The 144,179-nt window shown below is 44.6% G+C and overlaps 2 protein-coding genes across 2 annotated transcripts; one reads left to right on the plus strand and one right to left on the minus strand.

Moving 5' to 3' along the window:
• Window positions 1–25,150: 25,150 nt before the first annotated feature.
• LOC147734802 (interferon-induced protein with tetratricopeptide repeats 5-like) lies at window positions 25,151–73,806 on the minus strand. Its single transcript, XM_086953073.1, has 2 exons — window positions 73,702–73,806; window positions 25,151–27,802 (listed from the first exon to the last, which is right to left on the minus strand). Exon 2 carries the CDS (start codon window positions 27,796–27,798, stop codon window positions 26,500–26,502), a length of 1,299 nt encoding a protein of 432 aa, XP_086809199.1. The 5' UTR covers window positions 27,799–27,802; window positions 73,702–73,806; the 3' UTR covers window positions 25,151–26,499.
• Window positions 68,472–105,683, plus strand: LOC147734803 (cathepsin S-like). Its single transcript, XM_086953074.1, has 8 exons — window positions 68,472–68,597; window positions 76,958–77,061; window positions 79,107–79,249; window positions 84,892–85,077; window positions 86,967–87,149; window positions 94,496–94,658; window positions 102,282–102,381; window positions 103,560–105,683. Exons 2-8 carry the CDS (start codon window positions 76,959–76,961, stop codon window positions 103,657–103,659), a joined length of 978 nt encoding a protein of 325 aa, XP_086809200.1. The 5' UTR covers window positions 68,472–68,597; window position 76,958; the 3' UTR covers window positions 103,660–105,683.
• Window positions 105,684–144,179: the final 38,496 nt, after the last annotated feature.

The raw sequence follows: 144,179 nt of genomic DNA on the forward strand, positions 1-144,179 counted from the left end.
TACCGCTTTGTTAGACTTAAGTTGGCAGGGTATGCTCGGACGTGAGTTCCTTGCTCACTTTGCCACTGGATTCAAGCAAGCCGGGCTGAAGATGGCTGAAATGCCAGAAACCGGATCTCGGAAGCTTGTTTCCGGTCCAGGGAAGGCATGGCTTGGCAGTTCGGGCTGGAGTGTTCCCATGAGGCACAGGGTCAGACTGATTTGCATATGGCCATGTCTGAACTAGGGTGGCAGAGTGGGCTAAAGAACGGTGATGGATTAAACCCAGATCTGTTGACTGGGTGTGAGTGTTTGATTGGTTCAGATGCTCCGTCCATCACCACCCCCTTTTGTACCGCTTTGTTCGCCATAAGTTGGCAGGGTATGCTCAGACGTGAGTCCCTTGCTCACTTTGCCACTGGATTCAAGCAAGCCGGGCTGAAGACGGCTGAAATGCCAGAAACCGGTCCTCGGAAGCTTGTTTCCGGTCCAGGGAAGGCATGGCTTGGCAGTTCGGGCTGGACTGTTCCCATGAGGTACATGGTCAGACTGATTTGCATATGGCCATGTCTGAACTGGGGTGGCAGAGTGGGCTAAAGAACGGTGATGGATTAAACCTAGATCTGTTGACTGGGTGTGAGTGTTTGAATGGTTCAGATGCTCCGTCCATCACCACCCCCTTTTGTACCATTTTGTTCGCCATAAGTTGGCAGGGTATGCTCAAACGTGAGTCCCTTGCTCACTTTGCCACTGGATTCAAGCAAGCAAGGCTGAAGATGGCTTAAATGCCAGAAACCGGTCCTTGGAAGCTTGTTTCCGGTCCAGGGAAGGCATGGCTTGGCAGTTCGGGCTGGACTGTTCCCATGAGGCACAGGGTCAGACTGATTTGCATATGGCCATGTCTGAACTGGGGTGGCAGAGGGGCTAAAGAACGGTGATGAATTAAACCCAGATCTGTTGACTGAGTGTGAGTGTTTGATTGCTTCAGATGCTCCGTCCATCACCACCCCCTTTTGTATCGCTTTGTTCGCCATAAGTTGGCAGGGTATGCTCAGACGTGAGTCCCTTGCTCATTTTGCCACTGGATTCAAGCAAGCCGGGCTGAAGACGGCTGAAATGCCAGAAACCAGTCCTCGGAAGCTTGTTTCCGGTCCAGGGAAGGCATGGCTTGGCAGTTTGGGAAGGACTGTTCCCATGAGGCACAGGGTCAGACTGATTCGCATATGGCCATGTCTGAACTGGGGTGGCAGAGTGGACTAAAGAACGGTGATGGATTAAACCCAGATCTGTTGACTGGGTGTGAGTGTTTAATTCAGATGCTCCGTCCATCACCACCCCCTTTTGTACCCTCATCTGACAGCATGGTTAGTTGAGTCCGTGCCATGAACCGATTTTCAGACTTTTGGTCGTCAGCTCCTTCTGCACTTTATACATTCCCAGAAATCGGACAAAGGTCTCAGCAATAGTCGTTGAGTGCATGATCAGTTTCTCTTCCCGGTCCCTAATTGCTGCCATGGGTATGCACTGTCAATAAATGGCCTGATTTTCCCCACAAGAGAGAGCACCTGGCTTGTGGACAGTTCATGCAGTATGATGCAGTATTCTTTAAAAAGGTAAATCTTCAACTATTTCCTGAACTGGAGCAGCACTGAGGTGGTCATGATGGATATCAAGATGCCGTTCCAGATTGTGGGTGCATAGATGGAAAAGGCTTACTGCCCTCTTTTTCTCTTCAGCACTTCGTAGTCTGCAGTCGGATGGTTTTGTGGCTGTGGGTGTGCCTAGAACCACAAGAGATGGTGAGCTTGCCTGGAAGATAAGCAGGGGCGCTGGTCGGGATGGTATTGTTAATGATCGAGCTGGCTTATAAGATGGAGCAGGCCATCAAGTGGAGACCATAAAATTCGATCAAGTATGTCTGTCTGTCTGTCTATGTGTCTGTCTGTCTGTCTATGTGCCTGTCTGTCTGTCATATGTGTCTGTCTGTCTATATATGAAGATAGAGCAGGCCAGCAAGTGGAGCCTATGAAATTTGATCATGTCAGTGTGTCTGTGTATCTGTTGATGTGTTTGTCTGTTTGTCTATGTGTCTGTCTATATATCTGATTGTCTGTCTATGTGTCTGTCTGACTGTCTATCTATGTGTCTGTCTGTCTATCTGTCTCTCTCTCTGTCTGTCTATCTGTCTGTCTTTCTGTCTGTCTATGTGTCTGTCTATGTGTTTTTTTCTATATGTCTGAGTATGTCTGTCTATGTGTCTGTCTGTCTATGTGTTTATGTCTGTCTGTCTGTCTATGTGTATGTCCGTCCGTCGTCCGTCTATCTATCTATCTATCTATCTATCTATCTATCTATCTATCTATCTATCTATCTATCTGTCTGTCTACTACTATTTATTTAACTATGCTGCCCTCTCTGAGTATTTAAGATGTGGGATCGATTTAGGATGCCCCTGGATCAGCATGGCACAAGCTGAAGGATGCGTGTAATGCCTGCATTCTTGTGGCAGATGGGTGGAGATCCAGACACTTAATTGAGGAGCATGGATACAGGATTACCTTTAGAAATTATGTGAAAACTTTATCTGCAAGGGTCTGCTCATTAGTTATTCATAGGCACTGCCATTTGGTTTCTAGTAGGGTAAATGGTGGGACTGCAGTTTATTTTGATCAAGGGGAGAATCTTTCTAGGTCAGGCCTGCCTGATTACTGCTCCAGGAACTGGACACAGCCAGCGGTGCACGTCTCACGCTTCATTGTGTCCATGTTGTGGTTGCTCCTGCCTGCACCCAGCCCCAGTGACTGAATCACCTTTAAGCTTGTGGTGAACGCTATTTGCACCTGAGCTTAATTTCTGCTAAATACTGCTGGGCGACTATAGTGAATAAGGTCACTGAAGCAAGAATAGAGGAAAAGTGCAAAGGCAAAAGCAAGGAAGAATTGTGACCAGCAATACCAGTATGTATTTGTTCATTTTATTGTATGGTGTTTAATTCTGTTTTGTTATTAAAAGTAGCTTCTTTTACAAAAAGTCAAGAATTGGGATTTACTTTGAGTTACTGTGTCTTTTGATTAATTGCTGAGTTCTGCGAGTTGTTCTCCACATTGCTTCCCTGGAGAGCCTGGAGGGGTGAGGTTGGGTTATTGAGAAAGTAAGGGTCACTGGGAGGGTGTGGCAGGGCAAGAGGAGGGCTGAAAAGAGTAAGTAACTGAAAAAGCTAAAACCACTCCAATGTTTTACCAACTGCAGAGTGTGAACTATACAAATGCTAATCACGTAAGATAAAGCTTTGAGAGGGCAATGTTCTTATGGAACTGGGAAGAGAAGCACAGGGTAGAGAAAAGAGCTGGGGAAAATATCTTCACAGTGTGAATGGCATGGTAGTCAGGTTTCACCCACTTATTCAGATATCTTCTAATCTGGAGTAGGCAATTCCCCTAAATACTTCCAGAGTACAAATATTAGATGTCACAATAAAGCGCCCCTGGTGGATTGATATATTTTACAATAATAATTTTTTGGGATAACAAGAGGAATTAGTGGTGCATACCTTACACAGGTTTGCACAGAAAATATTAATTTGTAGGAGCACACATAAATGTATATATTTAAATGTTTGCTTAGCTTACATAGAAAGCAGCTACCCAATGGTCTTCAAGTTAGAATACTAAAGGGCATAGTTACAAGCCCTATCGCCACAGGAACATCACTTTTAAAGACATCCCGCTGACTACAGGGCCTCGCCTTATTTACAAACCTGTGTTAAGCCACTTAACGTGGCTTACCGCTGCTTCGTAAATAAGGCACCCTTTCACGCAGTACTTTTCTTTTATATAAATCTTTTTATTAATAACAGTTTATGAGCATTATACATTGTAACTTTGGGCATAAGGAGCATATACATTCTTCTTTTGAAATATGTGGGTTTCCATCTTTGCTACATACAGTGAGTACATTATTTATTGTGATTTTCAATAGATTCAGGTTCGTCAATAGAGTAGAAGAGGTGGTGCACAAATATCCTCCCTGTATACATTCCATTTGCCCCATATTTGCGTCCATTTTTATGGGCAGCCCCTGGAGACATACACAGTTTTTTTCTCTAAACATTCACCAGTCTATATCTTTCTTCCATATACTTATGGGTGAAATCTTCTGTGCATCCCACATTCTAGCAATGTTACGCTTGGCAACCATCTGGCACAAAGCCACCCATATTTTCTCTTTGCTGCTCAAGTCAGACGGTCCCCAAATATTTAACAGACACGTTTTAGCCCGGAGGGCCAAGCTCAGCCCCAAAGTATTTTCCATACAAGAGAGTACTTCTATCCAATATTTGCTAATGTAGGTGCATTCCCAAAGTGTGTGCAGAAAAGTGGCATCTCGTCCACATTGTTGCCTACACCGAGAGTCCTCCCCATAGCTCATCCTATCCAAAGCTGGCCCTGAAAAAGTATATTCTGTGAAGTATTTTTAATTGTACGAGCTTCAGCCTGGATGAGACTGCGCCCTCCTTGGGTGAAGCCAATGGCTCCATGTGTTTGCTTTGTTCGCTCCGAAGTTGGCAGGGTATGCCAAGATGTGGGTCCCTTGGCCACTAGATTCAGGCTAGCCTGGCTGAAGAGGTGTGTTACCCCAAAAGTGGTCCAATGATGCTTGTTTCCGGTTCAGGGAAGACAGGCTTGGCAGTTCAGGCTGGACTGTTCCCAAGAGGCAGAGGGTCAAGAACGATTTGCACATAGCTGGGTCTGAACTGAGGTGGCGAAGTGAGCTAAAGTACGATGATGGATTCAATCCAGATCTGTGACTGGGGGTGAGTGTCTGACCATCAGCCCTCCGTCCATCATCTCCTTGTGTCTTCTTTGTCCAACCAGTCCTCTTCTTCTAGTTCTGTTAGGTCAGTTTTCCATTTCTTGCGAAGCTGTATGAGAGGGTCGGGGTGTTATTTATCAGCTTCAGATAGGTCAGTGATATTGATTTTTTAGGCATATACTCTTCAAGGATTCTATCCTTCAATGGCGATGCCTCAGGAATCTTTTCACCTGCAGGGATGTTCGTTTGCAGGGCCTGTCGAACCTGTATGTATCTAAATCTTCACGAGGCAGCCATCTCGTGTTTCTGTTGCAGTATCAAAAATGGTTTCACCTCCTTCCACCTCCATAGGTTGCCCACCTGAGACAGTCCTAATATATCCCATTTGTCAATTCGATTTGTATTCCTTAACGTACAAAGTTGCTCCGAGGCCCACCGTGGGGTTGCCTGCGTGATTTTCTTGGCCCAACCCAAGCTTTGGTGAGCTGTATGCCAGATTTGGACAGAGTGTGATGTATTTCCTGTTAGTTGCAGTTTAGCAGATTTGGAGTAGAGTGCCCTGGTATAGGATCCTCCCAGCATAAGCCATCTATCCATTCGATACTCAGGATCATCGTGGGGCTGTAGATACATTGGTTGATTCTTGCCAGTGGAGAAGTGTGGCTCACTGGTTAGAGCAGGCAGACCCTGAAGCAGAGGTCAGACCCGGGACCAGGGTTCAATTCCCGACGCGGCAGGGTCTTGAGCTCAAATGTCCATGGACTCGATAATTCTCGCTTCGGTGCCTGACGTAATCATGGGTTACACTCTGCAACTCTGGGCATTAAGCTTGCTTAATCTCCGCGGTGGGATGCCTGGCTTTCACCTTGGGGATGCCCTGTAGGGGCTATCTCACAGGGAAAAACCAGGACGGGTTCCCAAGGCAAGCGCGGAGATACTCCTTCGGGGGTCGATTCTGGCGCTATATAAGAAATATAATAATAATAATAATAAACAGCCCAATAGTATTTCCTAATATCTAGGAGTCCAAGTCTGCCATTGTACCACCCCCTCACCAACTTTGAGATTGATATTAGGGTTGAACCAGTTGTCCAGAGCAGCGCCCTTTGCTCACTTTCTATGGACGCAAAGTAGGTCGTACGGATGGGACTGGGTGAGTTGTGCAAGACTTACAAAAAGCGGGGTAGAGACATCATTTTAAAAAGAGCTGCTCCACCCAGTAACGACAGCGGGAGAGCCCTTCAGTGTTCTACATTGTTTCTTAGCCTCTGTAGCGGTGGCAGGAGACTGCGTACGTAGAACATTCCAGGATCTTTGGTGATGTAAATTCCAAGGTATTTAAAGCCATCCATGGCTTCTGTCACCCTGCAATCTTTAGGCAGGACCAGGAAACTCCCCCATAGCACAAAAATCAGTGATTTGGTCCATTTTATAGTGTACCCCAAGTATTTACCAAAGTTAGTGAATATATTGAGGACCCTGTTTATCGAGGTTCAAGGTGATGCCAAATACAACAATATACCATAGGTGTAGAGGGAGCTAAGGTCCTCCCAGTCCTCCGACAATCTCAAACCTCTAATGATGGGGTCCCTTCGGATCCATGCCCCTTGGTGTTCAAGTGTCAGTGCAAAAGGCAATGGAACCGAGGACATCCCTATCTTGTTCCCCTTGTAAGGGTAAAGGTTTCTGGCTTTTTATGTTTTACAACAACCTGTGCCAGCGGGTCGGTATATAAGAGCCGAATCCAACCTATGAAACTGGAGCCAAACCCCAGCCTCCCTAGCATGGCAAAAAGGTAGGGCCACTCAATGGTAACAAACACCATGGTGGCGTACAAGGACACTATCACCGCGTGTCTATTGGGCCCATTACTCCGTGAATTCAACCAAGATTTAGTGATGTATTTCTGGATGGCATGAAGTCCGATTGCTCCGGGTGGACCAATTTGGAGATAACCCCAACCAGTTGCGAGGCCAGCAATTGTGCTAATATCTTGCCTTCTGCGTTTCGCAACGAAATGGGTCTGTAGGAGGAGCACTGGTTCCTGGGTTTGCTCTCCTTGTGTATAAACACCAACGTGGCAAGCCTTTGTTCCTGGGGAAGTTGACCCACCTCCCAGCTGCCCTGGAATATGGTTTTTAGATACAGGGCAATTTTTTTGGGTTTTAATTTGTAGAGCTTTATTGGAAGGCTGTTGGACCCATCACTATCCCAGATTGAAGAACCCTGATGGCTTGTGCCAACTCATCCGCTGTGAGTTCAAGTCGAAACCTATCTTCCTCCGATAGGATCGAGAGTGTCATGCCTGACAATAGGGCTCTCGACTCTTCCCCAGAAAGAACAGTGTACGAATCATATATTTGGCAACAATATTTAACAAATGTGTCTTCTATTGATTGTGTGTCAGAAATTGGCTCCTCTGTGTCTGTTATTAACTCAGTGACCAGGCGATTCGCGTGGTCCCTTCTGCCAAGCCAAGCCAACAATTTACCTGCTCTATCTACTAGCTCATCCAGGGCTAGATGTAGGTGGGCTAATACCGGTCGGTAACAGCCAAAAATCGGTAAATTTCCCATTACCGACCGGTATTTAGCCCATTGCAATGTAGGAGGCTGGATTTAAGGATTCAGTAATTTACTGATTTGTTATTTTAAGAAATCTGTTAAATACGGATTCCTTAATTTAAGGAATCGGTAAATTACTGAATCCTTAATTCCTTTGTAGGGAGCACTCAAGTGAGTGCATTTTTTGGTTTAAGGATTAGTTATTTACCACCAACTACAGGTTGGTGGTAAATAACGAATACCTTTAAAAAGCAATTGTATGCTTTTTTAAAAGTGCCATGCGGCAGACATACATGCCCTTGAGGCATGTATTTGCGCCACATGTGCACACATACACGATTCAGGGGTGCAACAGGGTGTCAATGTCACACCCTGCCACCCTTGAATATGCCCCCCCATTACCAATTCAGTATTTACCGAATCGGTAATAGTGAATGGGTTCCCATTCATTCCTATGGGCCACCAGGCCCATAGGAATGAATGGGAAGGTATCCCTTATTACCAATTCGTTAAATACCGAATCGGTAATAACTAATATTACCAAATTGGTAAAATTTACCGATTTTTTACCTAGATTCTATTTACCGATTCTTAAATACAGAATCGGTAAAATTCTGTCCCACCAACCCAACTGTTCCCCCTCCAATTGTAGAATCTCTTCTTCTAGCTTTACCATTTCAGCATTCCTCTCTTTCTTTGCCCCAGCTATCTGAGAGATTGCTTGCCCTCGGACGACCATTTAAAGGCCTCCCAAAGTGTAAGTGCTGACCCCACCGATCCCTTGTTGTCCCGAAAGTAATGCTCTATTTCTTGTGTGATATTCTGTTTATTAGCGGGGCTACATAAGTGCCAGGGATTTATCAGTGCAATTCTCCCCACCTGACCCCCTTCCATCCCCACATGTGCCCAAATTAGAGAGTGGTCGGATATGCCCCGTGCCAAATGCCTCACTTCAGTTACATATCCCACCTGATCTACCGGTATAAGGATATAGTCAATACGGAAGAGACTGTTGTGGGCCCCTGTGTGGAATGTGAACTGGGTCTCTGTGGGGTGGCGGATCCAACATGTGTCTCCCAACCCAATTGCCTCCAGAAACGTGGGGAGGACTGTCTGTGAGGATCTGAAGTCACAAGGGGGATACCGGTCCAGGCAACTGGATACTACTGAGTTGAAGTCACCACCCAGTACTAGCCTCCACTCAGGGAATTCCAAAATGGTGTTTACCCGGTCCTTGAATGCAAGTGTCTGCAGCCCCGTGGGTATGTAAACAGATACTATGGTGGGTGACATACCTTGCCATCTCTCTACCACTGCCACATATCTCCCCAGAGTTTTCGGTCCAGGTGTGCTCAATTGTCAGAGGAAATGAGCGGCGTGTCATGATGCCCACTTCCCTGGACCCAGAGGTAAATCCAGAGTGCGCCACCATTTGGTAGCCCCATCTGTCCGGAACCTCACATGTGTTGCCAACTAAGTTCTTCTCCTGGAGCAGAACTATCTTGGGGGAATGCCGTTTAATAAATTATAATACTATTCCACCTTTCAACTTGTCACCCAATCCATTCATGTTCCAGGATAGAAGCCTGAATCTCTTATCTCTTGATGGCCCCATTGTTAAACCTCTTGAGTCTGCTTACTTTGAAGTCTTTTGCCTCAATGTTTGGGCAAATAATGCCAACTATGAATCTAGCCTGTTGTCTCAGAGGGCCACTAAATGTCATCCCGTTCGATGTAGCCCTCCCAGCCCTGGTGATATGTTGCACTGTGCTGTCATCTAACTTATAAAATTTAACTCTTAAGCCCCAAGACTACCCCCCACACCTGCTCCCCCGCAATCTGGTCTTAAACTGCCCATATATCCAATTGTGCAGACTGCCTGTAGCCCTAACTCTAAACTAATGTGAGAGTTGGGGGGTGGCACCTTCTGCCTAGCGTCCGCCAGCTTTGTCTCTATTACATATCACCAGTATATATATTGAAAGTGAGTATATTGAGAAAGTCACTTATCAATCTTAATGTCTCTCAATCCAGCGACTGCACAACACAATGACTGCCACTTATCATCTGCGTTACTCCCCGGTTGCATCTTGGCTGGCAAATCTCGTTGGTCTATCAATTGAGAATGTATGTTTCATTGGGGGTTGGTCCTTCCTACTTCGGGCATTGTATTCTTTTGTCAGTCTTCAACTATTAGGCCATTCCAGTGCCGGTTCTGGGGTGTCGAAAAACCAAGCCTTTCCCTCCGCTTCAACACAAAGCTTTGCAGGGAATAACATAGAGTACTGGATACTTTTATCTCTGAGTTGCATCTTAACGTTCATGAAGGATGGTCTTTGTCTCTTCACCATTATCATGAAGTCTGGAAAAAAGGGTAGTTCACTGTTTTCGTACTTGACTGGAGGATTCGAGCGAGGCATTTTTAATATATTATCCTGGTCTCTGAAGTTTAAAAGTCTCACCAAAAGTGGGCGCAGGGGTGCTCCCGGTGTAGGCCTGCCCCCTAGGACCCTATACGCTCCCTCCACTGTATAATATTTTGACAGATTTTTTGGCTGCAGGTAGTTAAGAATCAAATCTTCAACGAAAATGTCTGAGGCCGGACCCTCCGCTTTTTCAGGAACTCCTATTATTCTGAGGTTATTTCGTCTCTATCGACATTTGGAGCTCCTTTAGCTCCTGACGCAGTTTTTTGGTTTCACCGCTGAGCTCTGTGGAGGTAACTTCCATGGCCTTTAGCTTCTCACTTGTTTTTTAAAGGTCAGCTCTCATCAGTGTCATTTCGATCATTATGAAGTCTATTCTGTGTTCCAGTGATATGCACACTCACGCTATGGTCTACTTGACACCCTTTAGCGTTGGATCACCATTATCCGAACCCATCGTAGTGGCTGTGGTTTCCTTGTGTGTTGAGTCAGAGTCTGCCGGTTTCTGAGTGGTGAATTTGTCCAGTTTAGTTTGGAGTGTGTTCCTTCGTGCCTGACGTCGTTGCCGGCATCCTGTCTCCAAGTAAGAGTCCTTGCGGATACAACCTTCTGCCTGCTCCAGGGGTGCGTGTCCCCAGCCGGCCTGTCGGGGTTGTTCCGGAGGGCTCGTGTTGTACCAGTGTTAAGTGTCAGGGCCCCGTGTTCCACCCCTTCTCCATCTGTCAGTCAGGCCTCAGGTGTCTGATGCTATGCCACCCCTTTGTGGGCTTCTACCTTGTTCCAGTGCTCAAGTTTAGTGCTTGGGCCCAGTTTTCATGCGCTGTGCATGTGTTCTTCCATGCACTGTGTGTATGTGTGGGGTTAAAGTTGGGCCTCCTCGCTTGTAGTTACTTCTGTGCCCTTTGTTTTCCCAACGGCTGGGGGGGGTATCTGGCCCTCCCCTGCTCAGGGGTCCTGAATAGAGTCACCAGTCACTTAGCTCCATCTTCCTCCGCCACATCTGAACTTGGGTCAGTCGTCATTAAGTCCCCAAAACTCTTGCGTTATTGTTGCATAATTATCCCTTCTCGCCGTTCCGTCCGTTGTGTAGCGTGGAGGCGATCTGCTGGCACTCAATCACTGCTATTTTCCTTGTGGCTGCGGGCCTTTACCAGTCTCATGGCACTCCCACGTCGGGTCCGAACGTTGGAGCAAGGCGAGTGTAGCTGGAAAGTGGGGTTGAGGAGCTGGATCGCTCCAAGTCACGACGCAGGTTTTTTCCGGCCCCTCAAACAATGTTGCGGTCCCTGGGCCTGTCATCGCCGGAAGTCCTTCTCTGTGTGACTTTCACTCGTGGGTGGGGCTGACAGGCTGCGTTAGGCCACAATCTGATGCTTCGCTGTGTGTCGCCCTCCGTAGTTGCACTGGTTTAGCGCCACTAGAAACAATAGGCCCTTTGTTACTTTTTTTGACGGTGCATGGATATTTGTGCCGGAATAATGGCTGGCAAAGACTGGTAATCTATGGAGCTTCACCGACGTGCCGCCATCGCGATCTGCGCTCAGGTCATGACCCCCTTTTATGCTATACTTAGCATGAAAGGGATGGGCAATGGCTGTTGCGGTGGCTGTTATGCTGCAACACCCATTGATTTTTGCTCAGCCCCCTATTTACAAGAGTGGAGTAAATAGGGGGCAGCTTCAAAATTAAGACAAAAAAATGGTCTTAACAAGGTGAACTGAGGAGAAATGCTTTAATACTCCTCATTTTTGCTGTTTCTATGTGCGTTGCATGATTGTTTATGTGCAGGAAGGTGTCCCTACCTGCACATGAGCAATCATTTTAAACATTACAAGTTGCAACTTCTATATGTGCTGCACGGAGCAGCACACATACGCTGCAGCCCTGTAGTTTAGAAGTGGCAGAGCCAGCATTAAGCCAAGAAGGCTAACGCTGCTTTCCGTCACTTCTTTGTAAATAAGTTCCTTAGCATATTCAAACAATTGCTTGTACACAAAATCTAGTAGTTCAGTAATCCTTTAAAAAAGAGGTGATTCAAAGGGCATCCATAAAGAAGCTTAAGCAGTTTTCTTTTGTTTTAGACTTTAGATCAATATAAGAACTCCAGCCAACATTTGTTAAATCTATGGGTACTGTTTCCATGAAGCACAGGGTCAAGACTGAATTGCATATAGCTGTGTCTGAACTGGGGTGGTGGAGTGAGCTAAAGAATGATGATGGATTCAACCCAGGTCTGTGGCTGTGGGTGAGTGTCTAAAAATGTTCGGCGCTCCGTCCATTATCTCCTTGTGTTTGCTTTGTTTGCATTAAGTTGGCACGTTATGCCCAGACGTGGGTCCCTTGCTCACTTTGCCAATGGATTGAAACTAGCCTGGCTGTTGAGGGCTGTTAGTCATAAAAAGGACCCCGGAAGCTTGTTTCCGGTCCATGGAAGACATGATTTGGCAGTTCGGGCTGGACTGTTCCCATGAGGCACAGGGTTAAGACTGATTTGCATATAGGTGTGTCTGAGCTGGGGTGGCGAAGTGAGCTAAAGAACAATGATGATTCAGCCTGGATCTGTGACTGGGGGTGAGTGTCTGAAAAGTTTCAGCGCTCTGTCCATCATCTACTTTTGTTTGCTTTGTTCACCCTATGTTGGCAGGGTATGCCCAGACTTGGGTTCCTTGCTCACTTTGCCACTGGATTCAAGATTGCCTGGCTAAGGAGGGCTGTTAGTCCGAAACTGATCCCAGGTAGATTGTTTCTGATCCAGGGAAGACATGACTTGGCAGTTCAGGCTGGACTGGTCCCATGAGGCATAGGGTCAAGACTGATTTGCATATAGCTGTGTCTGAACTGGGGTGGCTAAGTGAGCCAAAGAATGAAAATGGATTCCACAAAACAAGACCAAAAATGATGAAAATATGCAATACTATACTTAAAAGTTCACAGTTCCAAAATATGGTGAATAAAAAGATGTCCTTGTGTGGATACCTCTGTCCGGGCTACCACGGTGTTGTGAAAACACCAATCCAAAAACAGTTCTGGTTGACCACGGGGTCGCAGGCCACATACGGTGTCGTGAAGACCTGCAAACAGTACCTTTCAGAGATGTAGGGCGACGGGGCCCTTGAAGTCTCTCGCATTGCAGGTCGAGCTCCTTTCTGATGGGATCAGGAGTGCTGGTGCCAACAGCCTTCGGGTGCTGCGGAGCGAAGCGCAGCAGTGTGGCTCGCCATGCCACCAAGGCAGCGTCAGACAGCAGTCATCGGAGTGACCAGGGTCGCGGTGAGAGTTGGAGGCGGTGCTAATTATGGTGCTAGCAGGTCACAGTGCAAGCAGCGGCTTTGTCGTTCCTGAAGTGCTATCGTCGGCTGACGAACTGGAGTCGATGACACTGGCGTCAGTGGTCCAAATCTGCTGTGTGGGATGAGGGCGGTGTGTCGTGTAACTTACGAGCGGGTCTCCCGAACCACAGTGCAAGCAGTGGCATCAATTTCGGCGGGAGGTGGCGGCGTCAAGATGGCCACGGCGTTGCCCTGTAGTGAGGTGTTCCAGAGTGCGGGCCCACAGGTCGCGGTGCGAGCAGCGGCTCAGTGATGTTATCAGCAAGAGGCGTCGGTGAGACCAGGGTTGCAGTGCGGCATTGCGGCGGTTCCCTCTGTGGTGCCAAAGCAAGGTGTGAAGCAAGGCGATGCAGAGTGCGGTGCCTACAGGTCACAGTGCGAGCAGGGGCTCAGTGGCGGCATCAACAGGCGTCGTCTGTGAGATCAAGGTTGCAGTTCAGCATTGCAACAGTGCCCTCTGTGGTTCCTTTAGGACACGGGTTCGGCAGGGTCATCGTGGACGTCGACGAGTGGTGTTCTTTGGGTTGCAGCACAAAACACACTGTCCCCAGTGCTGTGGGTCGAAGAACCTGAAGTCTTTGCTGTTCCTGAGACTTTGGAAAAGGGGGCAAGCATTTTCCTCAAGCCCTTGGAGATTCTCACCAATTTGGTTGCAGAAAGTCCAGTCCAGGCCTGTCACTGCCCAAGACTGATGCAAAAACAACAGGTGATGGACAACGTGCAGAACAATGTTATACATTCACCCCAGTACAGAGATCTGGGCCTAAATCCATCGGTTTTTTGCTCACCATGCCATTCCAGTTTGAACCCAGCCATATGCTAATCAGTCTTGACCCTGTGCCCCATGGGAACAGTCCAGCCCGAACTGCCAAGCCGTAAGTTGGCAGGGTATGCCCAGACGTGGGTCCCTTGCTCACTCTGCCACTGGATTCAAGATAGCCTGGCTGATGAGGGTTATGAACCCGAAACCGGTTCCAGGATGCGTGTTTCCGGTCCAGGGAAGACATGGCTTGGCAGTTCGGGCTGGACTATTCCCATGAGGCACAGGGTCAGACTGATTTGCATATGGCCATGTCTGATCTGGGGTGGTGAGTGAGCTAAAGAATGATGATGGATTAAACCCAGATCAGTTTACTGGGGGCGAGTGTTTGATTTGCTCTAACGCTCTGTCCATCATCCCCTTTGGAATCGCTTTGTTCGCCCTAAGATGGCAGAGTATGCCCAGACGTGGGTCCCTTGCTCACTCTGCCACTGGATTCAAGATAGCCTGGCTGATGAGGGTTGTGAACCCGAAACCGGTCCTAGGATGCTTGTTTCCGGTCCAGGGAAGACATGGCTTAGCAGTTCGGACTGGACTGTTCCCATGAGGCACAGGCTCAGACGGATTTGCATATGGCCATGTCTGAACTGGGTGGTGGAGTGAGCTAAAGAAGGATGATGGATTAAACCCAGATCAGTTGACTGGGGGTGAGTGTTTGATTTGCTCTAACGCTCCGTCCATCATCCCCTTTGGTATCGCACTGCCAAAGACAAAAGCAGCCACTGCAGGTCAGCCCAGCAAAGCACGCAGCAAAGCAGTCGTTCTTTTTAGCAGCTTCACTGGTTCTTCTTCTGTGCAGTCTTCTTGATCCAGATGAGTTCTAAAGTCCAGAGGTCTGGGACCCAGTATTTGTACAGAAAAATCATTTGATCTTCCTGGCAGATAGTGTCTGTATCTGGCCAGAACCAGTTGGACCTTCTCTGGTATGAATTCCTGGCAGGAGGTGGAGACGGCTTTGTCCGAGGCAGACCAGGCCCTTAGCAAGGAAATCTCCTCCCCTTTCCCCCCATCGCAACCTATGTCTATTTAGCCCTTTCTTGACCTACCTAGACTATCGGGAGCCACCCTGCTTTCTAGCCATCTATCGTCCAAAAACCAGACAGGCAATCCACATTGCAGCAGAGGAACACGGGATGACCGTGCAAAATAATACCCACTTTCTAAAAGTGGCCTTTATGAACTCAGAAGAAAAAGGGCACCCCTGCTTAAGGCTGCGTCTTTGGACGCTGAGTTCAGGCATACCAAACTTCATTTACTTATACCTTTTTCAGGCTACGTACGTGGGTGGCAGTATCCGTGCTGCAGGCCCACGAGTAGAGGTGGACTCACTAGTCCCGGCACCCGCAGTGCCCTTTACTGGGGACTGACAAGTACGTCACACATCCAATCGTAACACAATTTACCACAGGAGCACCAGCACTTTACCACTGATCAGCAGTGCGAAAAGCACGCAGAAACGTTATACCAGCAGTCAAAACCAGGAGGGCGGAAAGCAAAAACTCGAGGGAAACATGCCAAAAGATGCCAAGTCTAACACGTACGTAGACCGGAACAACAATACCTGACCCTACAACACAGCAATGGTTAAAAAACACAGTCTTTTCCCGTTTTGTTTGGATAGTGATTGTGATTCTAGGTTGGATAAGGTATGAGTAATAGTCATGAGTATATTAGAGGGTGTGTGTGAAGGGAGAGTGGTGTTAAAATGCATGGGTTATGAAAATAAATTGGACATACTTATTCAGTACATCTACTGTTCAACAACATCAGTTGCCTTGTGGTTTCAGAAGTATTTTTATTCTCAGGTTCATTTCCAAAAAGGAAATGGAAAAAACAGTACATCAACTGATAGTTTTTAGATTCAATTGTGTAATTATATATATGTATTTTGTATATTTATGTTTTGTTGTTATTGAACAATCAAAGGAATTTATTGGACAGCACTTTATCTATAGCATGTAAGTCTTAATTGTATGTTTATTCTTACTGTGAAAAATATGTACACAAAATGATGAATTAAAGAAATGAAAGAGTAAATGTAAATAATCAACTACGATTTTTCTTTAGAACAGCCGTGAGTTAATTCTAGCCGTGGTAGAAGCAATACAGGTCTGATAGGACACCCTTCTTATTTCATTAGACTACTGCAATACACTCTGCATCTAAAACCAACTCACGCTAAGACTCTAGACCATCCAAAACAACACTGTCAGACTCATCCTAGATGTCCCTAGAAGCGCCCCCATCATTTCCCACCTCGCTGAACGACACTGGCTACCCATCCAAATCAAAGCTGTTCATCAACACCTACAAAGCCCTCCACAAACCAGGACCAGCATACCTCAACAGCTGACTCCAACTCTACAAACCCTATAGACAGCTCCGCTCCGCCTTTCTCTCCTTCAAACGAATCCCCAGCGTCCGCAGAAGCAAGATAGCAGAGCACGCTTTCTTGTTCATTGCCGCCAAAAACTGGAATGACCACTGCACTTCTCAACTTCCAAAGGAAACTGAAGACCTGGCTGTTCAACTAAGAGCACTGCCAGGCCTCACTCCTGCTCCAGCGCCTTGTATACCCTAACGGGTGTTAAGCTGCTCCTCTCAAATCTAAATAACATAACATAACAATAGATGAAAGCCTCAATATTCCTATCCAATTCTGACCCATGCTTATTGCTCATGCCACCTCTAGCAACTTTAACCCCACTTTATTAACTCCCTTCTTCATGCCATCTACCTCCCCTGTGTTCTTGCCTTGGTGACCTGTACCTCGCCCCGTTCCCTCCAAAATACTGCTTATGACGGTAATACTCAAATTTCAGCCATTCCTTACTCATAATCCTTCCTGCCCACACCTTATACTTAATCTATGTGCTGCACATCTCTTCCTCCTCCTTTACCTCCCCTGCTGATGTTCCCCATCAATTGCATTCCCTTACCACAGGCGCACCTCATACTTCTATCATTCTCTCTGTTACAGCATCTCCTCTTTGGTTCTGCAACCTCGCTGCACAGCTTGAACAGTCTTTAACCTGTGACTTTTCCATTACTTTAGCCAGCTGCTTTTTCCTAACATAATTTCAATTGCCAAATATCCCTCCCGGTTGTACCCAAAGACTTCTTGCATTTGGTGATTTGTCTTAGTGCCCCCCTCCCTTGCTGAGAAATGAAAACATGGCAGATAATAATGATCTTTGGACTCTAATTTTTTACGCCAGTAACCAAGGAAATTCAAGGGAGTTTTGGAAGATGATAAATAGCCTAACTAGGACAAAGCCGCAGTCTCATCAGTATTAACTGAGACAGAATGGGTGAATTTTTTGGGGCACCATCTAAATCCATATTCTACTAAACCTGGAACCAAAGAGCACTGCTCATGGAAGGAAACTCTAATTAAGTTGTTAAGCTAATAAAGAAACAGGAAGATGGAGCACCAGGGCCTAACGGTATACCCTTTGCCCTGTATAAAGAGGATCCTGACGCATGGGCAGAACATCTTGCAAGGGTCTTCAAAGAAGTAGTCAGGAAAGGGGTGATACCGGAAAGCTGAAGAGGGTCTTTAATATCCCCCATATACAAAAAAGGAGATTGGGCGTTGCCTGAAAATTATCGACTAATAATCTTACAGGACACCGATGCAAAATTATTTGCAGGGCTTTTGTTAACAACTTTATCTGATTGGGTAAAGAATAACAGCATCCTTCCGCTTAACCAAACTGGCTTTATTAAAGGACTAGGAACATCTACCAACATCTTAGCCCTATCTGTTTTAATCGGCAAAGCAATTACAAAAAGGCAACCTTTGTACTTATGCTTTGTTGATTTTAAATCAGCTTTTGACTGTGTAGACAGAGATTGCCTATGGGGAAAACTACATGCACAAGGGGTTTCTTCCTTGTTAATACACCTGATCCGCCTTCTGCACACAAAAACTTGGGCTAGAGTGCGTATCGGTAATGGTCGCTCACTAACTAAGGAAATACTAACGCTAGGTGGAGTGAAGCAAGGGTGTGTATTGGCTCCTTTATTATTTAATTTGTTTTGAGCTGATTTGACTGAGGCCCTGAACAACATCAATGCTCATCCCCCTAAGCTTGCAGATAAACATATATCGAATCTACTCTATGCAGATGACGTCATCCTTCTAAGTAACACAAAGGTGGTCTTAAAACGGTTAATAACACGCACACAGGAATATGCGATAGAAAACAAAATGGAAATAAATTAATCCAAATCTAAAGTTATGGTTGTCACTAAAAACTCAAGAAGGAAGTACAATTCAAAATGGTTCCTGGCAAAGGAAAATTTGGAGCAAGTTAATACCTATAGATACCTGGGAGTCATATTTAAAGACAATGGTAACTTTAGCCCTCAGAAATTGGATATCACCAGGAAAGCAAATGCATTAATGGATGCATTTGGGATAATTAAAAAGTCAACAAGCAATTTAACCTATCAACCGCTTCTTAAGGTGATATCGGCAAAATTGTTACCTACATTATCCTACGGTAGTGAGGCTCTAAACGGAAAAGATGCTATAGTTATTAAAAATGCTATCGCAAAAACCTTTCGAATACCTCTTTCTTTTACCGAAAAACGCCTCACAGGCCCAAAGTCAGGTTGGAATTCGGCTTGAATAACCAACTGTACGCACGAAAGGGTCTTATAATCAAAGTATGGAACAGAGTGAAAAATGATAAGGAGAACTTAATTTTGCAGCTGTAATGGAAACAAGTTGAGGGTAATAATAAATCATCTGCCTGGAAATACCTGGACAAGGCTCTGGATGAATTTAGGATTAGGGGGATTTGGACTACTACAATAACCCAGGAATCTATCAAAAAAGTTGTGAATAAAACAACAGATTACCTGTCATTGATAAGTGATAAAGAGACCTTTGTTAAAAGGAAACACGCGTGGTCCATAATAAACGGCTAAAAAAAAAAGAGGCCTCAACAGTATCTGGACAAAGCATGGTCGTGGAGAAGCAAATATATCTTGCACTGTGAGGACAACAGCGAGTCAGGCTGCTCCTCTCACCCCAGCATTTTTGGCTGCCAAATCCCGGGCTCCGTTCCACCACGGCTGAGTGCCGATTGCGCGGAGAGCCTAAGGGGAGGTAGGCAGACCAATCGGGGGCCATCCACCGCGAGTCAGAGGGCAGAGCCACGAGCCCGCACTTCCCCCTATTTAATTTACTGCTCTGACAGTCGCAAAGCCTACCCTGTTGAAACTGCCGCTGTAGCCTCAGCGCTGTGCTTAGATTTTAACTATTGTACAAAACGCTCGCACTGCTCGCACTTTAAACTGCTATTTGTTATTTGTCACCTGCACTGATCCTGTGAGGACAACAGCGAGTCAGGCTGCTCCTCATCATTTATAAAATTGCCTATTTTGCGCTGTGAGGAGGGCAGCGAGTTAGGCTGCTCCTCATTATTTTTAATATATCTATTTTGCACTGTGAGGACAGCAGCGAATTAGGCTGCTCCTCGTTGTTTTTAAAATTGCCTATTGCACTGTGAGGACAACAGCGAGTCAGGCTGCTCCTCTCACCCCAGCATTTTTGGCTGCCAAATCCCGGGCTCCATTCCACCACGGCTGAGTGCCGAATGCGTGGAGAGCCTAAGGGGAGGTAGGCAGACCAATCGGGGGCCATCCACCGTGAGCCAGAGGGCGGAGCCATGAGCCCGCGCTTCCCCCTCCCTATTTACCTCCATGTGTTGGCCGAGGCGCAGCAGACGGGCGCAGCGGGCGCGACAATGGCGCGCCGAAGGTGCGCCTAAGGTAAACCCGTCTGCGCCCGTCCGTGACCGGCCACGACCAGGGGCCACAACCCCTGCCGGCGTCACCCGAAACTCACTCACCCCCATTCGATACTCCCGCAATGAGCTGTTACTTTACGCCAATAAAATGGGATACGATGAAGGGGCATGTATTCGAACGGGCCCTGGCTCATCTTATGGACCTATTTCCTTCCTTGCATGTAGATGGTCAAGTATGGGTCAACCACTATTAGGCTATCAGACCATTCATGACCACTCCAAACTCCTTTGCCTATACCTCAATGCTAGATCCCTACCCAGACATGCCTTGGACATCTGGGACTTGCTTAAAACCAAGAACCCCGACCTGGTTTTTGGTAAACAGACATAATATCGAGTCCAAAATATCGATTGGACAAAATATCGAGTATAAAATATAGACTGGACAAAATATAGACTAGACAAAATATAGACAACAAAAATATCGACTAATATCGACTAGAATAGCCAAAATATCGAATCAAAAATATAGACTAGACATAATATAGACTAGAAAAAATATAGACAACAAAAATATCGAAAATAAGGTAAGTTATTAATATTTAATAATATTTGAGTAATATAAATCTGTAGCGGGTTGTGGGTTTATAGGGGAATAGGGTGGGAAGTAATTTAATTATAAATAATTAATTATGTAAATGTAATGTAATTGTTACTTAAATAATAATTGGTAATTAATTAAAACATAATAGTTAATTAATTAAAAATGATTAATTGATAAATAATAAATTTTTAGTAAATTTTTTTCTGTAGCGGGTTGTGTGTTTATAGGGGAATAGGGTGGGAAGTAATTTAATTATAATTAATTAATTATGTAAATTTAATCTAATTAATAATTAAATAATAATTGGTAAATAATTAAAATATAATTGGTAATTAATTTAAAATAAATAATTGATAAATAATTAATTTTTTTTAATTTATTTTCTGTAGCGGGTTGTGTGTTTATAGGGTTCAGGGTCAGTTTTCAGTTTTTGGGTAAAGGGGTATATTTAGGGTTCAGGGTCAGTTTTCAGTTTTTGGGTAAAGGGGTATTTTTAGGGTTCAGGGTCAGTTTTCAGTTTTTGGGTAAAGGGGTATTTTTAGGGTACAGGGTCAGTTTTCAGTTTTTGGCTAAAGGGGTATATTTAGGGTTCAGGGTCAGTTTTCAGTTTTTGGGTAAAGGGGTATTTTTAGGGTTCAGGGTCAGTTTTCAGTTTTTGGGTAAAGGGGTATTTTTAGGGTTCAGGGTCAGTTTTGTGTTTTTGGGTAAAGGGGTATTTTTAGGGTTCAGGGTCAGTTTTGGGTTTTTTGGTAAAGGGGTATTTTTAGGGTTCCGGGTCAGTTTTGGGTTTTTGGGGTACAGGGATATTTTTAGGGTTCAGGGTCAGTTTTGGGTTTTTGGGGTACAGGCGTACGCTTGCTCTACTGTAGCACCCACTGGAGTGGGAATAGTAATTTTTACCCCTACGCTATCCAACTATCTCTGTAATGTAGCACCCACTGGAGTGGTTACATTAAATTTAAACCTTTTACTATGCCACGGTAAATATATTCTATATGTTTTATGAATAACATGTATATATATATATGTATTATTATTATTAATTTTTAAATTTACATTAATTATGTAATAATGTTACATTTATTTAATAATTTTAACAATGTTTATATTTAATATATGTAATATTATAATAGTTTTAACTTATTTTAAAGACATAAAAAAATCGATATTTTGACAGTCTATATTTTTAACACTCGATATTTTAAAGTCGATATTTTTGTACTTACCTTAGTTAAGATAGAAAGTCGATATTATGTCCCTCGATATTTTGTCATCGATATTTTGGGAACTCGATATTTTGGTAGTAGATATTATTTCAGTGATCCCTGGTTTTTATTACTGAAACCTGGCTGACAGATAGTAATGCCCCAGACCTAGCCAATGCGCTTCCCAACAACTATAAAATTATCAACCAAGACAGATCTGGAAGCAGGGGAGGGGGGGGTCGCTGTTATATTCAGAGACCATCTGACCTGCCTCCCGGAGCCAGTAATCGGTTACAAGGAACATCAAACCTTACCTTTCCAAATACTTTGCGATGGTTTCACGGTCCTAGCTGGACAGTAATATATAACCCCTCAGGACAACAAGTCAATCTAGGTGCCAAACTGCTCACCCAACTTCTGCCACTTTGCTTGAAACATAAAAACTATTTAGTAGTTGGTATCTTCAATATCCATTACGAGAAAAAGGACGCTCCAGCGGTCTCCCAACTGGAGGGGGATATGGAGATCCTCAATCTTAAACAGTGGATAGTTGGCCCTACCCACACAGCCGGCCACACACTAGATCTACTTTTCACCAACATTGAAGCCACTAAAATCTGTGAGGTCCTGCCATTGCTCTGGTCGGACCATTCTCTTATAACTTTCACATTAAATCTACCCTTTAAACCATCGAAACCCAGGGCGGCTCACCAGATTTCCAACCGAGCATGGAGATTAGTCGATGAGTCAAACTTTAATACTCACTTCCAGGAAGCCAATATTGAGTTCCTTGATGATGCCACTGTATGCTCAGATGTAACAACATTAGACTCTGGAATACTTCAAACATTAGATAATCTAGCCCCCAGACGGACATCCAGAAAACGATCTCACACGGAAAAATGGTTCACCCCTCAACTAAAAAGTCTTAAAAAGGAGTGTCAAAAACTAGAACATCTATGGAGGCAGTCCAAAGACAGTGCATCCAAGTCAAGCTATGTGCTTAAACGAAAACTGTACAATCGTACCATAAAAAATGCTAAAAGAAATTATTTTTCCCAACGCATCCTCGAAAATTGCAACTCTGCCAAAGAGCTTTTCAGAATAGTGAAAGAGCTCAGCAAACCATTAAGCATTTCCCAAACACTTACCCCCTCAGCTGAGGCTTGGGAACGAATTAGCACCTTCTTTACTGAAAAAATTAGGAAAATCTACTCCACATTCACTGCCCAACACTCTCTTAACACAAGGGACACAGTAAAGCCCTCCATCACAGTGATCTCCGCAAGAACTGCAACAGCCTCACCAGACTCAGAAACCACACCCACCTTGGATGGCTTTGAGCCATTTACAGTGGACGGGGTTCTGACAGCCATGAGCACAGTAAAATCTGGCTCTCCATCGGATCCCTGTCCTAATTTTGTGTTCTCAAAAATTGCCCCTACACTTGGTCCCCTGATTACACAGCTCTTCAATAAATCTTTAAGAACCGCAACCTTTCCGGACGCCTGGAAGCATGCTTCTGTGATCCCCCTCTTGAAAAAAGCCGGATCAGACATTCTTAACCCCGAAAATCATCGTCCCATCTCCCAGCTTCCTTACCTCTCCAAAGTCCTAGAGAAGCTGGTCAATGGACAGCTGACCAGGTACTTGGAAACAAACCTCCTCCTGGATCCCTCCCAGACGGGATTCCGGGCTAATAACAGTACGGAGGCGACGCTGCTGGCAGTGACGGACGGTATCAGAGCTTCCACCGACCAAGGTGGGGCGGTGGCTCTGATACTGCTCGACCTGTCAGCGGTGTTTGATACGGTTTCCCACGATTGCCCGCTGAACATCCTTTACAGCAAAGGAGACCGCTCCACCGCGTTAAGCTGGTTGCACTCCTTTTTGAGTAACCGTACCCAGGCAGTACACAGGGGACAATTCCATTCTAAATCTAGCTCCATCAGCTGTGGAGTCCCTCAGGAAGCCTCATTAAGCCCCACCCTCTTCAATGTCTATATGTCATCTCTTGCTGAAATTGGAAGGAAGTGGGGCATTGGCATCTGCTCCTATGCAGATGACACACAGCTGTTGGTGGCCCTGGATGAAAAACCAGATATTATTAAATCCAAACTGCATAATTGTCTTTCGGATATGGCCCAGTGGATGCACAAACATTGCCTGAAACTGAAAGCCGGAAAATCCGAGATCCTTCTGTTTGGCAACGCCAAACGTGTGTGGGATGTGACGTGGTGGCCACCCTCGCGTGGTATGGCCTATCCATAAAAAACACGCAAGGAATCTGGGCGTCATTATGGATGACGCATTGTCCATGAAAGACCATGTGCGATACCTTTGTGGCAAAGGCTTCTCCATTTTGAAGCTTCTTGCCAGACTATTTCACTGGATACCTCTGGATTGTAGATGTTCCGTCACTCAAGCCTTGTTAGTTAGCCGTCTGGACTACGGCAACGCGCTGTTTGTGGGCATGAACGAGTATCTGTTCTCATGCTTACAAGTACTACAGAACTCGGCGGCTAAACGTATCTGCAATAAAGGCAAGTTCGACTCTGCCTCGGAGTGCCTGAAGAAACTGCACTGGCTGCCGATGCACCAGAGAGCGGTCTTCAAACTACTTGGTCATGCCCACAAGACCCTCCATAAGACAGGTCCTACGATTCTCCAGGGGAAGATTGAATTTTACGGCCCCACAAGAAATCAGAGTTCACTCCAGTCTGCCCTCGCCAGAACTAAATGCATATATAAAACAAGGACCGGGGGTCGCTCATTCTCTTACCTGGCAGCAAAGAAATGGAATGAGCTCCCTCAAGACCTAAGACCTTACCACTAACTACCTCCTGTTTCGAAAAAAACTAAAAACCTTCCTCTTTCCCTTAGTGCTAACTGGCGGTAGTCTCAGTCCAGGTATAAGCGCCTTGATATCCCTTGGGATGAGTGTCGTGCTCTACAAATACTGCAAATAAATAAATAAATAAATCTTCATTAAAGCACGATTTGGAATATGGCCAGGAGAATCACATGCTCTACCTTGGAAAAAACTCGAAAACAACATATCGTGTCGGCTGTGCAAAGCAGGAAAGGAAAATATTATACATCTCCTGTGCCTCTGTCCAGAGCTAAAACACAAAAGACTAATTTCATTAAAAAGGTTATTTAATGAAAGAGCAATAAGGACTTGCAGACAAGCATTTATTCGATGTCTTTGCCCAGATGATGTATCCATTAATTCTGCTTTCACAAAATTTTCAACAATTGTATCGAAAAAATTAGAACAAAATAACAATGATCTTTATAATGACTAGATTCTCCACTAACTTTTAAACATATGAACTTGTTTTATTTAACAGTTTTAATAATGTGTGTTTATAATTTTTAAATTTGCTGCTATTTAAAAAGAACTTTTAATGAGGTATTATAATTCAAATGTACATAACTGAGCATTTACCTTTTGTAAAGATTTTAATTAATCAATTACTACTACATTGCCCTCACTTGCTGAGGTAATACCAAAAGACAATATGGACTCCCCGCATGATTACAGCACTCTCTACTGGGGAGAAATAAAACAGTCAAATAGGAAAGTAACAGAAAACATTTGCTGTTTTAACATGCTTTGAAATAAGTGGACTATAATCGGGAAATGTCTTATTGTAGTTGTGTGTAGTTTATTAATCCAACATGCTTCAGTTATGGATTAACTTTTTTATGTTGTGTCTGTTTAATTGTGAGTCCTAATAGCAGATATATTAACTTAAACTTCTAATACAATTTTGTTAACGATATTAGACCTCCTTTATGCTAAATCTGTTAGATCACCATTCTAAAACATTGTGTACGTATAAAATTAAAAATCACACGTCAGGAAAATACACAACAATCAAATACATCCTCTCATAGCTGTGGAGTTTCAAAACTTCCATTGTCTCAGTACAACTTTTTTTGTTCTCAGAAATTGATTGAATTACTTTGAGTTTCCACACTGTAATGTTTTCAATGCATCCCCTTGTATAATAATATAATTCGTGCTGCATATCTTTCAATGGTAAGTATTGTTCCTCCTATAACCTATTCATATGTTTTATATTTTATAATTTCTGTATGTTTTATGTTGTAGCTGCGGTTCCCATACTTAAAAGAACCTGGCAATATACTCAGATTGTATTAAGCTGATATAGTGATTGCATTTCTGACTTTATTGACAATTTTCAAAGAATTCAAAGATTACTTCTGCTAACCTGTGACTGTCCCAGATTTGCTCAAGTTTTTACACGGGCAAACTTTTCACATATAGACACGTTATTCTGAAAATGTCAAATTTTACTTATTTATTTATTTATGTATCTCTAAAGGGAACGTAATATTTCCTGTGGAGATGAGATGAGATTTCTTGTACACGCCTGCCAATTTTGGGATGTTCCCTTCCCTTTCCACCCGGAAAACCTATTCAATATTCAGGAAGGGGAGCTACCAGCATAGCACTTTTAAAAAGGTTGTGATTAGCAGAAACCCATACCTTTGTGGATGGTCACTGTCTTATGCAGGTGTGTCTTCAAAGACTAGCCCACCAACAAACCCCTGTAAATGAATTAGTTGATGCAGAAATTCTAGCACACTGGCTTGCTGGAAATTGTCTGCAATAACAAATATATTTACTTGTGCGAAATCACATACTGTGAACCTGTAATGAGGATTTGCACTCATAAATCAACCTGTTAGCACGCCAAAGCACAACTTAGGTGCACAATTACATTGTGTATTGGGCCCTGTGCTACTAGATCACACTAGATCACCTTCTCCATCAGACCAAATCTCATTGGTTTAGTATTTCAAAGAACATTTGTTCTGCTCTATTTATTCAAGGTTTTGGTTTTCTTATCCTAGGAAGCTTGCATTTAGAATTCGATTCCATGCACTCTGATCTGATGTGGCCATAGCTAACTCTAATGACTGCATGCTCACTACTTTTTGTTTCTATAAAATATCTCTTCCTTTCTAGATCCGCTGGAGAAGTTGTGATAGGTCCCTGGCCTCTTCTGTTCTGCCGTCTCGCTCAAACCAACCGACTATCTTTGACAGCTCAGATTCACATTTCTTTCCATACTTTGTTTCTCTAGACATTTTGAAGCCCTTTGCAAATACATTGACTGCATCATTTAGCAAATGTTTCTTATAGAGTAGAAATTGCCCGAAGTTGGCATAAAAAGCTTGTTGACATTTTTCACTGGCAATAGGGAGTTCCCTCTCTAGATTATCATATATCTCTTGCTGGTAGGTCTGTTGGTTATTCGCTCCATACATTTCTGCTAAGCCAATTTTTGCATAAATACAAAGTGGAGCCAATTGAATGGCACGTTTGAAAGCCTGGATCCCTGCTGCTATAACATTTTTTGATGGCAAAATTTGTGCATGTATATTCCATATTAGTTGTTTCTGGTAGAAGTAGCCCAGGTCTCTATGAAGAAGAGAATAATCTCTGTTAATGGAAATGGCTTGCTCTAGAATGTCATGGTATCTTTTAAAGTTTTTTGGTAGGAAAACGTATGCCACATTCCTCAGGACCTCAGGATCGCGACTGTTCTGCACCACATCTTCTGCATGTTCTTGTGCTTGACCTAAGTCTGAATGCTTAAGCAGTATAGCCAGGTAGGCCTTACACTCATAATTGATTGGCTCTTGGTGGATGACTTCCTCAAGTTTGGAAATTGCTTCTTCTTTCAATTCTCTGCCTGCACCATAGCGTGTGGCCACTGCATAAAGTGCAATAGCCAGCCCAGCACAGAATTCCACATTTTTGGGGTCTTCTGACAATGCTGCCTGGAAACAGCTTGCTGCCCGCTCTCCGTATCGAAAACCAATTGCTATTAGGGACCAACCAATCATTACACTAATATCAGGAATAGTTGGTGTAGATTGAGAGGGATGAGAAAGAAACTGACTGATCATGTCAGATCTATCCAGGTACTGCTCCGCCATTTCATAGTTACACAAATGATAGTAGATCCAGGCGTAGTTACCAGAGATGACCAACTTAGTCCCTATCATGTTGATTTGTTGACCTTCTCCCAAAAGCTCTTCGGCAGTCCTAAGACTTTCAAGGGCCTCCTGGTATCTTCCTTCCCGCTGATGTATATAGGCCTGGAGTGCGTAAAAGGTGGAATGGTTGTTGTAAGGCGTGTGTTGAATTCTGATGTTGAGAACTTGCTTCACGTGTCCTATATCAGTTTTGTCTTGCTCCTCAAGACTCCAGGTGAAGTGACACTGAAGCTTCTCCAGTCTCTCCTTCAAAGGCATGGTACTGCAATGAAAAATCATGGAGATTATGTTATACAACAGTCAGCTGGACTTGACAGCTTTGCAGTGCGTCACTTCATTTTCACAACCTGTGTGTCATATTCGTTTTGGCTTCAAGTATGTGAATGTTACTGTGTGTATGAGAGTGGGTGTTAAGAAGAAGGCTGGTTTCAGTTGCTTGGGGCAGTGGCAGGTGGGGAATTTTTAAACGAATGTAGGGGGGGCAAACAAATGACACAGTTGTATGTTTCTAGTGAGGGACATCAGATAAAGCGAATATGGCTTGGGGCACTCTACCTGAGAAAATGTTAGAACAAAGAAAAATATTAGCCAAATTGTGCATTTTACTTCACAACTACACAAATAAATTGACTAAACATGTGATTTCCAGGCAATAATAATATAACGTGAATGGAATATTCCAAACAATCAAGAAAACTCAACTCTATTCAGAGTGTTTGGAGGTTTACTTCCATGGGAGAGAAAAACATTGGTCCCAGTTAGAGTCTTTCACTACATGGTATCCCAAACACAGAGACCAAAACATAATGTGTATTTGCCAGTTCTTAAAATATATGAAGAATGAATGAACGAACGACATGTCATGTATATTCAGCGCACAGAAAAAAGTTACTTCTGGAAGAAAGTGTCTTCATGCTACGTTTCATGCAGCCTCATACATCCTTTTTTCCTACCCTGCCTACCCCTTGTACATCACCAGTCACATAGTTAAGTGATATTGCTCTCTATTGAGGGTGTTAACATTAAGTTAGAGGGTGGAAACTGTTTGTGAAACAATTATGGTCTGGAGTAAAGGGGGGATGTTGAGGAGAAATAATAGTTGTGTGGTGGTGACATCTGGCAGTAGGAGGAGACTTGTTCAAGTGAGCCCCAGTTTCCCCCACTGCAGTCATACATGCTTCATGTCTTTTTTAAGGCATTATCTTTATACAGATTGCAGACAAAGAACAGGAGTTAATGCAAGGCATCCAATTGACTTAGGACTTCAATATTACTCTACTTGAAAGGGGAAAGATGGAAAAATTAAGTTACACAGAGCATGGAAATATGGGGTTTATACATGATAGTATCCCTCGGATTAGACATTTTTTAGAGGCTCAGGAACCTAGGACTTAAATAGCAAACAAGCGACGTATGTCTATAGCTTTATGTTTACATATGATGAGACAGAAATTGTAATCACAAATTTCACTTTTTGATAAAGTTTGATTCCTGACAAGCCACATATATGCCAAATGAGTCAGTGTTTAATGAAGATGGTTCCTGCTCAGTGTGAATTCCAGATACACTGGTGCCATTTTTACATTCTAACCCGTCTGAACACCTATTCATATTTTGGTCCCTACAGAGACACTGATTAGTTTTCAACATCTTACATTCAAAAGACGCCTCTCATACAGGTGAGTAAAAATGTGAAACCCCACATGACTGTAAGCAGACTTACATCTTCATACAGTTTGCTGTTGAATAGTAGGTGAAAAATGATGGACTGGAATGAGGACCGAGTGACTGACAATGGATATTTGCAAGCATTCCTACGTCACCTTTGTGCTTTCTTCAGTGTGATATACAAAGTGCTACAGCTATGCAGGGGCGTGTATCCTATGCTCCTTGTGCAACTGAACTCAATCTATACCTCACTGAAGAGGTGCATCTAGGATACTGGAGTAATGTTACTTGTGCTGTTGTTCAGAAGGAATATGGGCTGGCATTTTGGACTGGCCTGTTCTATTGGAGCATGATCAATGTTAATTTGCACACAAGCAGTCCCAGTCTGAAGAGTTTCCCCTCAAATTGTAATTAACTCAAACTTAAGAATTAGGGCATTAGAAGTGACCATGTAGCATCCTAATCACTTCACACTGGGGGTCTGATTTAGAACCCTGGCAAGCCATAAGAATGTGCTGAAGTTGGGTCATCAGAAATGTTTACTACTCTGACACATTTCCTCCCCCTCTGCACCACCATCTTAGCCATGGTGGTTGTGCTGAGATTGCAATTAGAGTGATTAGTCAGAGAACGATAGCAACTTTATGTCTTCTGACAACTCAGACAGCCTCCGTGGCATTGACACTGGACCAATAGAGAGCAGAAATAAAGCAGACATCATCAACCTGCCATAAAGGTAAGTGAGGGGCCACAGTAAATAGATAGAAGAAGGTGCTTTCATTGGATCAGGACACAGGAAAATGTTTTCATCCATGTGTAGAATGCAGCTGAAGGTTATTGGCTCATTTATAGTACAATGCAGACTCAACAGCCACTGGGATATAGACCCTTCATCTTCCACTATCACAGAACCCGTCATGTGTCTCTTCCTCCGTTGTTTCAAATTCCTGACATTTTTTCTTAAGGTTCTGTCTGATTAGGACTGTGGAGGATCCTTGGTACTAAGTCAGTTCAATCATTACAAAGATGCACTAGCTAAGCAGCCTGGGAGATGTTGGGGATAGGGGGGAGGAGAGTCATAAATCCAGAGAATGTTAACTTCCAATTTGAAGGGTGAGGTAGAGTGCAGCTAGTCTGATGGGTGTTGTGGAGTAGATTTGAGGAAAAATTGAAAGAGGACAGGGATTGGATTGTGAAAGGATGAGTAAAAGGTACTGAAGAGAGTTGATTCTGATATGTGATAAAGAATAACGGGGGAGGAAGTCTGGGAGGAGGTGTCTGAGAAATGATTGATGAAAAACAGAGGGTGAGTTTCTCACAGATCTTGCTGGCATACTCACTCCCTCTGAGTCACTCCGAGTATGATGTCTTAGCCCTCATCCTTCATCAACGTCCTCTCTGGAGATGCTCTCTCACCCCTACTCACAATTGTCAATGCCTTCTGCACACAAGGCATATTTCTGGCTCTCCAGACATACCAGACCCTCTTCCTTTTAAGGAAATCTTCACTATACCCTGAAGACCCCGCCAGCCTATGGCATATTACTAACCTACCCTTCATCATCATTGCAAAAGCAGTCTATGTTCAACTCCATGATCATATCAACACCTACTGACCCTCTGCACAGCTACCAATCCTACTTCAGATAACACTGCAGCACAGAGATAGATACATTTCATATCAGAAACGTTCTGCAGATGTCAGAGAAAGATAACCCCTGCCCACTCAAATTGCTCACTGTCTCAGCCACCTTTCATCCCTTAGGGCATGTGTGTGCACAAAATATGTGCACAGATTGATTTCAGGGGTGCAACAGGGTGTCCTTTGGACACCCCTGCACCCTGGAAATCGCATTCTCAATTTGTGATTCGCTAATTGCGAATCGCAAATTGAGAATGTCTTCCCATTCATTCCTATGGACCTTTAGGCCCTTAGGAATGAATGGGGAGGTATTCCTTAATTGCGATTGGCAATTTGCGAGTCGCAATTAAGGAATAATAAGAAATCGCAATTTATTTAGCAATTTCTTCATGCATAGCCATTTGCGAATCCTTATTTTTCGCTAATAAGGAATCACAAATGGCAATGTTGATGCGTGTGGGCCAATAACAAATCGCAATTTATTTAGCAATTTCTTCATGCATAGCCATTTGCGATTCCTTATTAGCGATTCCTTATTTTTCGCTAATAAGGAATCGCAAATGGCAATGTTGATGCATGTGGGCCTTAGTGAATACATGAATGCTAGCATGTTTTGTCCATTGGTGATTGTCCTAAAAGTGTTGTCAGGGCTAGAAAAGATATAAACAAATCTTTTTGAACTATATCTTCAAATGTTATGTTTTGACTCTTTGTAGAGTCCACATCTCACTCTGGAGGGTATACAGTCATTAAATGAGAAGGCACTGGGCTGGCCAAGTCTGAGGTCTAGGTAATGGCCATGTATTCAGTTCATTATGAAATCCAGGGACTGAGGAGATGGCTCTGATGTACACTTTGGTGGGGTGTGAGGTACGAGAGGGTGTCGTCACGGCTCTGACTCTGTGGGTGCACAGCATGTCAGTGAGTAGAAGGCCGGTTGAAGATAGATTTGTGATCAGGGATTGGAAATTGATGCAGCTGTTAAAATAAGAGAGACTTGATTGTGCAAGACTTTATAATTGTTTGTGAAGAACGTGAAGATAGTGTGTTTGTGTTTGACTCCTGAGCATCCCTAACTAATGTGGTAAAAGTTCCCAGGTACAACCGTACTCACATTTTTAACAGTTCTTGTTTGCTTTACTGTAATATGGACATGTTTCAGACAAAAATGTTGGATGTGTTATTGTTTGTTTTTGCTTTGGTCCAGCAAGGAATTACAGTGGGCACTCTTACAGGGTACCTGTCGGCCCCTTCAGCTCCTTACAGATGAAACTCTCCATTGACTTCTGAGCACTGCTGACTTCATGCGTGTCTTCCACTGTGAGACAACATTAACAAGCATTTGCAATGCAATAGGTCTCATGTTTGTGAGAGTTAGTGCTATTGCTATTGTAAATAAAAATGTATTTTAGGGGCGTGGCCAAGATGGCGGAGTAGGAAGACGCTTCTGCCCGAGGCTCCCGAACCCGGCCAGGCACCAGCCCATAGAAACAGCTTGTTCTCCCCCCGCTGGTGCTGGACAGCGACGGGAGAGGTGACAGAATCCGCCGAGCTGAACCCGGAGCTGGAATTGGCCCCGGAAACACCCCGGACACAGCGGACAGGTGCGGTGTAGAGCGGGCCCCGGAGTCGGGAGCGGCGAGGGTCTGCAGACGGGATACGGCCAAGAGCGTGGCGGGACCCTGGGACGGAGAGGTCCTCTTGCTGAGACGCTCTGTGAGGAGGAGAAGTGGTCCGGGACCCGTGGATGCAGCTGGGGACAGCCCGAGAGCCTACGGGAGGCCTCCCCCCTGGAAGTCGGACACGACCCAACTCGAGGCCGCGGCTGCGGCCTACACCAGAGGGGAATCAACAGGAGTGCGAGGAAGCGACGACGATGTGAAGGGAGAGACTGATGGGCCACTGCAGCTGATCTTGGGGCCGGAACTGACCCAGGAGACACCCCGGACACATCTATCCAGGTGCGGTGTGCGGCGAGCTCCGGGGCCGGGAACGGCGTGAGACCGGAGCCGAGATACAGCCGAGAGCGACGTGGGAACCCGGAGTGGTGCCGCCCTCTGCCAGTAGTGCTCCGAGAGGTGAAGAGGTGGCTCTGGAGACGCGGAAGCGGACCGGGACCCCCCGGAAGACACCTTGCGACCTGGCGGGAAGTGCCACTCCAGGAGGCCGGTAGCAGTCTAAATCGAGGCCGCGGCTGCGGCCTACAGCAGGAGAGACCGGCTGGGAGGCTGGGATTCGGCGACAAAGTAGAGCCGGGTCATACGGCACGAAGGTAGGAGCCCGGACTCTCTTAATAGCCGCTGCAGAGCCAGAGGGCAGCTAGGACTACCGGGCATCGAGAGGCAGTGCCTGGGGACCTATAGGCACGCTGAAGAGGGCGCCACCCGGTAGAGCCCGAGAGATGACAAAGCACCAAGGGGCCACTACCGGATACCTCCCGCAACAGACAGGGCCAGAGAGCTCATAAGTAGCCCCCCCCCCCCCCCCGGAGCAAAGAACGGGGGTAGAACAAGGGACCTGAAGAAGACGCTGCCTAAGAGAACCACCGGAGTCAGGAGGGGATAGCACGTGGAGATATAGCGCTGGGGAACACACAGACCGCCTCGCAGCGGAGCCCCGGTGGACCCACGTACTGTGAAGGCCCAGCGGAACAGGGGGCCGAAGGGACCTCCCTCGGACATAGCGGAGGAGGAGGGGTTACACGGAGATTCCTCCACACCTGGGACTCACAGCGAGGAAGGTTGGACAACCCGGGGGCAACGAAATAGCCAGAGCAACCTAGCGGCCCCAGCAAAGACTGAAGTACGAACGCGGCTGCGGCCTAGTAGAGTGGAGGACAGAGCGGATCGGCACGGCTGGAGCACACCGGTTCCGATTGGGACGAAGGGAGCAGAGCGGACGCCTTCAGAGGTGCATTTGTCCTGCGGACTGAATTCTTAGGTGGCACAGGAGAGGTGTAGTAGCCCTGCAGCCGGGAAGGTGGGACAGAAAGGCAATAAGAGGGGGGAACGTACGCTCCCTGAGATGCTCAGCAGAAATCAAACCAGAGGAGAAAGGACTCAGTCTTCGCCGAGCTCTGCGGGAGGCACACAATCAGCAGGTGGCGGGGAGCCTCCGGTCACCAGGTCCTTCTTGGAATCCCTTTTTGGCACTCTTAGGGACGATTTTCAGGCACTGAAACAGGAGGTGGCAGGAGAAGTGCGCGAGGTGCGTAGAGAAGTGGACGGCCTGGGGGAGAGAGTGGCCACGGTGGAAAGCACTACGCAGCGGCAAGACGAGGAACTTGTGCAATTACAACAAGAAGTACTGCGCCTTAGAGACCAACAATTGGATCTTCAAGCACACAATGAAGACTTGGAAAATAGGTCTCGGCGAAACAACATAAGGGTTCGAGGAATTCCATCAACGGAGGAGGGCACAGATGTGGCTGGCTATTTACGGGACCTATTCAGAGACATATTGGGAGAAGCTGCGGACTTCCCCATACGAATTGATAGAGCGCACAGAGTGGGACCCCCGAGGCGCACATCGGCCCCGCCACCGGACATTCTGGCCTTTCTCCCGGACTTCCCGTTGAAGGAACGGATTATGGCCGAGGCACGGAAGAAGCAATCGCTAGCTTTTCGTGGTCATCCTGTGGCGCTATATCAGGACCTGTCCGCTATCACTCTTCAGAAATGTAAAGCATTTAAAATAGTGACGGATTTTCTGAGAGAGCACGAAACAGCCTACTCATGGGGCCACCCTTTCCGCCTCATCTTCAAATGGAACGGCACGATGCACCAACTGCGATCGCTACAGGAGACATGCGAAGTACTAGGGGTCACCGCGGAGGAGGAAGATTCCGCCACACCACGACGATGGCGCGCCACCGGAGACGGCTGGCATAGGGTGTCGAGGCACAGACCGTCGGCTGCGTCCCAGAGACCGGACTCGCCCACCATCAGGGCCGACATGGCTAGCGCCATTCTGGAAGCGTCCAGAGACTCAGCTGCTAATGGTGACATCGCGCTGACAGCGTGAGATTGCTCCGGGGGGAGAACGGCATAGCATTGCTGTTGTTGCAGGCTTGGGGGCGGGAGGGGGGAGGGAGCTGAGGGGAGAAGTACGTGGCCGGACGTCCACTCAGGTACTATACCACAGACTTGTCCACTTGGGGCATGACTGGGACTATAAGTTTTGGGGTTTCGGAGGATTGGGGAGGGGAGGAGAAGGGGGAGTTTGGTGGGGTGGTTGGAGGGGAGGGAGGGGGTTTCTTGAGGAGTTGCAGGGAGGTGGGGTTGGAAGTTGGTTGTGGGAAGGGGAGGGGGGGTCCGTCCAGTGCTCTTGGTACATTCACGCTGCCCCAACGAGGGCATCCATGTCCGTTTTGCCCACGAACTATCACTCACTGATACTGACCCATTGCTTCTACCACATTGGTTCACACACTTATGGCGACCCTTAAAGTAGTGACCCTTAATGTCAAAGGGCTCAACAACCCAGTTAAGAGGAGGGCGGTCCTGTCCCTGTTGGAGGGCACGCAAGCGGATATCTGTCTCCTACAGGAGACTCACTTACTAATGCGTGATTGCCATAGGATGCGATCGCGCAAGTTCCCCACACAGTTCTTTTCCTCGAACACTTCTAAAACAGCAGGAGTGGCAGTCCTGGTATCTGGGTCCTTCAGGGGGGAGATTCTACACAAATTCGCAGAGCAAAAGGGGAGACTTTTGGCATATAGATTCAAATTGGGGACCCTGGTGTTCACCATTGGGACGATATACAGCCCGAACGAGCATCAGGAACGCTTCCTTAACTCTGCACTGGATATAACAGCGTCCCCAGTCAGACACATCATTTTAGGTGGAGACCTGAACATGGTGCTCGATTCATCTATGGACAGATCAACGCAACGTTACCCACAGACTGGGGAACTGTCGCAGGCAGGGAAGACCCAATTGGCGGACCTGGATCTCCACGATCTTTGGCGCCGACTTCACCCCACAGATAGGGACTACTCTTACTACTCACATGCACAAGACATACGCAAGACTAGACCATATTCTAGTCACCGGACCGGTTCGCGACCTGGCTACGGCGTCTGAGATTGGAGTCCTTTCTCTGTCAGACCACGCGCCGGTCTCGGGGGTCTTTACTCTACCACCGGTTCAGGCTCCTCGCGGGGTATGGCGTCTTAGAGACACTCTCTTGCACAAAAAAACAGTGGTGAAACACATTATGGAGTCGATAAGGGAATACCAGTCTCACAACGACACCGCTGACACCTCGCTGGCGATTCAGTGGGCAGCACTTAAGGCAGTCCTGAGAGGAGAATTCATTGCAATCTCGTCGGCAGAGCATAGGGAACGGCGACAAAAGCGAGACGAACTCACGCAAAAGGTCCGGGAACTTGAACAGGTACATCACCACACAGGGGCCCCCAGGATCTGGAGGCAACTGAAGGCAGCAAGGAAACTACTGTCGGCTTTAGACATGGACAGAGCGGAATATGCGGCGCTACGTCTGAAGCACGCATATTATACGGGAGGCGATAGGTGTGGTCGACTCTTAGCGAACAAACTCAGGGTGGCACACCAACGTCACCGGGTACAAGAGATTATGGTTAGGGATGGAGTGACGGTTACAGACGATGCCCAGATAGCTGAGGCCTTCCGCCGATTCTATGCCGAGTTGTACGCAGGGGACCATCCAGCGACGCGGGAAACAGAGGATTATCTGAATGAGGTCACCCTTTCGTCTCTGGCACCGGCGCAAGCAGAGTATTTAGAAAGAGAGATTCGAGTCGAGGAGGTGATTGCAGCCATCTCCAGACTCAAGCAAGGGAAGGCCCCAGGCCCAGACGGCTACACCACACTCTTTTATAGAACGTTCAGTACCACGCTGGCACCCATTCTCGCTAGACTTTTTAACTCGTTTTCAACCCCGGGAGCTATTTCGCCTGATCTCTTACAAGCCACAGTGTCGGTCATACCCAAACCGGGGAAAGACCGGACCCAATGTAGTTCGTATCGACCGATCTCCCTCCTAAATGAATCACTGACAGAATTTCGACTACAGAAATATCGACCTACAAGAATATCGAGTCAACAATAGCGAGGGCAAAAATATCGACATCCTATCTACAACATGGTAAGTACAAAAATATCGAAAATAATATATTGATGTCAAAAATATCGATGTTAAAAATATCGTTTTTTTTTTAAATATATAAATGTAAAATTAAGTCTATTAGACTAATAAATAAAATAAACATATTTAAAATGATCTAATAATGTTTAAAAGTAATAAATAATACATATATATTAAGAATACATTAATTAAATATATACAGTAAATATGTAATATATATGCACTGAACAATAAGTATTAATAATTATTTTACGAATTTATAAATTAATGAAATATATTCTAATTTACTAACACATTTACAAACATAAAAGAGTAACATAAATAAAATGTAAGTCATATAAAAAATAAAATAAACATTTGATATTTTAACAATTAATTAAATAAAACGTTGGATAGCGTAAGGGTAAAAATTTCTATTCCTACTCCAGAGAGTGCAACAGTAGGGAAAACTGACCCTGAACTCAAAAAACACCCCTTTACCCAAGAACTGAAACTGACCCTGAACCCTAAAAAAAACCCTTTACCCAAAAACTGAAAACTGACCCTGAACCCAAAAAATACCCCTTTACCCAAAAACTGAAAACTGACCCTGATCCAAAAAATACCCCTTTACCCAAGAACTGAAAACTGACCCTGAACCCTAAAAATAACCCTTTACCCAAAAACTGAAAACTGACCCTAAACCCTCAAAATGCCCCTTTACCCAAAAACTGAAAACTGACCCTGAACCCTAAAAATACCCCTTTACCCAAGAACTGAAAACTGACCCAGAACCCTAAAAATACCCCTTAACCCAAAAACTGAAAACTGACCCTGAACCCAAAAAATACCCCTTCACTCAAAAACTGAAAACTGACCCTGAACCCAAAAAATACCCCTTTACCCAAGAACTGAAAACTGACCCTCAACCCAAATAATACCCCTTTACCCAAGAACTGAAAACTGACCCTCAACCCTAAAAATACCCCTTTACCCAAAAACTGAAAACTGACCCTGAACCCTAAAAAATACCCCTTTACCCAAAAACTGAAAACTGACCCTAAACCCTCAAAATACCCCTTTACCCAAAAACTGAAAACTGACCCTGAACACTAAAAATACCCCTTTACCCAAAAACCCAAAACTGACCCTAAACCCTAAAAATACTCCTTTACCCAAACTTAATTAATATTATTTAATTAGCAATTCATTATTAATGAACAATAACAAACAAAGTAAATATATTAGCACATTAGCTGTAATTAATATAATTTAATCATTAATATTATTTTCCCCCAATTAATTAATTAACAGTAACAAAAAATTATATATAAATAAATTACTCTAATTAATGTAACTAATTAATATTATTTAATTAGCAATTAATTATTAATGAACAATAACAAACAAAGTAAATATATTAGCACATTAGCTGTAATTAATATAATTTAATAATTAATATTATTTTCCCCCAATTAATTAATTAACAGTAACTAAAAATTATATATAAATAAATTACTCTAATTAATGTAACTAAATAATATTATTTAATTACCAATTAATTAATAATGTTAAATATGTACAAAATTATAATAATTAATTAACTAATTAATATTAATTACTTCCCAATAAATTAAATATAAATTTTTAAAAACATATATTAATTAATTAATTATTATTAAATTACTCCCCACCCCATTCCCCTATAAACCCACATCCCGCTACAGAAAATATATATCAATTAATCAATTAATTTTTTTCCAAATTAATCAATATTAATTAGCAAATAATTATAATTAATTAATTAATCCTACTAATTATTAATCAACTTACCATAATTAAATTACTTCCCACCCTATTCCCCTATAAACCCACAACCCGCTACAGAACATATATAGCAAATAATAAATTAATTAAAATTATTTTCCTATTATTTTCACATAATTACCAATTAATTATAATTTATTAATAAATCCTACTAATTACTAATCAATTTACCATAATTAAATTACTTCCCACCCTATTCCCCTATAAACCCACAACCCGCTCCGGTACAAAAACATAAAATTTACTTATAAATGTATTTATTATTATATTAAATTTATACACATATAATAGTAATTTTTATAAATACTTAAATTAAACATATAACACATACATAATAAAAAACTATACAATAATACAAATATCGATATTAGTGTCATCGAAATTAGTAACATCGATATATATGCTATCGATATTACTAACTTCGATATTACTTACATCGATATTAAGTATTTCGATATTACTTACCTTGGGTCGATATTCTGTCCTACGATATTCTTGCCTTCGATATTATGCACCTTCGATATTTCAGACTCGATATTATGGTAGGTCGATATTTCCTACTCGATATTTTGACTGTCTACCCTCCTAAATGTCGACCTCAAACTGTACACGGGGATTCTTGCAGCTAGACTGGCGCTCCACTTGCCGGGACTAGTGGAACCGGACCAGGCCGGCTTTGTGCCTGGTAGGCAAACGGTGGATAACACCAAACGAGTGGTACACATCTTGGAGAAGGCCTCCCGGATTCCTGGGGAGAGAATGCTGTTATCAGTCGATGCTGAGAAGGCATTTGACCAGGTGCACTGGCCTTATTTAGAACGGGTGTTGGAGAAAATGGGTATAGGAGAGAAATTTTGCTCTTTAGTGTTCAACTGCTATAGGTTCCCATCAGCGGTGGTACGGGTGAACGGTTGTAGCTCCCAGAGGTTCACTATCGAGAGAGGCACCAGACAGGGCTGTCCGTTATCCCCGCTACTCTTCGCTCTGTATATGGAGCCGTTCGCCCAGAGAATATGTCAGAACCCAGGAGCGACCGGAGTAAAGATGGGAGGATATGACCACACGGTTAGCCTTTATGCGGACGATGTGATACTGACCCTAGAAGACCCGAAACGGGCACTCCCCGCGTGCATCGCAGAATTAGAGGCTTTCTCGACGGTGGCGGGATTTAGAATGAACATGGGAAAGTCAGTTGCATTGGATGTCTCCCTAACAGCTGCCACGAGATCGGAGTTGCAGGGGCTCTTCCACATGCATTGGTCGTCGCAGCACGTGCCGTACCTGGGTATCCTGCTGGCGCCCACGTTGCCGGCAATGGTGACCGCCAATTATGCAGCTCTGGGTAAGAAGATCAAAGAGGAACTGGGGAGATGGGGCAAGAGCATGATATCCTGGCTTGGCAGGATAGCGGCGGTTAAGATGACGATCTTACCCCAGGTTCTGTACCTGTTCCGGGCACTGCCGCTTCAACCACCTAAGGGGTGGATCCAACAGACGCAGGCGGACCTAGACCGCTTCATCTGGCAAGACCGCAAGCCGAGGCTGAAGAGAGTTCTCTCTACGCTAGCTCCTGAATCGGGGGGACTAGGTATTCCGGACATACGCAAATATTTCCAAGCAGCGCAGCTACGGTACCTGGTGGAATGGAGCAAGTGGGAGTCGGACAAGCACTGGCTATTCCAGGACCAAGCGGTGGCGGGCCGTCCCTTACAGGAGGTGCCCTTCCTGCGTAGGGCACATCGCCCTCCTAACCTTTACGCGTCCTTTGTCACACGGGTCCCGTTGAGGGTATGGGATGCCACCAACAAGGTCTACAACCATACCACGTTCCCCTCACCATTCACACCAATAGTGGACAACCCGGACTTTACGCCAGGGACGGAGCCGGGAGCCTTCACGCACTGGCGGACAGCCGGATGTAGGGCGCTCTTCCAAATGTATGATGCGGAAGGGATTCTCCCCTTTCGGAGTATCAAGGAGGATTATCAGTTGTCCGAGACAGACAGGATGCGCTATTGGCAGGTGCGGCATTGGGCGCTGCAGCCACAGGTGAGAGAATCGGCTGACAGGAAGCTGCTGCCATACGAACGATGGTTGGTAACCCGCACCTCAGACGCGAAACTAATCACGGATCTATACAACCTGTTGCAGCCTCCCCCCTTCCACTTTTATAACCCTGGCAGAGAACGATGGAACCGGGAACTGGGCAGGACGTTAAGCCATAAAGAGTGGGACCAGATTTCGTATCGCGCAAGGCATTCTGCATATCACATAGGACTTACCGAAACATTTACTAAAGTGTCCACATACTGGTATAACACCCCAGAACGGCTGCACGAGATGAATCGACATGTCGAGAATACCTGTTTGAGGGAGTGTGGGCAGATAGGCACACTTACACATGTTTTATGGGACTGCCCGCTGCTACAATCTTACTGGAAAGAGGTGATTGACGAGATCGATGCACACTTCGAAATAGAGCTGCCCCGCCTCCCTGCATACATCCTGCTGGGTCTTCCAAACCGTTTAATGTATCCACTGAAATCCCGTAGAGGTAGGCAAATTGCTATAGCATTGGGCTCAGCAGTTCAAAACATCCTAATACACTGGCGCACGACTGTTACCCCCTCCACTAAAGGTTGGCTGCACAGAGTGTGGCATGTACTGGGCATGGAAAAATTATCACTCATGGTGGCCGGGGAGGTGGAACAATTTGAGGAGCTGTGGCAACCATTCCAAGCGCTGCTAACCACGGAATTCAAAGAGCTCACTTGTCCAAGGTACCTGAGATTACTGAGACTAACACCACCGATGGATCACACAGTTTAATGGTCGGCTGACCGGGCATGGTCAGTGATGGTGGGCGGTGGTGGGGAGACGAAATGAGAGGCAAGCAGGCACTGGATGGGGCGGGGAAGGGTTGGGAGGGGAAAGGGAGGGTGAGGGAGTTGGGGGGGTAGTTTAATAAAAGTAGAAAGGGTACGGAGGGATAACTCTATTTTTGTATATTGATCTTTGACTGAGCATACAAGAGCGAAGCCGAATGGGCCCCTGTTAAAAGAACTTGGGATATTACATGCTCCTTTAGAGCTGGTCCCACGGCACACAGCACTGTAACCACTGCTTGAATGTTTTCTCTTTCTTTGTACTCTTTCAATAAAATGCTTTAAACATAAAAATGTATTTTACCCATGTGTTTTTGGTTTGGAGTGGAGTGGATGTATGTAGTGTGGAATTGAATAATGTGGGTTCAATTGAAATAGTTAGTTGTGAAGTTGAATGGGGTGGAATTGTGTGGTGTGCAGTGTATTTGTATGGTGGAATTATGTGGCATTGTGAATAGATAGGGGTGAGAGCCGCGCCGAATAGATAGAAAGGAAGATAGAGAGGGATAGGTAGTTTGTGCTGGAAATGGTGAATGAACTCCAGTCTGAGGATCAGAAAGTGTATGTGAGAAAGAGAGAAAGAAGTGGAGAGCAGGCTACAGTCTCATAAAGAAGGAGCGCCTGTGCACACAGAAGACACCCAAAGAAGAGGAGGAAAGCCTGGGTTCGAGGGTCGGAAATCTTGAAAAGGGTTGGGGAAGACACTCTGCTTGAAGACCTGAAGTGAACCACATGAGAGAGGCGGGAAGAGTGCGTGAGAGAGCGAGAGAAAAGTGTTAGAGAGTACGAGAGAGAGGGATGTGTGAGAACAGAACTGGGGAGGGGGTTGAGGAGAGAGGTGGACCAGTGCACGGTGTAAGGAGGTATAGGAAGGTAGCATGTGTGAGCAGGCAGTATAGAGAGGAGACAGGAAGTGGAGGGTGGGATGAGGAGGTAGTGAAATTGCGAGATGAGAGGGTGTAGTGGAAGTGTGAGGGAGAGATGAGAGGGGCAGTGAGTGTGTGGGGGAGAGATGACAAAGTTGATGAAAGTGGGAGTTAGGAATGGATTATTTTGGAATTGTTTGTTGTGGAATTGTATGGTATGAATTTGAATTTGAATTTAAAATTATTTATATGGCGCACGTTCACCAGCGGTTTCATGGCGCTGCAACTGACAGGTATCTGGGCGGGAATGGCGGGAGCTAAATTAAAAGAGAAAAACAGAACTGCTAGTAGACTAATTAAAAGATTTAGTAAACAAGTGAGCTTTGAGCTGTTTCCGAAATTGCGGATAGAGAGTTAAGGCTCTAAGCTCTAGGGGCAGGCAATTCCAAAAGAGTGGAGCAAGAGTCGCAAATTTCGATCCTCCCCGTTTCTTCCTCCGGAACCGCGGGACTGTGAGAAGGGATTGAGTGGATGAACGCAGTTCCCTAGTAGGAACATAAGGGATAATCTCAGCTGAGATAAAAGCCGGTGCCGTGCCCAGTCGAGCTTGAAAGGTGATAGAGGCAAGCTTGAACTGGACACGTTCACGGACTGGGAGCCAATGTAAAGACTTGAGGAGGGGGGTGACGTGGTGGAACTTTGGCAGTTTAAATACCAGGCGCGCCGCCTGGTTCTGGATCTGCTGCAGACGCCTTAAGCTATATGCAGGTATACTTGCATATAGGGTGTTGCCGTAATCCAGGCGGGAGATGACCATTGCCAGGGTGATCAGTTTCAGAGCGTCAAAAGAAAAGAAACGGGACACCTTGCGTATAGTGCGCAGTGAGAGAAAAGAAGAAGACACCACAGAACTAACCTGGGAGTGAAGGGTGAGCTGAGAATTGAGTTTGATGCCTAGTGTTTTTACTGAGGTAGAAGGGACAGGTGGAGAGCCTAGTGAAGGGGGCCAAAACAAAGAAGACCAGGGACTGGATGAACCATCCGTCAACACCAGCTCAGTCTTGTCTGGGTTGAGTTTAAGGTGGTTGTGGTTCATCCAGTCCCAGATATGAATCATAATAGATTGGAAATTAAGGACAGAAGCAGGGGAAGAAGACAGATTAAAGACAAGTTGGAGGTCATCCGCATAATTATATACGGTATGGAATTGTGTATTGTAGTGTTGAGTTGTGGAGTGAAAATATGTGGCATGGTGTGCTGTGGAATTATGTGTATAGTAATTCAATGGTATTAACTGTACAGGAATTATGTAGAGTGAGATTGTGTGTTATGGAGTTAAATATGTGGAATGGTGTTCTGGAGGGGCATGTTGTGGAGCTGAATTATGTGGTGTGATGTTACATTTTGTGGCTTGATGTGGAAACTTGTGGTGTGGTTTGGAGGTATGTAGTGTGTTGTGTAATTACTTCGTAAATTTGAAATATGTGCTTTGGTGTGGAATTATGTGGTGTGTATTGGAAACGTGTGGAGGATACTTGTGTGGCGCGGAACTGTGTGGCGTTGAGTGAAACTATGCTGATTGGCTGGCTCCGTGGTGCCCCAACAGCAACAACTGACATAGTACGAACTACTAAATGAAAAGTTGTAAATTTGTTCTCTCTTAAATCGTAAGATAATGTAAAGGGTAGGCCTGGAAGAAATATGCCAATAGGAAATCAAATTACATTAATGGAAATAATATATGTTGTTGACAAGACCATTTTGTATTACACAACTGGCATTCTGTACGCAAAACTCTAATGAATATAATTTATATAAGTACATTCTGACACCTTGTAGCACAGCCTAAATTGCAACAGCATCCATAACCAAGAAGCCCAAAAACTGTTCAAGATTGTACACTGCTTGAACCTCCCATTGCTCGACACAGCAATGATGATCATAGTGCTTCCGTTGGCAGCGTTTCCAAAAAGCAGATAAAAAAAATAAAAATAATCTCTAGTTAACGAATGGTGATGCCAAGATAAAAAAAATATGTATATTGAGACCAACCAAAAACTAAGTAATTTATACTGCCAGCATTTTCCTACAGCTATAGTTACATGTGCACATTTGTAATTGACAACATGAAAGCTGTTCCTCGGTCACTTAACATTTGTCGAGAATGAATGTGACAAGCCCCTGCTTGAAAGATGAGGCTGATGATAAACAGTTTGTTCAAGGGGCATTGTAGCTCTAATTTCCTAACCACAACACACTAAGGGGCAGATGTATCAAGATTCCGATTTGCGAATTCTAAATAGCGATTTTTTGCGAATCGCTATTTAGAATTCGCAAAATGTAATCTATGTACAAATTCGCTATTTTTTAGCGATTCCTTAATATTCTTTATTTGCGAATTCGCAGTTTGCGAATTCGCAAATAAGGAATAATTTCCAATGCATTCCTATGGGCCAGGAGGCCCATAGGAATGATAGTGCAATCATTCTCAAATTGCGAATTCGCAATTTGCTAATCGCAATTTGAGAATTATTTCAAGTGTGCAGGGGTGTCTCAAAGACACCCTGCTGCACCCCTGAAATGTACATGTGTGTGCATGTGGCGCACATACATGCCCTATGGGCATGTATGTGCCTCACATGCCACCCTTACAAATGCCAAATAGGGCATTTTTAAAAGAAATCGCAAATTACCACCAACTACAAGTTGGTGGTAATTTGCGATTTCTTAACCCAAATTCGCAAATTGAAATTGCTACATACATAGCATTTAAGGCAGTGGTTCCTAAACTTTTTTGACCCATGGCTCCCTTGACCTAATTGGCAATTGGCCGTGGCTCCCCACCATTTTTTTACCCGGGGGGGGGGGGGGGGCGGGTGGGGGAGGATGTAAGCCCGACCTCGGGAGTACTTCCTGTTGTCTTCCTTAAATTAATTGGGATGCAATGAAGGTATTATAGTCATATTTGTAAAAAAAATAAGAGAACAGTTGTTTAATAAAAAAAATCTGAGATCCACATCTGCTTCTCTCTTTTAGACTTATTTTTCACCTCTGTCTCTTGCGATTTGCCTTTCTTTCACCTCTTTTCAGTTTTGCCTTTCTGTGCTTTTGGCTTTTCCTCTCGCCACTTTCACCCTTTTGCCCCTTTTATCATCTTTAAGGCTGTGGTTCCCAAACTGTGATCAGCATTTCACCAGCATTATTTTTACTGTAAAAATGGAGCACATTAGAAATCAGACATAAAATATAAGCCAAGCCAAGACCTTCTCTCAGAGAGAAGAAGGCCTTGGCTTGGCTTATATTTTATGTCTGATTTCTATCGTGCTCGTTTTTACAGTAAAAATAATGCTGCTGATGCAAGTGTTGGGCGGGGGATTGGCATGGCTGTTAGTAAGACAAACCTCTGCTTTTAGTACCCACAAATGTAGAACTTTTATTTCAATATCGCTCTCATTTGAGTGTGTGGCTTTAAACTTTTATATAGCACCCAGCTTGATTCTAATTGAATCTTGGAGCTGGCTGTACTGCCCTTCATATGAATACAGGGAATTAACCACCCTTGTGCTCTCAATAGCCATGCATTCAGCCTGTGCCTGCCTATGATGTGTAATGTCTTGCTTCTGGGTCTGGCACATGAGGCTACAAAGGTCTGATCAGCTCGCTCAGTGATGTTAGTTTACATTTTTGCAGGTCACTCTTGCACTTTCTGGCCTCAGAATTTGTCTTTGTTTCAGTTTTATCAGATGATCTCCATTGAAGCCCTGGGAATGAACTGCTAGAAATGTGTGGCCTGTCTCTGCTTGCACAGCTTATGCAAAGTTGTGGTGCTGGGAATCCCCGTGTCTTTCCTCTCTGATTTATAGATATATATATTTTTCCTAATAAACACTCTGCTTATGGCATTTTTGGAAAACAGTATCCAAATAATCTTAAACAGAAAACATACAATCAACAAGACAATCATATGGCAAGGTGTGAAAATATTCTAGAGTCTCTTGTCAGACATTCATTTCCAGGTGAGGCAAAATATGCTGCTTCCTTAATCGATATCCAGTGCCCAGAGTTTTAAAGAATGGCATGGAAGCATTTGCAACACATAACAGTGGCTTCGACCAGACATATTAATTCTGCAAAAAAAGTAGATCTATCTATTTATTTCTCTATCTACCTACTTACCTACCTATTTATCAATCTATCTACCTATCTGTCCATCATTCTGTTTGGAAGCTCGAAAGAGATGATTCGATAAATAATCTGGGCTTGAAATTCTGTAAAGTACGGCACAGAATGAACAGCCTCAAAGCATCAGCGACCTGGAGGCCATACATAGCAAGCTTATGCCAACTTTGAAGTAGGAAGTGCAGAGGTTTAGAGATCGCCTGGAGACTTGGTTGGACCAGGCCCAAAAGTAACAAACGCTTCTGTTCAGTTTTTGCCCTTCCAAACTGCCGCCCTGTTTGTGGTTAGTATTTAAATTATCCTGGCACAGCCCAATGCTAAAAGCGTGCTATTGGCACACAGCTCGAAAATGAAGAGCGAAACATAAGAAAATAAATACCGGAGAACTTAATTTAAAAAATCTTGAAGGGTCAAGATCTCCTGGTAAACGCACTGCCAGCTAAAACACCATGAATCATCACGAAACAGGTAAAATAAATAAAGAGACCTGTCACATTCTCCGCAGCAAAGAGACGCATAGACAAATGGCAACACTGAACCCAGAAAACGTAAGCAACGTGTTGTAAAAACGTTACAAATCAACACCAACTGCCCTTTTAATTTACCTTTCGTGGGAAGAGGGTCCTACGGCAGAGGACGGCACAAGTAACTTTCCCTCTGCTAGAGCTGCGTTTGGCAATTGTATGGCCCATAATGGAGACTACCTCCGACGGCTGCAAAACACACGTAAGACACGTATATGTACGCACGTATGGCAGGCAATGGCAGCAGTGCGTTCTTGGGACAAACCATGTCCCCGGTTTTTGCAGGTGGGAGGTATTTTGGCAGAGGCTGCTTCACTTTTCCCAATTGTGGTCGCGGCGCCCCTGGCTCATCGTTACGGCGCACCGGGGTGCCGCGGCGCACAGTTTGGGAACCACGGATTTAAGGAATCGCAAAAATTGCGATTCCTGAAATGCTATGGCAAAATAAGGAATCACAATTTTTTGCGATTCCTTAAATTGCAATTTTTCTTACATGCCAAATCATGCTAAAAGGCCGTTTGCGAGTCGCAAAAGCCTTGATACATCTGGCCCCTAATTTGCAACAGCGGAGCGTGCGGTGTGTGACATAGCCAGTCCCATTTATTTAGTCATCCTGCTGGGGTATTTGAAGCCTCATTCGCAAGCACAGTGATATGACCAGCTGAATAAAGGAAGCACGCTAAGTAACGCCAAAGAGCAGTTTTCAGAATGTTGCTAACTTACCTGCACCACAGAAAAGCGTGCCAACATTAAAAATACTAGTATGCATTTGTTTGTCTTTTCATATGTTGTCAAAATTACTGGGAGGGTTCATAACGCCAATATGTTTGAAAAATGGATAACCTGCTCCATCCTTACCATTAAAATAAATAAGACGATCGTGGAGCGGGAGAGCGTTAAAAATTAAAATACAAACACTACTAGGAAGTGCTCATCCTCAGCAAAGTAAATAAAAGTAGATAAAGCACAGCAATCTTGTAGCTGGAGCCACGTTAACAGTAAAAACAAATCGCAGTGACCGGAGGAGCTTAAATGTTAATGAAATGCAAAAATGAGAACAAACGAAAGCCTCTGCAACCCAATATATACACGGAAACGCAAATACATTTTAATATAATTGGATAACCTTCTCCACATGCAAGGAATGGGGCACTTTTACAAAAAAAAGCAGTTGTTTTACAAGTTGAAAAAAGCAGTTGTTTTACAATTTGATAAACAAATGCTTTTTTTGTAAAAGTGCCCCATGCCGCTTTCACTTTAAAAGCGGCGCCGCACACTTCTGTAGATGGGCGGCGTCTAAAGAAAGTGCCATGTCCGCCATTAAAGAAAAAGCGCGAAATGAGGCATTTGTAATAAAAGAATAAGTAGTCCCTACAGAAATAGAAAAAGACTTACAGCGTAGCAAAACTGTAGTTGGCCTGTGCTCCTGGCTTAACCGCATCGCTGCGGCGGCTTTTCCCACTGTGTGCGGCAAATTTAAAAAAGCTGCATTGCATGACGAGCTCAGGCTCGTCATCCGCACACGACCACCGTGGCTGATGACGAGCTGAGCTCGTCATCAGCAGCGAAGAGGTTAAAAACTGAAGTGATGTATCAGGAGCACTCGCCAATAAGTATCCAGGAAATCAGAGTGATAGTGTTGTGACCAAATGAAAGCAGGAGCTGTAATTACACACCATAGAGTGATTCCAGCAGGTCTTGCAGACAACGCATGCGCGCTGATACTCAGTTAATAAAAAAGGGTCACTTGCCAACTACACATCCATATTGATTGACAGGCTAAACTTTTACTCATCTGGTTCTGCCTGCCAGAAAGAAGCAGATGCCATGCAGGTGGGGATGATACTCAGTGAGTGAGAGAGTGTGTGAAGGTCCCTGTCCGCATGAGCTTCCAGCTGCTTTGGAAACAGTATTTTGGCCCCATCCACCTGCGTCAGACCCAAGACCTGTTGACCTTCAGGAGACTCCTTAAGACCTGGTTGTGCGATCAGTAGCTGCTGCTCCCCCCTCCCCCTCTAGCGCCTTGAAACCCTCACGGGTGAGTAGCGCGCTCTATAAATGATCTGATTGAAATGTTCTGATTGATTTCTGCTTTGCTGTAAACGGGCCCAAAATGCCATGTACCAGGGCATTTTCAAGATGGAAAAAGTCTTCAACCACACTAAGCCTGTGCTCTGAGGGCTAGGGTGTATGTGGGAGTGTCATAGGGAAGTCACCTGTGTCCTCAAGCACCTAGCACTAAAATCCAATTTGACGCAGGCACTGTATCCACAGTAAACCCAGAAACAGGAGTCTGAAGTCAGAAAGAACAAAAGCTGGGCCGATCAGCAACCAGACAAAGCATACACAATTGTCTTGGCATTTTGTTCTCTATCCTTCAAGTGCATCGAGGGGTGAAATGTCACTCAATAGTCCTGTCAAGCAGGATTTTGAACTGTGGTATCAAACGGGTGCCCACAATGGCCACCCTGCATATTCTGTTGAGCTCAGAGGAGTCATCTCTACCTATTAATGTCAGTCTACTCTTTGCTCCTGGCAGGCATTTCACACTTGTTTCACACCTATACCAGGACTTGAGCACAGGCTTGTAGTTGACCAACGTTTATGTTAGCAAGCCTCCAGGCAACTCTGAAAAGTAAAAGATAACTTTTGAAAAGTTACTTTCCTTAATATTTATTGAAAGTTCAACTTCATCATTGAATTGGAGTTTTAATAGCCGTTAAAAATAGTGGTTTAATTATTTTTCTAGCTGGTCTCCTTGGTAAGTTAGCAGTATTTATATTTTAATGCGCACTCTTGTTTTGTACATCGGACAGCTAGGCTTGCCACAGTTAAAATGGCTTTTTGGGCTTTGTCATTCTAGGGACATAGTAAAATAAATTTTCTGAATGTCCCACTTTTAATTATCAGGTAGTATTTTAGCCAGCAATAGAAATTCAAGTTGAGAAAAATTGTATCTGTCCAATGATCGATGAGACACCCACACAAGAATTGTAAACAGTTCATTAGAAAAGAATGTTGTGATGCCTGAATTTTTAAATCCACAGATACCCTTAGCACTATGCTAATAATCACTAAGGGTATTTTCACACAGATTTTGTCTTCCCAGGCCCTTACCAGGCCTATTGTATGAAATACACAAGACTATATAGTCCATCTAAAAAGACTTCTAGCTAAGGATCTCCACTGTTCAAATTTTAAATATCTCCCCTCTTACTTCTTAAGTAAGAATGTCTCGAGCACTTCCAATTAGTAAAGACAAAAGGACTAAGGTCCAGGAGGTTGTTTCTGACTCTCTGGTTTGTACAAAAACTTCATTTCTAACCAGGACAACATGGAGTGCCTCTGCATAGTAGTTCTGTTATTTTATTATCAGAGACCCTTTTGCAGTCACATAATGATCATGTGATACATGTACATTTAATTAGGGAAGGCAAGCTGGCTAACGGCTAAGATGTTGTTCCTACTTTCCAAAGCCCCACAAATAATCCTTTTAAGTCCTGCTAGCGCCTTCCTGCAATCTATTTGTATCTGTCAGGTAAGATGATGTACAGAAGGGCTTCTTAAACAAAGAAGTTCTTTATGTCATCTCTTCCCATAATAAATACCTTAGCTGAGCACCCTCTGTCAAGGAAGGCAATGCAAAAATGAACAAGACTTGCATTAGTAATGCAGCATTGTTGATGCACAGAATTTATTTAAATTAAGAGACAAGAATGAAGCCACCTGCGTACATCTGAATCTGCATGAGGTGGACCATATCTCTCCTTCCTATCCGAGGAACTAATTTAGAGGTAAACATGCACATAAGTGTAGAATTACAGCCCCTACCATCAGATGTGCACTCCATATAACACTTTAAAATTTGACAAATTTCCCTGGCCCAGCTCAGAATCTGATTCAAGATCTTTTTCCCTGTACTGGACTTAGCTATCCCCCAGATTCATGAAACCCATTTTCTGCGAATTCTAAATTGCGAGAAATACCGAATCGCAATTTAGAATTCGCATAATGGGATTCATAAAATTCTGCGAAAAAAAAATAGCGATTCGCATTCGGCCGCAAAAGCCGATTGCGATTTTCCCCGAATCGCAGAATAATCGCTAAATCGGACCGTTACCGTGTTGAAATTGCGATCTCGCAATTAGCGAAATGGCAAATTGCGATCTTGCTAATTGCGAGATCACAAAAACCGGAAGTCGCATTTCGAGCACAGTGATGACATCACAACCAGGAAGCAGGCAGTTCCCTCCCTCATTCTGAATACTGAGGCTGATTTGGAAGCAGCACTGCCCAGAGCTCCACTCTAAAACACCTCCAGCTTTGAATCAGGATACACCCCACTGCAGCAATGTTACAGGAAGCAGCAGAGACCAGTTCCACAGGGAGAAAGAGAAAAATTAAATTCTCTGAATAGGAGCTTGAACATCTGATTGAGGGAGTCAGTAGAGATCATGACAGACTGTTTGGGAAGGACTCCAGGAGGGTGCCAGAGGCCGACAAACTGCGAATTTGGTTGCGCATCCGCGCAAAAGTCAATTCAGTTGGAGTCACCCAGCGATCAATCGACGATCTCAAGAAGAGGTGGTACGACCTCCGAGGTCGTGCCAAGGAGAGGATCGCCGAGAGGCTGGGTGAGCGTGTTGCAACAGGAGGGGGAGAGCCAACAGTCCCTCCCAACACCCCATTGGAGAACCTCGTTGAGGACACCTTGCAACCTGAGGCATGCGTGGGGGTAACCCGGCTGGACTCCTCCCGACGCACCCAAGAAAGCCAAAGTAAGTGCCATGCGACTGCGACCCTGTCCCCTAACAATGGCCATGACCCTAGAGCCACCCATTAGAAACCCCAGTCATGCAGCCCATGCACACCAGAAAATCCATATTGCATTGTGGGACATGTAGTCTGACCACAATTTACATTCAGCCCCATACTTGTATTTGTATTTGGATTTATATAGCGCCTTATCACCCAGGGGTCTCTAAGCGCTTACAGCATACAGCCAGATATGTCCTAATAGAGTCAATCCAACAGCCAGTCAGGGAATGCTAGCCTGCATGCATGTAGCAACCTTCCATGTGCAAGATACATGTTATTAATCAACGTCCACTTTACATCACAGGTGGCGCTGAAGATACCAGCAGCGACAGTGAGGGGCTGCAAATTGACGAGAATCCTGAGGATTCTGAGGGTGACGCACTCATCCACACAACCAGGTCCATCAGGGCAAGCACCAGCGCCAGCAGCCTTACCACCACCTGCAACGCCAGCGACAACAGGCGCACCACAACCGCCAACTGTGAGACCCATGCCAGTTGCATCGGCAACACCAGCAGCCGCCAGGCCACCAACACAACGCACACCTACTGTGCCCACCCAGTCCAGGGGACAGGTCAGGGAGCAGCGCCAAACTACACCACGCGCCGGCAGGAGCGGGTTGACTGTGCGTCTACCGGGTCTCTCAATAGAGCGCCGCATGCTGCACGTCCACCAACAACAGGCACGGCTCCTTGCAGCAATACATCTGCAGCTGCACAATACAGCCAGGAATGTTGGCCAGCTGTCCGACCGGATGGAGCGAATGACCACAGCTGTGGAGGCAAACACTGAGGCCATGCTGACCCAGCGGGACCTCACCCGGCGCCGCCACCGCCAGCTCCTAACACGCCCCTCGGCGTACACACGCTCCAATTATATAATTGGCAACGCAACATCCCAGCTGTCCCGAAGATCATTGGCCATGCAAATCCAAATGGTCCAATGCTGCCAGGACGTGGCACGGGCACTTGATCAGGCAACCACTGCAGTTCAGGCTCTGCAGGCAACTGGCCACGGCCAGGCAGGAGGGGATGACGCTAGTGAGGGAACATCTAGCCACAGCAGCCTTTCTTTGCCACCGGTTAGAGTTCCCCGCCGCTGCAGCAGCCCACTGCGGCATCACGGGCGAATCCTGAGGAAGAGGTGGAGAGGCGACTCGGAGCTTCGGGCCAGAGGCGCCATTGACATTTTTGCTCATCATGCAGGGACATGCTGATGAGAAAAGCATGCCCTCTATCAAATTAGGAGATGTATGACGCAATACACCTCAAATGTATCTTTTGAAAATAATGCAATATTATTGTGAAAACAACAATAATATTTATTCAATAACAATACATCAGACTCATGTCATTATTTCAATTGTCATGCATGAGTGCAGTGTTGGGTGAGGGGAGTGGGTGCACTAGAAGCAGTTAATTGTGATTTGGTTGCGGCGTCTGTGTCCTTCAGCTGGATTTTACCCGCATGCATGACGCCCATGTGCAGGTGGGCGGTTGTCCCCTTCCGACTCACTGCCAGATATCTCTACAGGTATCCTGCGCTTGGTAGCAATGTTGTGGAGTATTGCACACACGGCCACGATGCGGCAGCAGACCTCAGGCTCGTATTTGATGGCCCTACTAGTCTTGTGCAGTGTGCGGAAGAGGCTCTTCAAAAGGCCAAATGTCCTCTCAATGCAATTTCTAGTGCGGATGTGTGCAGCACTGTAACGCCGTTGCTGTGGTGTGGCAGGGTTGAGGTATGGGGTGAGGAGGTACTCAGGGAGACCGTAGGCGCTCTCACCTGAATGAAAGGAGCAGAGGGTGAGTGCCTGTTATGCGCAGCAACATGGTGACAATGTACCATTTAGTGGCATGTGCATTTACCTAGAAGGTGTCCTTCGCCAAAGTCTCCCCTGGCCAGTCGTGTGTGCATGCCGCTGTGCCGGAATATGAATGAGTCATGTGTGCTCCCCGGGTATTGTGCCACTATGTCCGTGATGATTGTCTTAGCGTTGCACTCCATCTGAATATTCAGGGAGTGGTAGGACTTGCGGTTCCGGTACATGTATTCTGTTTGTGCAGGAGGGCAGATGTGAATGTGGGTACAGTCTATGCATCCAATTACATGGGGGAATTGTGCAATGTTGTAGAAATCCAGCTTGGTTTGATTCAAGTCCTGTTGGGTGGTTGGGAATCTGATGTAATGGTTTAGCCGGGTCAGCATTGCCTCCAGGAAACTCCTTAGGCAGCGGGACATGGTGCTCTGGGAGATCCCCCTTGCAACGGCAACCACCCCCTGGAAGCTTCCGGAAGCCAGGAGGTGCAGGCTGCACAAGACCTGTACATGGGTGGGCACGGCATTGGTCCTCCTTGTTGGGTGCTGCATCAGGGGGTCTAGGTCCCGGATCAGCTTAGTGATCATTGCCCCATTCAGGCGGTACTTGGAGTAGATTTGCTCCGCAGTTTGGCCCAGTAGGGTGATCCGCTGGCGAAATATTCGCTCCTGTATCCTGCGTCTGTTCCGTGCTGCTCGCTGAAGCCTTCGCCGCCTGACCACCATGTAGAGTCCAGGCATTGTGAGAGTCCTGATGCTCCAGCTGTGTATCCTTAAGTGTGTTTGGTCAGGCCTGCACCTGTGGGTAGTTTGTTAAAGTTTTTTGTTTTTTTTCCTTAATGGTTACCACCTGGTTAGGGTTCTCCTTAAATTGCGTGTCGCTAATAGCGATTTTCGGGTTTTTCGCATTTTGCGACTTTTCTTGAATAGCGATTGCGATTATTTAGCGATTTCGCAAATTAATTTGCAGAATCCATGGTTTCTCGCAATTTCCGATTCGCTAAAGGGCTTCTTCCAGGATTCTGCGAATTAGTTTGCAAACTCACAATTTTTCTTTAGCGAATTCGCAATTTTAAACTTTTCACTATCATGAATTCCTTTTCTTCAAATTGCGATCGCAATTGCTGATTCGCAGCTATTGCGATCGCAATTTTGCTTCATGAATCTGGCTGTTAGTACTTTGCTTCCTAGTAGAGCAATGAAAGACACACACACACACTCACACAGACACACATATGCCATTAACATTCCGTGGTCCAGTAACAGTTCCTGGGAAAGAAAAGAATGGAGAAGAAATATGCATCTGTTAAATAGTTTGTCTCACTGCAACTGGATTGAAACAACCCAGCCCCACAGAGACAAAGAAAGAAGGCCAATGCAGGAGGAGCTCGCCTTTGACATTTTGGTGGGGGTAGGGATAAGGCAGCTATGTTAACTCGGGGCAGAGCTGTAGCTCTCATGGAAGCTCTTTCAACAGACAACTTAAAGTCGCCATTTTGTATTGTCCCAGAAGGATGTGCAGGAGGGTTGAGACGGGATAGAGTGATGATGTAGCACCTAGGATTGGCCAGGGGTGCCTGGCTTCCAGAACTTTCAATCCCCATTTAAAAACCCTGGACAAGGGAGAAACAGATAAGAAGGCACTGGACATGAGGCTCAGCTGGGAGAATTGATGTGCTGAGGGACGGTTTAAAAAAATTGTTTTGGGGGCTACACGGAATGAAGCAGCCCTCCAGGATATTTTATTAACAATCACCTGCATTTATAACCCCAGGAGATGCTTGCATTAATTTCAAAGCACTCCTGGTGCAGATGCTGGTGACTGTGCTCTTTGGTTCTGGCGTGTAGGGGCCCCTTATGGTAGGTCCTATGGCTGTAGCAGCAGTCAGATACAAGTGAAAGAAAGATTCAGAGACACATGTTTTAAAGCATTAGCTTTATTAAAATGTTGATACGGACAATTCAATATTTTCCATTATAATTAATGTCTTTGAATATTGATATTGTTCCTCTTGGTTTTAACGGTGGAGCAAGGTTCAATATAGCATGTATCTGCTTTTACACCATGACCTGTCTTATTTATAATGACATCCCCTTATATCAATTGTGATGTTGCACCTGGTATAGGTGGTTGGTACTGTGATTACAGGGTTCAGGACCTCATATGGGTCTAGGAGGATGTCATCAAAGGTGCTTCGATCTATCTGAATGTATACATTTGAGACTAATAGCTTTTCTCTAACAATCAGTGTTAGATCTGGGGGTCTCTAGTTGGCAATGGTATTCACCTTTGTCCAAATAGGGACCCTTACTTCTAAGTCAGGATAAGGGGATTACACTCCTTAATAACCTGTGCTCACCCCTTTGGTATCTTGGCACAAGCAGACAGGCTTATCTCAGAGGCAGTGTGTTAACCATTTGTGAATATACACAGTAATACAGTGAAAACACTACAGATGGACACAACACAGGTTTTATAAAAATAAGTATGCTTTATATAGACTTAAACACAAGACCACAAATGACAAAAATCCACAATACTACACTTAAGATTACTTAAAAGGTGATTAAAGTCTCTTAGTTCAAGTTGTTGGGAAATGCGACAAAGTTCTCAACAAAGTACCGGGATGCATAACGCAAAGTGAACAAAAGGCTTGCAAAAGGGGAGATGCGTTGGTTCCATGACCCAAGGGAACGGTTGCGTCCTTCCTCATTACTTGCGCAGAGTAGGGGACTCGTCGTGAGCCTTACTGGTGCGGAAGTGATACGTAGATTCTCGGCCTGCAGGCCCGTTGCGGTGTGCTAGATGGTGCCTTGATACGATGCGATGATTCGGTTGCGATGCGAGAAGATGGCGCCCTTGATGTGGCGATGTGATGACGTTACGATGACGCCCTGACAGCCTTGCAACTATTCTGTACTTTGGAGCCGCGACAGGCCCTGCGACACGCTTCTCTGGTGACGCGAAGACGACTCTCTCAATGTTACCATGCTTCTCTGGTGATGCGACAGCAGGCAGCTTCGATGAACACACGCTTCCAGGGAGATACGACGAGGGCTCGCTTCTCCGGCGTTGCGATGATTTCAGCTGCAGCGGCGACCCGCTTCTTCTCGATGCATCTCGCTTCCAGCTCCCAGCGGCATGCAAGTGACTGGAGTCAGAATTCCCAGCAAGGAAATTTAGGAGGGAGCTGGAGGTGAAGTTTTTTGTCCCTGAGACTTCAGCAAGAGGCAAGCACAGTTTAAGCCCTTGGAAAATATTCTGTAGATGAAAGTCATTACAAAGTTCCTTCTCTTTTCCCTTGGCAATGAAGCAACCACTTCAGGCCAACCCAGCAAACAGCACACTGGCAGAGGGGCAGTACAACTCCTGCAGCTTCCTTGGTTCTTCTCCCTGGCAGAAAGGTTTCTTGTTCCAGAAGTGATCTAATTTCTTGGGATCAGGGTCCCAATATTTATACCCCAAAATCCTTTGTTCTTTGAAGGCAGATAGGCCTCTGCCTAGTCCAAACCAGTTCCTGAGCACTTTGAATACATGACTCTCTTCTTCCTTTCACTGTGCAGGGCAGAGGCATCAGCCGCCCCACAGGAGGTGGAGCCAGCACAAGGGAGGGACGATACAGCTCTGGAGCACTGTGTTGACATGATTCCTCCTCTCCTTTCACAGTGCAGGGCAGAGACATCACACAAGCCACAGGGGGTGGAGCCAGCACTGTAGAGGGAAGGCCCAGCCCTATTCAGGTCCCAGGTGCAACTCCTCCCTCCCATCTAGATGCAGATCTCTCTATTCACCACTGGGCTGCCGCAGCCTGTCTCCTGGAATCTCCCAGCCCTGTCACTCAACAATCCAGACAAGGAATACACAACCTAGCAGAGGCAGGCTCAAATGGTTTGGCAAGCAAATACCTACTTTCTAAAAGTGGTATTTGCAAACACAGAATATTAAAATAAACTTTACTGAAAGATGTATTTTATTATTCTGAGTTCAGGCATACTAAATTTGAATGTCTACCATGTTCCCTGAGGCAGTTAGGATTATAAGCAAGTAATAATCTAACTGCCCATTCTGGCCTATGGGAACAGGTAGCCTTCAATAGTGAAAAACGAAAATGGCTGGAATTCGCTATTAGAACATGCTACACACATCAGAGCATGTCCTACCTGATACTTACAATGCACCCTGCCCTTGGGCCTACAATAGGGGTGTCTAATATGAACAAAGGGACAGTTTAGGGACTGGCAAGTGGGTGCACTTGGCCAAGTCGACATGGCAGTGCTAGACTGCACACAGGCCTTGCAATGGCAGGCCTGAGACACACTTTACATGTTGCTTCTGTGCATGGCACAACTAGTGCTGCAAGCCCACCAGCAGCGTTTGATTTACAAGCCCTGGGCACACATGGTGCACTGTACTAGGGGCTGACAGATAAATCAAACAACCCAATTATGGAATAACCAATAAGTACATTAACATAGGGAGCACTTGCACTGTGGCACTGATTAGCAGTGGCACAGTGCCCAAACCATAAAACCAGCAAAAATATATCAAAACAGAGGAGGCAATCCGTCAAAATGGAAGGGAGACTCACGCCAATGATGCCAGCTCTAACATTCAGTGTAACCAATCATAAGAAATTGGGTTACTGAATAGAAGTGGGGGTGAAAACTTGCTCAAGCATAAACCACAATCCTTATAAGAGTGAAGTCACAGCAAACTCCAAATTAACCTGTGCTCCACCCTCTGGTAGCTTGGCATGCACAGAGACAATGTGTAAAGTATTTCTGTAGCACTTCATAAAGTAATAAAGTGAAAACACAACACAAGAAAAATCCCAGCGGTTTAGAATAATAGACTACATTTAAATAAACAAATCAACACCAAAAAGCCAAGAATCATCCATTGAGTAGAACTGGAGATATGCAAGTTTAAATATTTCAGTGAAAATAGCACCAAAAAGCACAAAGCGCCAGACTGGGACAAAGTCACAAGTTCAGGCCTACATCACTGGAGCACGGGCTGGCTACGGGGAGGAGATGCACTGGTTCTGCTGGATCCACTATGGGCTGGCAGAGCAGCTTCAGACCCACTTCCGAAGCTCCACACTAGAATGGCACGACTTGGGGGTGCAGGACTCACAGATGGCAGAGTCCAGGTGCTGGGTTCAAGGTTGTTTGAAGCTTGTTATGTTCCTGAGGCTTCTATTCAAGAACCAAGCCAACTAGCCCTTAGAATCACTCGGGGATCCTGGATTCAAAGATGCAGGTCCAGTCCTTCTTACCCAGGCAAGAGGGCAGCAGTTTTTCAAAGCAGCAGTCCAGCAGTGTAGCAGTCCTTTATGCAGCACAGCAGTCCTTCTTCCTAGCAGAGTCCACAGGTCCAGAAGCACACTGAAGAATTGGGTCTATGGATCAATTATTTATACCTGGTGCCCACTTTGAAGTAGAGGAAGTGTCTAGAGGGTTCTACCCTCCTGAGGTGTCAGGCTCTCTGTCCTGGCCCCAGGGGTCACAAACAAATCAGTATCAAACCCCTTGTAAGAGTGCTCATGTAGAGCCTTTGTGATGTGCAAGTATGGTATGTGACAGCTCCTCCCCCTTGTTAACTCAGAGTGGCCTATCCTGCCAACAACTATCTTCCCTTTGTCTCGTTGCCTGGGAGTAATACACAAAGACCAACTGCCAGATACAGCTAGTCATGTGCCCCAAGATTAGGCTGCAGGCACCAAATGGTTAGGACACGAAAATTCCATCTTTTTAAAAGTAGCATTTTCAGAATTGTGACTAAAATATAATGATACCATTAAAGAGAACTTTTAATTACAATTCTTTATATACCAAACATGACCTATCTACCTATTAACAATTGGAAGCTACATGTCAATAAATGTAAGGTAACTCCAATCTTATCCTATTGGAGAGGTAGGCCTTGCAGTAGTCAAAACGAATGTAGGAGTTTTTCACTACCAGGACACATAAAACTCAAAAGTACATGTCCAATATTTTAGATACAATGCACTCGGCCCTCAGGGCTGTGTAGGGTCTACCCTAGGTGTGACATATATCTTTAAAAGGAAGGTTTGGGCCTGGCAAAAGCTTTATTTTGTGAGGTCGAAATCGGACTTTAAAACTGCACACACAGGCTGCAATAGCAGGCCTGAGACATGGTTAAAAGCCTACTTAAGTGGGCAGCACAATCAGTGCTGCAAGCCCACCAGTAGCATTCAATTTAATGGCACTGGGTACGTGTAGTACCACTTTACTAGGGGCTTATAAGTAAATTAAATACGCCAATTGGGTGTAAGCCAATTTTACTACATTTACAGGAGAGAGCACAAGCACTTTAGCACTGACTAGCAGTGGTAAAGTGTGCAGAGTCCTAAAAGCCACAAAAACAGGTTCAGAAAACTGGAGGGTGAATGCAACAAGTTTGGGGGTGACCCTGCAGAAAGGGTCAAGTCCAACACCAATCTTAGAAAAATTGCAGAGATTTCAAGATGTCCCATTTTAAGTGCCAATCATGTACTCAATCATGTGCTTACATTGTATCATATACTTTTCAGTGTGAAACGTCCGATAACAGAGATAAACGCCATCATTAACGGTGTTAAGCAGCAACCTCTTACAACTGCTGCACACACAAGGCAGGAGGGAAATCATAAAGCCCTGATTTGACCAACACAATCGTTCAGCTTCTATCCTGACATGAACATGCAAGGATCTCACATACACATTAAGGCCCAGATTTACTAAACTTTCATGCAGTGGCAGCTCCTCCGCTAACGCAGAAGAGAGTCCCCCCTCTTCTCTTTGAGCAGTGCAAAAAAAATGATAATAACAAAAAGTTATCATCATTTTATTTTTTCTTGAGGGACTAGGAGTCAGGTCAGGTGCGGAGAGGCTGGTCTGAGCTAGCCAGACTGAGGAGTGGTTTGCACTCCTAACTTGAGCCAACCAAACAGTCATGTGCACTTACCATGTTCTCCACCTGGTTGTGTTGCACTGCCCGGTGGAGAGCATGCCCAGGCCCCCAGGCACTGCCTGAACAGCCAAACAGGCAGCTCTGACTAATCACAACGCTGGTCATGCAGCGTTGTAGTTGGCTGGGAGAGCCTCGGTGCTTCTATTCCTGCTGCAGTGCCGATTGAGGACAGAGGATAGGAGGTGGCGACCAAAAGTACGTTTCTTTAATTTATTTTTCTTCCCCCACCCCACCACTTCCGTTCCGAAGTGGCCACCACTGCTTTCATGTAATGCTACATAGCAAGGGAACTTGCTGTCTGCATTGTGGTCAGGATAGTTTTGTACCTTCCTGCACAAAAACTATCCTTAGAGGCATATACCTCTTTGTATGAGTGCTGCAGATGCAGCACACATGTACAGAAGTAACAAGGAGAAATATAGATATTTCTCCTCATTACACCAAGGTAGGAAAAGAGCAAACCCAGGTTTACAGACTTTAGTAAATCTGGGTTTGCATCAAAATACATGGGTGGATGCATGGGAATGCCTAGCTCCATCCATATAGCGAGCTAAGTTTATGTGGTTGTTACTTTGCAGGTAGAAAGTGCCACAAGGTCGTGCAACTAACGATTTACATAGCTTTGTAAATCCCACTTAAGCACTTGCTTTGCCTTACGTTGACTTGCATGATGCAGGGAAAAGTTAAGTTCTGAGAAAAACTGGTCCTAAATTCACTGTACTCTAGAATCTCGTCCCATAATGCTTTGCAGGGCCTTTAGTTGGGATTGTATTTTTGCCCATAACTGTGGGCCCGATTCACAGAACTAACTTAAGACAAAATCCTAAAAGTACTACTTTTGGTATTCACAGAAGTTAGGATTTTGTCTTAAGTTTGTCTTAAGACAAACTTAAGACAGACTTAAGTTAGGATTTTGTCTTAAGTCTGTCTTAAGTCTGTCTTATGTTTGTCTTAAGACAAACTTAAGACAAAATCCTAACTTCTGTGAATACCAAAAGTAGTAAGTTTAGGATTTTGTCCTAAGTTAGTTCTGTGAATCGGCCCCTGTGTTTGGGGTCTTCCTAGTGGGGTGGGACAACCACCGAATCGTTCAGCATGATGTGCTCTTTGTGTTCAAGGCATCTGCTTGGTTCTCTTCCTAGGTTAAGGAGGACTCCAAAATCATCAACTCTCTCAATTCTGGTTGTATTTTTATTTTCACTTTTGTGAAATGACCATATGCATTTTAGCATGTAAAGATAGAGTTACTTGTTGTTTTACCAAAGTTATGTGAGGTTTCTGTTTTATTAATTGAGATGAGTGCCAATGTTGACCACCTTTAATATTGAGTATATAATAATCTCAGTTTATTGATCAGAGACCTTTTCATTTGACATCTTAAAGGGTCTTTAAGGGAGATGTGCTGATACTTTGCAGCTGAACGGGAGAATATTCGGTGCTGCAGACAATGATACACTTTTGTTGCCTGTGGCATAGCTAGGTGTAAGGCCGCAGGGTGGCCCGGGTTTGCCGCCTGCGGCTGCCCAATCTAAAAGCGGGGGAGGGGTGGTGGCAATTCCTGCGGCCGCCGCTCCGCGATGCCCACAGTTAAGAGTGGGGGCGCCTCCATCAAACGCGTGCCGCCTGGGGTGGACAACCCACCTTGTCACGCCACTGCTTACTGCAGCTGGTTGGCGATTCCCTGGCTGCTGCCCCGTGACGCCCTCAGGTAAAAGCAGAAGGCGTCAGCCGCCGCCCTCAAACTCACACCGCCGAGGGATGACCACCCCTGCTTGCTACGCCACTGCTTGCCGCAGCAGGCTGGCTGCTTCACAGTAGTGTGTGACAGCTGCTGATATGTTGTATGACACAATCACGCTTTCTTTTCCCTGGTATTCTTTAGCAACACAGGTGGAACAAAAAATGTGCCTGAAGCACACATTCCATTTACGATTTAACTCGTTGCAACAACTTGCCTTACTTAGGTGGGTGCTAGTCTTTGCAATACTATAATTTACTATTCCAATTCCAGTCCCCACAACAGTAAGGAAAGCATTGGACTTTAAAATCCAATGCCGCTTTACCTAACATCGTTGAAACAACTATGTTGTAAATGGAGTGCATTGTTCAGACGCATTTGTTGTTCCGCCTGCATTGCAAAGGCAATACATTGTTCGGCAGTCATGGTATTTGCTGTTTTCCCACAAGATGCAAAGTCAAGTGAGCATCAGTGAGAGTGAATATTGCAGTCTGATCCACGCCATGGCTCGACACCCCTTTGGTACATGTAGACAGCTTCAGCCTAGACAAGCAACAGAGCACACACACACACAAACACACATGCTGATGAGACCACTAGTGGGGCAGTGGTATCTGCCAACCAAGTCCTAGTTGTGCCATATCCATGGCAACCTCGCATGTACTCGAAGATGGACTGGGGCTTATAGCTTGTGCTGGCTCTAATGCCAGCGCGATGAGAGCACCTCAAGACATAAATAATGCACTGACAGATGAACTTGAATTGTGTGATATGGCACCTCATTGGAAGTAAGCTGTGCCCAGCACTGAAATGCCACAAGGCGTGGTACTTCGCAGGGCTGGCTGGTCGGTACATGCCCTGCCTGGTCGGTACATGCCCTGCCTGGTCGGTACGTGCCCTGCCCGGTCAGAACATTCCCTGTCTGGTCAGTACATGCTCTGCCAGGTCAGAACATGCCCTGACTGGTCGGTACATACCCTGCCTGGTCAGTACATGCCCTGCCTGGTCAGAACATCCCTGCCTGGTTGGTACATACTCTGCCTGGTCGGTACATGCCCTGCATGGTCGGTACATACACTGCCTGGTAGGTACATGCTCGGCTTGGTCGGTACATACCCTGCCTGGTCAGTACATGCCCTACATGGTCATAACATGTCCTGCCTGGTCGGTACATGCCCTGCCTGGTCAGTACATGCTCTGCCTGGTCGGTACATACCCTGCCTGGACCGTACATACCCTGTCTGGTCAGAACATGCCCTGCCTGGTCGGTACATAACCTGTCTGGTTGGTACATGCCTTGCCTTGTCGGCAAATGCCCTGCCTGGTCAGTAAATACCCTGCCTGGTCGGTACATGCCCGGTGTTAGAAATGGGGGGTCTCTGGTTGGCAATGGCTGGTGCCAGTGTCCAAATAGGGACCCTTGTTCCTAAGTCAGGGCAAGTGAGCTACCCCTTTGACAACCCCTGCTCAACCCTGTGGTAAAATAGCACGAGCAGTTAGGCCAATGTCAGAGGCAGTTTGTGAACCCTTTATGACCATGCACGATAAGGAAGTAACGACACCACAAAAGGACACAACTCAAGTAGGTGTAGAAAAATAGTATCTTTATCTAAAGTTTAACTCAAGACTCTCAAAGCGTTTTAACAAGCTACAATGCACGTAAATCAGTAGAGACTCAAAAATGCAATAACGTAGTCACCAGAATGTGGCACTGACTGAGTTCAAGGCCGGGGCCTACGCGACCCGTTGCACACCAGATACCTGCCGTTGGAAGGGGACTCAGCACGCAGCTTCTCAAAGAAGCAGAGACGGTGACAGGCGGACTCCCAACGACCACAAGTCTTGGCTACAGTGGTCGGCAGCGTGCACCCACAATGATTCGGGCACTCGGGGATAGGCAGGCTCTCAAGGGATGGGATGACTCTTGTTGTGCAGCTTCGTGGTGGGCTCACAGCGGCAGTACATCTCTCTTAGCTACAGCGGCCCATGAGACGATAGCGACAATCTGCAACAATGGTGAACAAGATCCGGGCACCCAGCGGCGGCAGATCTCCCTTAGCTGCAACAGCCCACAGAACAAATGACGATGAGGTAAAGTTGGCAAAGGTGCGGGCACTCAGCAGCAGCAGCTCTCCATTTGCTGCGGCGGCCCATAGGATAAATCACGATAGTGAAAAGTTGGCAAAGGTGCAGGCACTCAGCGGCAGCGGCTCTCTCCTAGCTGCGGCGGGCCACAGGACAAATCACGATGATGCACCATTGGCAAAGTTACGGGCACTCAGCGGATGCAGCTCTCTCTTAGCTGTGGCGGTCCACAGGACAGATCACGATGATGCAAAGTTGGCATAGGTGCGGGCACTCAGCGGCAGCAGTTCTCTCTCTTAGCTGCGGTGGTGCACAGGACAAATCACGATGATGTACATTTGGCAAAGGTGCAGGCACTCATCAACAGCAGCTCTCTCTTAGCTGCGGCGGCCCACAGGACAAATCACGATGATGCAAAGTTGGCAAAGGTGCGGGCACTCAGCAGCAGCGGCTCTCTCTTAGCTGGGCGGCCCACAGGACAAAGGATGATCTCGACCAGGCTGGCACAACGGTGGGCACTCAGGCTACAGCTCTCTCTTAGCTGCAGCGGCCCACACAGATTCAGCGAAGGTTCCGATGGTTCAAATCAAGGCGGGCTCTCAGCGGCCGCAACTCTTTCTCAGCTGCAGCGGCCCACACGGATTCAGTGAAGGTTCTGAAGGTTCAAATTAAGGCAGGCTCTCAGCGGCGGCAACTCTCTCTTAGCTGCAGCAGCTTACACAGATTCAGCTAAGGTTCTGAACGTTCAAATTAAGGCGGGCTCTCAGCGGTGGCAACTGTCTCTTAGCTGCAGCGACCCACACATAGAGTTAACAAGGGTTACCAGTGTGCGCTCCTCACAGCAGAACTAGAGGCTCCGGATTACTCGACGGAGGCTTCACCTGCAAGTAGAATTTCTCACACAGGGATTCTGACGTGTGACAGGGTGAAGTTTAATGTCCCTGAGACTTCAGCAGGAGACGCTCTTGATTCAGGCCCTGGGGTAGTTTCTTCAGCAAGCTTGGTGAAAGTTAACAAAGTCCTTTCCTCTGTTCACTCAGATAGAGTTTCGTCTTGACATCCAGAAGGAACACACTTGAACAAGGTTCCAGCGCAGCATTTTAAACCTGAAAAGTCTTTGTTCTCTAAAGCCACAAATCCAGCCAGAACCATTTTGGTGGGGTCGAGGAGCATGTGGTTTACGAGGCAAGATCCTGTCCTTTCAGAATGAGGGGGTGTGATGCGGTTCCGTCCCAGACCCCGCCCGGACCTCCTGGTTTCGGACACTCACCCTTCGCGGCAACCGGCAGTGAGACGTCCCTGGATACAACCCTGACAACCAGCACCCCTCCCCTCTCTGTCTTTCAGGAACCAATACGGAGCAGCCGTTTCCAGGAACCACAACCCCATGACCCCGGAAGTCCCTCCTTCGAACCACCGCCGGAACCAGGAAAAAGCAGAAGCCGAGAGAGAGACGCCGTCGGAGCAGCGATCTCGTGGCAGGAGACTCGCACTGGAGCTGACGCAGAACAGGCGAACGAAGGAGAAGACGTGTGGAGCGAGGACTGGTGGAGTCCAGAGGAGGTGGCTGAAGAGCGGCCGCAACTCTTCGGAGAGTTGCGGCGGAGCATGTGAGTACTAGCGAATCCACCTCTGTAGCACACTAGGTGCATTGTAAATATCCGTTTCTCTTTAGTGTCACTTGGCCTGGCCGTCACTGTAAAATCCTTGTACAGCACGTCACCACTGGTACAGCACTTAGTGTATAGGCTACCCCATCACGAACCCTCACAGGACACTCTCTCTCTTTTTCTCCCTCCCTTCCTGATTCCGTTCCGCCTTCCCTCCCTCATGGTCGTTTTCCTCGAGTCCCTCCACTGTATTCCCAGTGTTGGTTACGGATTGTACCATAACAGGTCCAGCTGGACTAACCGCTCCTTTTTTGTTGTCTCCTTTACCTCCGAGGACCGCCCCAGCACTCAACCTCCCAGGAGAACCTATACCCACCGAGGCCCTAAAGAAGACCGAGACGACATCTCCCGGAGCTTCACTTCTGACCTACAAATTCCCAACATTGTACTAACTCAGTTCTTGCATAATAAAAGGAAACGCCATTGCCCACTATATCCGACCTCCTTGCCTGATTTTCCAGCCCGCCACCGTCCCACAGTCACAGGGGGTCTACTATCAGACGCCAGTGGGAGGTGGAGCCATCATTCACTTTGCCAGGCACGGCCCTGCTCAGATCAAAGAGTCACCCCTTCCCATGCGCTGAATGCCAATCTCTCTCCCCAGCCAGGTCTGACCCAGCTGGCCCTGCTGCTCCAAAACCAGATGGCCAATACACATACTAGCAAAGCCTACAGGAAAGCTTAGGTAAGAAAATACCCCGTTTCCAGAAGAGGCATTTTCGAACATGGGATATAGAAAGGGTCTTACTAAAAGGTGTAGCTCAATGTCCTGAGCTTAAACATATCATATTTGAATTTCCTATCAGGTTCCTGGGGTCAGATAGGATTATGAAAGGTAATCCTCATCCTGCCCATTGTGGCCTATGAGAACGAATAACTTCACAATAGTAAACAGTGGAATGGAGGGTAACTCGCTATTAGAACATGCTATACAGACCTAGGCATTATGGTTATCCCAATTCATACAGTTATCTTTACACAGAGAGCATTCGCGCTGTGGCACTGATTAGCAGTGGCACAGCCCCCAGAGCATCTATATCCAGCCAACATAAAAGATAGGAAGCAAACAGAGGAAGGGAGACCCACACCAATTATGCCAGGTCTAACACCCGGCCTAGTCCGTACATGCTTTGCCTGTTTGGTACATGCCCTGCCTGGTCGGTACATGCCTGCGGCCTTACTAGACGTGTCTGGATGAAAGTAACTGAGAGGAATATCCAGTGGTCGGCTCCATCATACACCTGGTTTGGATTCAGTGGCTTTGCTCCAGTCAGGCCGTAATACAGCATGGATTACTTAGATTTCCCTTTTAATTGCCCTGCGCCAGATTATTTTGCACATTGCCCCTCCCCATGGGGGAGGGGTGCCTGCTGTTTAATGCTTCATGGTGTGAAAAGGTTTCTCAACATGACTGTGCGAGATTGCCTTTTAAATTTTTGCTTAAAATTCATAGCAAAAAAAGATGGACAAATATGTGTAAATCTGCCTTGATAGCGAGTATCAGGAGAAATGAGTTCGAAACTGCAAAAAGCAGTATGCCACAGGGCCACTTAGCAACACAGCACGACACCCAAAACAGTACAAAAACAACTGCAATATCACAACACGAGAGTAACACAGCAACACACAACAAAAACTAACACAAGGTAGCCAACCCTTTCGATTCTGACATTGTGTGTTATAAACTCTTTTAGATTTCACATGTCTCGTGCACGCTGCCCGTTCCCTGATTAATGCACCCGTGTGTGGCTTCGAGGTGGCCCTCAATACGCCTTTGGCTGAAGTCTGAGTACCTCTTGTTGGTTTATCCCCACTCCTGACCCTAACATGACTTCTCTACAGAAACCTAGACCCAATATTGGGAGCACAAAGCCCCTATGATGTAATCTAAGGTCATGAGTGGACAGGCCGGCGACCCCTCCATCGTGATGTGCTCGTCGCCAGCAGTTATGAAAGCTGTGGTCACTGGGTGGCTGGCGCTGGATGGAGATTATGAACATGAACGGATCTGAACTGGAGATACTGACAGACGTTTGAGGGGACCGTTGTGATAAGGCCTCATCTGCACTGGTCATCATCTTCCCACAGCCCGCCCACCGGCTGAGGACATGGTGACAGGAAATCAGGGCTCTTGTCAGATTCAGGGTCCTCTATAAAATGGCGGCGCAAAAGACTTGGGCATCCTTCTCCAGAAGGGACCACTGAGAGCGCGACTAAGATCAAAGCCCGGCCAAGCCTACCAGTCAGGTAACTTATTAGAAGGCTCATCTGAAGAAAGATGACTTGCGAATTGCTATTGTAAATCTATGATCTTTTTTAAATGTTTTCTCACAGTGATGGCAGTGGATACTTGTGTGCTAGAGATGTTAAAGAATGCTATTATTTGAATGTGTCTCACTTGTTATTTAAGAGCTTTGCCAGATTTTAAATTAGGATGAAAAGAGGGCTCAACAAACAAAATAGGGGAAGTAAGGAAATGAGAGTTAATTAGGATGAAGAGATTTAAGAATATTTCAGAAGACAAGACAGTGAGCCTGGAAGTGTAAGATCGAATTGCTAGCAACTTTTCAATAAATTATACGGAATAAAGCACACCCATATAATTTGAGATTCATGCTTTCTGAGGCTGCAGTGATTCAGTGTTACAAGCAAGTGACACGAATGAGGATTTTAGTATAGCAACACAGCAATAATTAGAAAATAAAATCAACAAGCACAGATATGGAGCATGAGCAGAGATATTAGAATCCACTTCAGAAAATATGAAGAAACAAATTTATTGATACTAGCTGTACTTTTTAATTCAGCCTAAACATATTCAATGAGGTGGGGTTAAACTTTTTGTGCTTAGTTTAGCCTTATTTGTGAAGTCATTTTTAGGTCTGGTTACAGGCAGTTTGAGCTTTTTATATACTTGTCTCTTCTACAATTCTTTTTTGCCATGGTTTGCAAGGGCTGTCCAACAAGCCCATGGCAGTTTGAGAATGGCTACTTTGTTCCATTTCTGGTCCCACTTGGATTTGATTACACATCAAGTAGGGGCATATCAAGAAGGGCCTTATCTCCATTTTTTTGGCTTTAAAAGCCAAAAAAGCGTAGATAATATTATCGCCCTATCTACAAGGGGATGCTAACATGCATTAGCGCATGTTAGCAGCCTTTTCCCAGACGCCCCGCTCTGCATCTCTAATGAGATGCAAAGTGGGCGTCACTGGACGTACCTCACACAGGGGGACTTGTAAAATATCGCTAAGTGCACATCGCAATATTTACAAGGCGGCCCACAGCATTTTAGCAGACATTAGTTTTTGGTGAAAACCGTGGTTTTCGCCAAAACCTAACGTCTGCTAAAATCATGACTAATGTATGTGTAACATGGGAGGAGGATTATTGTGTCACGAACGTAGGGTCGTATCATCAAGCATATCACCGTTTTGAGATGTTCCCTGCAAAACGGCGATTTCCCTGCTATTGCTGGAATTTGTATTGCGTTGTTAATACAGCGCAAACATGGCAATGACAAGACAAAGCAAGTCAAATTTGGTTCGATTTTTAAATAAAAATTATAAAAGTGTACAAGTCAAACACAGTTCATGCTTAATAAAAAATACATCATAAGTTTATAAAAATGTATTTAGTGGCCTTTAGCAATTGTAGGATGGTTCCCCACCATTGATTAAAATTGGGCTAGGGGGCTGCGCAGGGTTCGGAGGGGGGAGGGGGCAGAGAGCCTGGTACTAGAGCAGCGTTGTCACTAGACACCTACAATAAAACAATTTTGGATTCAAAAATAGGGAGTCTCCCGCCTGAAAATTATAAAATGAAAACATTCTTTGCTCAAAAATGCAGCTCGTGGTTAGAGCGCCTGTTTAAGTGGTGTGGAATTAATGAAGAAGTCACATGAGGACGTTCAAAAACCTCTCACTTGTCACTGTGCATGTTTGTGTAGTAAGTAGGCCTGGGCAACATTTTGATTATAAAGGCAGAATCTCGCAAAGTATGAATTTGGTGTGAAACAAAATTTCATATATTTCACAAAATTGTAATATGTCCCGTTAGGTAATGTAAAAATGTACCACTAACCTAGTGCCACACCTCATAGATGACCGCAGGGCCTGGGTTTTGCTTCAGGAAGAGGTGCCTCGACCCAGACTTAAACCCTGACACCATCTTGCACAGACACCACACTAGCACTCCCTGGCAGTAATTACCCTACATTTCAAGGTGGTTGGGCCATAGCAGGGAATGGATGCTTACATCACTTTTCTGCCTGAGGCTTTGCTGGGCACCTGCTATAAACAGAAGATGGTGAAGACCTCCAAGCCCTAGGACCACGGTGGCGGTAAAGCAATCCCTGCAACTTCCCTTGTGTTGGGGTGGCTTTCTCACTCCACCCTGGGATCTCCAAGGGATTACCAGGCTGGCTTGGAAAGAGATATTGGGATCGGTTTCTCCCATTCCAGGGCATATGTGGGAGTCTGGGAGGAATCCTTGACCCTTGATTCCTATCGAGGTGGAGATAGGGGGTCTACCGCCATCTAATTACAACCCTTCCACCCTGCCAGACCATGTGAAAATAGGGTTGTGGGCATTACCAAGGGATTCCTCCCAATGGTCACAAGACATGTTATGTTATGTTATCACTATTTATAAAGCGTGTCAATTACCCGAAGGTGTTCTAGCGCTGAACCACTATTTCTCTGAGAACAAATCAAGAGACCAGGATTTCAGTCCTCTCCGAAAGGTGATTAGGTTCGGGGCATTTCTTAAACTGGGGGGAAGCTCATTTCACGCTTTAGCTGTGCGTACCATAAAGCTTCTCCCTCCTCATGAAGATTTTTTGATGAGTTGCACAGTCACCAGCTAAGCTCCTCCGGAGCGCAGGGTTCTACCGGGTATATACCACTGCAATTTCCGTTTTAGGAAATCTGGGCCTTTCCTGTGGAGTGCCTTGAACACGGTACTAAGAGTTTCATAAAGCACTCGATTCTTGACTGGCAACCAGTGTAGTTTTCTCAGTTCCTTAGCAATGGAGGCATATTTGGGAGTGCCCGTCATCAGCCTTGCAGCTGCATTTTGTAGCATTTGCAACTTGTTCATGAAGCGTTCCTGTATATTTAAATACAGGCTGTTGCAGTAGTCGAGTGTGGACAAAATGAGAGCAGTGACTACGGTCCGCTGACAAATTGTGGGCAGCGGCGGCTGGTGACATTTGAAAGTGGTGAGCGTAAGAGTTCTGTATGAGTGCTCAGTCGTAAGCGTAGCAAGTGAGCCCAACCCCAATAAGAGGGGGCAAATGGTGCATTTTTAAGTAAATTTGAGGAAGCAAGATAGTTTATAAAGAAATGGGAAAGTGCAGTTATGGCAACAATAAAGAGATTTCATTTGATAATGACCTAGGACCCGAATGCCTCAACATAAGACTGTCCTTCTACACACCCACCCGCCAACTACGATCATCCAATCAAACACTCGCCGAAGCGCATTCACAGATCCACCATGGGGGGAAGATCCTTCTCCTACTTAGCGGCCAAGACCTGGAATTCTCTCCTCACTCACCTCCACCTTACACAGAACCACCTCTCCTTCAGAAAGCAGCTAAAAACCTGGCTTTTCGACAAATAATTCGCCTTCCCTCCCTCAAGCGCATTGAGACCCTCTGGGTGAGTAGTGCGCTATATAAATTCCTGAACTTGAACTTGAACTAGGTAGGTAGCTGCTTACGTAATGAGCAGGGAAGGTAATTTATGTTTAATGACTTATTTTCCCTTCTTGCCACATCCTCACCTTTAACTTAGCATGTCTAACTCAGTGAGCAGAAGGTTATCCTTAATTTACGAAGATTCTTGAATTGATCAAGAAATTAAGTTGCCTCTGAAAGATGCACAGATTCCTTATATATGGAGGTATTGGGTGGATGACTGAATGTAAAGGAGGTGTAGCCACTGGAGATACTTTGGAGTAATTAAGAGGAAAGAATGGAAGGAGAGGAAAAATGACTTACAAGTCAGATTCTATGACTTTTAAGTCTTTTAAATCTGTCATTTACATTTCCCATGTAAAACGTGAACTAAATGTGGGACGAAATGGTGGAATCTGCTCATGAGTGCTTTGGTTTTACTCAGATATGAAGGGGAAGTGGATAGATAGAGCAAAGGGGTGGCTCAATGAAGCATTCTACTTTATGATATAAAAAAACTGTGAAAAACAGACATCCTTATAAATCACTAATTTACTTTAAATAAAGTCATATTTTGCCTCCAAACTGCTCGCATTAGCTGCAGCGCTCTAGCTCCTCTGCCTGCCTGTCATCAACAATTAGACTTTAGAGACTCGAATAGACAAATTATTGTCTATTCGACTGCGCTCTAGACTGTGAAGTAAGTGTACTTCAGTATGAATAGACCTCATGAACATTCTGTGATAGAAACTAGCAATGTACAAAAACGAAAAGAGAAAGGTGACGTAACGGGACAGTGGCAAAAACTGTGTGATTACATCAGTGGAGAAAATCAATACCTCAAAGTCACCATTACGGGACATCTTTGCTGTACCGTGTGTGCAAAATTAGCTATGCAATGTCCGATATTCCTTTTATGCAGTGTCATCGAGCGCTCCTGCACTTACAGTAGAGCAAGACACAGGAGTGCCCTACCAAAAGAGAGACACAGGCTGTACACTGCAGGGAAAGACACAGGATGAGCACTACAGCAAGACACACCAGCTCGACACAGTACAAGACACACCAGCTCGACGCAGTACAGTACACGAAGGATGAGAGTTACGGCAAGAGGCAGACGCAGGTCGAGTGCTGCCAAGAGGAAGGCGACTGGCTGCCACGCTACAGAAAGCTGCGTCATGTACTCTGCAGAGACAGACGGGGCGAACAACACTACAAGACTCAGGCATACGATGTGCACTTCCAAAAGGAAAAAACACAGGCTGTGCACGAGGTAAAACAGAGTTTTGATAGAGAAAAAAAAGCGCTATGCGCTGTTCGAGATTTGTCGCCGACTCTATTTCCTGTGATGAGATTCTGGTCAAATCACTTAACATGGTGCGTACCAGGCGCGCAACACCCATTGGACTAACGTTTCACTGGTCTTTAAAAGACCATTTGAATGTTAATTAGGCCTTGCAGTTGTTTCACCCCCTTCTGTGAGCCCCTGCAGCTCCACTCTGCCTACTGATTAAAGGTTCAGCTCCCGAACCCCCCCCCCCCCGAAATTTTTCTTAGACCCCCATCCGAAATTTGGCTGTATTTGCGCCTCTGGTGCGTACCTATAAATAGCTGCTGAACTCTCTAATGTAGCCAGAGCTGGGCTCGTGTAAAGGGAACATATGTACCAACCTGTATTATTTTGGGCCTGTGCTGCGTCGATGAGAGAGGTGTCCACAGAGAAAGGACTCGGGCTCAGCTTCCAAAAGTGAAAGCACACGAGGAATGGTGAGAGAATCTTCTAGCTGCACCCCTCCTCCAGCCCGCCCCCTCTCTTGATGAGTTTCAATTCTCTTTCTGCCTCTCCCCTCAAAGTGGCAGGGGCAGGGCGGCGCCCATTTTGGCCATTAACACCAGCCTTTCCGCCCACTGGGCAGAAAGGGAAGTATTTTCTTAATTCTAATTAGAAAATAAACGGGAGATGCCCCTGCATTCATTTGGTCCCCGAAGTCGAGTTTTTCGTCGATAATGATGCATAGCAGAAGAGACAGGGGTTCAAGAGCCGGCCATGAGTTGAGAAGGTGCCTGGGTCCAGCTGAAGCTCCTGTGCAGTGTTTTGAAGGATGGGCAGAACTCAGGCGGATGTGACTGAGGCCAGGGCAGAGCATGGGTCCAGGCTTGAGGATCAGATGAAGTAAAAGACAGTGGCAGAGCAGCTGTCGTGTCTGTAGGTCTAAGCCTTTTGGATTTCATTCCAGGCCAGGAGGTTCCAGATTCGGTTTCCCTATGATAAATAACTCCCTAGTACAGGAGCAGCCTGTAGGATAGGGGGTCTGTGTCATTGCAAAACTACAACGTCCGATTAGGTTTCCACATTCAAAATAATGTATCAGTTAAGCACAATACTTAGACAACGCGTGCACATTAATTAATCAATGTGTATGATGCAAATATTTATACACTGATTAAAAAAAAGATCGCTTTTTCAAGAGAATACGTTTTGGGTCATAATCATTTCTTGCAAATAAGATGCTTATAGCAATGCATTGTGTAAGTATTGTGTGGAACTGATAAATAATTTTTTAGATTGATACCTAATACCTAATACCTTGATACTTCGATGTTTTGCACTTACTATGACAAGTGTCCTAGTATTGCAGTACATTTTTTGCTGTAAGTAAGCTGTTCCATCTTTTTCAAACACATTGACTGGAATTGGACCGTCCAGGCCTCGCTCTTACGTTTCTGCTCATGTAAATATTTCCTCCATGCGCAAATAGCTTAATTTGCAAGTGAACAAAACTCTTGTAAATAGATTTACTCAAACTGAATACATCTGCTTCTGTTGTATGGTGGTCAGAGATTTACTCCTGTTGAGGACAGGACTAAGCCTGTTTCAATAGTGAGAGAAGCAGGTTTTCTTTTTTTTATTTAAAAAATAAAAATATTTTTACTGCTTTGAACATATTGATGAAGCTCACCCTGCATATCCTATACCTAGGTAAGTTCCCCACAAGGGTTCAGATTTTTCTCTATATCTTCGGACATCCTCTGCATTTGCATATGAACTTCTGTTTAAGCATACTCCAGTCCATTTTCTATTTACCACATTTCCAAATTTGGATCCCGGGACACCCCCATAGTCTTGTCGTGGGTCGCCCTGCCACCATAAGCCCCCTTCTACAGAATATGTTCTGTTGCTCCTGGAAGGAGATATCTCCCCAGATATCCGGTAAATACAATTTGGGATTGAGATCTCCATCAAACTCTTTGAGCCTAGTCAGATCTTGCTCTACCCTCTTCCACAAAGGGTGGAAAGTGGAAAACATTCACAAAAAAGGAACTAGGAGCTTCTACAGGTCCAACATACATGCTCCTCTTTGCAAATCAATAGACCCCTTCTGTCTCTTTCAAAGGAACTGCATACCCTTTGTATATTGAGGTGGAAGACATTGCCACAAAGTGTGCATGAACCTGCCACCCTGTCCGCCTCCCCCGGTGCAGGTACTGGCTTCCTTTCATTATATTTGAGCCAGGCACTCCCTGATGAGGTTTGCTCAATCAAGTATTTTCATCTACACTAGTCTGAATCTCGAACTTATCGACAGCTCACTTGATGAGCGGATCTCCTCTTCCCATTCTCCATCTTGTGATAATCCAACATTTTTGTCCCAAGTCAGTTTCAGCTTTGCAAGTGAGTCAGGTGAATCATAAATTAGCTTTATGTATATGAGGGATATTGCTTTACAGGGCAGTAGCTCAAATAGTATGGGGTAAAATGCTCTTGTGGAATTGGGGAACTAAAGCATGTTGGTGTTGTATGTATGTATGTATATGTTTAGGTGTCTAGTAGTTGGGATTCTCAACCCTTCAAGGGAAATGGGTCCTGCTACTCTTTAGACATCCCCTAGTTTACTAATTTCTAATGTATCGCTACAGCGGAGTTTATATGTTGGAATCCCTTCCCATTTTGGGTATCTAGTGGGCTTTTCCCATGCTTTCAGCAATGATTTCATGTGATCAGGTAAGACCGTGGCTTATTTGAGGGTAAAGGGACGCTGGATAGCTTCTCGGTCCCACTGAATATCTAGCTAGTCTTAAGGAGCGTTTGTCTATAACGGGGTCTCAGAAGGACGAAAAGGTATTTTTTTGAGGGGAGAAAAAATAGCAAATCCATTTGAATTTGCTATTTCTTTTCATTTTTATGTGAAAATATCTGTGAATATATTATTTCGTGTAAAAATGAAACACAATATTCTCTAGGATTGAGTATATAGCTCTTGTGAGCACAATTTGAAGGAATAACTTGATAAACATTTGAGAATTCCAAAAAGTCATAAATCTGGACCGAAGTGAAATAGTGAACAGAAGATGCTGATTTAAGACTTTTTTAGACTGATTCCTCGAGTTTTTATTGCTTGTTATTCCTTGTGTTAGACTGTGTCTGGACCTCACACCTACGGCCTCCTAAAATGAACCTTGACTGCTTGTCCACCTAATATTGGAGAGTCAAGCACACAAAGGTAGTCTATGGTAGTCAACTGCAGTGTAACAATATCTAGTGCCCTGGGGCTTAGACACTTGGATGAGTCTGGTTAAAGTGTTCATGTAACAAGTACCTGGCATGACAACTTTTACTGCTTTCATTCATGGCCCTCATGGATGCATGTTCATAGACAAAGTCCAGGTATCTCACAGTTCACGTTCAGGTTCTCATTGGTAGACTGGATCAAAGCATGCAACTTCCTGCTGAGCGTAAGGGCTGCAAGGAATTATTAGGTATATCATTAATTAGTAACGTCTGTCAAGAGTTCCCTATATGGGTGCACTTTGAGGCCAGTGAAGGGCCCCCCAGAAGCAGTCAGAGGGTAGAATAGGATGCAAAGCTGAAATAAATTAAAACGAAAATTAAATTGAAACTTTACAGTGCCTATTTCCTTCCTTATAGGATGCAGGTGATGCAAGCAGTTATCCTCCTGCCAGCCCTGCTGGCCTTTTCCATTGCTTCCAAACATCTTGACCAGGATTGGGAGATGTGGAAATCCAAGTACGGTAAGAAGGACGCTCTTCAATTATCACATTGACATCCATTTGTGAAAACGTACAAGTCAACCATATTGAAAAAGATGACGTTAAACACACTATTTAAATGAAAGGAGACACAGATCAGCAAAACCCTGTGGCAAGATTGGGAAGGGCGGTATCCATACCAGATCTATAGGATAGCCACAAGAGATATATTTGGATATAATTAATCTAGATGGGAATCATTTCCATAGTCACCGATTAACCTGTCATGGCTTCACTCCTTCTGACTAGTGCTGGGCACACCTTCCATATGGTGATCCCATTCACTGTTTATATCAATTCTGATAAATAGGTACAAGCTCAGGCAATGCAAACTATTTTTTGACTACTGGTAAGTGATTATTTCTTCGAATTTATATTTAAGAATGTCCCAGTTATCAATGATCTAATTTAAGAAAACCATCAAACTAACACATGGACTTACACAAGCATGCTCATGCGCATGTTGCTTTGTCTATAAATATGTAATGATTATATCATATATCCCGTCCTGTACGTCATAGTAATCAATACACTAATTTACAACACTGAAAAAGAATGTCTAAAAAGGCATGCATGTAGGAAAGTTGAAGATCATGACGCTATATCTGTAAAGTGTACTAGTTACGTGTAATACTTACCCAGACCCTTCTTTTCTAAATCTGAAAAAATTAAAGCAGTTTTCCTAAAATGTGAAGTAAAGATAATGCACTCAGGCCCTTTGTGAAGTGTTTGAACATGCAATTTCAATTCTTAGAAGGATCAAAAATGGTGCTGTCCATCGAGGTGGGATTAGTACATGTACTACAGATGTCTGTTTATAAGCCAATGTTTACAGGTTTGAATCCTGGAGGAACCACGACTAAGTAAACCAGGAGGCAGCACGAAAAGGCGGATATAAGTTGCAAATATATTCCCGCATTCCTCCATCATCAATGATATAGTGTGCCTGTAGTTGAAGAAGGGGTGTGTAGATGTGTGTGTGGTCCTCTTTCCTGTCCTCTTCAATAACTCATAATATCTCTCTGTCAAGTGTGTGTGTGTGTGAGTGTGTGAGAGAGAGAAGTGGGTGTTCCTTCATTCCTTCCTCCTCAATGACAGGTTGTCTCTAGGTGAAGTGTGTATATATGTATGTGTGAATGTATGTGCATTCATGCACATTGTGACCTATACCCATCATCCTCGTAAGTTCACCACACTCCTTCCTGCCCCCTTGGGAGACCACTAGGCAGTGCAGTCACCATTCAAAAACCTGAAAGTCAATGAAATGTCTATTCCAGTGCAGCTATGTTAGCGCTACGCCCTGAATGCAGTGGTGGCCAGAGCAACAACCACTGCATTTCCACCTCTATGTGGATCATACATGCCTTACGTCTGCTTGAAAGCCAGGCGAAAGCATATCTAAAATTAATAAGAATCAGCATACATAAAGGTATACCCGTACTGGGTACTGTGGAAACATGACCGTTTTGGACCCAGAGGACAGTGTTGGATAAGACTGTTTTCAGTAGCCCAAGCACCATTGTTCTTAGTGACATCAGTTCTCAAATTTCTGATCAACAAACCTCACAGTAAATCATTATTATAGGTTATGTTAGAATATCAGCAGGATTAAACTTCAGCCAGTGTCTCTCTAGGTTTCTGAGCTCAGTAGATTGACTAGCTGGTATTTCATGGTCACACTCCTCTTTGTCTACATTCATTCTCTGGAACTCTCTGAAAAACTAAACCCCTTGCTTCAGGTGTGAGTCCCAGTTGCATGCTCAAGGTAATGGTGGTGTAGACGGATATACCACCCAGAAACGTGCAGCACTGGTCTGGACAATTAGCACTTCTGTGGTACATGGAGGTCAGGAGAGATGGAACTTTGAAAGGGCTTTCTATCCTAAAATTGTATCTGTTCTTAAAAAGTAGCACTTTCTTTAACTCACAAAAAAAATCATAAAAGTGATCATATGGAAAACAATTGGCAAAGATCAATGCTGTGAACACCAAGGGATGTTCATATCTGCACTTCATCTTCTGTACAGGAAAGAAATACTTAACTGATGATGTTGAGGAGTTCCGAAGGAACGCATGGGAAGCCACGTGGCACAAAGTGAGGGATCACAACCTGCTGGCGGACCGCGGCAACAAGAGCTACCGATTGGAAATGAACCATTTTGCAGACATGGTAAGAACTGACCTTTCCTGTCCTTTATATATTGTATATCACATGCTTACCAATTCAAGGTACAAACGTATGGGCAGATAGGAGAAATACCACTGCGATCAGTAGTTAAGTGATATATGTCAACTATGTCAGAAATACTTTTATTTGATCTCGTTAAAAATCATAAAAGAGTGGAAGAAGTTCAATGATACAAACATGTTAAAAAAAAAAACATAATTAGATAAATTGTTGAGGGTTGAAAAGAGCTAACAGAAAAAAATAAAAACACAATGCTGTCACGACCTGGATAATCGTCCATAGATAATACATTAGATAAAACTTTCATGTTAAAAAAAAAGTTTTGAACAGAAAGAGGCGGTACTGTACACCGGGGACTGAATTTATGTTGATGCAGGAGAAGAACAAGGGTCCAAGCGGTCTTAACTGAACCACTCCAGTTCATTCTTATTTGTTGTCTAATTCTTTGGCTGCCATTTTCCAAAGCATAATGGCTTTGCAAGAAAGTTCGATGGAGTGGCCTCCAAGACATTGTATGACTGCCGCTCTGCATGTCCGTAGCTGATTTTGTATCAGCAACTTAAGTGATATAATTCAGAATACAAAATTGATCTCCTATTTGTTGTCTACAGCCATCTATCTTTGATCATTAAAAGAGCACTCCAGGAGCCTATATTTGTACTCCTTTCTTTACCCCGTCACATTCCCATTGTCCTGGTTCCTTCTAACTGCATAAACTTTAAAAAGTGTGAGAAATGTCAACTCCAAAGCTTTCATGAGCTGCTTCCTCCATAGCAATCTCAAGTTCATTTTGATTCATATGAACATTCAGGTGCCTTGACAATCATTATTGTTAAACTGTTGAGGAGCACCATAGGTGGATGAGGAAGGTATGACGGTTAAGCATATTAGGCCTTTGCAGCCATACATACCTTCACTGACCAGTTGTCTTCAACAACCTGATTCTACTTTGAGATGACCAGCATTGCCCCTAGTAACTAACAGAGCATTCAGATAATCAGAGAGCTTGAAACTACTGGTGTTGCAGCAGACAGGGATGCATCCAGCTAGGAAGATGATAGCATGGCTGAGTAACCTCAAAGGCACATCTAAATGGAAAGGAAGAGTGAATGATGCAGAGGAAACAACCATGTGTGACAAAGAGGGAGACGCCTGACTGTCTATGGCCGATGGCTGTCTGATCGAACAGTTTATGGAAGACCTTGATCAGTATCTGCTGATAGACATCATGGCCTAAAAGAACAACTTTTGATCCAATGTAAATTCTACTGAGAGGATTTGTTTGAGGGCATTTAAACATTGCAGGTCGAATCTCCAGACGATGAGGTTCCTTCCTTTTACATATCAGAGGAGCCAAAATATTGTATTTACTAGGAGCACGTGGGACAGAGTGAATGAGTGACTGCAAGACACCCATGGGTGCATTGTTCCTTTTCAACTTTTTAAAAACGTATTTTGTTGCTATTATTCTCTCTTTCGAGCACGTCAACACATTACAGGCAGATCTCAGCAACACAACCACGTTCTTGTAAGGTGGAAGTCAACCAGAAAAGCATTTGAGGAGTCAGCAAAATTAAACAGTAGTGTGCAAAGTCTTATTAGGGACCCATATTGAATATAATTCAATGCATTTATTTCTGAATGTATTTCAGAGTGCAAATAGTGGTCGAGGTGTCTTGGCGCTGGATTCTAGAAAGGGGAAACATCCTTTACAACGCGCAAACTTTACGACACAGCCATTACAACGCAAGTCGTTACTACGACTTGCGCTGGAGGGCGCTCTTGCTTAAGGAATAGTTTGATTTTCTATTCCAACACCTTCCCTACTGTTACGTGGGCTGGAGTTGGAATAGAAAATTAAATTAATCCACAATCCAGCGTCCTCCAACGATAGTCGTTTTAACGACTTACGTTGTAATGGCTGCATCGTAAAGCACAGCGATCAAAATGATCGCGTTGTACTGACGTACATCCCTAGAATATCAGGATCTACTTTAAATTATTCACCATGTGCTACACAACGAAATCTAAGAGCTAAAAAGTCACGTTTTGTTTCCTGAGCTTTGAAAAATTAATACTTGATAGCAGATACCAAGTTCGGCAATATTCTTGGCTGTCTGGTAGGCAAAAGAGCATCTTTTTAGTCGTGCCAGGTCATCTGAAGGAACAGTGAGGAGGAGGAAAGCTGAGGAAGTTTTGGGGACTTCTATTAAGTTGATGGAGCGGAAGAAGATTTCAAGAATAAGGAAAGGATTTGAGAGTGGTGTGTCTTATGACACATGACGTCCAGTACAGCATCAGAATACAATATCCCTTTCCACACCTTGCAAATCTCTAATCAGAGGTCCCCGGTACAGTTCCCGATAATATGTTGCAATCAGGTGCCTCTCTAGGGGCACATGTTTAAACCTCTATGATAAAGCCAGACCTTCTTTTACGGGCCGTGCACCAGCCCACTCCCTCATCTTCCATCTATTCAGATCAGAGGGTTAGAACCACCCCAATCAAGAGATATGTCCCTACAGGCAGGGTCACTCGAATTATGTGACAGGGGGAGCACATTTTGCAGCAGGGTTGAGTAAAGTATGCAACAAGAAAAGTCAAATTATGCGGCGTTATGTGGCAGATTTTGTGATGGTATTACTTAATTATTTTGTTGTTTTTAAACTCAACACTGTCTAGGCATTAGTTGCACCTCATTAGTACCAGTTTAGCACCCAAATATAGCAATAAGCTACAGAACCTTCAAGTAAACCTTTGGAAAGAGCCATCCACTACATGAAAATGAAAATGAAGTGAATGAAACGAAGTAGTATTTATAAAGCGCATGGTTACCCGGAGGCATCCCAGCGATGGCAACTTGTGTCGCTGCACCTCTTAGTAACTTATGAGCCATTCGAGCTAGGAACAAAAAATGTCGGGGTTAAAGTCTGTAGAATATGCATCAGATGATGGATTATGCGACAAGTGTGGCAAATCTACAACTATGTGAAAATCGCCCAGCTTCATAATGGCATAATTCCAGTGGCCCTGCCCACAGGCCAATATAAGTTCTAAAGTGTCATTTGCATGTAGATATGACTATTTCATATATTTTCCCCAAAAGTACTATGTAAATAGACATTAAGGTATCCATCTCCATAACTGACATCAATTCAGAATGTTGGATTACACAACAGCTGTGGCAGCTGGTAATTTTAGCAGGGAGGGGGGTGAGCCACACACACACATATCCACACTCACTCACACACATGCACCTATTCACTTACACTTACTCCCAAATATTCATATATACTTACACCCATGCGCCAAACATTAAAAAACTTTACACTTACCTGCTGAAGGTAGGAGGGTTGGGACTGTCGCCTTCTCTCATTGGCTGACCTTAGGTGTGCGCAACATGGCACTTTGAAAAATGCATTTTTGTGCATTTTTCTAAATTTGCATATGGTTGCCATCCACTTGGAGTTGATGGTAATAGCATTTTCCTAAATGCGCAGTTTGCATTTAGAAAATGCTTGGTACATGTGCTGAGGGAATTGCAAATTGCGATTCCCTATTTGTAGTCACAACTTTAAGTAATCGTTATTTTTGTGATTACTTAAGATTGTGAATACAAAGCCTTTCATACATCTTCAAAGGCTATTTTGCATTCGCAAATGGCTGAAATTATCGGTCCGCACCGTTTGCGAATGCAAAATTGTTTGATGCATGTTCCCCCTTGTGTTCCTGTATTTTTTGTGTCACATATTACTCTCATAGAATGCATCACCTCCAGTGTTTATGAGGGTGCCACAATTGAAAATATTTTTTTGGGTGTTATTAGAATAACCTCCAGGTGTTCATAACGGGACAGGAATCAGTGCTCTGGAGTTGAAGCTAAAGGCCTCACAATGCCTGCCAGTGGGTCAAAAAGGTGCTCAAAATACATGCCATCCAATCCTTTGCCTCTCCGCAGAGCACGCAGAGCAATGGTTATGTACTCCAGTTGCAATTTTGATTCAGTGCAAATATGTGTGAAGGAAGTTGTCAAAATATTGACACATCTAAAGTAAAAGAAAATGCAGTGCTTACAGGTAAGTAGGTGCTTTGGGTGTTTAAGGTGAAATGAATAAGATGCAAAGAAATGCAAGAAAGAGAGAGTGAAAAGTGGATGCTGAAATGGAAAGACATATGGTGTAAGATACGCAGGCGGGTGAGATGAAAAAGGGAGTAAATGTCTAACACATAGTGAACATACTAGATGTGACTAAGACACTCTGAAGACCAGTGCTCCTTCCACAGGTCTCAGGTACTAGTTAATTCACAGTCTCACAATTTCAGAATTGTAACATTTTCAATATAAATTATTTCGCCAAAATCATTACTGTTACCCATTTACCATCAACATCTAACAACCATTGACAAAGCTCAAAGCCTGGCTGGTTTTAGGTATATGGCAGTTGTTGTTTGCTTGTTTTTTTTAAACATTTTTATTAAAGTTATTTGCAGTCTTTGAAATCAAATACACACAAAAAATGAAAAAAAGTGTAATTTGTCACAGCTATACATTCACATTCTTAATAGAGAAACATATATAAATATAGGATTACTCAAAAAACTGACCCCAGTTCTTTTCAAACTTTTTTAGTGTTGTGTTATATATCTGGATGCAATAAATGAAAATTCAGCGAGAAAGCAAAATTCCGGGCTATTGGCGCACTATGGGAATCTTTAGTTTACATGTTTAAGCCACACCCCTTTTTGAGCCCCACAGCACCACTTTTTTCATATTACTTAAAGCCCTGTCTGCACATATTTCTTTGCGACTGCTTGCAGCCCTCAGCTGAGGATGCTTCTCCACGCCGCACACAGTGCACATGCAGTCAATGCAGCATGCAGTGCCGCCTCAAGTGTGTGCTGCACGCACTGCAAGACACTGGACAAGCACTCACTTTAAAGGGCATGAAGTTGTCACGCTACAGTAACTGTTGTATATAGTTAATGCGATAAGATATGGGGCAGTTTTCAATGTGTTTCAATATTTCAAAACTACATGTTCACAACATCATTATAAACAATCTTGCTTTGTCACTAAATTCATTACCACTCAACTTTTACCACGCAGTGCTTTTACATCGCAACTTTTACAACGCAAACCAACGCAACGCTGGGGGGCGCTTTAGGATAGGGAATAGATTTAATTTACTATCCAACACCTTCCCTACTGTCCACGGGGACAGGAGTTGGAATAGTAAATTAAACTATTCACTATCCAGCACCCCTCAACACTATGCGTTGTAAAGGCATGCGTTGTAAAAGTTGCGATGTAAAAGCATGCGATGTAAAAGCATGCGTTGTGATGTCATACATCCTTTTCTCACTCGTGCTCGCTTGCTTTGCTTCCTAGCTGCTTTAAACTCATCCACAACTTTTACACCACACCACTTTGAAATGTCACCAACCACCACTGGGTGAAGGCAAACAGTTGGGAGAGAAGACAACACTAAGGATGTCAGGTCTAAAGTGGTATCTTGGTGAACTGATGTCATCGTTGGAGATTTGCATACATTGCTGCAATTTCTACTGATATGGCTGAAGCAATAGCTACATAGGAAATGTTTAATTGCATTTCTCATATTCAGACAACACATGAACGAAACTCAAGGGGATGCTTCAAGGCTCCACGAGCTGCAGAGAGACCCATGAAAGTCCAAACATACCGGCCTGCCATCGACCTTCCCAAAGAGGTTGACTGGAGAAAAGAAAACTGTGTCACAGAACCTAAAGATCAAGGCTCCTACTGTGGATCTTGCTGGGCATTTGCCACTGTAAGTATTGATATTCTAGGTTGTGAAACATGTGCTGTGTCATTATTCCCTGGGCACAGGGCAGTGTAGTTCATAAGAGCATACAGGATGAGTTGCTGTGTGATCTGGAGGTGGGATGTGTCAGGGTAGCTCACTAAAACAAGGAAATATAGTGCATCATGATTGACTATGTTCTTGCACTCTCATGAATTCTATAGTTATTCTGTAGTAGAGCTGTGATGGGTCCTATATTAAGGCTGGCAATTTGTTTTTGTTCTTTGTTTTGGTTAGTTATTTGGCATGTGATGTAACGTGCCTTGGTGTAGCTCTACCACCTTTTAAAATCTGGTTGCGGTGGATCTGCAGCACAATTCACACTTGCCTCAGCTGGAAGAGCTATGTTTACATTTAATATATAACATCATGCCGAGCTTGTGGTCTTGGAAGAACCTACGCTTGTAACATATTTTGAAAAGTTGGGGGGTGTGACTAAAGAAAGTGTGTGGGGACCTGATGTGGAAGGCTGTTTTGCAGAAGTAATATGGCCTAGGAGGGTTGTTGATCTGTTTCAATAAATGCGACTCTCACTCATCCTCTCCTCTAAGACATTCTGAGGGCCAGATGTAGGTCGCCAATTACCGGTCGGTAACGGCCGATTTCGGCCGTTACCGACCGGTAATTGGTTTTTGAGATGTAGGGGGCCCGAATTTTACAGAATCTGTAAATTTACAGATTCGGTAAAAAAACGACTCTGTATATTTACTGAATAGGTAATTCCAGATGTAGATGGCACTTAAAGTAGTGCCACAGGCCCTTAAGAATTCGTTATTTACCATGAAATACTATCTCATGGTAAATAACTAATTCCTGTGTACATGCACATCCGTGCCTGTACACCTGAGCCATGTGGCATGTATGTGTGTCACATTGCGCACAAGCCAGAATCAGGGGTGCAACAGGGTGTCAAAGTGACACCCTGTCCCCCTTGTAAATTTGGTAATTTTACCGAATCAGTATCAAGACCCATAGGAATCAATGGCAATTACCGAATCGGTAAATACCGATTCGGTAATTGCCGAATCTTACCAATTCGGTAATTGATTCGGTAAATATACCTACATCCCGATTGCCAGTTCTTAAATACCGAATCGGTATGATTCGGTATTTAAGAATCGGTAATCGGGGATTACCTACATCTGGCCCTTGGTGCTTTGGACAGGATGTCTCATTGGGCCATATGCATCAACACATTATCCCATAGACACAGAATGGGCAAAACCCTTTTATGCATCTGGGCCCTTGTTCCAAGGGATTCTGCATGTGATCAGCTTACAATTCAAAGGCTGTTACTTGATATGGAGCATGTACATATTAAATGCAATAAATAAATAGGAAACAGGGCATGCGAAAGGCTTAGATTAATTTAATTAGAATACAGAAGAGGAGGTCCCATTTCACCAACTGATGTCAGTTTCCACGGGAGCATTTACCTTTGCAGGGAGGCATTAAAGGCTGCTCTGGGTTCTTCAATGTAGTTGACCAGATCAGGTCATGAGTAACAGTGTTGAAGGCTGTTGACTGCTCTAATATATTCAGAGAGGAGAAACAACTGTTGATCACATGAGAATGGCGTGACAGCCATGGCCCGTGTGAGCAATGCTGTGTCCATCTCATGACTCTACCAGAAACTAAATTGCATATTATAAATGATTTAATGAGTTTTTGTGAATAACTCGACTAAAACCATCTATAGGGTGGTCCTAAACAAAGAACGATTGATTCTAGGTTGGATTACTCCAGGAAGGCGCAAACAGTGGCACCACTAATTCTCACTGATGTTTATGCACATACTCAATGAATTGGTTATTGTTTCCACCAATGAAGATGGTACTAATGTTTCTTTCACACAGGTTGGAGTCATAGAGTCTCGTTATTGCATTAAACATAAAGAGCTCCTTACCCTGAGCGAGCAGCAACTTGTGGACTGCGACTCGCGAAACGAAGCCTGCTGTGGAGGCTTCCCATCAAAGGCTTTGGAATATATCAGTGAAAACGGAATTATGAAGAGCGAGGAATACAAATATGTTGAACGTGTAAGTCTTTCATTTACAATAATGATGTAGGCCTTCTGAGTTATTTGTTAAAACTATGTTCCAAAAGAGCAATGTGCGCATCAGTCATTAATTAATATAGCAATACATATATATATATATATATATATATATATATATATATATATATATATATATATATATATATATATATATATATATATATATATATATATATATATATATATATATATATATATGGGTTAATTTCTGCTTCCCAGGCTGTAACCACAGAAAAGTACGGACCACCACACAGCTTTCATATATATCCATACTAATATAATAAAGAGAGAGCCCAAACCTTTGAGGCGGGTACTCTCAGGAACCACAGCACCAATCACAACACCCAATACAGCGTTGTAAAGGGCAGTTGCAGCAGAAGGACATAGGCTATGCAGACGCCCACCATATACATTTAAAAGGTAAAAGGTAAAAGAACTGTGCCAGCAAAGTAGTCCATTGTGGGCGTGTCTGCGTTGTGCTGTGGGCGTGTGCTGGGGGCGTGACAAACGCTGGGTGAGTGTGGTACGTTCCGCACTTCATGCCATGTCTCATATCGTGTGCTAATTCCAGTCTGCTCCCTTTAAATACCCCTGCACCCCATAATCATAACCCACCCTTACTCCTAAAAATACCCCAACACCCTTAAACACTAACCCATCTTAACCCTATAAATATACCCTGTACCCCAAAACTCAAACCTACCCCATAACCCTAAAAATACCCCTGTACCCCAAAACCCAAACCTAGCCCTGAACCCTATAAATACCCCTGTACCCCAAAACCCAAACCTAGCCTGAACCCTAAAAATACCACTGTACCCCAAAACCCAAACCTACCCCTAAACCCTAAAAATACCCCTGTACCCCAAAACCCAAACCTAGCCCTGAACCCTATAAATACCCCTGTACCCCAAAACCCAAACCTAGCCTGAACCCTAAAAATACCACTGTACCCCAAAACCCATACCTACCCCTGAACCCTAGAAAACTCCTGTACCCCAAAACCCAAACCTACCCCTGAACCCTAAAAATACCCCTGTACCCCAAAAACCCAAACCTAGCCCTGAACCCTAAAAATAACCCTTTACCCCAAAACCCAAACCTACCCCTGAATCCTAAAATACCCATATGCCCAAACCTAGCCCTGAACCTTTAAAATACTCCTGTACCCCAAAACCCAAACCTACCCCTGAACCCTAAGAATACCCCTATACCCCAAACCCAAACCTAGCCCTGAACCCTAAAAATACCCTTGTACCCCAAAACCCATACCTATCCCTAAACCCTAAAACTACCCCTGTACCCCATAACCCAAAACTATATCTGAACCCTTGAAATACCCAAACACCCCAAAATATATTCCTCAGTACCCCAAAACATATACCCCTAAACCCATACTTACCTTATCCAAACATTAAAAAAAACATGCTTTTACCATTCATGCATTTACAACGAATTTCGTTGTAAATGTATGCGTGGTAAAAGCATATAAAATGTAATGCCATGCGTTATAATGGCTTTGCGGAGTCATGGTACTTTCGTAATGAAAGTATGCGGAGTGATGGTATGCGGAAAGAAAGTTGCGGAATAATGGGTGTTTACCCTCCCCCGGTAAGTACATTGGTGGTACGGCGGCCCACATCTCCAGCAACATACTCATATTTTTTCACCACCCATTTGAAAAATGCACAGGTCTCTCTCATTGGTGTCCAGCACAGACATACACTTTTAGACACACCTCCTGCCACAAGTTCTAGAATTGCGAACTTTAGAGCTTGGGAGCTACGTTCGAATCTCGGCATCAGCTCAACATCCTGTGATTCCAGGCAAATCGCTTTGTCTCCCCGTGCCTACCACAAATGAATGTGTTCTTCTGTAATGTAAATTGTGCTCATGCCATGTTGTCGAGTTCGTGCTATATAATATTGCAAGGAAAAATAAAGTAGGGAAACTCGAGTTCACCCACTACTGAACGCGCACTCTTAAGTGCATCAGCAGTGCACTGTGAATCGGAGCGTTTCACAGGCCTGTCACAGATAATAAATGCTATCAAAACGAAATCCTACAAAACAATATACTACTGGCCGGTAGCAATTCATACCCGGACAACATCGGGACGAGCTGCTAGTATATATATATATATATATATATATATATATATATATATATATATATATATACACACATCCTTGGTGGACATTGAAGCTGACCAGTAGACGTTTGAGCTTTTGAGCACGTCATGGTGCTGGAAATTAATAAAACCTGTTCACCCATGGGTTCTTTTATATATTCAGTTTTGGCTACATATGACACTACTTTTTTAAAAGCATTCTTTCCCTGATAAACAGACCCTGCCGTTGCTAAAGCAATGATATCCAGCTTTCTGTAAAGAGCAAAGTCATATGAGAAATGTAACTGCACGGTACTAGGTAGATTGAAATGTAGTGTGTTGCTTTATAGGGAAATGAAGGGACACTTGCCAATTGAATTATGTTGTGTAAATTGGTCAAATGAAAAAACCATTAAAATTGTGACTTACTTTTTTTAACATGGTAATGTACATGTGTAAGAAATTGGATTATTACATGGGGTGGGCGACTAATCACAGCCCTTTGTCAGGGTGAACCCACCAAGTCACTAAATTAACCTGAGCTCAACCTCTTTGGCAAGTATGGCTCAGAACAGACAGGCTTAATTTGGGGTAATGTGTAAAGTATTTACGCAATGACAGTAACAAAATCAAATCATCAAAACAATAAAAATCCCAAATAGGATACAGTAAAATGTCAAACAAAATGACACTAAAATGACATAACTGCAGTAAGGGGAACCAGAGGTATGAGCTTTTAGTAACAATAGCACCAAACAGCACAAACTGCCAAACTTCAGAAATATTCAAGGCTAATCATTGGTTCAGAAAGCTAGAGAAACAATGCAAATCAGCCTTCTGGAACTTCAGACAGGTAAAAGATAACTTTCTAAAAGTTTGTTTTTCTAAATATTTATAAAACAAAATCCGACGTAATCTTTGAATTGGATTTTAATAACAACTAAAAGTTGTTTCATTATTTTTCTAGCTGGTATAATTCCTGAGCTACTGTATTGGTATTCATTATCAAACCCAGTGTTTCTCTATGGGCCAGTCAGACTTCCTAATGTGAAAATAGCTTTTTGGGCCTTGTCATTGTAGGGACATGGTAATATTATTTTTCTACATGCCGCACTGGCATCCTATCTTGTGGGCTACAAGAGTTATATTTGGTGACCTCATAATATTTCAAAGGGATGTTGTTGGCTGTCAAAAAGGGTTATTTCAACATGTCGTGCTGCAGGTCACACTGCAGCAGTCATGCAACCAGGGTTGGCCTGAAGCCAAGTTTGTCCTGTCACTGTAGCTGATGTCACAAGTGACATTTTAACTTCCAGGCCCTGGGTGTCCTTTCTACACTATATAATAGGGACTGATAGGTAGGCTAATGGTTCCAATTAAGAATAAGCCAATTTAACAATTTTTAAAGGAAAGCAGAGGCACTTTGCTTATGGTTAGCAGGTGTAAAGTGCACAGCACTCAAAAGCTAGCAAAACTACATTTATGACCCAGCAAAAGGTTAAAACTCAGGGGTGACCAAGACGAAAAAGTGGATTTCCTACAATTTGGAAGTAAAATCACCTATCAAGAGGTAAAGTGTCTGGGAAACTTAATAGGGTTCTGTCCAAGCCCATGAACAAAAGATTCATTCAGCTTCTCTACAGGCAGATACCACACTGCAAATAGTCTGAGTTTATTCTAACCTAAATAGATATTGTGAATGTGCAGTGGTTGGTTGAGCTATCATAGCCTCCATCCCTGATAGCATCAAAGAACAAGTTGATGTTTGTTGAGATGCCAATCCCCGCTAATGTTGCCCTGGCGGTGAAATCCAAAGAGATCCCAGCTCAGATCAATGATGAGTATGCACTAAAGATACAAGTGAGCCGGCTGCTACCACTAATGGAGCACTGTGGGTTGCTTGTGTCTTGCTAGGCCTTTGCTTAAGAACGGCAACTGATTGCATTATCAGGACTGAGGCTTCTTGTGGTAACACAAGCTGAATAGTGGGAAAAGCAAGTATAGACTTACTGCTCTGTATTCAAGGAGGAAAGCTCGAAGCTCACCTGGTACAGCTATGGACAGTCAGAGATGAAATAGCCACTTTGAAGTAGCCCTGACTTGATTGTTTTGTAGAGTGACTCAAAGGGCATCTAAGAATTACACAGTCTATTTATAGGAGTTTTAATAGAGCCAAACACTGCGCCCAGGCTAGGTAGGGAGAGTACTAGGCTTTAAGAGGCATAGGGTGATATTCCTCCAGAGGATAGCAAGTGAAAACCTGTGTTAAGCCTATCTGATGAAGTTACATTGAATTTGGAATGGATCAAAATGTCCTCAGTCAACTTTTTAAACTTTTTAAACTCCTACCCACAGGAATTAATTTTCCTCTCGCCTGAGTCTCTGATTTTGTGTTCTGAGTAAGGATCTATTGCATGACACTGTGCATACTTACAGTCTGATTTAGAGTTTAGCAGATGGGTACTTTGTAACAAATATTATGGTTATCCCATCCACTTTATTTCAAGCATATAATGCAGTAGTAATAAGGCAGATGAGATCTGTCACATTTATGAAGGAGCAGCCCATCAGAAGTCAAGCCCTTAGTAATTATCTTAGGTTTATTGTGCTCTGAATTCTGCAAACCTCAGAGATGCGATCGCTTCCCTATACCTCCTCATCATAGTTGAGGAGGGAGTAACAGACTATTGCTCATCCTATCACAAAAGATCAATCTCATGTTGCCTGATGACATAGTGGGTATCTGGTGTTGGCTTCACACAGGCAACATTTGGCAAAAGTGGTTAAAAGAGTCAACTCCTGAACCTATTGCTAATTGGCTGGAGACTTCTAGGAGCTGCATCAGTAGTTATCCAAACAGAGTGAATTATTGGGGCTGCTTACCAATTATTCTTAATGAACAAAGTGATGCCTGCCACCTCTCTCTAAGAGATGTCTCCTTTCTTGCAACAATCTATCCACGGCAAGAATTTTTGCGGTACATCTGATTGTAGAGTGGTGTTATAAATCTAAATTCAATTGACCTGCACATTTATCCCTAAATGAAATGTAATGGTCTGAGATGACCAATTATGAATGGGTGTTCAAACTCTTAAGTGAATATTGGTATTGTACAGACAGTAGCCAAAATAAGTCTCCTTACTTGTTGGCTTACTCTGCTTCTCTTCCTCAGGACCAAGCATGCTTTGGCATTTGATTTGCAGATGGTTATAGACTAGGTTGGTGTGAACTTTTAATCACACAAGAAATTTTGACCACAATTCCTGATTACTAGCCTTTACATAATTTGTGGAGTCTCCCAATTTCCGTGTGTCTATACCACAGTTTTTTCCAGCAATTGATTTTAAAGCCTGTAACCAGGTAGAGTTTTGTATGGGTTTCTTAAGGGTTGAGGTTTGCAATGGACGAAAATGAAGAATGGATCAGAATTCACCTTTTACCACAGAGGTACATTTTCATTGAATACCAATATTATCAACATTACTTTATTTGCATATGATAAAATGTAAAGAGAGGTACATAGGTATAGGTAGATAGTTTGTTGAGAATAATGACTCAGTTACTTTACGTTAATGTTCATTACCCTGATTCCATGTCCTCCTCGTACCAGACTTGAATTGTGAGGCAGTTTCACCTCTGAAAGAGGTTTGCGCCACACTAGAGATCAAGAATTTCAATTGGTTGCATATTTCTTCCATTTCTATTTGCTATTGCAAAGGTCCCCCCACCTAACCTCCAGATTTAGGAGAAATTGTTAATCTGGAAATGTGTCAGAAAGCTACGTTACCCTAGGGGTGGCATAGCGAGGTGCGTTCTATAACATGCATTGGAAGAGGAAATCACCTCAATTGTGCCCCTTCCTTCACAAAAACAATCTCCCCACGACGCACGGAATCCTTGAACCATGGTGCAAAGGTGCCTGCACTGGCGCATGACTGCAATCTGTGCGCCAGCACAGGGGGAAGCACAGAGATGCTACATATTGTTGTAAATATGTTGCGTCCCTTTGCTTCGAAACTAAGGCAGCACGGCGCAGCAAAATAACTTGCTGCATCGCTCTGCATTAGTTTCTTGTAGATCTGCCCCAAAATGTTTTGGCTCGACGGATGGATAAGGAAGTGAAAATATGTGTCCTACAAATTCAATGTGACAAGAAAGTCGTTCTGTCCCAGCAAAGAGATTATTGTATGAGCTGAGATCATCTTGAAGTTAACCACCAGTACACATTGGTTCAAGGCTTTCAAGTATAACGTCGGACAAAACCTTCCATCATGTTTGGGAACACGGCACCAGAAAATCCTTTGCCTCTCTGCTCAATGCTATTGGAAGTAGGGCGTCTTTGTCCAGTAAAGCTTGTATAGCTTACAGCTTTGCTTGAATTCATGATCCTTCTTTTGGCAATGGAGTAGCAAGGAGATGATCCTTTGAAAGACTCCTGATGAAGGGAATCGTATAGCCTCTTTTGACTTAATCCAGGACCCATCTGTGACAGAATTCTACCTCTGTGGATGGATAAAATTGTCTCATGCTTGCTCCTACCCTGGGATAGTCATTTCTGTAGTCGATCTTGAGAAGCCTGTATTGATCGTGCCCCCCTCCTAACCCCCTTGCCTTGGGCCAGGCTGCGAAAGGGACGTTTATTCTGCAAGGATTGGCTTGGTCATTTTGAAATAAAGGATTTCTTTCCAGTTATGAATTGAAAAGGCTGATGATTTTTTACCTCATCTGCCGCCTTTTGAGTCATTTGATCCAATTCAGTACCAAACAGCTTCTCGCCAGTAAAAGGCAATTTTTAAATACTTGTGTAAATCAATACATTGCGCCCAGCGACAAGGTAACAGGAACAATGCAGTACTCAACTTTTATTATTAAAAAGCACAGCTTACCTCTCCTCTGCTAGGACAAAGGACACACAGGAGCTTTGGTAACAGCAACTAGAGATGGAAGCAATAGGCAACCAATTAGAGTGGTGAAAAGCTCTGTTAGAGGCGGAACCGCCTCACAAATCAGGTCTGGGGAGATGAGGGCAGAGATGAGGCAGTAATCTAATGCGTCAATAGCAAATGGATTGTCAGATGTTCTTCATTTTGCTTGTTTTCACTGTGATCGGAGAAGTTCATAATGGATAAAGTAGTAGAACGATTAACTTTCATTGTACATGACAGAAAATTAATTGATTATTGATCCCCTAAAATAGTTTTTATTCCTTCTGGCAGGCTGAGAAGTGCGCCTACAAACAGAAAGAAACGATAAAATTGAATATGTCTAAATTTTACGTCCTGCCTGAAGAATCCAACATTGCTGCCGCAGTGGCCTTCGAGGGGCCGGTAACTGTAGGATTCGCTGTGACCGAAGATTTTCAGTTGTTTAGCGGGGAAGGTAATATATGTAGTTCTATGTATCACATGACCTTTATAAACAAGGGATACTATTTTTTGTTAAAAATGTACGTAACCTTTCAGTGGCCTAATGGTTTCACAATTATTAACAGTTACTGTTACCAGTGAGCCTTTTGACATTCACATATGGCGCAATCCGTAGTTTGTGGAAAGGAACACTTCACATAGTTATGTAAAACTGGCCTCTCCTTTGGGACCTCTCTCACAAATGACCGGTGTGCATAGAAGGGAGTGTAGATGGACTGGCCTTTCCTTCGAGACCTCTATCTCAGATGACAGGTGTATGGAGAGTGACAACCCTCTCCTTTGAGACCTATCTCAGACGATGGGTGAGCATAGTAGGGTGTATGGGGAGGGACAGGCATCTCCTTTGAGACCTCTCTCTCGAATGATGGGTGTGCGTAGTAGGGTGTGTGCATGGTCTGGCTTCTCCTTTGAGACCTCTCTCGGGTGATAGGTGTGCGTAGTAGGGTGTATGAGGAGTGACTGAACTCTCCTTTGAGACCTCTCTCTCAGATGATGGGTGTGTGTATAAGGTGTGCGGCTGGACTGGCCTCTTCTTTGAGACCACTTTTTCAAATGACGGGTGTGCATCATAGTAGTGAATAGAGAGGGAATAGCCTCTCCTTTTACACCTCTCTCTTACACCACTCTCTCTCAAATGACGGCTGGGAATAGTAGGGTGTGAGGATGGACTTGCCTCTCCTTTCAGACATCTCTCTCAGAGGATGGGTGTGGGTATATAGGTGTGTGGATGTAAATGTAAATGTGTTTGTATTAATATAGCGCCTTCTACCCAGAGGTCTCGTAGCGCTGTATTCATACCGCTGTGGAACCCTTCCTGGCTTTCCTGTGAGATGTCCACTCCTGGGCACCCGCAAGGTGAAGCCAGGCATCCAAGCGCTGCTGGGGTCGTTGTGGAGATTAAGCAAGCTATTGCCCAGAGTCACAGAGTGGGACCCATGATAAGACTAGGCACCGAGGTGAGAATTATCAGGTCCGGGGAGATTGAATCCAAGAGTCGCCGAGGCAGGAATTGAACCCTGGTCCCGGGCCAGACCTCTGCATCAGGGTCTGCCGCTCTAACCATTGAGCCACGCTTCTCCACTGAGCCACGCTTCTCCACTGATGAACACATCTTCTCATTTGAGACCATTCTCTAAGATGATGGGTGTATGTAGTAGGGTGTGTGGAGGAACATGCCTCTCGGCTGAGACCATTCTATTATATTACAGCGGTGCGTAGAAGGGCGTTAACACTCCACTCAGAACTCTTTCCAAGGTGATGGGCATAAATAGTAGACTCTGGTAAACACCTTCTCTATTAAAACTCCTTCCTACAATAACAAATCTATGTACTAGAGTGTATTCAAAGATCACCTACTCTTTTCTATTGTTCACAATCCCGTGAGGGTCTTGCAAGATCGTAACTTTTTTTTAAAACAAGGCGTACAATATGAATTCCTACTAGTAGACTGTATTAAGAACACACCTACTCCTTTTTACTATTCACAATCCAGTGAGAGTCCTTCGAGTCCGTAAAAAGTTTTAAAAAACAATATACATTTATTTTTAACATAATAGTTATCTCTTAGAGATCTCCTCTCTAAATCTAGGGGGATAGGATGCCTTTCTTATGCCTGCTTATGTATCTTTTTTACTTCATTTCCACAAAAACTGCTATTTTTTACAGTGAACAGTAATGGGGCCATTTCATTGCTAAAATGACAACAGCCAGCCAATCAGAGTGGTCACTCTCATGGTACTCGCTGGAACCTCTCGCTTCCATGAGAATGTGAAGCCACACTGGAATTAAGAGCCTCTCGATCAATCATGGCTAAATTAATTATTTTTCTCTGTCGATGGACACCCGCGAGACTCTTGCAAACCCAACTCCCAAAATATACAATTATTTTCTACGCTTTCATTTCTCAAAAACTACTGGATTTACACTAGAACACAAAAAGCACATTTGCGGACCAACATCTAACTTCCAGCCAAATTTGGTGTAATTCCTTACAGCAGGTTTTGCTGAAGTCCGTCATCTAGAAGCAAATTGAAAATACCTGGGGATTTTGTGTTTTGGAACCCCCACTTTTATCTCACTCCTGCTTGATGGATCACCCTGAAACTTTCCATGCCCAAACTAATCAAAATGTAGCTCCTTTTGGGAAAGTTTCATGGAGATTTGTCAAAGAGAGCTAAAAATATTAGCACTGCAAAATACGCTTTTCCTACGTACAAGAGATCCTAACTTTACCTACCATCCCAAAGCCGTTATTTTCCCCAGGGAGCCCACCCTGGGATGAAAAGTGCACAAAAGGAAAGGGGGCCACATGATCTGAGGATGCACAATCTAATTTTTAGTCGATTGGGTTTGCGGTACACTGTGAGCTAACAGGACTACAGGCAACATATCCTGAGGGTGTGCATAGGATCAGTTTAGCACCATCCTGATGTTTATGTTGTCCAACAAAACCAGGAGTGTAAGGCTTTATGACATGGCACCGCCAACATTCTAGCTTGGGTTCTTATTTATTGGGTCACCTGAGTAGTTTTCTTTTGTATACCCAAAGAACCCTACCCACCTACTAATCCTCGAAGATGCCTTAGGTGTTAGAGATAAATCCTCCACAGCTTGGTAAGTAATGCCTATGTATTAGCTGTAGGTTGTTCAAGCTTGTTGTGCACAACCATGAAGGGTCGCATGCAGAATGGAGAATTCCACCCTGCGGAAACCTACATGCAGTCACTCGGTGACTGCTCAGCACAGTTGGCTGAATTTCGAGCTCTAATTCTAGCACTTAAAAATACAGGGCCCGATTCACAGAATGAACTTAAGACTCAATCCTAAACTTACTACTATTTTGGTATTCACAGAATGAACTTACTACTTTTGGCATTCACAGAATGAACTTACTACTTTTGGTATTCACAGAAGTTAGGATTTTGTCTTAAGTTTGTCTTAAGACAAACTTAAGACAGACTTGAGACAGACTTAAGACAAAATCCTAACTTCTGTGAATACCAAAAGTAGTAAGATCATTTTGTGAATGCCTAAAGTAGTAAGTGCATTCTGTGAATACCAAAATAGTAGTACGTTTAGGATTGAGTCTTAAGTTCATTCTGTGAATCGGGCCCATTGATGCTGGATTCCCCACACTCATAGTGTGTAATTTGTATCATTGTGTCCAGTCTTACAACAAGTATTTACACTATTGGAGCCAGAATGGATTCAGAGATTCCAAAGAATGCACTGTGAGAAAGTGGTTCTATATATACTGGACCAGAATAAGGTACAGTGTGTATAGAGTCCACAAACCCCAGAGGTATAACAGAGGTTAAAGCCAGGTGTGACCTTACTCTCTAAAGTGGTAGCTTGGTCGAGCAGTAAGGCAGTACCAGAGGACAGTGTAAAGCATTTGTTGTTCACACTCAGTCAGCAAAAGGTTTCACATACTCAAAGACTGAACTCCAGGCCAATTGTTTTTATATCAAAGATATAGTTGTTTTATTTCTAGAACCAACAGGTATCAAAATATACTGTCCAATATGAGAGTTCTCAGGTGAGTACTTTGCAGAAATGCAATAAACTTTGTAAACACAATAGGTACAGGGGTTGCAGTAGGCAAGACAATTCTACACACAATTTAGCATTGAGCTCAATGGGTTTTCTCGTGTGATGTGATGTGATGTGAGAGAGATTTGTATAGCCAACTACCATTCCAGGGAGCATCTTGGCGCTTTGACTCGTGTACTCAAAGATGGTAAGGTTTGTTATTCTCACATTGCCATTGTGAATCCTAGACAAGTGTTTTGCAGGTAGCATCCGCCATACTGTAGATCCATGTTTTAAGGGATTTTCTAAACTTCTGTTCGCAGGTAATTGCGTGGTGTTGATGAGGCAATTTGTTCCAGGCCTTAGCCCCTCTTACTGCTAGAGTTTTTCCTCCTCTTGTAGCAAGTCTAAACTTTGGGACGACCATCAAGTTGGCTGTTGAAGATCTAAGTTCTCGAGTGGGATGGTAGCGATTAAAGTTGTTGAGCAGATATTGTGGACCCTGCTTGTGAAAGGCCCTAAAGGTAATTATCAGGACCTTAAATAGGATGCGCTTTTGAATGGGAAGCCAATGAAGCACATCCAGTGCTGCAGAGGCTGAGGTTTTTCTGGGCCATCCAAGAACTAGTCTTGCTGCAGCATGTTGGACCATCTCAGCCTGTGCAGGGCTGCTTTGTTTGCCCCCGCATACAGGCTGTTGCAATAGTCCAACCTGGATGTAATTAGCGCCACTGCCACCGTGCGCCTGGCAGACAAAGGGAGGAGGTCAAAAAATTACCTGAGGCCCCTTATTATATTAAAACATGACCCAGCCACTTCTCTTGCCTGTTGTTTAAAAGATAGGGTGTCATCGAATTTAATTCCCAGATTTTGTGCCGCTACGATTGTGTGGGGTGGGGCCTCTACCTCTTCCGGCCAACAAATCTGGGGAGAGAAGGGATTTTTTTGACCAAACGGTAGAATTTCTGTTTTTGCAGAGTTGCATTTCAAATGATTGTTGTTCATCCAGGCAAAAGCTGCCTTCAGGCAATCCCTCAGAGTCTGCTCAGCAGTTGTCGGGTCCTCATCCAAAGTGAGGACTAATTGGGTGTCATCGGCATATGCTATTGTGCTGATGTTAAATGAGGAGATGAGCTCAATCAGGGGGACCATGTAGAGATTGAACAAAATGGGGCTCAGACTAGAGCCCTGAGGCACCCCTGACTGAACCCTCCTCTCTTCGGAACAGAACTGCCCCAGCATAGTAATCTGCTGTCTTTGCGTCAGAAAGTTGTTAAACCATTTTAACACGGTGCCCGCTATGCCTGCACTCGTCAGGCGATGTAATAGAATAGCATCAGACACCGTGTCAAATGCTGCAGATAGATCCAATAGGATCAAGACTGCCCTTTTGCCCTGATCCAATGCGGCTCTGATTTTTTCCGTGGAAAACAGCAAAGCTGACTCTGTAGAATAGTGGGCCCTGAAGCCAGCTTGATTCGAATGAAGAACATTTTTCTCCTCCAGATATGCCGTGAGCTGTTTGTTAACACAGGCCTCTGCAACCTTACATATGGCTGGTAGGAGCGAAATGGGCCGTAAATTAGATAAAAGTGGGGGGTCTTGGAGAGCTTTTTTCTGAAGGGGTCTAACAGCTGCAACCTTCCAGCATGCTGGAATGTCTCCTGTTTGGAGTGATGAATTAAGAATAGGGTTAATCACTAGATTGACCTCCTCTCTTATGGCTTTTAACGATGCCAGGGGACAGGGGTCAAAAGGTGAACCTGAAGTGAGGTTGGAAATAGCCTGGGAGGACTCCTCCAGGCTAATCGGGGCGAAGGTTTCCCACCTTATAGTGCAGGACCTTTCCTTTTGGGCTTTATATGCTGTGTCTAATTCTTTTTGATGGATCTGAGGAAAGTCTTTTGTGAGCTTAGACATTTTCTGTTCAAAGAACATTGCTATTTCATTACAGAGAATCTGGGATGGCGGACTTTCCTGGGAAAGTATTTTGGGGATCCTAAAGCTGTTGACAATTTGAAAGATCTCTTTTTGCTTATTTTTAGTAGCTTCAATCAGATTTGTGAAGTAAGTTGCTTTAGCGCATTTAATTGAGGCATGATAATCCCTCCTGGCCTTTTTATAGGTCTCCCGGTCATTACTCTTGTAGTGGTGGCGCCATCTCCGCTCTGACGCTCTCACTTCTCCCAGAGTTATTTTTAGTGAGCTTGTATACCAGGTGGCAGATTTGCCTCATGCTCATGCACCTGTGCCCACACCTCTGGCATAGGGCACCCAGCTAGAGGGGTGACTGAAGTATGCCAGGGCAGTGGGTTCTGTGGGCATGTGGGCATGGCACACAGAGATGTGTGCCATGTTGACTCTTTGTTTAGTTCTGTACTTAGACACTCAGCCTGCAAAGGCAGTTTGTGGGTGTCAGGGTACAGATCCCCTGAGGGTGGCACAATAAGTGCTGCAGTCCTCAGGGGTCTTCTCTGGTCACCATGCCCTGGGTACCATTTATTAGGGGCTGACAGGTGGCTAGAGATGCCTATTGGGTTTTAGTTTCAACATAGTTTTAGGGAAGGAACACAGGCCCTGGGGACCTGGTTGGCAGGAACCCAGGGTACACTCAGTCAAATCAAATCAGCAGTTCGTAGAAAAGTGGGGGCATACCAATGCAAGAGAGATGGAACGTTCTCACATGCACAAAAAAACACAAGATGCTTTGAGGACAAGTGGTCACGTGGCTAAGCTAAAAGCATGCTTACCACAGACTCATGTGATTCACACTTTGAGTCACCAGTGTGTAGGAGTACACGTTGCAGGGAATTCCATGGCTGACGAAGCCGCAAAAGCAACAGTATGAAAATAAATGAAGACATCATGGTGGCTGTCAACGCAGCACATGATGGCACCTACCTGCCGAAAGGATTTCCAACTAAATACTTATACCAGTTAAGTGCTTAAAACATTCATTTGCTAAGGTTCCTGGAGAGTAGGATCTAGTAATATCTAATTCAAACTGCAGGTTAGGTTTAATCCTAGCAGCACATGAGGGCTTAGCATCTGCACCTGCTTGATTGGTGGCTACAATGTCACTATTGCAGCAACAATATTGGTGGCCAGGTTCATACAAACAGAACAAGGAGTTTGTCTTTAAATGTGACGTCTACTAGCAGATGAAGGGATTAACCATAGCATGTCCACCAGAGAGACCTCTATTAATCTTCAACAAGCCACTTGCTTATATTCATTTGCATCACTGCGGCCCCTTACAATCAGATGAGGCTTACAAATACACCTTGGGGCACTGGATTCCTGCTCTGGATTCCTATGGGTCTGACTACAGCGATTAGCTGATGTCTGAAATGTTATACAAGATCTGCAAGTCTTCATCGAGACACACGCAGTTGGCACGTTCCATTCTGACCAGGGTCCGGCGTTCGCCTTTAAGGCTTACAGAGACACCATAAGGAAACTGTGGCTGACTGTGCAGTATTCTTCCCCCTATCATCCTGAGGGAAATACGGTAGTGGAGAGGAAAAACCAGAACTTAAAGCAGTCTTTAACAGCTAGGGTATTAGGCTCAGATCGCAGTTGGGTCCATCGCCTATATGCGGTCCAGAAAGCCCTAGCCAATCTGCCTATAAAATCCCTTCGTGGTCATTCTCCCTATAAGATACTGTTTGTGGTTAAAATGTGGGTGCCTGATTTCAACAGAAATATTGACCTTTCCAAAAGAATAAATTCCCTTTTCTTGAGAGCCAACAATACATGACATGATTATATACTCTGAGTAGGGAAATAAGAACTCCACTTTTACAATACCACAGGTACAAAAGTTAGTAATAACATGCACACTGCAGAATGTTTATATCCACCAGATTCAAGCATACATGAATGATATACCCACTAATTGGTGATAATTATCTTTAAATTGATCAGTTAGTATATGTTGTGCAGATTAGGCACGCAGAGTAAATAAAGGGGAGTTGTGGAAGTAGAGGCTATTTTGAATGTTTGTGTTTAGTTGACATCTAACTTTCTAGCATGTTTTTCGTAGGAATATATGATGGAGACTGTGCAGCAGAAGCAAACCATGCCATCATCATTATCGGTTATGGAACGGACGATGGTGACGATTATTGGATAATCAAGAACAGGTGAGCTTGTGTAGCACTGAAATCTTTTGCCTCTTGAACCAGGATGATTCCCTCTCACTGGACCAGTTCCACAGCTAAACTCCTGTTCCACTCTAGCATTGTAACAGGTTCTTGATAGATGGGAGTGTGATTACAGTTGTGGCACTTACTTTGGGTGGTGGATCGGTCGCATGAACTGCTGCACCAAAAACCTGTATGAAGGTCTCAAAGTTTGAAGAAACAGGCAAAAGATAAATGATTGTGATCCCTGGACATTGCATGATCAGGCTATCCATATCAACGAGGCTAGCTGGAATCCCTTCTTATCCCAGGTTCCATGAACTAAATTCTGCTAGCTAGAGAGATCCTGAGCAATGGAGAAGCGCACCTAGCAGCTATGGGCCTTGCTATTGAAACTCATGGGTTGGATGTTAAATGTAGTTCATCATGTGGCTTACTGCCACAGTGTGTTGTTTTCAGAACAACTGAAAATTACTTTGTAAACTGGCCGCCTTTAAAGGCCAGAGTACACTTTCAGCTGTGTTGCTTGTTTTTGAAGGTCGAGAGTGTAATTTTTAATCCAGGGGCATCCGAAGGTCAAAGAGTCCGTTTTTCCTCACTGGTACTAAATTCCAGAGGTAACTGTAGGTGGGAAGCACAGCACTGGCCACTAGAATGTTCTGGCTTCCTGAAGGCTTTGAAAGATTAATTTTGTAGTTTGCAGTTTTCCTGCCCCTTCATCTTCCTTTGGTCTGTGTTTAGATGCACACTGATTTGTACTATAGTTGGCATACCTATCTCTGTGTACAGCAAGGGTATTCTTGGATATTCACAGTAAGTCCAGGAGGACCAGATCCATGACAGATTTTCTATATACATTTTCGAGTCGAGATATGTGTTCTGGTAAAGTCTTAACACTGGGACTAGAAAAGCTTCTTTTATCTGGATTACATGATTTGAAGCTTTAGACAATGGATCTTGTGGTCAACTTTAATTTTGGGGAAGCTATAAAAAAGGAAAACAAGGCTTGAGATCTAATTTCAGTGGTATAACAAAGTAATCCTCTATGTAAATCTCAATGACGGAATACAATCCAAGCATATCTTTAAGATGTCCTTATGTTGTTATTGTAAAAGTTTTGCTGTAATCAAAATGACATTGTAGTAAGTTATTAATATCATTACTCTTACTGCTTACAGCTGGGGGACCGTTTGGGGTGAGAATGGCTTTGCAAAAGTTAAACGCAATGCCAACCAATGTGAAATTGCTGATCAAGCCGCCACTGCTGACATCATGTGACCCCATAAGGAAGAATAGCAAGTCCCATCATTTTCACAAATTCATTACGAGAAGAGAGCTTGATCCATGACCGAACCATGTTATCATTGTAAGGCATTCACCGGCAAAAACATTTTGCGTCCACTACAGAAGAAATGTGCAAATCATCTGTAATGCAATTAAACATTTTTTTAAATTTAAACAAATAAAAAATGGGAATTGTTGTTTTATTACCTTCACTAACCTGGGGATATTTTGGGCGGAGATGGTTAAGGTTGTGGGTAGGGAGAGAGTGGTGGCAGTCCCCGCTTTAATGAGTGAGTTGTCAAAATGTATACCTAGAAAATTATACAGACTGTAAAAATATGACGTCAAAAATAAAATAGGACACAATATCAGCAATGCATAAATACCACCCTACATAAATTTTGTCAAGATAAATTTTGTCAAGTTTAAAATGTATAAATTTAGCCAAAATCTCACTCCGGAATATTTGGAGGAAAGTGCTCCATGGTGGAATTGGGTCTAAGACAAAATGTTTGTAGGGAGCTTTTTAAAGGGTCGATATGTGTGTTGGCTGTATGTTTGAAGTCTCTATTCATGCAAAACTTTTTAAGATATGGCAACATAATGTATCATAAAGGACAGTACAAAAATATGTATCACAGTGATAACCCACCTACCAGGTATCCACAGATGTCACACTATGAAAAAGGCTGAAAATGTGGATGTGTAACAAGGAATGGTACTATATAACTCACAATCCCAAGCTAAAGTTCAGAATAATTTCTTCATCTACAAATAGAGTCTATTTTAGGGAATTGCAATTTGTCTGGAAACCACATGGAGGACATCACTTGGAACCCACAAATGAACCAGAGCTTGATACGTGTGTCTTCTGAACATCTTTGGAAGATACTTGTTAACTTTATCTGACATGTTTATGTTTTACCGTTTGGGATTCGTGAAAGGTTTTTTAATCATAATGAACAGACCATTACGAGAGTCCAATATACACACAAAGAAAAGATTTTGATTTGCAAGATTTAGAATATTAATTAGGTGTGTGCAAATACGTAGGTCTTAGCTTTCACACACTTGGTTTTTGGGGTTGTCCGCTAACACAGTAACACATCAGATATTGCAAAGATTGCCTTTAAATGAGAGAGCAAAACAAGGCAAGAGAAGTGTTTTTTTAAGCAAATCTACTTATGTACTTTGAGTAAAATGCACTATTCTGGCTAAATGCTTGTGCCTTTGCAAATCTTCATCTTCTACAGCTCAATATGAGATACTATTAATAAAAAGCAATGTTATATTTTAATGTGTTGCCATTTTAATATTTCATGTCTTTTTTAAAAGCTTATTTCTAAGGCAGCGTAGCCATATGTCACATTTTACGGTCAAAATAGGAGCCGTTACTATTTCAAAACCGGCGTGTCACACATTCACACATTTTCAGCTAATAACAAACTGCAACATTTCACTGTCTTTAAAGTTGGTCAGAAAACTACCTGTGACTTTCGCCATTTAGGAGGATGTTTATGCAATCTTCATTCGTAGATAGAAACTATAACAGTTAACCTATATTGTACATCATTAAATAATTTCCAAAACACCATTGGATGGCTACTGAAGAACTTTCAGGACTCAGACACCTCAACTCCGCCCATCTGGCCACTATCCCACGGATCCGAAAGACCTCGGCTGGAGGAAGATCCTTCTCCTACCTCACGGCGTACACCTGGAACACCTTGTCTCTACACCTCAGGCAATCACCATCACTGCCTCAATTCAGAAAGGACCTCAAGACTTGGCTCTTCAACTGATCTGCAGAACCCCCATACCGGCTCTTCCGAGTACCTTGAGTAGTCGCACTTTATAAGAACCCTGATTGACTGATTGATTGAACTATGTATACATGCAGAAGCATTCTGAAAACACCGTATGTTTTAAATGCATGCATATGCCAGGCGATTTTGTGTTTGATCACCAATTAAATAAAACTGATTTATTATTTTAATAAAATAACACATATATGTTGACCAGGCTCAAAGAACATGTCTGGTTTGAAAATAGAACAAATTTATTGTGAAAGAAGACGATGTATCTAGAATTCTGAGTGATGCACTTGTACATAATTCCTATGTTGAAACATTCAAAATACAAAAAATGCCTTCTGTCTTTCAAGCACAGTCTGATGTCTGATTGCCACCTTTCTCACAGAAGAATCCAAGTCATGTGTATATATCATAAGATTCTAGAAAGGCCAGGAGATGATACTTAAATAAGATTGAATGAATGAATGGATGGATGGATGAATGAACGAACAAATGATAATTCTAAAGAGCGCTGTATCCCCTAAAGAGGGGTGTGCTGGCACTGAGGTAAACTCATTAAGAGGAAACCTTACAACTGCTGAAACAGCCAAGTTTTTAAAGACTTTCTGAAGGAGGAATAGATACACGCCTGCCTCAAGGTGACAGAGAGCGAGTATCACACCTCAGCAGTGTGATAGAAAAAAGAGCACCCTCCCATGCAGCAATGCCAGAATTTTGAAGCTGGGTCCGGAGGAGTGAAGGATACGTACAGGCATATACAAACAGATTTTTCCGTAAAGCTATATAGGATCAATGCTCTTTATGGCTTTAAAAAGTAGGCAGAGAGCCTAAAAGTAAATCTCTGCCAAATGGGTAGCTAATTAAATGTGGGAAGAAGAGACGTAACCGAGGTCCTACAGGAAAGAGTAAGAATGACATGGGCCGCCGCATTTTGTACGATTTGTTTATTGATGAGGTAAGCTGGCAACCAGGTGAAGAGCATTGGCACAGACCAGGCGGGAGGAATTAGGGGCATGTACCATCGTATTACAAACAGAAACTGGCATATATGGAAGGATTTTATGAATGACCTGGAGCATGGTAAAGCACCAGAAAGCTATGGCAGTGATGTGTGCTGCAAATGAAATGTCAGTATCAGAGAACATGCTCAAATTTCTGTCAGAGAGAATGGGAAATGGTAGGGATCCAAGTTCTTTATTCCTTCCAAAAAGTAAAATCTCTCTGTTCTTTGCATAAAGTTCAGAAAGATTAAATTAATCCATTCAAAGATGACCAACATACCAGTAGAGAATCTGCTCTGGGTTTCCCCGAGATTGTTGGAGTTGGAAATGGCAATCTGGATGTCATCTGCAGATGTCATACAGGAGACAAAAAATGATCTGATAGCCAGGATGGCCATGTATACAATTAATAATGTGGGGCTCAGAAAGGATCCCTAAGGCACCCCACAGGGAAAACTAAAGTCATTGGATATGAATGGGCTAGAAAGACACAGTTCGATCTTTCAGGAAGAAAGAACTTAATCCAGATCTGAAACGCCAATGCTCACTAACCTCTCCACAGGCACAGGATGACCAACCTTATGAAAAGCAGCAGAACTCTATTAAGATTAAAACCACCCTGATCCAAGATGATTCTTGTTAGACCCATCAGCCTTAGGGAGGTCTTCCCCCAACTTTTTGCCTTCACCCTCTTGTGTTTCTGAATTTGTTTTTGCTGGCTTTAGAACTCTTTGCACTTTACCACTGCTAATCAGTGCTAAAGTGCTTGTGCTCACTCTCTAACATATGGTCAAATTGGCTTACACATGATTGGCATATTTAATATACTTATAAGTCTCTATCAAAGTAGTATACAATATACCTAGGGCCTGTAAATTCTCATGTGGTCCTGCAACACTCATTGTGCCTTCCACTCAAGTAGCCCCTTAAAACGTGTCCAAAATCCAAGTCCCCTTGCCAAGCCTTAAACTCTCTTTTAGTTATATATTAGACACCCCAAAGGTAGGCCCTAGGTAGCTGGTAGGGCAGCGTGCATTTTAATTAAATCATTGGGACATGTACTTTTAAGTTTCACATGTCCTGGTAATCAAAATCTCAAAAATGTGTTTTTCACTACTGTGAGGCCCACCTCTTTCCTAGGATAACATTAGGTTGCCTTATTATATATAAGTGCTAACTTTGATTAGCAGGAAGTTGGAAATTCATTTTTGCTGTCCAAGAAATTGTAATTTAAAACCCTCTTTAATGGTAAAGTCAGATTTTGAGTTACAATTTTGAAAATGACACGTTTAGAAAGTTGGCATTTTCCTGCCCTAACTGTTAGGTGTGACTGGATGGGCCATCACTGGCAGGATAAGGGGGCGGAGCTGGGCACAGCCCCAGTTGCAAATCACTAGGCTCTGCCTTGCCTTCACGCAATGACTACACACAGTTTCATTGTTTAGCAGCCGCACTACAGCCAGGGTAAAGGAGACAGGAAACTCCAAGCACTTCAAAGTGAATTTTGTAGAAGGTTCTCCTACTTCAAAGAAGGCTTCAGGTATAAAAATTAAGACCCTCAGACTCACTCTTCAGTTTATTTTCTGCACCTGCAGTCTCATATGACTGCCTGCTACTGTGGCCTGCTGTGTACTTCAGATGACTGCTTTGCTGCACCTGGAACAACTATTCTGCTGCCTGAAGCCTTCCTTGAACCCCTCAGAGGCCTGCCCTGCTGTTTAAGCTCCTTTCCAGTTTTTGAACCCAGAACTACCAGAGTGACTCCGAGGGCTTGTTGGCTGGCCTCCTGATCAGAGCCTCAGGAACAGAACGATCTCCAACCATCTTGCACCCGCACTAGGACCCAGCCTGTATGGATCCCAACCCTCCAAGTGGTGTCCTAACAGTCCTGGGCCCTTAAACGTGGTGCTAACGTTGCCCAGATGGCCAACATCCAAAACTTGCCACATTGACATTTTTGGGCAAAAAATTGTTTCCGAGAACCGACAGGAGACCAGGACCAACCTGTTCATGTAGCCACCCAAGGTGCTTCGCCGGTCGGGCTGACTTTGCTCCAGCACTTGCTATGCTCTTCTCCGCAGCAGTAAATGCTGCTTAGTGGTCCTTCGCAGTAGGTGTATCCAGCCAAGTGGAACCCTCGTTTACTACAGCCTCCAGCCGCAACATAAGTCTGAATGTGGAAATCTTCACTGTAGGCAAGATGGCCGCTGGCAGGCTGTAGGGAGAGGACGTGTCTTTCCGCTCTTCCTGGCTTTTTGAAGAAGAGATGAAATAGAAATGCAGACCGGCACTACAACAACTGAATTTCCCGGATATACAAGGACATGGTGTATTTGTTTGGGCAAAAGGATGATAAAGACTCAATTCCAGCATTTTCATCCATAGCTAATACAAGTTAATTTTATTCGGAAAGAAATCAACCTTTCAGAGTGCGAGGACGGCGGCGGAGCGGGCACTGACGCGTTCAACTCAGCTGATAGCTGAGTTCACCGGTTGGAGTCGGCTGTACTATCGGAAAGCACTGCTAACATCGTGTAACTACTGGGATATGATGGCTCCGAAGATATTGAGGAACCTGAGAGAGGAGAGAGAGAAAGCTGCCTGGAGCGATTCGGATGCTCCGGCTGCTAACCTTAGAGCGAAGAAAGTGCTACGGAATCAGGAGGAGCGCGATAATCTTCGTGCCGTCAACCAAGAAAAAAGTGCTGTCACAAATGTTACAGCTATCAGCATGACAGAAAAGAAGAAGAAAAAGGAGAAAAACAAGGAAAAGGCAACGTCTAGCAAGAAATGCACCACAGGAGTTAAAGCGGCTGAGCAGGCAACCATGAGGCAGCCTACGGTCTACGAGGCTTTCTTACCTGTCGGCGCCCGTGGGATATCAGTAAACGCGTTGGCTCCCGGAGAGTGTGCTGCGGATGACTTAACCTCAGCCCCTGTTCCAAGACACTCGGACCAAGACGGCGCCGCGGTAAAGTCTGCAGCAGACCCGCAAAATAGAGAGGACTCAGCCATGGCAGTACTGGTAAGCTCGGAGGTAACGGACACAACAAACAAGCAAGGGGCGGGGCAAGACGCTTCAAAGCAGTCGGGAGAATCAACACCGCAGACTGGGGATGCAAAGAGGAGTGAGAGTGCACTGCTGGAAGGGAAGGAGCAGGTTGAATCAACAACATTTGTGAACCCAGTGACCACAGGAACCCCAATGACGCTAACAACAAGATGTCACGAGCTAGAACAAGAGCAAGGGGGAGTAAATAATGATAACTTTGTGGTTGAAGAGGGAGTAATATCGATATGCATGGACAAGGATATGGCATCAGCAGGGGAAGTAAGAGCTGAAGTACAGGCTGAAGACGTGGCTCTTACTCTGGAAGATAATTTGGGGGCGGGGTTTATTCAAGGGCTCACTAAGTCTGGAACTGTGTTAACAGTGAGCGAAATGGGTATTGTAGACTCTGATGATCTTTATTTAAAAAAAGGGGGGCAATACAGCATGCATCCTTTGGTAAATCCAGGTTCACCTTCCGATGAATGTTTTTTCTCTGTGAATGAGGGCGAGGAGGAGGAGGAGGAGGAGGAGGTGGACGGGGAAGAAGAGGGGGGGGCAAGATCCTCTGCATCTTCCTCAAGCTCTGCGGAAACAGAGAACAATTTAACAATGTCTGGGTTAGCGACAGAGGCAGTAGCCACTTCAGAATCAGGAGAGGGTTCGGCTCAGAAATTATCCTCGAAGCTCAAGTCAAAATTGTTTACAAAAAAACGAAGTAAATCAAAAAATGTTTTAAGTCCTATACATACTGATATAGCAAAGCGATTGGATTGGGATTATTCTGCGACATCGCAGCTATATCAAGAGACTGTTGGGGAGGCAGGAGTAAGAGCTATAGACATTATGGAGACACCAGAGCAAGATTTAGAACAAGCACAGAGGCAGAGTCAGAGCCAGTCCCAAGGGCAACCACCACTTAAGGGGTTCGAAATGATGTTCTCGATGTTGAAGCAGATACAGACAGAGGCGAGAGTGGAAAGCCGCAGAGCTAGGCAGGAAAGTAAAAAGATACAGGGATCTCTCCGTAAAGTGAATAAATTATATGCAGATTTGTCAGGGAGAGTTACGGAGGTGGAAGAAAGAACCGGTATGCTGGAGGATGAAATGAAGAAGTGGCAGGAGTTCAGGCAGGATCAGGAGAAGACCACATCAGATGTCCTATGGAAATTGGAAGATTTTGAAAATAGGCAGCGTAGAAACAACATCAGACTTTTGGGTATTGCGGAGGGAAAAGAGGGGCAGGATGCAAGATCATATGTTATTGAGTTACTCAGAGGTGCGCTCCCTGGCATAGAAGGTTGGGATTGGGAAACTGAGATACAGCGTGCGCATAGATTCCCATTTACACAGAGAAAGGGGGGTACATCAAATAAACCTAGAGCGATACTCATATATGTGGGTAACTACTTGTTGAGAGAGGAGATTATGGCAAAGGCAAAACCTCAGGCTAAGTGTAGATATAAGGATGTTGAGTTTTTTGCTAGGCCTGACTTCTGCCATACAACAGTAGAAAGGAGGTGGAGAATGAGGGAGCTGATTGTGCCTTTTCAAAAAATAGGATGTGAGGCGTACCTGATGTTTCCTAGTAGGCTAAAAGTGGTAAGGGATGGACAGTTTAAAAATTTTCAGTCTGAAATTAAGGCTCAAGAATTTCTGATCTGGCTGAAAGAGAGCAAGACACAGACACAGGCTGATAAAGAGCGAGTGGTAGCTCTGGTGTCGTAAGGAAATAAAAAGGCATAAAAGCACACAAAATGAATAAAATGTACAATGACTTTATAACAAAGTAAGGTAAGGATGTATGTATGTATGTACATGTGTATGTATGTATATAATGTATATAATGGGGGGGGGATTTTTTTGCTCATGTTTGCTTTTGTCTGCATAGGTTGGTATTACGACAGGGGGAGTGGGGGACGGCGGGATTCCCAGACAGTCACAGCTGCCACACATAGGTCCTATGGACCTATTTGCCAGTAGGGGGGGAGGGATCAACAGGGTGGGAACTCAGGGGTGGGGGAGGGTGGAGGGGGGGTGAGGAACAAAAGTTTTGGAGATATTATAGAGGAACAAAGCAAGTAAGTCAGAAGACAATGACTAATAAAAGAAAACTGTATTATTTTTATATGGCTGTTAGTTTACTATGTATAAGTTTTGAGTTGTGCAATGCTATAAGAAATGTCGATCTACTTAATAATCTAGAATGAATACTCGGATAATGACATGGAATGTCTGTGGGTTAAACGACAGACAAAAGAGACAAAAGGTGTCTATTCTAATAAAAAGTCTTATATTAGATTTCCTAATACTGCAAGAAACGCACATCCAGGTGTCTGAAATACATTTGCTTGAACAACTGGGACTCTCGGTTTTAGCGTATTCAAGACAGGGGTCTAGGAATAGGAGAGTAGCAGTATTAGCAAGACAGCGGGGCATTAACACTAGGAAAAAATGGGAAGATGTTTGGGGGAGATGGGCTTTGGTAGAATGCCTGGTAAGAGAGCAATGGATAACTCTTGGCTCTATATATGGATCTACTGGGGATGATGCGGAAATTTTTGAACAGATAGATATAGAGTTGGCAACTTGGGCCCCTTATGTAGTACTAGGAGGGGATTTTAACATTAATGGTGCAGGGGGCCTGGGATTAGGGCTAGGACCTCCGGTTAAATATCAAGGAAGGAAAAGAAGAGTATTTCAAGCAGTTTGCTCCCTAGCAAGGAATAACGGTTTATTAGATGTCTGGGACACCCTTAAACCAGGAGAGAATGGATATACGTATTATTCTGCACCGCACAGAGTGAGTGCAAGATTAGATTATTTCCTGGTTAGTAACCATTGTGTTTCTGGTGCACATATTGAGAGATTGCCAAGATTATTGGCGGACCATAACCCCCTGATTATCAACTTAAAAGGAATATCAGAGTTAAAGGGGGGCTCGGTCTCAACCTTCAAAAGAGCGCTGTTAGAAGATGAGGTATATATCCAGCATATGAAACAATGGATAGTGGAATACCTGACAATAAATAGGGATACAGCAACTGAAGGTATGGTCTGGGATAGCTTTAAGGCTGGGGTGAGGGGAGAGACTCTAAGTTTTGGTGTAAGGAGAAGGAAGCAGGAACAAGAGAGAAATCAGGCTCTAAGAAGGGAGATATTATTAGCAGAGGAAGAAGTAAGCGAGGGTGTAGTAAATCAGATAAATACACCCAATAGTAATGGGAGTGTATTAGACCCTGCAATAATTAAATTAGCGAAGTTGAGAATGGAGGCAGAAGAATATATAGCATCCAAGGCAGCAAAACAATATGTGACCAATAGGGAGAAATGCTATGAGCTGAGTGACCGAGTAGGCCGAATGTTAGCAGTCAGAGCAAGGCAAAAGGCATCACTTGGGGAAATCAATACAATTAAAGATAGCTGTGGAAAAGTGGTAACGGGTATGCATCAAATTAGAGAAGTCTTTAGAAAATTCTATACGAACCTATATCAAGAAAGCCATGTAAAAGTTCCAGGGGAAATAGCAGCATATTTGAATGATTGAGTTGGATGAATCAGAGAGAAAAAGATTAGATAACTTATTAGATCAACAGGAGATTGAAAGGGCTCTTAAGACTCTCCCATCTGGCTAAGCAGCTGGACCAGATAAGATACCGCTAGAATTTTACAAGGTTTTTTGGGAGGAACTAGGGAAGGATATGGTATGTGCTATGCAACAGGCAAAGAGGGGTGTATCAATACCAAACTCCTGGTCCGGCGCAGAAATAGTGGTCATTCTAAAGAAAGGAAAGGCACCTACAGATCCAGGTTCGTATAGACCAATAACGTTAATGAATACTGATACAAAAATCTACTCAAAAGCACTAGCAACAAGATTCGCTAGTGTAATAACTCCATTAGTTACCATCAGCCAGCATGGATTTATACCTGGGCGAGGAACCACGTACCACACACGGAAATTAATTACTCTATTTGATAAAATGGAAGTTGCAGGGGAACCAATAGCGGTATTGCTTTTAGATGCCGAGAAAGCATTCGACCGAGTATCCTGGGACTATATGTGGAGTGTTTTAAAAAGGGCAGGATTTGGGAATGGCTTTCTCACAGCAATAAAGTCACTCTATAGAGATCCGGTGGCCGCAATAAGAATAAACTCGGGTATAACTGAACAAGTGCCAATTTGTAGGGGTACTAGACAGGGATGCCCGTGCTCCCCTCTACTCTTTGCTATGTATCTGGACCCATTAATACGCAGAATGGAAAGGAATGGGAATATACCTCCAGTTACTACACCTAGGGGGGACTGTAAGATACTTGCATATGCCGATGACTTGGCTGTTGTAACACCAGTACCCACAGAGGTTATTAGATATTTGGAACTGGAGGCTAAAAATTTTGGAAAAGTTTCAGGATACTCTCTAAATACTGGTAAAACACAAATTATAAAAAATGACAAGGCAATATGTCAAGATCCAAGAGTGGTGCAGACAGGAACATACCTGGGTATAACAATCACCGCAGATCTGGGAAAGATAGTAGAATTGAATATAGACCCTATTATAAGGAAGGTGGGTAAAGATATAGATAGGCTTCATAATCTACACCTTACAATAGTTGGTAGAGTAAATATTATTAAGATGTTAATTTTACCGAAATTCTTATATATTTTTAGGACAATCCCTTTATAGTTTGACAATCTTTGGTTTAAAAAGATTGAAGGTATGATCAATAGATTTATTTGGTCTAAAGGTAAAACTAGGAGAGCAGCAAGATTTATGGTACTTCCAAGGGAGAGAGGAGGGTGGGCTTTACCGGATTTGAAACTTTACTATTGGGCGGCCGCCCTACAATATATGGTTGGATTGGTAGGTGGAGCAGAAGTAGAGGGGGAGGATGCTTTAGGAACATTAGCAATATATGGTTTATTGATGGGGGAAGAAGTAAAGAATATATTTTTGAAACATTTTGACACAGCTTACTTTAAAAGGACACGATTTAAGACCATTTTGGGAGCCTATAATATCTGGAAAGCTTTTACAAAGAAATATGGTTTGGGGAAAATTAATAGATACACGAGAATAAAAAACAATTTAGCATTTTCTGAGGATATTTTTTCGGATTCAGTTTATATAGAATGGCACAGGAAGGGAATTACAAGAGTGGGGGATCTGATGGGTATGCAGGGGATGAAACAATTTGTAGAAATACAGGGGAAATATGATTTGGCAACAAAGCATTTTTTAAGTACCTCCAAGTAAGAAGTTTTTTGGCGAATAAAAGGGGGGGCTCGAGTGGGTTTGAGAAAAATTCTATACTTGAGGTGGTACATAATGGAGCAAACTGTACTATTAAAAGGTTTTATGCAGAGCTAATTGAAACAAAACCAGATGACATGGATAAGTGGGGGGAAAGTTGGTCGACTAAGTTGGAGACAGAATTGGAATGCTTCAACTTGTCATTAGAATTGGGTCAAAATATTCTGTGTTCTGCAACACTACAGGCACAGCATTATAAAACTATATATCGGCTGTACTATACTCCGGCAAAACTCGCACAATGGGGGGCGGTTACTGGGATTAATTGTCCTAGATGCGGAAGTTTGCAGGCCGATATAATTCATATATTTGCAACATGTCCATGCTTATCAACAATATTAAATGAAATACAGATTTTTTTACAAAGAGCATTGAAAATAGCCGTCAACTTAACCCCTACGATTGTGATATTGGGAGTGAACTCAGGCAACACCCAGGGAGAGGGTTGTTATTTTATTTTTGTTGCAATGGCTGTGTTTAGATTATGTATTGCCTCAGCATGGCTCGATCAGTCACCACCAGTATTTCAACAATGGTTAGCCAGGATCCTAAATATTTGTAGTTTGGAAAAAGCAATATATTCTAGAAAAGGAAAAAAGGGGAGGAAACTAGGGTTGAAAATATGGGAGCCGATAACAAACTGGAAGGAAGAAATATAATGTATTATAATATATAGGTTCGTAATGTTCATTGTGTTAGGAGGCAGGGCTCTTAAGTGTCTAGTAAGAAACAATGTGTTGTATGGTTTTTTTTTCCCCATCTCCTATTGCTTACCTTTTCTTTTGTGGTTTCTATTATTCTCTCTCTATAGATGTGTTTGGTTAATTGTCAAATATAGTTAAAAAAATCCTATATATGATGTGTATGTTCCTCTGTTTGTAATGTAGTAGTAGTTTTGCTTGGTTTGGAAAATATGATTGAATGTATATAGTAATTTGTTCCTCACCCCCGGTGTAGGGGGGGTAAAAAAATGTGTAAAAAAATTGTCAATTAAAAAAAAAAAAAAGGAAATCTTCACTGTGACTTTGCCCATCGGCTCCCCCATGATGATGCATCCTCATCCTCCTCGGACACCAACTTCAGCCTTGCTTCACTGAACTTTTACCTTCTCATACTTTTTGTCGAAATGTCTTCTAAGTTCGAAGGTTATCGCCGAGCCATCCCAAGTCACTTCATGTATCCAACTTGCACTCCATCATGGTTGGCAATATTTTTTTACTTTGACCTGGTCCCGCATGACTAGATGTTCGTGGTTGATGCTTTGATCATTTAGGGGCTAGTTTTTACCTTAAACTTAAAAAATCATACCTCCAGTTCTACTGATGGGATTTTTGTCATGTTGGTGTCAAATATTTCATTAAAATGTACTATATCATTTCTTACATTGGTGTGGGAGTTTTCCTGTGTTGTGTTTTTACTTTAACACTGTTTGTGCGTTGCTTAAATACTTTACACATTGCCTCTAAGTTAAGCCTGACCACTTTTGTGCCAAGCTACCAGAGGGTTAAGCAGAGGATAATTTGTTGATTGTAGTGATTTATCCTGACAGGGATTGCAGCTGTTGCTTGAGAAGGGTTAACAGCACACTCAACCAACAACCCAGTTTCTAACAGTTCTGTTGTCCTCTACTGCAGCAAGAAGGGCTGTCTCTGTACTATGAAAAGGTCTTCAACCACTAACTGGTTCTTTTCCAGGTAAGATGTGGGCTGGGAGTTGGAATAGCATGTTTTGATACAGGAGCAGAAAAAAAGGTCTACACTTAGCAAGAATGGTTGTGTCTAAGGCAGGAGAAGCCTGTGCAGGTAAGAGTAGTGGGGCGGGGTCGAGAGGGAGTCGACAGACGACGACAAGGGAAAATGACATACTTATGACACTTTCCGTCGTCTGTCGAGTTTACCCCCTCCCCACCGCTCTTACTTGCACTGGCCTCTCCTGGTCTAAGGATGGATTTTTGGGCAGAGGGATTATGTAGGTATCTTTCCAGTTTGGTTGGAGAGCTGCAGTTGCAAAGGGCTTATTACAAATTTCCACCTACCTGGTTGCCCCCAGGCCCTTAGACAGAGCCATGATCCGAAGGGGCAAAATAAAACCTGTATCCTTTTCTAATACTACAATTCAGTTTCTATTTACTTTAAACGTCCATTCTGAATAGTTTAGAGCTGTAAAAATGTTATGGGCTTTCATGTTGTGTTTGTTGCTTTCAATTTTTATTTGAAGTGGAAAGATACTGAATTTTGAGGATTTACATGAGTTTTTTTACCTGTCTTGACGTGAAGATACCAGCCAGGCCACTAAAATACTGGTCTGGTAGAATGCCTAGTTGGGTGTGAGATCAATCTTTGAAGTAAGACTTCCATACAACATTTCCATCACCTAAACACAAGTCAGGTTTATTAAGACACAAATTCAATATGTTGATGTTTTTGCAAGGAATTCCTCAAATATTTGCTACTTGTTAATACGACACCGCCAATAAAGGAACCACAAAGCGCCTTAAAAATGTTACAGTGTATTTCATCATGGATTACCTCATTGGGTGCCTTATTGTTTAAAAGCTTGGAAATTGTAAGAAACAAAGCCCTCTAATGGTTTACAGAAAGTGATGGAATGCTGGGCTAGGATGTGTGGAGTGGGTTGATTTTTTGTGGTAGTTGGCTGCAGAAGGGTCCTGTTGTTGGTGGCCAATGGTTTGTGGTATATTGCTAGAATCTATGACAAAATATCGAATACAAAAATATCTACCTACAAAAATATCACAACAAAAATATCGATTACAACAATATCGACATCCTATCTCTAACAAGGTAAGTACAAAAATATTGGAAAAATATCAATGTCAAAAATATCGTTTTTATAAAAACATTGTTTTTTTAAATATTTTTTTTTAATATTAACAAAATAATACTTATAAATGTAATAAACATACTTAAAATATATTATAATATTTAAAATTAATAAAGTATGTAATAAAAACAAAGAAAGATATAATACATAGTATATACTTAGTTAATAATAACTCTAAAAAAATTAATAACTTATTAATAAATGATAATATAATAAATTACAAACAAATGTATATACATAAAATAATAATATAAATAACAATTAATAAAAATGTAAAACAAATTTAAAAAAGTAAGTAAATGTTGGATAGCGTACAGGTAAAAATTAATATTCCCACTCCAGGGAGTGCAACAGTAGGGAAAGTGTTGGATAGCGTAGGGCAGTGGTTCCCAAACTTTGCGCCGTGGCACCCTGGTGCGCCATTAGAAGTAGACAGGGGCGCCAAGCACAGCTTGGGAAAGTGGAAAAGGTAGTAGTTTAAAGTTTGTAGATTGTCTTTGTGGCGCCGAATAACCCACTTGGGACTGTTGTGGGCGAGTTAAGAAAGCCCCCCTGTCAGCATCTCACTCACACACAGCTCTGGTGTGCCCGCCTCCCAGCAGGCACTAATGAGCCATGCACGAGTGTGAAAAGCACAGCACCGTGTCCCATTCACCCACAAACACTGCAGCTCTACGGAGGCTGCCTCCCAGCAGGCCTACACTGCCCCACCCACCCTCCCCAGCCCTCTAATACTATAACATAGCTGCCCATGGACAAGAGCCCGAGCACGGATGGGCCCGCATTCACTATTGAAGTGCTTTACCATGAGGAGCTCCGATTAGTGCCCCGCAGGACCCGCCTCGCAGATTCCCTGTGTGAGCCACAGTGCTCCTGAAAGCCTCGATACTTTCTGCCCCAGAGAAATAAACTATTTTGGAGGGTTTCTTGAAAAACACAATTTCCTCCGGGTCTCAGGGGCTTGGATCTGCAGGGTGGCCCTTGCCAATGAGATCCAGATCTTAACTCGTCTCAGTAAGGAAGAGTCTGGCCCCTTACATCACCCAACAACATCCCACCGGCACCAGCCCCTCCCCTGCACCCCTCAGCAGCTGCTATTTGAAATGGCTTGCCCAGGGCCCAAGAGGCCTGGAACGCCGAGTTATTGACAATTCGCTACAGTGAGTCTGCGCATTAACAGCACTGATCAAGCCAATTAAATGATAGCTTAATTCTCACAGAAAATAGTCACATTAGCAAAAAAATTACGATGTATTTGAGCAGTAACCAAACTAAAACATAGACATTTACCGAATGTAGTAGTATGACAATGTTTATGTTGACTTCATTTTACGATTTACTCCCAAGCTTGAAGGACCGACTAATGATCTTTTGTTTACACAAGGAACAATACATTTGAAGACGGGCTGATAAATCGTTTTACCACTGAGAAGGTGTCCCAGTGGTACATGTGTTCTCTTCCTCATTAGTGCTTCAATTCTAGCTTAATAAAAGCACAACAAAGCCGCTGGGTTCTGTCTGTTGCAGGTCACTTTTCATGAACCAACTTGTTTTCCCTCCTTAAGAGCCCAGATTTTATTGTGTGTACTCAGCAGTACAAACACACTACTAATTTATGGTGAATGAGTTTCGTACAAAAGTTTAAGTGCATGGTATATGTTTAGAGTGCATTCCATAAATAGAGATATATGCATAGAATACACTGTTCGAGGCATAGACCAGAAATTGTGCATAAGGTACATCAGTTGGAGGCTAAGACGTCTTCATAGACATATGTATATCTTGTTAGCATACTTGACATTTATCATTGATGACTGTTGGACCTCACCATCTCTGCAGGGCCACCCCAGAATTTTGCCTTCTTTGCTAAATCAGATTATTTGGGCTTTTAGGACTTTGTGCACATTTTCCCTGCCCATCAATGGTACAGTGCTCTCTTCCTAAATCATGGTAAAATTAACCCACCTAATTGGAACATTTAATGTACTTATATTTTCCTAGTAAATGGTACTATCTGTACTTAGGGCCTGTAAATTAAATGCTACCAGTGTGATGGAGCACTCATTGTGCCATGCCTTGTAAAACATGTCACAGGCCTGTCACTAAAGCCTGTAGTGTAGATTTAAACTGCCATTTCAACCTGGCACAATAAACATTTGCAGGCCTAAAGCTTCCTTTGGCCCTACAGGCTTATAGGGCAGGGTGCACAGTATTTAAAAATTAGGACATGTGTACTTAAGTTGTACTGTTCTGAGAATGCCACTTTTAGAAAATTGCCTTTGTTCTGTCTAAAGGAACTGTGCCTTTCTGCCAGTGTTCAGGGTTACATGACTGTGAATGGCTGTCCTGTGGTGTTTCGCGTATTCCTTGAGACATGGGGACAAAAGGTCTTTGGGTGGGGTGCAGGGTGTTTCTTCCCTGAGCAGGATGTCCTGGGAGTTGGACTCTGCCTTTCCCGAGCCTCAAAGGGTAGACTCAGGTATTGCACCCCCTTCCTGACTCCAAAGAGCTCCCTCCCCTGCCACTGACAAATGCAACTCACATCTAGGTCTGCCTTCCCTTTATTAGCCTAGAAAGTTTGAAGCCAAACCCGGGAAAGGGGTAAGGTTAGACAAAGGGGGCAGCCCCCTCCCACAGCTTTTCACTAGAGTTAAGAGTGGCACTGGCAGACCCTCTCATCAGAGCACACCTGGACCAGTGGACGATTCAGGAAAAGGATGGCCCTGCTGTCTGAAGAAGAACGATTGGGCCTACTTGCCTTGAACCCAGGTTCCTCAGATATGACTCCAACCGTCTATTGGCTGTCCTCCTGTTTGAGCTAAATGGACACTACACGATTCCAGAGGCTTCCTTGCAACTGCCCAGATGACCATCATCAACTAGACCTCTGCTGGAGTGAGTCCTAATCTTCACTAGTCCCTCAGGTCCTGGACCCTTGCCTGGCATTAGAGTGTTTTCCTGATTAACTTCAGGTAAAAAATACAGATGTTTGGGCTCCTCGCACCCGCAATATAGATTCTTTACTCTGAACAATGACCATCTAGAATGACTGCCAATGGGAAGCTCCATAGAAACTTGCACTTCATGATGACAGTGACTGCCTGCAATGACCTCCTATGCAAAGGACCAGCGATGACCAGCTCTTTGCACCAAAACAGCCACCATCTACGATGCCCCAACTGCTCGTTGCACACTCAACAACTTACATGCCCCCACCCGAAAAAAACTGGCATAATGGGAGCTGCGGCCAATGGCCAATAGGTCAAGGGAGCCGCAGGTCAAAAAAGTTTGGGAACCACTGGTGTAGGCGTAACAATTACTATTCCCACTCCAGAGAGTGCAACAGTAGGGAAAGTGTTGGATAGCGTAGGGGTTAAAATTACTATTCCAACTCCAGAGAGTGCAACAGTAGGGAAAGTGTTGGATAGCGTAGGGGTAAAAATTACTATTCCCACTCCAGAGAGTGCAACAGTCGGGAAAGATTTGGATAGCGTAGAGGTATACTTATAAATACATGTATTTTTTTAAATAATAAAACTATTAAATAAATATAAACCATTTACAAATACCAATACATAATTATTAAAAACATGATTAGCAATAAATAATTAACTAAAAAAATTAATACAAAATACCATTTAATAATATTTAATGGCCAATTAATAATTAATTAACAATTATATAATTAACAAAACAATTAATTAAAAAACATTATTACTTAATTACATTTTAATTACTTCCCACCCTATTCTCCTATAAACCCACAACCCGCTACAGAACATATTTATCAATTCATCAATTAAAAAAATATTTTTGCCAGTTAATTTAAATTAATTACCAATTAATTTAAATTAATTTATATTTCCTAATATTTAATAATTAATTTAGTATAATTAAATTACTTCCCACCCTATTCCCCTATAAACCCACAACCCGCTACAAAACATAATTATCAATGAATCAATTAATAAAAATTAATTAACAATTAATTAAAATGAATTAACAATTAATCAAAATCAATTTATAATTCCTACTAATTAATAATTAATTTAGTATGATTACATTACTTCCAACCCTATTCCCCTATAAACCCACAACCCACTACAGAACATAATTATCAGTTAATCAATTAATTAAAATTAATTACCAATAAATTAAAAGTACCAATTAATTAAAAGTAATTTATAATTCCTAATAATTAATAATTAATATAATATAATTAAATTACTTCCCACACTATTCCCCTATAAACCCACAACCTGCTACAGTACTAAAATACAAAATGTAATTAAATTACATAAAAATAAATTACAAACATAATAAATACATAATAATATACAAAAAAATCATATAAAAATCGATATTAGTAACATCAAAATTATTAACATCGTTATTACTAACATCGATATTTAAAACATCGATATTGCTAATATCGATCTTAAAATCTATTGATATTACTTACCTTTTATATTATGTCCCTTCGATATTTAAACATCGATTTTATTGTATGTCGATATTTAAATTTCGATATTTTGTCTGCATACCATATTGCTAGTCACAAATATATTTGTTCACATTAGTTTCCTAAGCAGGAAAAATATATTCATTTAAGATTTGCATTCAGAAATAGTTAATTTACATTCGTAAATATATTTCCTCAAATGTAATTTTAAATCAGAGATGTTTGGTTGCCCATATACATATATGTGCAGTGCTCAAGAGAGGCTCTCTTAAAATCAACTTTGACAAAATGGAGGACCTCTGTATAAAACCATGGGTGTTGATTGACCAAAACGCCACGGATGGCAGAAGTGACATCACATGCCCTTTGACCTTCATGACATCACAGAAAGTGACAGCATATGACCATCGAGCCTGATGTTTTCTAAGAAGGCATTTCACATGAACCTTACATCACACTTACACTCTTTTGCACGCTATTCTACCCATTCTTATTCATTCTCACTCACTTGCATTTACTTTAAAATACTGACACTCAGGTCCAGGTTTACAAATTTTTTATATCGTGTTTGTGTCACTTTTTCTGATACAAACCCGGTGCGAAGTGATAGTGTGGGATTTACTATCCAACGCAAACCTAATTTGCATTGGATAGTATCCCAAAGTAACGCAAAATTTCAATATGAACTGCTTTGCATTATTTTGCATGAGAGGGGCATATTTGCTCCCGTGCAACCACTCATAGGTTTTGACTGAAATCCCTATCAACAAAAAGTGGTGGAAAGTATTTTGTGCCAAAATCTTACAACTTCTCTAGGCAAGCATAACAAGGAGATTTCTTTTTAATTTTTCCATGTTTTTCCAACTTTGCATGTTTGTGCATTGTTCAGCACACATACAAATTGGGAAAAATTTAAAGCGTTGTTCTTGTAATGGAAAGGATCGCTTCCAGCACAAAATCTATGCTTCAGAGAAAACAAAACCCTTACACTATGGTGCAAGGGTTTGTGCATTGGCGTGTGGCTGCCAAAGGTGCATCAGGGCAAATGGAGAGAAAAATGCACCATATCTTAATAGATGTGGTGCATTTTGTCTTCCTCCCTTTGACACAAGGCATAGCAGCATATTTGGTGTGGTTTTGCCTTGCATTAAAGAATAGGAAGTCTGGGCCTCAGTCAGACACAGTCGCACTCACTTCCTGTCACTGATTCTCACTCACAGACACATGCTTACACATACAGACACAAGCTCACATATACACACACTCTCTCTCTCATTTAAACACACTGCCCTATGCAAGGATGCACACAACATACATTTAAAAATGTTTTACTTACCACAGCTTCTACCAAAGGTTCTGTTCCATCTAAGTGTGCTCTGGTTTTTATTACACAATTAGTGAATGATACAATATTATTCATATTAGTATAAAGAAAAAACGAGCTGAAAATAAAGAATGTGGAGCTGCCCATGTATTCTGGCACCTATCCTTGTCCACTCAGCCTGAGGAACATGTTCTCCCATTTATCGCCATCTGAACTGTTACAAGCATATGTCGTTACTGGTTTCCTTATTGTGTTGGCAAGAGGATCTGCCTATGTCGGCTCTACAAGCAAAGTTATCCTTTAACATGGGATACCGACAAAGCCTCGAATGCCATTGACTCCATGCTTATTGAATCAGCAAAGCTGACATTTTCTTCAGTCGAGCAGGAGCCTGGTATCCTGAGTAAAATCCACATCTGTAAATAGCCCTCTAGTTCACCTCATCCATTTCATCAATAGAATAATGTGACTTTTAGGGAGCTGTTAAGAGCACAACGGATTTGTATTATACATTCAGAGTGTCCCAAAGAAGTGGCCTGGTTACACATGCCATATTATTTATTAGAACATTGGAATGTTGGGAGCTCCATTGAAAACAATGGAGTGCTCTGGGCTTATAATGGCTGGTATAAGCCTGGAGCTGCAACATTCTAATGTTTCTTTGTTCACAGCTCTGGCTGTGAACAAAGGCTTTAGGGAGCCTGAAGGGATTCCAATCCACTCATGCTTTCAAAAGGCTTTGTTTTTTTGTTAGAACATTCTGTCCTCTGGTGACAGAATGTTCTAATAGCCTTATAGCCCTTCGTAGATGGGCTATACCGCTATTAAAGTCCCTCTCCCTGGTTAAAGGCCCTCGCCTTCGGCTCGGGGCCTTTAACGCTGGAGAGGGCCTTTAATAGCCGGTATAGCCCTCTACGGCGGGCTATAAGGCTATATTAAACAGTAGAGAGAGCTAATACATACTATAGGATTGATTTACTGTATAAGAATTTGGACTGTGGGTTTAAAGTCCCCGGCTTCCCTCTTGCGACCCATGGTTCTCAGGGAGGCATGTGCAGGTGCGTAACAGTGGAGAACTGTACTTGACGAACAAGATATTCACCTTCGGTAATGCCTCATCTGTTAGAAACTTCCTAGCCACAGATCCCTTACCTTGGAATGATCCCAAGGCATCAAACTGGATCCAGACATTTGTCTTGAGCAGCATCCCAACACGACGGTAGGAGGCGTCATCCGCATCAGTCGCGTCGGCAGTGATGTGCACTGTGCCCAGGCTTCTCCAACGAGTAGCTCCTGAACCACCGGTAGCTCGCCGGCTACCTATAGGTAGCTCTCCTGTGTGCAGCCCAGCTTACTAGTTCAGAAGCTTTTCTTTAGTTGAATTCATATATGGAAACCAACATTTTAAAGATTTTTTTGGGGAGAAAAATTGCTGAATTTTCTAAATTTTATTACAGCTGATATTTGACAGAAAAGAAAAAGAGGGAAGCCGGGGGTCGCAAGAGGCAAGCCAGGGGCCGAAGCTGCTAAATGACCCCTAAATGCCGTCCATGGTTAAAACACTTTTGCCCTCCCAGCCCACTTTCAGAAGATTTTTGGCCCATATCCTTGTCCATTCAGCCTGTTGCTGCTTCAGCGATAAAAAAAAACCTGGGTGTATTGCTTGAGCTGAAGGCCTCACTAAAAGGCAGGTGAAGCATCTGCTTTGATCTGCTTCTTCCTTTTGAAGGTGCTCAGGAAGATTCTACCTTTTTATTTTGCAAGAAGGTTTACTTGGTAATGATCCAGGCCTTAATATTGAGTCAGCTGGCTACAACAACTCCCTTTGCTTGAGTTTTGACATCAGAGTCATTAAAAAACTGCAAAGGGTCCAAAACGAGGCAGCCAATCCGGCTCTGGCTTTCATATGCTTCTCCTCTTCCTTGATGCATCCATTCCAACCCTCCTGATGCAGGTGGGAGACTACAGATTTCAAGGATAGTCTCCAGCACTCCTGATTCCTGCATGCAGAAACCAGATTAGGATTACCGATTCATGATTCACGGAGACCTGGATGAACGCCTCCTCAGCGCCCGACATCGCCATCGCCATCCCAGAAGGATACAAGATCACCCGGAAGGACCGCAACGCCAACCAGGTGGGAGGAGGCATCGCCATCATCCACAAGAACACCATCCGCATCACGACCAGCACCGACAACACCCCACCCTCCGCTGAACACCTGCACTTCCAGATCCACACCGACCCGAAGACCACCCTCAGAGGCACCCTGATCTACCGACCTCCGGGACCACGCACTCAATTCAGCGAGGACATTGCCGACTTCGTCAGCCCGCACGCCCTCCCCTCCGCTGACTACATCCTCCTGGGGGACTTCAACTTCCACCTGGAGAACAACAACGACTGCAACACCAGCACCCTGCTCGACAACCTCGCCAACCTTGGACTCAAGCAGCTGGTGTCCACCCCCACCCACCTCGCCGGACACACACTCGACGCCATCTTCTCATCCAGCAAAGACATCGCCTTCAGCCACGCCACAGAACTCCACTGGACAGATCACAGATGCATCCACTTCACCTTCAGAAGAACGACGACCCACCACCACCAGCAACAGGTTGCCCGAAGAAGCTGGAACAAGATCACAGCCGACCAGCTCGCCACCTCCCTGAGCCAGCACCCTCCGGCCAGCTCAGCGAACCCCAGCCAGGCCGCCGACAACCTCACGAAGTGGATCAGCAACTGCGCAGACGAACTCGCCCCACTGAGGACCCCGCCCAGCAGACCCGGCAGTAAGAGAGCCCCATGGTTCACCGACGAACTCAAGAGCTCCAAGAAGAACTGCCGAGCCCTCGAGAAAGCCTGGAGAAGGGAACCCACGCCGGACAACAGGACCACCCTCAAGCTCGCCACCCGGAAACACCACCAACTGATCCGCATCGCCAAGAAAACGGCTTTCAAAAACCGACTGGACAACAACGCACACAACTGCAAGGAACTCTTCAACATCGTGAAAGAGCTCTCCAACCCCAACGCCGGAAACAACGACATCACCCCTTCGCAAGACCTCTGCAACTCCCTCGCTTCCTACTTCCACAACAAGATCGCGGACATACACGACAGCTTCAGCACTCAACCGACGCACGCCACGACCGCAGGACCTCCACCCACCACCACCCTCCGCGCCTGGACCCCGGTCAACACCGAAGACACCGTCCACACGATGAACTCTGTCCACTCCGGATCTCCAACCGACCCCTGCCCTCACCACGTCTTCAACAAAGCCGACGCTGTCATCGCACCCCACCTGCGGGACATCATCAACACCTCATTCGACACCGCCACCTTCCCCGAGAGCTGGAAGCACGCCGAACTCAGCGCTCTACTGAAGAAACCTACAGCAGACCCCACCGAATTCAAGAATTACCGCCCCATCTCGCTACTCCCGTTTCCAGCCAAAGTCATCGAGAAGACCGTCAACAAACAGCTGGCCACCTTCCTCGAGACGAATGGATCCCTCGACCCATCGCAGTCCGGATTCCGTGCCAACCACAGCACCGAGACCGCCCTCATCGCCGCCACCGACGACATCCGAGCCCTGATGGACAACGGGGAAACAGCGGCCCTCATCCTCCTAGACCTCTCCGCGGCTTTCGACACGGTCTGCCACCGCACCCTAGTGCAGCGCCTCAGCAACGTCGGAATCCAGGAGAAGGCGCTGGAATGGATCGTCTCCTTTCTCCACGGAAGAACACAAAGAGTCCGCCTACCACCGTACAAGTCAGAGGCCACCAAAGTCATCTGCGGCGTCCCTCAAGGATCCTCACTGAGCCCGACTCTCTTCAACGTCTACATGAGCCCCCTCGCGGCCATCGCACGCCAACACAACCTCAACATAATCTCCTACGCCGACGACACCCAGCTGATCCTCTCCCTGACCAACGACCCCGCCGCCGCCAGAGCCAACCTGCACGAAGGGATGAGAGAGGTAGCCGAGTGGATGACGATGAGCCACCTGAAGCTGAACACAGATAAGACGGAGGTCGTCATCCTGGGCCCCTCGCCCTCCGCCTGGGACGACTCCTGGTGGCCCCCCGCCCTGGGCACCGCACCCAAACCGACGGACCACGCACGCAACCTGGGTTTCATCTTGGACTCCTCCCTCTCCATGACCAAGCAAGTCAACGCCGTCTCCTCGTCGTGCTTCAACATCCTGCACATGCTTCGGAAGATCTTCTGGTGGATCCCCACAGAGACCAGGAAGACCGTCACCCAGGCCCTCGTCACCAGCCGACTGGACTACGGCAACGCACTCTACGCCGGAACCACCGCCAAGATCCAGAAGAGACTCCAGCGCATCCAGAACGCCTCAGCCAGACTCATCCTCGACATCCCACGACACAGCCACATCTCCGGACACCTAAGAGACCTGCACTGGCTCCCGGTCAACAAGAGAATCACCTTCCGCCTCCTTACCCACGCACACAAAGCTCTCCACGACCAAGGCCCGAGCTACCTCAACAACCGAATCAACTTCTACGCTCCCAAACGCCACCTCCGATCCGCCAGCCACGCCCTCGCCGCCGTCCCACGCATCCGCAGAGCCACCACAGGAGGAAGGTCCTTCTCCTACCTGGCCGCCAAGACCTGGAACTCCCTCCCGGCCGACCTGCGCCTGACCCAAGACCACCTCTCCTTCAGGAAGAAGCTCAAGACCTGGCTGTTCGAGCAGTAGCGGCACCCCCCCCCCCCACCCACCCTCAAAGCGCCTCGAGACCCTACGGGTAGGTAGTGCGCTCTATAAATGTCTTTGATTGATTGATTGATGATGTGCTGGAAACAAGAAAAAGTGAAATGTTGATGCCTGTCCCCCATGCTCTCATCTAAGAATTACATCCGACATCAAAGGCTAATGCTTTGTGATTCATTCTTGGAGGGGATGATTAGAGCAGTACAGGCCTCGACATTTTACTTTTGGCAGTTTTACATAGCGCATACAAAGAAGTTTAGAACTCTATTTTTGTTTGTGCTATGTTATTAAACTGACAAAAATGATATGCTGATTGTCTGCCACCAAGCAGACCAATAGACCTGCTTCAGGTAGATGTAAATGTGTTGTACTTGTATAGCGCACAGCTACCCCAGACCGGGGCCTCCCGGCGCTTGTACTCATACCACTCAGGAACCTTTCCTTGTGAAGTGTCCACTCCTGGGCACCTCCATGGTGAAACCAGGCATCCCTCTCGCTGTTGGTGCCGTTGTGGAGATTAAGCAAGCTATTGCCCAGAGTTGCAGCGTGGGACACATGATTAGAATAGGCACTGAAGCGAGAATATCTGGTCAGAGGAATTTATGAGCCAGAGACACGCCGAGGTGGGAATCGAACCCTGGCCACTGACCAGAACTCTGCATCAAGGTCTGCCGCTCTAACCATTGAGCCACAGTCCTCCAATGCCTTCTATTTCAAAATAAGTCAATAGGAAAAATATGTTCTGACATCAAATTTGTTTTTTAATCTCACACTTGCCTGCTCTAAATGTTGCCATGTATGCCAAAGGCTCTGAGGGACTTTACACCGGCTTGTGGCGACAAGAAATCTCTTTCTGCATCACGTTTTAAAGAAGTTCAGCACATGGGCCCGCACTATCTGAGAAGAAATTGTTTAAGTTATGCTATGGTACGCAGTTTTTGATCCACAGAGGCCTTCTTGTTTACTATACTGAGAACCTGGTGGCAGAACCTTCTCGTCAGGGAGGTTAAAGTCTCGAATGAGCTCCCCCGCACTCTTTGAAAGGCATCCTAATTACTGAACCTCTCTTTTCTGAAAATATCAAAACTACATACGATGTATTTCGAAGTGAACAATTGGATACAATATTTATAATTATTTTTGTAACTTTTTATGTAATTTCTTTTGGGTGCTATCGGTGACACAACAGTAGTCTGTCATTTTTAGATTTCCCGCTCTAGACAGCGGGCATGCTCTGTCTTGAAAAGAGACATGCTGTATCTACTTTTTGGGTTTCAGCCCGCCCATAGGCTTGCCATTTGCTGGTTCCCACATTGCTCCATTATTCCTTTGCGCTATTTGTTCATGGCATGCATGCCTCTCCCAGGGTTTAGCTCATCTAAGAGCAGCGACCAACTATTCCTAAACATGTCAGTGACCATTGTAGGGCATGGTTTCGGGCCTACTTTTTTATTTCTTTAAGAGTGCTCTTCGCTAGAAACAGATCTTGATGCCCAGCCCGAATGCAAAAGAGACAGGGAGCCTACCCCCACCCCATGCTCGGACTTTATCTACTTGGTTTGACTTTTACATGAGAGATTGGTGGATAACCGAGGAGGACCCTCCTGGCGCCCAGTGGGTCGTACACACAGGGAGAGACGAGTTATTCGCCAAATCGTCAACCACTGAAACAGAACAAAGTTTCAGTCCTGTGTTACCAACTTCAAACAGTGCACTCCTGGGAACATCGCTGTAGCCTCTTCAGGTTTATGTGGAAAAACTGCATTTTTTTTTCAGTCAAGCACATGGCACTTCTGTTATGGGTGGGTTTGGTTCTTGCTGTTCTTGAAGCCTTTTTTTCTTTCCTTTGAGTCATAATAAACCATTTTTTTCCCTGTGGGATTCAGCCTGTTGGCTCCCGTTCTTGAACTCTTTGCTTTCTGGTGCTTTTGGACCTTTGAGGTCCCAGATGTATTGTACTCTTTTGTTAAGCATATGGCGCAACACGAGTATGCAAGCTCCCTCCCCTTCCACATAGTAAATCTCGAAGCAACGCTGTTACTGGGAACTGCCCTATTTGCTCACCATGTTCTAATGCTTTGTAGGTGTGAGTGGGCAGGAGACATCTGTCCCTACGCTAAGTCTCGGAAACTTTCGATTGTCGGTCATCCTCTCCAGGCTCCCCTATTTGGCACAGGTTTCAGTCTCAGTGGCTGCTGCATCTTCCCTTGGGTAGCAGTGAAAGGATGCCCAGGCCTTGTAGAACTTGGTTCGGCTACTCCTATCTGACATAAGCATCTTAACCCTTCACAGGCTGCCTGAAGGTGCATTACAGCAGGGTATGTGATGTGAACTCCAGCAGGAACTTATTAAGGAGAAGCTGGAGAAGGAGTGCAGGCACAGAAGACAGGTAAACTATCTGAGTAGGCTAATGCACCGGCTATGGAAAAGCATGTGTAACCAGGAGGCTGAGTGTTCCATGGAGCGGACCATGGCATTCATGCGTCTGCTGCAAAGATTTGCATGTAAGGTACAGCTCACATGTACAAATCCCATTCAGACAGACCCTGTGTTAATGTCCGTGCTGCAGACTGTAACCTACTGATCGAGGGTTCGATCGCAAAAGAGCATGGGGATAAATGTACCTATTGTGGAGAGTCCGGTAAAATCAACTTACATAGCTCAATCCCTGCTAGATAGCTCAAATGGTTAGATGCACAGAGTGGAGAGGGGGGCAGGGTAGAGGTCCTGCTTCTGCAAAGTTATGGTATGTAAACATAGCCATGTAAATGTCTGTCTGAGCATATCTATTGTGACACACACACACATACATATAATTACAATACTACGCAAAAAACGGACAAGCCAAACATAGAAGTAAAACTAAAGGATTTAGTCCTACTTATATGTTTGACCACTTTCAGTGTTTGCCTTTCAAAATCTTGTCTCTGGTCCTCCTTCTTGCTTGTCATGGTCCCTACTAACTCGCTGCCAAATCTTGGAAAGACCTTCCTCTCTATCTGCGCACCTCCTCCATAATGAAAGATTTCAGGAGTAGACTCAAGACATGACTTTCCGAACAAGGCTCACAGAACCTCAGCGCCTGGAGACCCCTTTCCTCCTCCCAGGGAGGCAAGTCACACTCTACAGGACTGACTGATTGATTTCGCTAACTTTGAAAATACCCAGGCTACAGAGATTCCGAAGTAACCTGTGGGTCACGTGTTCCAACGTTTTTTGTGTGTGTGCATATTTTATATTTGTTTATTTTTATTTATTTATTTATGCGTTTTTATATAGCACGGACTTTACCCGAAGGTGTCAGAGCGCTTCACAATAGGAACAGTAATGATACATGAGGAGAAAATTACAAGTGAACAAATTACAAAAGCAAACGTTAAATTACATGAGGCAAAAGTGACAATTGTGAGCAAACAAAATACAAGAGGTAGCAAACGGTGCATTACGGGAGGAAAAAAGTGACATGTGTGCAAGTTACAAAAGCGTACAAAGTACCAGTACAGTATAATACTGCAATAAATGGCAGGCACTCAAACACAAGAACAAACGTTACGTAGGCAATGGTGGCACTTGTGCAAGTATCTAAAGCAAACAAAAAGTAAGAGGTAGCAAACAGTGTGTTACAAGTGAAAAGTGACTTGTGCATGTTACAAAAGAGTACCAAACACAGTTAGAAGGATAATACTGCAATAAATGGCAGACACTCAAACCACAAGAACACACTGAGAAGGCAATTCCATTGTCATGGAGAATAGAATTTCTATAATGGAAGGTCTTCCTTCAGATAACAGAGAGGGCGTGAATTAAATTTGGAAGTGTCTTTGAAGGAGGAGAACTTTGAGATCAATTTTGAAGGCCGGGGAGGAGGTGGTGGTCCGGAGCTGAGGCGGAAGTGAGTTCCAGATTCTCACTGCGTTGCCTGAGAAGGATTGGGCCATCGATATTTCTTTCTTGAAATTGGGAGGTTCAAGCAGTAAATTTTCTACTTTATGTGATGTAAGCATGGGCGGAAAATCCGTTTCGCTCGCGGATTTTGCGGATTTTCGGTAAATTCGCAATCCGCGAGATTCGCGAATCTCCCGCAAAATCCGCAAATCCGCAAGCAGCGGATTTTATGGCTTGCTCGCACTGTTCGCGTGAGTTCGCGGCTTCCCAGTACAACTTCGCGCCCCGCGAATAAGCGCTAAATTGCAGAAATACGATCTTAGCAAAACTGAAACTACTTACCAGGTTCAAAAGTTCAGGCTCATCATTAGTAGCCATTTCCTGTAGTGCTTCCTGAGGGGCCCCTCCAGAGTTCAGTTGCCAGTTGCAACTATTATGTGACCCTGCTCTGAACCTCAGAATAGTTACACATATGCCACAAAGGTCCTGAATTACAGCTAAGGGAGACAAGCAGGAGCCAGGCAGGAAGTTCAAATCCATTAATCAGCCCCTAATTCATTATTGTCAGTTGGGGCAGGGCAGGTGTTGTAACTAATTTTGCAACAATGAAAGCACTTAGCAAGTGCAAAAGATCACTAATCAGGAAGCAGGTGCCAGCTAAAAAAATATTCTGTGACACATTAATCAGCCCCAAATTAATTCAGGTCACTTGAGGCAGGGAAGGTGTGCTTTGCCACAATAATGTACACTGACTGGATAACCAGAGGGTGCTGGATGAAACAGAGGGTGGCATGGGTGGGCCAGAGGGTGGCATGAGTAGTCAGAGAGTGGCAGTGGTGACAGAGAGTGGCAAACACAAAAAAAAAAAATCTGCAAATTCGCGAGAATTCGCGGATTTTGCGGATTGCGAGTTCGCAAATCCGCAAAATTCGCGAACGCGAGATTCGCAAAATTCGCCCATGCTTAATGTGATGGTCTAGAGCCTCCAGAGAGTTTCAGTTTATTCGCCAGGTAGCGAGGAGAGGAGAAGTGCAAGGCTTTGTGGGTGATACAGGCAGTCTTGTAGATAGCTCTAGCCTCGATGGGAAGCCAGCGGAGGGTGGATAACATGGGTGTGATGTGGTCACTTCTTTTGGCCCCATAAATGAAACAGGCTGCTGAATGGAGAACAGATTTAAAGGGGGACAGGTGGGATTTGGGGAGACCAGTAAGAAGAGAATTGCGGTAGTACAGTCTGGAGAGGACCTTCGTTTTAAGGTCTTGCTCAGGGAAGAAGCGACACATTCCCCAAGGAAGGCACGGTTGGTATCGAGCAGACTTTGCAATGGAATTAATGTGGGAGATTAGATTGAGTTTTTTGTCAAGTATGACACCAAAGGATTTTGCGCTGTCGACAATGATGGGTTTATTGTTAAGTACATTCATCTGATCCATCCATGATTGAACAGGGGGAGGAGAAAGTGAGGAGGAGAAATTCAGTTTTGGAGAGATTCAGAATCAGTTGATAACCAGTTTTGAATGGAGTTGAGACTCGACCCGAAGGTATTGGAGAGCCTTAAATTACTGGTCACAACCTCCAATCCCAATAAAACAGCCCAGGGTGTATTAATCCTGCCTGATGAGCTGGATGTAACCTGATCCTTGGTATTAGAAAAGGATGTTACTCCTCCCATTTCACCCCCTGCTGACACATGCAGAGGGATGCACTGCCCCCCATTGGCGCCATTTACCTGTGAATGGCATGCTCTTACATCCAGATATATTGCAGGTATGCAGCTAATGCGGAGAGGAAAGCAGAGGGAGAGGTAAGCATGCATTTTTAAATAAAATACTTACCAACATCTTTTCTTAAGACACATAAAGGAGGCTGGACAGCGATTAGTTAAAAAAAAAGTCTTGACAAAATCTACGCAGAAACCATCAAAAACGGAAATGCTTTGTGGCGCATATTAATATGTGTTATTGTTAGCTTATTATTCAGCTCAAAGCCTGCTACTCACCGGGACATTTGCAGTCTGTCATTTCTGCTGGGGCACTTTCACGGAGTTTGTTAAGCGCGGCGCCCGCTCTACGGGCGTGCCCCTGATTCCACCAGCACCGCTGCAGGACTGCGAGGCAAGGATTGGACACACCTGCAGCCGCTTCCCGCAGTGGCTACGCCCTCTTGCCTGGCTTGAGTATAACCTTTCGCGGCACCCGCTTTGCGGGTGCCACTCAACACCTTCTACTCACCGGGACTTTTGCAGTCTGTCATTTCTGCTGGGGCACTTTAACTGAGTTTGTTAAGCGCGGCCCCTGCTCTAAGGACGTGCCGCTGATTCCACCAGCACAGCTGCGGGACTGCGAGTCAAGGATTGGACACACCTGCAGCCTCTTCCCGCAGCGGCTATGCCCTCATGCCTGGCTCGAATATAACTAAAGGCAGGAACCCGCCTCGCGGGTGCCACTCAACGCCTGCTACTCACCGGGACATTTGCAGTCTGTCAGTTCCGCTGGGGCACTTTCACGGAGTTTGTTAAGCGCGGCCCCCGCTCTACGGGCGTGCCGCTGATTCCACCAGCACCGCTGCGGGACTGCGAGGCAAGGATTGGACACACCTGCAGCCTCTTCCCGCAGCGGCTACGCCCTCTTGCCTGGCTCGAGTATAACCTTTCGTGGCACCCGCTTTGCGGGTGCCGCTCAACGCCTGCTACTCACCGGGACACTTGCAGTCTGTCATTTCTGCTGGGGCACTTTCACAGAGTTTGTTAAGCACGGCACCCGCTCTATGGGCGTGCCGCTGATTCCACCAGCACCGCTGCGGGACTGCGAGGCAAGGATTGGACACAGCTGCAGCCTCTTCCCGCAGCGGCTACGCCCACTTGCCTTGGGGGCTATGAAAACTAGCCTATTCACTCCGCGACGTGGGACGCGCGCAGGACGGAGCACGGGGTGAAGCCCGGGCAAAGGGCGGGCCATTTGAGGCCGTTAGAGGACGGGAGAGACCGGGACCGGGCCACCCCCCTTGGTCCATCTCTGAGGATGTCCACGAGGGAAACAAGGAGCAAAACCGCGTTGGCAGCAACGGGAGCGGCCAAAGGTACTTTGGACAATTACTTTGTAAAAGCGGGGTCATTACTGATTGATAAATTACTATATTAGAGAGGCGTTTATCGCAAGAAATAGATTGGGTGAGGAGATCTTCTATGGGCCCCTAGGCCCAGGCCAAGACCCCAGATACAAGACATGAGCGTATTGATACTGAGTGCAATAACGGGGGAAGCAGTGTTATAGAGAATACCCCGAATTTAGATCTAGATTTGACCAACTCTATCTCTCACATTAGCACGAAGGACCTTAGTGAACTTGCCGATCTGAGTTTGTTAAATCTGCCATTGGCCCAAACCCACCCTACCCTTCCGTCCCCTCTTGAATGCGCTCCTGATGCGGGTAACATCATGGGTGGAGATAGACATGTGTTACAGGGTGCAAGGGAAGGAGCGATCCCAAAACAGAAAAAAGGGGCCCAAAACAAAGGGGGAAGGAAGGCAAAGACCCAGAGACCCAACTCTACCCAGGAGGCTGATAGTCCTGTATTGAGTATAACGGGGACTTTGACTATTGATAGAGATGAGGCCTTACCCACTGAGACTCCACACGTAGAGAACACAGAACATGGTAACATGAACCCCTTCGAGATCTCAGATGAAGATATCACCCTGGCCGACATAGGAATTCTTTTGAGTTCTCTATTAAGTCCCGTGGAAGCTAGCCTAATCAAGATGGAAGCTAGGCTAGTGAATATAGAGAAATCTACGGTGCAACTAGCCGACTGCCTGAAAGTAAACAATAAAGCTGATAGCAATGGTGAAAGAGGGGGGGCTGAGGTAAAGAATAAAAGGGGCACTTTAGTTACCACCAAGGCGCTCAACAGTGCAGCACCCCCGGCCCGACAGGCCAAACCAACTCCCTCTAAAATCATTACCACGCAGCCCAGAGCCAACATACCCATCCCTAAACAGCCCCCAGCCCGACCCGCACACACATCCCCACCACAATCGAAGCCCAAACAGCCAAAGGACAAATCCTCTATTTCCAACCAGCCTCAGAAAGTAGTAGTACCAACAGATGAGGCACCATCCAAAGCTAATAAGGCAAGGGTAGTAAACTTGCCGCCGGAGGCAAGCCCTTATACAGTAATCTTAGCAGGGGTCCCAGAGTTAAAAGCAACCTACAAAGAATCGACCGCCTCTATGAAGAATAAGGTGGTAAGTTGGCTATCAATCTACAGACCTCTCCCAGAAGGTTTAACGAGCGAGGTCCTCATGGTAAGAAGGGTCCCATGGGTGGGAAGCACTAGAAAATCCATCAATGAAGACTGTGTCCTGATTAGTTTCAGAGACCCTAGGACCGTTTTCCACATCTGTGGTTGGTCTCCTGACGACCAAGAGAGCAACATTCAGCCCCTACCCCTTTCTTTCTTCTACCCGCCACTGACACATGTATGGGAGGAAGAGAGATGGGATGGCCTACAGGAGAGGGTGGGTAGGTGGGATGTAAGAGCGAGAGGAGACTTTCACTACCCAAGAACCCAGTGCCAATCGCATTCTACAGCAAACAACGGGGAGGAGGGTTGGGAAACTTGCTATAGGAGGGGGGGTGACTGGAGAGGTAGAGAGAGAGGAGATTGTCGCTGCCCTAGAGCCCACCACCCCACATTCTTCCCCATATCAAATAGGTACTCTTGCTTAGACATGGTGGATTGACAGTTTATGTGTGTTGGCAGTAATCAGTACTCCCACCCACGGGAGGACAAGGAATCAGACATCATACCTCCTAGATCCACCACTGTTTTGATGACAGAGCTCGGGCATCCCGAAGCTGTATTGCACAGCTCGGAAGACAACCAGGCCAATCCTGACCTGCCTCTTCCCACTGTAATGGTACCAAGAGAAGTACAGGGAGACTTGGACACAAAAACAATGTCCCAGGGCAGTGAAAACGATAGCGATCCCTCCCCCGCCACAGCTTCCAAACCAGGTTCACCACCTCTGAAAATAATATCATGGAATGTGGCCTCCCTGGGCAACAAGCTCAAACTGCAGGAATGGATTGCTTTTATCAATTCTAAAGATAGATGTCTGCTGCAAGAAACCTGGGCAAGGGACGAGAACTCTTGCCAGGGTTTCGCGGCATTCTCCATCCCTGCGAAATGGGGGTTAGGGGCCGCCCCTCCGGAGGTCTTGCAACCTTGGTGGCTACCCACCTGGGTTGTCAAGCCACTCGCCTTCCCTTGCTTTCTGAAGACATATTAGCAGTGTTACTAAAATGGCCAAACTCCCTTAGATTAGCTGTAATTAAAGTATATTCTAGGCCCGTAAACATAGGACGAGAATCACCCACCATCGAGGAATTGTCAAACTTCCTGAATGAAATTCCTAAGGGGACTGCATACGTGGTAGGAGGGGACCTAAATTCACATTTCGAGCCCCTAGCAGGCCACTTGGATGGGTCCTCCTTGGAAGAGGACGCAAGGTGGTCAGTACCCCCCACGGTGGCTCCGCCGGCCAGAGCATGGACACCCCTCGCCTTACAGATTACCGCTCTGACTCTTAAATACGGTCTCAGAGCGTGCAACAGGCGTACCTAATCTGATATCCCCAGTAAATACACCTTCAATAGACCAGGCAGGGAGTCTAGAGTGGATTATGTTCTAGTCCAACAGGAGGAGAACTTTGAGATCAATTTTGAAGGCCTGGGAGGAGGTGGTGGTCCGGAGCTGAGGCGGAAGTGAGTTCCAGATTCTCACTGCGTTGCCTGAGAAGGATTGGGCCATCGATATTTCTTTCTTGAAATTGGGAGGTTCAAGCAGTAAATTTTCTACTTTATGTGATGTAAGCATGGGCGGAAAATCCGTTTCGCTCGCGGATTTTGCGGATTTTCGGTAAATTCGCAATCCGCGAGATTCGCGAATCTCCCGCAAAATCCGCAAATCCGCGAGCAGCGGATTTTATGGCTTGCTCGCACTGTTCGCGTGAGTTCGCGGCTTCCCAGTACAACTTCGCGCCCCGCGAATAAGCGCTAAATTGCAGAAATACGATCTTAGCAAAACTGAAACTACTTACCAGGTTCAAAAGTTCAGGCTCATCATTAGTAGCCATTTCCTGTAGTGCTTCCTGAGGGGCCCCTCCAGAGTTCAGTTGCCAGTTGCAACTATTATGTGACCCTGCTCTGAACCTCAGAATAGTTACACATATGCCACAAAGGTCCTGAATTACAGCTAAGGGAGACAAGCAGGAGCCAGGCTGGAAGTTCAAATCCATTAATCAGCCCCTAATTCATTATTGTCATTTGGGGCAGGGCAGGTGTTGTAACTAATTTTGCAACAATGAAAGCACTTAGCAAGTGCAAAAGATCACTAATCAGGAAGCACTAAGGAAGCAGGTGCCAGCTAAAAAAATATTCTGTGACACATTAATCAGCCCCAAATTAATTCAGGTCACTTGAGGCAGGGAAGGTGTGCTTTGCTTTGCCACAATAATGTACACTGACTGGATAACCAGAGGGTGCTGGATGAAACAGAGGGTGGCATGGGTGGGCCAGAGGGTGGCATGAGTAGTCAGAGAGTGGCAGTGGTGACAGAGAGTGGCAAACACAAAAAAAAAAAATCTGCAAATTCGCGAGAATTCGCGGATTTTGCGGATTGCGAGTTCGCAAATCCGCAAAATTCGCGAACGCGAGATTCGCAAAATTCGCCCATGCTTAATGTGATGGTCTAGAGCCTCCAGAGAGTTTCAGTTTATTCGCCAGGTAGCGAGGAGAGGAGAAGTGCAAGGCTTTGTGGGTGATACAGGCAGTCTTGTAGATAGCTCTGGCCTCGATGGGAAGCCAGCGGAGGGTGGATAACATGGGTGTGATGTGGTCACTTCTTTTGGCCCCATAAATGAAACAGGCTGCTGAATGGAGAACAGATTTAAAGGGGGACAGGTGGGATTTGGGGAGACCAGTAAGAAGAGAATTGCGGTAGTACAGTCTGGAGAGGACCTTCGTTTTAAGGTCTTGCTCAGGGAAGAAGCGACACATTCCCCAAGGAAGGCACGGTTGGTATCGAGCAGACTTTGCAATGGAATTAATGTGGGAGATTAGATTGAGTTTTTTGTCAAGTATGACACCAAAGGATTTTGCGCTGTCGACAATGATGGGTTTATTGTTAAGTACATTCATCTGATCCATCCATGATTGAACAGGGGGAGGAGAAAGAGAGGAGGAGAAATTCAGTTTTGGAGAGATTCAGAATCAGTTGATAACCAGTTTTGAATGGAGTTGAGACTCGACCCGAAGGTATTGGAGAGCCTTAAATTACTGGTCACAACCTCCAATCCCAATAAAACAGCCCAGGGTGTATTAATCCTGCCTGATGAGCTGGATGTAACCTGATCCTTGGTATTAGAAAAGGATGTTACTCCTCCCATTTCACCCCCTGCTGACACATGCAGAGGGATGCACTGCCCCCCATTGGCGCCATTTACCTGTGAATGGCATGCTCTTACATCCAGATATATTGCAGGTATGCAGCTAATGCGGAGAGGAAAGCAGAGGGAGAGGTAAGCATGCATTTTTAAATAAAATACTTACCAACATCTTTTCTTAAGACACATAAAGGAGGCTGGACAGCGATTAGTTAAAAAAAAAGTCTTGACAAAATCTACGCAGAAACTATCAAAAACGGAAATGCTTTGTGGCGCATATTAATATGTGTTATTGTTAGCTTATTATTCAGCTCAAAGCCTGCTACTCACCGGGACATTTGCAGTCTGTCATTTCTGCTGGGGCACTTTCACGGAGTTTGTTAAGCGCGGCGCCCGCTCTACGGGCGTGCCCCTGATTCCACCAGCACCGCTGCAGGACTGCGAGGCAAGGATTGGACACACCTGCAGCCGCTTCCCGCAGCGGCTACGCCCTCTTGCCTGGCTTGAGTATAACCTTTCGCGGCACCCGCTTTGCGGGTGCCACTCAACACCTTCTACTCACCGGGACTTTTGCAGTCTGTCATTTCTGCTGGGGCACTTTAACTGAGTTTGTTAAGCGCGGCCCCTGCTCTAAGGACGTGCCGCTGATTCCACCAGCACCGCTGCGGGACTGCGAGTCAAGGATTGGACACACCTGCAGCCTCTTCCCGCAGCGGCTATGCCCTCATGCCTGGCTCGAATATAACTAAAGGCGGGAACCCGCCTCGCGGGTGCCACTCAACGCCTGCTACTCACCGGGACATTTGCAGTCTGTCAGTTCCGCTGGGGCACTTTCACGGAGTTTGTTAAGCGCGGCCCCCGCTCTACGGGCGTGCCGCTGATTCCACCAGCACCGCTGCGGGACTGCGAGGCAAGGATTGGACACACCTGCAGCCTCTTCCCGCAGCGGCTACGCCCTCTTGCCTGGCTCGAGTATAACCTTTCGTGGCACCCGCTTTGCGGGTGCCGCTCAACGCCTGCTACTCACCGGGACACTTGCAGTCTGTCATTTCTGCTGGGGCACTTTCACAGAGTTTGTTAAGCACGGCACCCGCTCTATGGGCGTGCCGCTGATTCCACCAGCACCGCTGCGGGACTGCGAGGCAAGGATTGGACACAGCTGCAGCCTCTTCCCGCAGCGGCTACGCCCACTTGCCTTGGGGGCTATGAAAACTAGCCTACTCACTCCGCGACGTGGGACGCGCGCAGGACGGAGCACGGGGTGAAGCCCGGGCAAAGGGCGGGCCATTTGAGGCCGTTAGAGGACGGGAGAGACCGGGACCGGGCCACCCCCCTTGGTCCATCTCTGAGGATGTCCACGAGGGAAACAAGGAGCAAAACCGCGTTGGCAGCAACGGGAGCGGCCAAAGGTACTTTGGACAATTACTTTGTAAAAGCGGGGTCATTACTGATTGATAAATTACTATATTAGAGAGGCGTTTATCGCAAGAAATAGATTGGGTGAGGAGATCTTCTATGGGCCCCTAGGCCCAGGCCAAGACCCCAGATACAAGGCATGAGCGTATTGATACTGAGTGCAATAACGGGGGAAGCAGTGTTATAGAGAATACCCCGAATTTAGATCTAGATTTGACCAACTCTATCTCTCACATTAGCACGAAGGACCTTAGTGAACTTGCCGATCTGAGTTTGTTAAATCTGCCATTGGCCCAAACCCACCCTACCCTTCCGTCCCCTCTTGAATGCGCTCCTGATGCGGGTAACATCATGGGTGGAGATAGACATGTGTTACAGGGTGCAAGGGAAGGAGCGATCCCAAAACAGAAAAAAGGGGCCCAAAACAAAGGGGGAAGGAAGGCAAAGACCCAGAGACCCAACTCTACCCAGGAGGCTGATAGTCCTGTATTGAGTATAACGGGGACTTTGACTATTGATAGAGATGAGGCCTTACCCACTGAGACTCCACACGTAGAGAACACAGAACATGGTAACATGAACCCCTTCGAGATCTCAGATGAAGATATCACCCTGGCCGACATAGGAATTCTTTTGAGTTCTCTATTAAGTCCCGTGGAAGCTAGCCTAATCAAGATGGAAGCTAGGCTAGTGAATATAGAGAAATCTATGGTGCAACTAGCCGACAGCCTGAAAGTAAACAATAAAGCTGATAGCAATGGTGAAAGAGGGGGGGCTGAGGTAAAGAATAAAAGGGGCACTTTAGTTACCACCAAGGCGCTCAACAGTGCAGCACCTCCGGCCCGACAGGCCAAACCAACTCCCTCTAAAATCATTACCACGCAGCCCAGAGCCAACATACCCATCCCTAAACAGCCCCCAGCCCGACCCGCACACACATCCCCACCACAATCGAAGCCCAAACAGCCAAAGGACAAATCCTCTATTTCCAACCAGCCTCAGAAAGTAGTAGTACCAACAGATGAGGCACCATCCAAAGCTAATAAGGCAAGGGTAGTAAACGTGCCGCCGGAGGCAAGCCCTTATACAGTAATCTTAGCAGGGGTCCCAGAGTTAAAAGCAACCTACAAAGAATCGACCGCCTCTATGAAGAATAAGGTGGTAAGTTGGCTATCAATCTACAGACCTCTCCCAGAAGGTTTAACGAGCGAGGTCCTCATGGTAAGAAGGGTCCCATGGGTGGGAAGCACTAGAAAATCCATCAATGAAGACTGTGTCCTGATTAGTTTCAGAGACCCTAGGACCGTTTTCCACATCTGTGGTTGGTCTCCTGACGACCAAGAGAGCAACATTCAGCCCCTACCCCTTTCTTTCTTCTACCCGCCACTGACACATGTATGGGAGGAAGAGAGATGGGATGGCCTACAGGAGAGGGTGGGTAGGTGGGATGTAAGAGCGAGAGGAGACTTTCACTACCCAAGAACCCAGTGCCAATCGCATTCTACAGCAAACAACGGGGAGGAGGGTTGGGAAACTTGCTATGGGAGGGGGGGTGACTGGAGAGGTAGAGAGAGAGGAGATTGTCGCTGCCCTAGAGCCCACCACCCCACATTCTTCCCCATATCAAATAGGTACTCTTGCTTAGACATGGTGGATTGACAGTTTATGTGTGTTGGCAGTAATCAGTACTCCCACCCACGGGAGGACAAGGAATCAGACATCATACCTCCTAGATCCACCACTGTTTTGATGACAGAGCTCGGGCATCCCGAAGCTGTATTGCACAGCTCGGAAGACAACCAGGCCAATCCTGACCTGCCTCTTCCCACTGTAATGGTACCAAGAGAAGTACAGGGAGACTTGGACACAAAAACAATGTCCCAGGGCAGTGAAAACGATAGCGATCCCTCCCCCGCCACAGCTTCCAAACCAGGTTCACCACCTCTGAAAATAATATCATGGAATGTGGCCGGCCTGGGCAACAAGCTCAAACTGCAGGAATGGATTGCTTTTATCAATTCTAAAGATAGATGTCTGCTGCAAGAAACCTGGGCAAGGGACGAGAACTCTTGCCAGGGTTTCGCGGCATTCTCCATCCCTGCGAAATGGGGGTTAGGGGCCGCCCCTCCGGAGGTCTTGCAACCTTGGTGGCTACCCACCTGGGTTGTCAAGCCACTCGCCTTCCCTTGCTTTCTGAAGACATATTAGCAGTGTTACTAAAATGGCCAAACTCCCTTAGATTAGCTGTAATTAAAGTATATTCTAGGCCCGTAAACATAGGACGAGAATCACCCACCATCGAGGAATTGTCAAACTTCCTGAATGAAATTCCTAAGGGGACTGCATACGTGGTAGGAGGGGACCTAAATTCACATTTCGAGCCCCTAGCAGGCCACTTGGGTGGGTTCTCCTTGGAAGAGGACGCAAGGTGGTCAGTACCCCCCACGGTGGCTCCGCCGGCCAGAGCATGGACACCCCTCGCCTTACAGATTACCGCTCTGACTCTTAAATACGGTCTCAGAGCGTGCAACAGGCGTACCAAATCTGATATCCCCAGTAAATACACCTTCAATAGACCAGGCAGGGAGTCTAGAGTGGATTATGTTCTAGTCCAACTGTCCTCGTGGTCGCATATCAATGATTTTAAGGTGATAGATAAAACGGACAGCGACCACAAAGCCTTTGAGCTGGTCTATACCCTCCCTGGCAAGGAGGGTTTGGGCCAATCTACGAGAGCGATAAATGTAAGGCTCTCACTTGAAAACAACAGAAGAAGAATAAGGTGGGAAAAGTTAGCGTCTCGCAGAGAGAATCTTCCTAAACTCTACGCTAGACTTATTCCGATACTGGAAAAAGTGAGCGTTCTAAGTGAGAACCTTAGTACACTGGAAACCCGAAAATTACTAGGTTTGGCACATGAGGATCTTATTAAGACTTTGGCTACAGATCTTTTTTCCATGGGACACACTAAAGGTGGTGGACCTCGCCGTAACACATGGTATAATGCCACATGCCGCAAGGCGAAGGGGGATCTCTTGACCAGTATTAAGAAGGGCAAAGGAAGACAGGAGATACAGGCCAAAAGAAGGGAATATAAGAAACTTACTACCCAGGCCAAGATGGAATGGGACCAGGATAAATGGGAAAACCTCTCAAATGCTTTAGCGATCAGGGACTACCGCAAGTTCTGGAGAATTGTCAAT

The sequence above is a fragment of the Lissotriton vulgaris genome, chromosome 1_2, assembly GCF_964263255.1.
Source record: "Lissotriton vulgaris chromosome 1_2, aLisVul1.2, whole genome shotgun sequence".
Classification (NCBI taxonomy): Eukaryota; Metazoa; Chordata; class Amphibia; order Caudata; family Salamandridae; genus Lissotriton; species Lissotriton vulgaris.

Excerpts from the sequence above, each read along its gene's own strand:
- LOC147734802 (XM_086953073.1), bottom strand. The coding sequence starts at position 27,798 with ATGCCTTTGAAGGAGAGACTGGAGAAGCTTCAGTGTCACTTCACCTGG.
- LOC147734803 (XM_086953074.1), top strand. The coding sequence starts at position 76,959 with ATGCAGGTGATGCAAGCAGTTATCCTCCTGCCAGCCCTGCTGGCCTTT. Across the intron at positions 87,150-94,495 it reads AATACAAATATGTTGAACGT|GCTGAGAAGTGCGCCTACAA; the intron begins GTAAGTCTTTCA and ends TCCTTCTGGCAG. Across the intron at positions 94,659-102,281 it reads TCAGTTGTTTAGCGGGGAAG|GAATATATGATGGAGACTGT; the intron begins GTAATATATGTA and ends TGTTTTTCGTAG.